A 144,179-nucleotide genomic window follows, 5' to 3' on the forward strand; every position below is an offset into this window, starting at 1 on the left:
CAGGTTCCCAGAAAAGTCAGAGCCTTATGAAGTTAATACATTCAGCAACGTAATCCATCTATCTTCAGCTCATTTTGTTCTAGATCTCAGACACTGCAGGTGTGTGTTAATGTTTCAGCTAAAGTCTTATTTGTAGAAACTGAAAAAGAACGCCACAGAAATAAAAGATAAAGGCCTCCCTCTGACATGATCCTCCGTCTAATAAAAGGTCTAGTTCAGGGGTGTCAAACTCATTTTAGCTCAGTTCCACATTCAGCTAAATTTGATCTGAAATGGACCGGACCAGTACAACAATAACATAATAATATATAAATAATGTCAACTCCAAAATTTTCTCTATGTTTTAGAGTGGAAAAAAAGTTAAATTAAACAATGAAAATGTTTACATCTACAAACTATCCTTTCAAACAATGTGAGTAACATGAACAAACTGAAAAAATAAGTGTAATTTTAATATTCTGCCTCACTTTATCATTTCCACATGTTCATTATAACTTACAGATCACAGTGGATCTACGAACACACAAAATATTTAATAACAGGCAGAATATTGTTAAAATTGTACTTACTTCTCTTAAAACATTTCAGGTTGTTCATATTTGTTCAGGTTATTTACATTTTTGGTGAAATTATACTTTGTTTTAGTGTAAATACATGAAAATATTTACATTTACAAAAAGAGAAATTTGGAGTTATGAGTATTTCCATGTTATTATGATAGTATTTTACTGGTCCTGCCCACTTGAGATTGAATTGGTCTGAATGTGGAACCTGAACTAAAATGTTTGTTAATATCTTTGTGTAATTTTTGCATTTCACAACTTCATCCCAAGGGCCAGACTGGACCCTTTGGTGGGCCGGATTTGGCCCCTGGGCCGCATGTTTGACACCTGTGGTCTAGATATTTGAGGAAATATGGTATGCATTTGTTTCCGTGGCAGGAAACCGACAAACATGATTGGATGGCAGTTCGACTGAAATGCGATGATGATATGTTCAGAAGCCTGGAGTGTCTGGTAAGACCCATGCCCAGCGTCCGTCATCTGTCCCCGCCGTCTCGGCCTTATATTGCTCAGTCCTCCGTATGGACGTGACAGATGCTAAAGTTCTGGTTCTAGCTGGTTGTTCAGGTCTCTGGGTTGGGCGTGGCCAGCAGAGGCACATTGTCCCGCCTCCTCCTGCCCAGCGGGGGGCGTCGGTACTGCTCGCCGTCGGCCAGCGTCTGCGGCAGCGGCTTCCTCTTGCTCTCGGGCAGCAGCAGGATGGACAGCACCGCCAGCAGGGCCAGAGACGAGTAGACCACGTGGTGCAGGAAGTAGCCGTAGTGGTTCCTCAGGTCCATGAGGGGCGAGCTGAGGCGGCCCACGCAGCCCAGGGCGAGCACCGCCCCCACGCCGCTGCCCCTGCGGACACACAACGCCCAGGGGTCAGCTGAGGTCACAGGTAACATACAACACCAAGAATGGAATGGAATTTGCTTTGGTTTTCTTTTGCGTCTTTTACCCCATTTTCCACTGAGTTGCATCTTTTTGGCTCATTTTCATCTTGTTACATGTTTTGCATAATTTTTGTGTCTTTTGTCATTTTTCATCTTCTTACGTTTTCCTCATTACATCTTCTTACATCATTTTTATCTAATATGCATCTTGTCTTTTACATTGTTTTCATCTTGCTACATATGTCGCGTCAATTCTATTGTTCTTGTTACGTTTCTACATCTTTTGTGTCGTTTTCATTGATTTTCTTTTGCATCTTTTACCTTGTTTACATTGTTTTTGTCTTGGTTTTTTAAATTGTTTTTCAGCTTGTTTAAATCTATTCACGTCATTGACGCTCACAGCTCAGCGACATCACAAATATCTGATAATTTTAAAGAATATGATCCATAAATACCAATATTGAACCCTGAACATGTACTGAAGTCAAATGAATCTAAAACGTCAGCTACAGGACCCATTTTACTTTGATATTTCACTGGATTTTTCATCCTTCATTTTCTAAAAAGAGCAGAAGCCCATTTATTACATAATATATGTGAGTATTCCTAGTTCATAGGCACTTTACCAAACATCAAAAAGTCCTCATCACTTATAGATATTGATGGAAATTCTGTCCTTCCACTGTCACAGTTTACTAAATTTTTCATGTTATGACTCATTATTGCAGTATTGGCTGCCCTACATTTACATTTTAACGTGTTTTTCTGCAAAAATAATGAGGAAAGGACATTTTTTTTGCTACCTGATGATGGTGGGCATGATCTCTGCAGTGAAGAGGATGCAGAGCGACGCCGTGGCCTGGGACGAGAAGAGGCCGAGCACTGAGAACACGGTGATGGCCGTCTCACTGAGGTCTAGAAACAAAGAACAGCAGGCTGGTTAGATTCCACTGCAGCAAAAGACAAGTCTAGACCATTTTATTCAGTCAAACATGCAGGGTTTTGAATACACGCCTCAACGTGAATTTTTAGACCATCAGTGCCTTCACAACTTTAACAGCACGTCGGCTCATTCTACTTACATTAATTCTGTTTAACTAACTCATTATTTGACTTGTTCATTATTGTTGTTGGTTTGGTTCAGTTTGTTTGTTTGATTATTAGCACTTTAGCGGCCAAACTATTGGTTGAATTCATACCAAATTGGGTTTATAGATTGCCAGTGACCCAGAAAAGACCTGATTACATTTTGGGAACAATAGGTCAAAGTTCAAATTTTTTTATGAATTTTTTAAATCTTTTTTTTCTCCCATTTACTAATAATGGGCAAAATTTTAAATCTCTGTAAAAAACATCAATTTTGTTTCAATTTACGTCAGACTTGCCACATATATAGAGGCAGTTGATATGCTGCCATCAGCACATGCATAGACATGATGACATCAGCTGGACCGATGCCAAAATAAGCTACAATATGTGCGAGGAGCGGGGTTTGTTGTGCCTGGAACCACTTGTTTTCATTGTGTTTTTTATCAATTCAACAAATTCTGTAAAGCCCAGTGAGATGACCTTGTTGTGATATTTAGCACTACAAATAAAAGTGAACTGAACTGAATAAACCCATAAAGACCCAAACATCCACCAGTGACAAAACCATCTACTGATCTAAACTGTTCACAACCTATTGATCCATTAATCCTATCAATACGTATAAATAATTGGTGTAAAATACAGTTTGTCATCTTTTCATGGCCATCAGATATGACCCATTTAGATGTTCAGAGGCTCTGTAGTTACTGTGGAAACATCGTTATCCTCTATAATATTGATTCACCAGTAAAACTCATGGAGTTGGATCAATGACAGTGGATGGACACACTGGGTTCATGTTCAGTTAATGAGAGATTTTACTGTAAAAGTGACTTTTTCTTCAGTTTCCTCTGTTTTTGAAATAACAACCCTCAACTTTTATCTGAGCTCTTGTGAACATCTACATCACAGGTGTCAAACATGCAGCCTGGGAGGCCAGAACCGGCCTGCTGATCTGCCTTGGCGTACATCTGTGCTCTCGAAGTGCTTTCCTAGTTGTATGAGTTTTTTGTTAGTTGACATGTTTGTCCTGAATGACTCTAGAGGGCATTTTTTCACAGTGTTCTAATGATTTATTAGAAAAATTAGAATTAGAATTTTAAACTTTGTTGAGACTTTTTTTATATAATAAATTGTGCCATATTCACTAACACAGACTAAATGATGCAGATGAAGAGGAAACATTTCCCCACATGGATTCGAGCGTCCACAGTGATGCATGAGGCCTGACTGCTGTGACTTTGCTGCCACTGCAGTGTCCTACATAAACTGTGAGGTCACTGCAAAGTTTCTGCCACAAGGGGGCGACTGAGACCGAGGCAACAAAGGCTGTGATGTCTGATTCTACATCACGCCATGGGAACTCAACGCCGCCCAGAATGTATTTTTCCATGCGCAGAGTTTGCCGTCAGGTTTGGTTTTAATCTGCTTCCTACTGCATGAAGTGAACAGACGGTGGAAGTCAAGTCAACGAACATGTACCTTCATTCCTGTTGGGATTTAGTGGCATTAATCCCACTTTAAGCCCCACATATTAGAAGTTTAACAACAGGAGGTGATTTCTGTGGAGATGAAAGTCCCATCAGCTCAGGTTATACTAATGTTTAGCTATTCCACAGAAACTAATAAAGATATAAACCAATGAATAACTGCATTAAACATCTGTGTGTCTATTAAATAAAAGGACTTCACCTGCTGATGAACATGACTGTGTAGTGCAGGGGTCACATTCAGCCCAAAATGATCTGAAATGAGCCGGACCAGTAAAATAATAACAGTGAAAAATGTAACATTACATTACGAAAATGTTTACATCTATAAAGTTTCCTTGAAAATGTAAATAATACAAATAATTTGAAATTTATTAGAAAAATAAGTGCAATTTTAACCATATTCTGCCTCAGTTTATCATTTACACATGTGCATTATAACTGACAGATCACAGCGGATCTACAAATACACAAAACATTTAATAACAGGCAGAATACTGGTAAAATTACACTTATTTCTGGTTGTTCATATTTGTTCAGGTTTTTTACATATTTTTGTGAAAGAATACTTTGTAAATGTCAACATTTTCATGTAATTTTACTTACATTTAAACTTTTTTTTTTTTTTACTTGTAAAGTAAAACAAAGAGGAAAAAATTGGAGTCATTATTATTTTCAGGTAATTATGATAGTATTTGATTGATCTGAGCCACCTGAGCTTGAATTGGTCTGTTTTTGTGAAAGGATAGTTTGTCGACATTTTCATGTATTTTTCACTTTTTTTTTTTTTACACAAAAACAAAGAAAATTTGGAGTTGTCATTATTTATAGGTTATTATGATCTGGTCTGATCCACTTGAAATCATACTGGTCTGTATGTGGAACCAGAAATAAAATTATTTTAACATCCTTGATTGCTAATATCTTAAGCGTAATTATTGCATTTCACAAATTCAACCCACGGACCACACTGGACCCTTCAGCGGGCTGGTTTTGGCCCACGAGCCGCATGTTTGACACCCGTGGTGTAGTGTTTGTGGTTGATGAAGGGCAAATATTAGTTACTGACACACAATCAATGATGGAGAATCCCAGCTCCATAAAGTAAAAGTCCTGCCGTGTGTTGGTTCTACATGTTCACTTAAAGGTGATTCCACTAATTATCCATCTGCCTGATTAGGAGTTGAGCTCATCCAAATGCCTGGTTCAGTGAATGGTTGGAACAAATACATGGCAAGACTTTTACTTTATGGAGCTGGGATTCTCCACCACTGCACATAATAAGTGACTAAATATACAGTATATGGACAAAAGTATGTGGACACGTTGGATTCATGTGTTTGTTTTCTAACAGAGGTCTAGCATACAAAACAATAATGACAAATATTCATAATATATCATAATATAGTTTTATATTGTCATGAATATCATTGCATTGGTTAGTTTAGTTTAAATGTTATCTTTGCTTAAAATGCCTCAGAGATGGTTTGGACTTTCTCTCAACACTGTTTTTTTTTTAATTCTTGACTACAATTTTAAATGTTCTACCTCTAAATTTCTAAAACATTTTTCCTGCTCTGACTGTAAATAATAATTGTCTACCATAACTACTCATCTACTTTCTTCACATCTCACTTAAAACAGATTAAACTTTAAGGAAATAATAATGTTTTTATCTCAGATCTGCATGAACAGGACATCTTACAGCTATAGACATGATGTGTCCCAATACTTTTGTCCATATAGTTTATCAGAATTTGGCCGTTGCTGTGACCTTCACTTTTTGCAAAAGCTAGAACACGCCATCTTTCTTTGATCTACTCTGGGAAGTCAAGGGACACGACATCCCGCCGCCACTTACACTCCATGAGTCCCAGGAGGATCAAAGAAGCCAGCCCCGTCATCGTCATGGCGAGGAGCAGGATGCCACGGCGACCGCACCTGTCGACGGTCGCCCACAGCAACAGCCAGGCTCCGCCCCCCGCGCAGACAGACAGCAGGTAGGTCCAGTAGAAGCTGGGGGCGGTGCCTCTGACGTCACCCCGGAAGGAGCTGTAACAGTGACTGATGCCGTGAGAGATGAATCTAAAGGGGGCGGAGACAACAAACAGACGGGTTTTAAATAGAAAAAAAAAAAAAACACACACCCAGGACGGTGAGGAAAGGTGAATTCAACAACATGTCACTGATGAAATATGAGGCAGCAGCAGCAGGAACGTGCTGACTTCAGAAGGTTTCGATGACTTACGAGGTGAAGCCGAGCACACACATGTTCTTCCAGATGTTCCTGCTGTGGAAAAGCTCCGGGAAGGACAGGTGGGGCCGCGAGGGGGGGGACGACGGCTCCGAATCCAGCTCTGCAGAGACCACAACGGACAAAACAGGGGCTGGTGTTCAGTTCTGCAGCACAATCATGACCTGGTTTCTCAGAGAATCAATAGCAGACGCATGCACAAAACCACCATTTAATATGTGGGTCGGACCAGTACAATAAGAACACAATAACCTAGAAATAATGACGGCTCCAAAGTTAAGCATCAAAATGTAATCAGAAATGTAATGAAATGAGCATCAAATTCAACTAAATGATCAATAAAATAAACTAAATAAGTATCAAAATGAACAAAAATGGACAAAATCATCAATAAAATGAACTAAATAAACATGAAAATAAACAAAAATTGACACAATAATTAATAAAATGAACTAAAACATGAAAATGAACAAAAATTGACAAAATAATTACTAAATGAACTAAATAAACAAGAAAATAAAAAAAATGACAAATTAATTAAGATGAACTAAATAAAGATGAAAATGAACAAAAATTGACAAAATAATTATAAAATGAACTAAATAATCAATAAAATGAACTAAATAAACATGAAAATGAAGAAAGATTGACAAAATAATTAATAAAATGAAGTAAATAATCAATAAAATTAACTAAATAAAAATAAACAAAAATTGAAAATAATTAATAAAGTGACCTAAATAATCAATAAAATGAACTAAATAAACATGAAAATGAACAAAAATGGACAAAAAATTAACTAAATCAACAAAATAATCAATCAAATGACCTAAAGATGCATCAAAATGAACAATGTGAAACCCGTACATGTCTCTATGTATATGCACTATATATAAGTGGACTAAATTCCATAAGAGCTTTGATGTGATTTTTAGGAAATATTGCTGGTGCAAAGTGATGTCAATCAAATGGGGGTGAGTTCAGTGACAGTGGGACAGAAAGGAGACCAACCCTTTGATCCAACTACGAACAATGAGACTAAACATCGAAGTCCATTTACACAAAACCTCTGGTCAATGTTCAGCGGTTTTATCCACGTACCTTAAATAAATCATGAATTATAATTGACCTTAGTAGTAGAATGATGGCTACTCTGGAAACGCTCCGCAATAAGTGTCATAAATTATTCAGGCGTCATAAACCGAGCCTCGGTTCAACCTGGCACCGACGCGCTAATGTAAACCGATCTGTTTGGAAATGACAGAACGCCAGCGCCGCCATTGAATCGGATTCAGTTACAAACCTGTGAAACTCTCGTCATCCCGAATGTCCCGGTTGGAGTTTCTCCTCTCACTGAAGGAGTTCATGTCTCCAGATCGTTCAGAGAGGAGGAGCCAGCGAGGAGACTCTGGGAAAACTCCAGGAATACTGCACCAGGAAAATACAACGAAATACAGTTAAAACAAGATTAAAAAGAGAGGAAAAATGTAAGGAAATGAAGAGTGAAAACACAATGAAAAAACATGATGACCTAAAAGGAAATAATGAAAATATAAAGAAAATATGGAATGAAAACATGATGAAAAAAAAAAAACAAGAAACAAAGGAACTATAGTGAAAACAATCAAAAGAAAACGCAGAATGAAAACACAAAAATAATATAAAAATACAAAAACATGAAGAAAATACGAAATGAAATCACAAAGAAACTACAGGATGAAAATACAAAACATACACGAAGAAAATCTGGAATGTTAGTGCAACAAAAATCCGAAATGAAAACACGAAGAAAATACAGATTGAAAATACAGTGAAAAAGCTAAATGAGAACGCAATGAAAATACAAAATTAAATCACAAAGAAAATACGTAATGAAAACACAAAAAATGAAAACGCAATGAAAATATGAAATTAAATCAAAGAAAATACATAATGAAAACAATAAAAAAAAATACAAAATGAAAACGCAATGAAAATATGGAATGAAATTACAAAACATAAACGAAAAAAATATGGAATGTAAATGCAACAAAAATCCAAAATGAAAACACGGAGAAAATACAGATTGAAAATAAACACGCAGAAATACAAAATGAAAACACAAACAAAATACAAAATGAAAATATGGAATGAAAATATAAAAGATGAAGATAATACAGAATGCAAATGCAATGAAAATACGAAATGCCAACACGTAGAAAATATGAAATGAAAACACGAAAACATAGGGAATGAAAACACAAAGAAAATGTGGATTGAAAACACAAGGATAATACGAAATGAAAACACGAGCAAATCCAGAATGAAGACACAATGGAAAAAACAATGAAAATACAGAATGAATTTTTTTGTTTGTTTTTAATTTACTCCACTTTTTCTTTGAAGTATCACACATTTCGCAGTTTTTAAACAGTTCAGATGTTTTGGGCCGTCGTTCCACTTTCATGCCACGGTCTTTCTGTGCATGAATCCAGTTTTTCTTCCACCTGGTCCCTCGTTCATCTTGCTCTTGTCTGACTTCATTAGTTTGAGTTTTCGCTGAAGGCCTGTTTGGGACCCAGGCCTTCGAGGCCTTCAGGGACCTTAAACAAAGCGTCCTAATGCATCCTGACATGGACTAAAAGCCTCCGGTGACGAGGGATTGGAATCAATACGATCAATCAAAGCTCTCAGCCGGTCGTCACTTTATCAACCGACAGATCCTTCACTCCATCGTCTCCTATTTTACTGGTTCTACAAACATATGTCAACGTCTGCTCATTCACAAACACACACTAGTTTATGGAGCGATTCCAGAAGGATAATTTATATGTTCAGGCAGCGAAGACAGAAAATATTAAAGTGGATGGAAGTATTAGTATTTTAAAGGTGTCATAAAGGATTTGCAGATTTTCCTCTTCATGAGGTGAAGATACAAACAGGTATATTAATGGTCAGTGTATGTTTTGGTAATTGGATTTTCTTTTCAGAAACTAAAGAAAAACTTGTGGTTAATTGATTTTCGTTTTAAAATAGAAGAATTAAAATTGAATATCAGGGTGCTTTTCTTTTTCAGTGTCAAAACAGATAAACCAAATTTAAAAAACAGATTGATTTTCATTTTCTCTTTCTAATACCAAAAAAGAAAGTTACTACCTGTCAGAAATGGAAAAACAGACCTAAAACACCTGGGTTTTTTTCATTTTCTGAGACCTGATGTTGTCATTTTTAAAGAAAGAGCGCTAATGCCTTGGTCACAAAGATTCTTACGAATGATGGGTTTGTACGAATCTTCCAGTTCGTACGAAATCTGGACATCGTAGACATGCTCCCTCCACGAATGTCGACAAACTCCAGATTTCGTAGGTGTTTTCAAGTACATCGTGTAAATTGATAAATTTACACTTAAATGGCTGCAACGTAGTAGCATAAAATGGAAACATTAATAAAATGCTGGGGCTTTTTTTACTTATGGTTTTATAGATTAAGTGTAATTATTAATTAATAATAAAGTTGTACTGATGCATTTTGTCTGTTACATTTATTAGTTGTAGTAGTAGTAGTAGTAGTAGCAGTAGTAATAGTAGTAGTAGTAGTAGTAGTAGTATTTAATTGTAATTGACTTTATTATGATAGTATTTTACATTGTTCTTTCATATCTTTAGTCTGTATATTGTCATTAATAAGTTGTTTTTCATTGCTGAAAAAATATAAGCCCTCGTATTCTTGTTTCCTTGAAAAGTAAATCAGGTGAATGTTGATGTTTTATATTCAAATGGCCATGAATGTTTTATTTCTGTGACTACTACATCTGTCATTACACATGTTAATACTCGTGTTTCTTTAGTTTTCCTCACAGATTTTTTTTCACATTGTAATAAATTTCACAATTACTGATCCATATGGAAATAAATACCCTGATCATATTTCTATACTTCAGCTCTGATTTATATTGGTATCTTTCTTTACGATTTTTTGTGTTTTTGTGTGTTTTGTTGATTAAATATGTGGTGAAATGTATTCTGATTCATTTAATTAGTGTTTGACTTTAATAATAATTTAATAAGACAGACTGTGTCGTACCCATAACTGAGGAAGAGCGTTAGCGGCGCCGCTCCGGCCCCCAGGAGGCCCCTCCAGGACTGGCAGCCCAACGCCACGGCGAGCAGCAGCAGCTCACCAGCCACCGTCATCAGCCCGGCCAACATGGTGACGACCAGGCGGAGAGACGGCTCACACAGCTCCAGACCTGAAACACAACGTAGGTCAGTAAACGCAACATACCTGGCGCATGTAACACAGGTTAGACCACACCTCCAGATACTCACGGCTGATGTACAGAGTGAGGTAGACACCCGCACTCGCAGCCGCCAAACAGAAACGCATGACGATGAAGATGGACGGGTACGGCGAAACACAGACCAGGACGCCAAAGACCACGGACAAGGTCAATGAGGTCAGGAGGGTCTTAGACCTGCCCAGTCTGCAACGAAAAACACACTTCAGACCAGGACGAACAGGTGTAACAGGAGATACATTCACCATAAAAACACCTAAATACAGACTAGATTCAGACCTGAGGAGAAAATATAGATGAAAATAAACACAATTTAAATGGACGAAAAGGATGTGAAAAGACACAACAGGTCAAAAAAACAACACATAAAAATAAATAATTATATGAAAATGACATAAAAGATGCAATAAAACAAAAATGACAAAAAAAAATACAAAAAAAGTGAAAAAATTCAAAAAAACAAAAGACGAAAGTCTTTGTAACTTAAATATGACAAAAAAAATAACGTAAAAGATTGAAATTAAATTTTTTTTTAAAATAAAAAGGATAGAAATTACGTTCACAGCAGGAAAAGAAGTGACATGAAAAATAAAAATTCTATTAAAAGATGAAACAAGGAAATAAAAACAATGCAAAAAAAGGTGCAGAAAGATCAAACAAGACAAAAAAAAAAGCACAAAAAAATATTTCAGAAAAGACAAAATGAACGACAGATTTCACAAAGATAAGATAAGATAAGATTTTATTGGTCCCACCATGGAGGATTTATACAGTTGACAGCAGGAAACACAAAAATAAAGGACAGGGAAGACAGTAAACGGAAAATATACATTTGTGAAACATAAAATATACAGAGAAAAAAATAATAATATATATAATAAATAATAAATAAATGTATTAAATTTAGATTTTAAAATTTTTCTTGAAAAAAAACAAAACAAAAAGAATGACCCACGTCCTCTGCACTTGACGTCATTTATTTGCTTTGTATTCACGTATTTGTTGATACTCTGTTAGTTTTCTGCTGCCAACTGCTTCTAAAGCACCTCGTCACTGTGGAATTAAAGCCGTGCCAGATGTGTCAGCTGATCCTAAATCTTCGATCTGTGGAGTGAAAGAGCGACTGCTGGCAGCCGTTGTAAATCCAAAACTAATTTCATTCAAGCGTTAATGTCTCGTCTGCTTCGTGAGGATGTGAAACTGCAAGTTTAAGACAATGGACTAAAGAATGAGGAACCAAAAGAACGAATTAAGAGCAGAAACAGAAAGCACGACAGTGTGGGCATCAGCTGTGCATAAGGTCAAAGGTCACCTGACACTACCATGCTAAAAACTTACCATTAGTCGATAATAATCACAATTAATGACGAATAATTATTAACCTTAAGACCCATAGAACAACTTCTCCAGAGCATATCTGTACATTTTTACATGCTAAGGTGACATTTTTTGGATAATTGTAATTTTATATACATCAATACAACTTTTATACCCCATATATTAATAATATTTGTAACAAATCTATACAAACTAAATAAATTGCAAAAAAAAAAAAAAAATTAAATAAACCACACACATATATCACATTTTTCTAAATACACACATCACAGCAGTATTGGTCAAAAGTATAAATGCAAAATAAGAAAATACACAGAAAAGCTATTCTGAGTGTCTGCATGAGTACATTTTCAACATATTCATTTTTATAAATTCTAACATAAGCATGTTCATTCAGAAAGAGATGTTTAGAACCACTGTAAATAGTGTATTTTGATGCACATGTCATATTTTTGCGACTTACACCTTTTTCTATATATTTATGTCTGATTGTATAAGTATGTTGATGAAAAATTATAGTCATAAATAGTATAAACGATAAGGAAGGTCGTATATAATTCAAAGTTATAGCAAATTGGAATATTATAGTTAAATGGGTTAATATTAGCACATATGTAGTGGGTTAAGATGTAGAATATATATATATATATATATATATATATATATATATATATATTAGGTGTGTGTGTGTGTGTGTGTGTGTCACAGTAGAGATTGAAATCCAGTAGGATTCGTAATCCTACTAGGAGGATTTGTAATCGTACTAGGACAGATAGGAATTTTAGTTTGTCCTAGGACAAACTGAAATTCCTATCTGTCCTAGTACGATTACAAATCCTACTAGGACAGATTGAAATTTTAGTTTGTCCTAGGACAAACTGAAATCCTACAAGAAATTAGGATCTGAAGATAAACCCTAACCCCCCCCCCCCCCCCCCCCCCCCCCCAACCCTAACCCTAGGACAGATAGGATTTCCGTTTGTCCTAGGACAAACTAAAATTCCTATCTGTCCTAGTAGGATTACGAATCCTACTGGATTTTAATCTCTACTATGATTGATCTACTGTGTGTGTGTGTGTGTGTGTGTGTGTGTATATGTGTATATATATATATATATATATATATATATATATATATATATATATATATATATATATATGACTGATATAAACATAAATACTTGTTGTATTAAGCTAAATTCATATAGTTTGTGTGTTTTATTGTACTGAGTTGAATTTGTGAAAAGAATGAATAAGCTTTTGTTTTAGCAGACTCCATTTAGAATGCATTATGGAAATTATATATCTTTATGCATTTATTTATAGTATTGTTCTACATATTAAAAAATGTTTAATTCATTCATCTGTTCTGAAGTTTCAACAGTAGCTCCGAGACTCTTTTAAATTGGAATATGGAAGTGGAACTTGTCCACTTACATTGAAAAAATATTATTAATCCGTTCTACTTGGCTGTAATTCTACCGATATCTAAAAACAGATACTAAATTCGGAGTGTGGACGCTCATTAAAACAGAGTTAAAGGCTGATTTTTGGTCTTTAGCTGCGAATAGGAGGTCATTCGGTTAGTTATAAAGGTTAAAGGAAAATTCAGTCTCTGCATCCTAGCTTTAGCATTAGCAATGAGTGGAGCCCGGGTGCCGTAAAACTAATTTAATTTTTGTAACAGCCTAAATAGTGGTTCACAGAACATGAAATAAAAGACGTAGGAATGAAACTAGATGTTACAAATCCACATTAAAAGGCTTGGATTAACGTTATCTACATACAGATGCTAAAGGAAATGCTGCTATAGGGCGGAGGTTAGCTACCTGTCGGCGGCGTAGCCCAGACCCAGACATCCGGTCAGGACCCCCAGGATGAAGCAGACCTCCTCCACCGGGACCAGCCAGTACTGAGCACAGACCAGATCCCACTGGACCAAGACAGAAGGACAGAACCGGTCAGGAACCCGCATAGAACCAGGCTCATACAGGTTTCCATTCAGAGCTGTTAGCATCAGCGCTGCTAAGCTAACAGGTTTATGTCAGTGAATGTTTAGTATCGTTCTGCACTTGAATGTTTGGTTTAAAGGAGTGATATTTAGCTTTTTTTAATGGAATTATGCATTTTCAATCATTTCTCTGTGGTCTATATAAACTGGAAATGCTCTGCTTGGGTCTAAATTCTTCATTAATTCAACTCCACAGGTCCATCTTCAACACCATTTCTGAGTAATGACACCAGAAATGTGGTTTGGAGCGCTGGCCCTTTAAATGCAAATGAGCCACTTTAGGCCCCGCCCCCTCCAGGTTGTTGATTATGCTGCTCTGTCCCGTTCAGACACTTACGTTCATTTATTTTGGGATTGCAGCAATACACATACATTTTGGATTGATTCAAATAATTTTATAAACACAAAAACTGACTCTTTGTGTAAACTGAACTTTCAACACATTTTATTTGGCCTATCACACATTGATAAAATAACTTCAGAAAAAAGATATATTATCGACCTTTTGATTATTTTTGCCAAATTTCACATTCATTGCTCCAAATTTGCACATCAGCGTCCAAACATCACTGTTTTCAAAGCCCTTTTTTCCAATTACGTAGACAATTTGAGAAACGGTATAAATTCTAAAGCAAATAAAACAAAACAAAAAAAAAAGTCAAATGTATAATCTTATTCAATTAGTATAATTTCTATTTATTCCTCGAGCATTTTTTAAAAAAAATTTTATTACATTTTTATTTATTTATTTATTTATTTTCTTTCCTAATGTTTTTACTTACATGTATTTCTCTATATAATGTAAAAGATTTTGTGAATTATGGAACTTTCTACCCTTGTTGTTGTATACTATTATGTATATTTACTGTTCAAAAAAAAAAAAAGACACTTGTGTTCATTAATGCAACCAACAACTGAACTTTGGACATATTTTCAGTAACAGCTGCTGCTGCTGACAAACAATTATGTGGGGTTTTTTTTGTTTGTTTTTGTTTTTTTTAATTGAACAATGAACATTATATATACATAATAGTATACAACAAACAAGGATAGAAAGTTTCATAAGTCACAGAATATTTTACATTTCAAATATATAGAAATACATGTAAGTAAAAACATTAGTAAAAAAGAAAAAAAAATAGCTCGAGGTATAATAGAAATTATACAAATTAAATAAGATTATACAGTTGACTTTTTTTTTTGTTTTATTTGCTTTAGAATTTATGATGTTCCTCAAATTGTCCACACAATTGGAAAAAAGGGCTTTAAAAACAGCAATGTTTGGATGTTGGTGTGCAAATTTGGAGCAATGAATGTGAAATTTAGCAAAAATAATCAAAAGGTTGATAATATATCTTTTTTCTGGAGTTATTTTATTAATTTGTGATAGGCCAAAAAAAATGTGTTGAAAGTTCAATTTACATGAAGAGTCAATTTTTGTATTTATAAAATTATTTAAATCAATCCAAAATATATGCGTGTAGGTGCAATCCTAAAATAAATGACACATTGTTTCCTTCGCGTTGCTGCAAAAAGGACAAAGAGTATCAATAATTTTTTTTTTATATTTTACAAATAATTATGCCGTACTCGGAGAAATGTTCATGTCATGTTGTAACTAGTTATAAAACGTAAATTAAGATAGATAGATAGATAGATAGATAGATAGATAGATAGATAGATAGATAGATAGATAGATAGATAGATAGATAGATAGATAGATAGATAGATAGATAGATAGATAGATAGATAGATAGATAGATAGATAGATAGATAGATAGATAGATAGATAGATAGATAGATAGATAGATAGATAGATAGATATTGACGACAAACTGAAAAATTACATCATGACATCTTTAGTGGCTGTATCTTGTACTTTGAAAGCTTTAATATTCTTATTTTCTCCACATTTTCCCCACTTTTTAATGATTTAGTTTCTTTGTTGTCTGCTCTTTTGTGTTATTATTGTATATTTATGTCTACATTTTCATTTTTTTCCCTCTTTATTATCTTCTTTATCATTTCTTTACTGTTAAGACAAATTTTGTTGTATCTCAGTGTGTGATGACAATAAAATCTGTTCTGATTAGTTGAGACCTACATATAATCAAATACAAACCATAATGCTGCTTATATGTATATATGAAATTATATTGGTTTTAATTAGAAAAACATGTACTTTTTTTAGAATGATACTGACTACAGGTAAAAAAGCTGAAAGAAAAAATAGTTATGATATACGTCATTTAATCTTAAAACGTTTATCCTCATGGGTTGAGTTTATTAATACACAGTAGACATTTTAACTGAAAGGAGCATTAATGTGAGTTATTTTTAATTAAATGTAGGCATTTTTTCTTATTTTTCTATTCTGTTTTATGATTAACTATTTTTTCTGTCTTTTTGTTAATCGTAAACAAAAGTGAACAATCAGACTTATTTTGATGCATTAAATAAAAGTGGAAAAAAACAAAAACCAGATGAAAATAATCATATACACACACGTGACAGAAATAGAACCTAAAAAACCACCATAAAAACAAAACCTCGACAACAGGCCTTGAACACATCATCTGCCGTCACATCAGCCTTTTAATCGCATTAAACCAAACCACTGATCTGCAGAACAGCTGAGCTCTGCCAACGCCAACGCCGGTCACATGACACACAACACAACACATGTGGGCGGAGTCATACGGGTGGAAGGACTCGACAACAGGGCGAGGAAAATGTAAACAGGCATGTTCGGAAACAGCCCGGACAAGTTTTACGAGTTCAGGTGTGAAACATCAGGTCTGAGGACCCGGGACAGACAGGAACTCGCCTTTGTTTGGCCTTAGTTTGTGTTCCATCTGTGGTTTTGTTGGTCTTTCACATCGTGTATTTTCTGTCTTTTTGCATCTTTTCTGTCTTTTAGACCTAGTTGCGATATTTTATGTCTTCTTGCAAATTTTTGTTTAGTTGCATTACTTTCATGTTATTGTGTCATTTTTGTCTTTTTTTTTTTAATTATTGCAACTTTTGTCTTCGATCATTTTCATATTTTTGTGTCTTGCAACTTTCCTCTTGTTGCGACATTTGTCTTGTTTCTTCTTTTGTATTGTTCCGATATTTTCATCTTGTTACGAGTTTTGTCTTATTGCATAATTTTCGTCTCATTGGGTCTTACTTTGATCTTGCTTTCATTTTTTTGTTTTTTTGCAACTTTCATCTTGTTGCAACATTTTCTTCTTGTCATGAATTTTGCCTTGTTGCATCATTTTTATCTTTTTGCGACTTGTCTAGTTGCATTTTTGTTGATACTTTCACCTTGTTATTTTTCATCTTGTTGAATCATTTGGGTTTATTTGGTCTTACTTTCATCTTGCTTTCATTTTTCATTTTGTTGCAACTCATCTTGTTGCAATCTTTTCCTCGTCTCGTGACTTTTGCCTTGGTGCGTCATTTTTTCTTTTTGCGACTTGTCTAGTCGCGTCTTGTTGCATCTTTAGTTGTTACTTTCATCTTGTCATTTTTCATCTTGTTGCATCATTTTGGTTTTATTGGGTTTCAGTTTCATCTTGCTTTCAGGTTTTCGTTTTGTTGCGACTTTTGTCTCGTTGCAATATTTTCCTCTTGTCGCGACTTTTGCCTTGTTACGCTATTTTTATCTTTTTACGACTTGTGTAGTTGCGCCTTCTGATACTACTTTCATCTTGTTGCATCATTTTGGTTTTATTGCGTCTTAACTTTCATCTCGCTCTCATTTATGGATTTGTTGCAACTTTTGTGTTGTGTCTTTTATTGCAACTTTCATCTTGTTACAACTTTTGTCTCGTTATGCCATTTTCATTTTACTGGGTGTTATTTTCATCTTGCTCTCATTTTTCCCCATTTCGCTGTAACTTCTTTTTGTAGTTGCGATTTTTTTCATCTTATTGCAACCTTTGTCTTGCATCATTTTCATCTTATTGCAACTTTTGTCTAGTTACAATTTTTTTTGCCTTGTTGCATCATTTTTATCTTTTTGCGACTTGTGTAGTTGCATCTTTTGTTACTTTCATCTTGTTGCATCATTTTGGTTTTATTGGGTCTCATTTTTCATTTTGTTGCAACTTTTGTGGTGTCTTTTGTTGCGACTTTCATCTTGTTACAACTTTTGTCTCGTTGTGGCATTTTCATTTTACTGGGTCTTATTTTCATCTTGCTCTTATTTTTCCCCATTTTCCTGTAACTTTTTTATCTAGTTGCAATTTGCTCGTCGTATTGTGACCTATGTCTTGCATCATTTTCATCTCGTTGCAACTTTCATCTAGTTACGATTTTTTTCGTCGTGTTGCATCCATCACTTTTTTTCCATCTTGTTTGTTTCCATCTTATATCACGTCTTTTCCTGATCCGGTTCACCTGGTGGATCCTGGACCACGTAGACCAGAAGACCTGATCCCAGTCCTGGACCCTTCATCTGTTTCCACTCCATCTACACCAGTGACTTTACAACCATGTGGTTTATTCAGTTTTCTTTGCCTCTTCTGGCCGTTAATATTGAACCACATCATCATCTTCATCTTCTTCAGTGGGACTTTGTTCGTGGAGTTGAAGGAGTCGTGGTGAATCTGAATCGTTGAGCGGTTTCTGATCATGTGTTGAAAATGTTCCTTTACTCAGTTGATTCATTGAGGACGGACCGTCGACCAGGACCACATGATGTTCATTAACGTATCGATGCGAGGCGGCGTTCGTTTCAGTCTGAGCGACCGCTGATTATTGATCGGTGGCAGAAGGCGAAGCTGATCGGAGGTCAGTTTCCCATTTCCTGCTTCCTGCCACCTCAGCAGCCGGCACCAGAGGAACGGATCATCATGACAGGAAAAGCTAAACCAGAGTTACGATCCGAAGCGTCCGCCTCCGCCCTCGTTTCTGACGCCGGACGCCTCCCGGGTGGGCGTGGCATCCTGCCCTTTTACCTGTGTCCGACAGGATGGGCGTGGTTCCCACATCACTGGGTCAGAAATGAAACCAGAACCACAGGAAAACCAGGACGTTACAGACCACAGCGGCTCTGTTACTGTAAAGAATCTGCAGATGTTTACATTAAACCAAACCAGAACCAGAGCCCAGATCCTGACCCACCAGTTTCAACATTTATGTGCTTTTGTATCAGTTTTATTTATTTTCCAAACTACTGAAAACATTTTTCTGTTCTCATTTTACAGATTATAACGCAAATGAATTCTATGAATAATGATTTTTTAAACGGCGCATATGGATAAGGCCAAGGAATTTGACCAAAAATACTAGAATGATAAAAATTCAGATTCAATATTAATAGAATTCGTGGTAAGAATTAGATTTTTGGTTTGAGTTAAATTTAAAAAAAAAAACAAAAAAAAAACAGATGTTTATTTGTGGTTTTAAATGAGTTGAAATGATCTATATGATCCAACAAAATGAAAAAATGACATAAAAGACACAAAACATTAAAAAAAAAAAAAAAGGTAAAAGATGCCAAAAAAAATTTTTAACAAAAGACACAAAACGAAAACAGAAAAGACACAAAAAAAAAAAATCAAAAAGGATGCAAAACACATTTTAAAAAAAAAAAAAGCCAGAAAACAACGAAAAAGCCACAACAGTAATATGAAGAATGCAAAACAATTCAAATGACATAAAAGATGCAAAACAACGAAAACCATGCAGATGAAGAAAAATAAAAACATGAAAGACAAGAAAAGAGCTGCAAACAAAATGTAAAAGACATAATATATATATATATATATGTGTGTATATATATATATATATATATATATATATATATATGTATATAAACAAAAACAAACAAACAAAAACTACATAAAATCTGCAAAACAATGAACAGAATATAGAGGATGCAGTGAAAAACAACAGAATGTGTGAAAAAATGACAAAAGACACAAAACAACAAAAACTACACAAATGTAAATGATGCCAACTACAAAAAATGTGACAAACTTAAAGGATGCAAAAAAAAAAAACTCCACAAAATAGAGGCAAAAAATACAATAATATAAAAGACACAAAAAAACAAAATGAAGACAAAAAAGCAAAACTATGAAAAAAATAAAAGAAAAATATAGAAGAAGCAAAAGATGAAAACAATATAAATGACAAAATACAACAAATTGTAAATGATGTAAAAGATACAACAAAACAAAGGATTTACTGTAAAAATAAAAAATAAAAAAAACAACAGCATTAAAGATGAAACTACATAAACATGTCACAAAAGATGCAACGGGATAAAATATGTAAGTTTTTTTTTTGTTTTTTTTTTTTACTTTTTCGTGTTCAGAACATTTGCGAAATCTGGAGGTCAAACAGTCAAAACGAATCGTAAAATATACTCGAGTTCGTCTATTTCTAGATTATTTCAGAACTGAGGATGAAACCTGGGTTTGCGTCTGCAGGCGTTTACCATTTCCTTCCACACCTCAGGAAAAAATGCAACCAGACCAGATGGTTTCATGACACGTGACCACCACCAGCATCATCATCATCATCACCATCACATTCCAGACGTTCAGGTCTTTGTGTCGACCTGAGATCATTTATCAAAAGTAAATGTTCCTTTAGACCAAAGACGGGAGGTGTTTAACAGGTGAAAGGTCAATTATTGTTGTTCCTGAGTCACATGTTCAAAGAAATGACAGGTTTCACTGTTAATTAGTCAGTTATTTAATTAATCTGTCAGTTATTTCCTCATTTAACACATCAGTGATTTGGTTTTTATAAAATGACCCCAAACGTCTCCTTTAATCACAACTGACAGTCTCAGCGACTGTCACAGAAAACAAAAACGGAAAATGATGGTATTTAAAAAGATTGTGTTTCCATAGATGAACTGTACATAACCTGGTATTTTCTCTTTCCGCTTCTGAAAATAAAAAAATAAAATAAGATGAGATGGTCACTGCACTTTATTTGTTCATTTTGAGTGAATTCGCCTTTAAGAATGTTCACAAAATGAACAGAATCAACCAAAAATTAATGACATCATCAAATAAATGAACCAAACTCAATAAAGAAAAATTACCAAAATCACCTAAACTTGGCAAAAGCCAAGTGAAATCAACAAAAAGGACCAAAAATTGACAAAATAATCAACAAAAGGCGATAATAATGCAATGTTAATAAGAAAAAATGAGGTAGTCAAGAGATTGGAAGAAGTTTTTAAAAAATGTACAAAACATTAACAAAAAAGGGGGGGGGGGGACATTCATGAAATAATCAAGAAAGGATGAGAAAATAACCAAAAAATAAATAAATAAATAAATAAATATGGATAAAAATAGACAGTGACAGTAATGAACAGAAATGAACAAAGTAATAAAAAAAAACTGACAGCAAAAAAAAAAAGCAAAAATAAATAAACACAAAAATTCATATAAATCCACAAAATAAAAAAAAATGAAAGGAAATTAAAAAAAAAAAAAAAAGAAATGAACAATAACTAACAGAACATTAAAGAAATTGTACACAAATTAACAAAATAAACATAAATCAACAATCAAGACAATGAAAGAAAATTTACAAAATAAATACAGAAATGGATAAAAAAATTAAAATAAAAAAAAACATTGAAGAAAATGAAATGCAAATATCAATCAAAATAATCAACAAAATACATTAAAGATGAAAAAAACTGAACAAAATGATCAATGATCAGATGAAAATTGACAGATTTCTGCACTGGAATCAGGAAATATTTCCCTTAAAATAAAAAAAAAGTAAGGTTTATGAGTGGTGATCGATTGAATGGTTGATAATTAATCGATTAATCAAATAATTATTGCTGACATTTGAGCTACTAAATAATCTTGTTTTTGCTTTTATTCTAACTCAGATTCAACCGTTTAGGTCACTGATGAAAATGTACAAACTGTCAGTCAAACCACAAGGCTCCGCCCAGACGTAACAAGGCTCCGCCCAGATGTGGTTTAACCGACGTCATGAAGAGGCAAAGAAATAACAAATATGGGGGAAAAAAATCAGGATTCAACTACAGGGATTTAACTGAAAACACCAATTCATCAACTCACGTCAAATAAGGAACCAGTGAATTGATGACAGATTAATAATGAACCACTGGGATAAACTGATCATATTTAATCTAATAAAACCACTGAAGTTCACTGAAAGATGAGTTAGAGTTAATCTGCCGTCGGTGTTAAAGACCAGGAGCTTCAGTGTCAGGTACTAATTTGTGCATCTGTGTTTAAGTTTAGCTGCGCGTTGCAAAAAACGCAGACTGCATGTTCAGCAAGACCATCCTGTACATAAATAAAAGATAAAAAAAGAAAGTTTTCAGCGTTTCAAGGCTTTAAATTCGTACGTAAACAAAGAAAGACCAGACAAAACTCTGTTCAGGTGCACGAGATAAATCAGGAAAAAACAAAGTCATTTCAGTTTGAGCTCTGCGACCTCAGAAAACACTCCAAAAAGTTAAGGTTTTAGGGGTTATTACTATTATTATTATTATTATTATTATCATTATCATCATCATTATTATCATTATTATTATCATCATCATCATTATCATCATCATTATTATCATTATTATTATCATTATTATTATCATTATTATTATCATTATTATTATTACTACTGCTCTGTGAGGTGTGGTTCTACATCATCCAGAGTGATGAGATGTTATTGTTTATTGATGACAAATTTCAGTACCAGTTTATAGACGTCATGTCTCCGACGACAGTGGCTCGTGTTTAACCGTCATGTAATATTTAAGTTTTTTTTTCATTTGTTTATTCTCCACTGAAGTTGTTCTTTTATGGATAATGTAATGAAGAACCCAAACAACTCAACAGTTATTTTTAACTTATCTGTTTATCAGAGTTATGAAGAGTTATTTGTATCTTTGAAACAAAAAGTTGAATCAGTAACAGTAAAAATAAAAGTGTCAGTCAACATGTTAGCGCATCTGTAACAAGAACCAGAGTGAAACCCAGAGTTAAATATAGTATAGCAGAGTTAAATCCAGAGTTACATCTAGAGAATGAGCATTAAGTCTAGAGTTAAATCTAGCGACACAGAGTTAGAACCAGAGTCAAATTTAGAGAATCAGAGGTAAATCTAGAGAACCAGAGTTAAATCCAGAATTACATCTAGTGAAGCAGAGTTAAATCCAGAGTTAAATCTAGTTGCATCTAAAGAGCAAGCATTAAATCTAGAGTTAAATCTAGAGAACCAGAGTTAAATCCAAAGTTACATCTAAGGAACCAAAGTTAAATCTAGAGAACCAGAGTTAAATCCAGAGTTACATCTAAGGAACCAAAGTTACATCTAGAGAACCAGAGTTAAATCTAGAGAACCAGAGTTAAATCCAAAGTTACATCTAAGGAACCAAAGTTAAATCTAGAGAACCAGAGTTAAATTCAAAGTTACATCTAAGGAACCAAAGTTACATCTAGAGAACCAGAGTTAAAGCTAGAGAACCAGAGTTAAACACAGAGTTACATTGAGAGAACCAGAGTTAAATCCAGAGGTAAATCTAGAGAGCCTGAATTAAATCTAGAGAACCAGAGTTAAACCTCGAGAACCAGACTCATCTATTTTCTATTATTTTTTATTTTCTATTTCTTTTCATCTATTTCTACTTATTTATTTATTTATTTATTTATTTATTTATTTATTTATATGAGTGTCATGTCACTTTTATGGTTCATATAACTAAATTGACCAGTGTACAAATTTTAAAAAATGATATTAAAAAGTGTATATATACACATTAACATTAACTAATAGTAACAAGAACAGTCTTAACCATAAACCTAACCAACCACGTTCATAAGTTAGACTGAAACAGACCAATATTAATGATCAAAATAAAGTTCCATGAAAATGTTCACATGTACAAACTATACTTTCACAAAAAATACAAACAACCTGAAAATGTCTTCAGAGAAATAGCTGGCTTTATAACGACATTCTGTCTGTTATTGAATGTTTTGTGTATGTGTAGATCCACTGTGATCTGGAAGTTATAATGAACATGAGTAAATGATAAACTGAGGCAGAATATTGTAAAAATTACACTTATTTTTCTAAAGAAATTTCAGGATGCTCATGATATTCACATTTTTGAAAGGATACTTTGTAATTGTGAATGGTAATTTTACTTTTTTCTAATAATTTTATTTTTTCAACAGACAACTAAGCCCATTTGTACATCATGTCTGAAAATCAACAGTGTTAATGGATGAAATTTAACATCCACATGTTCTGTATAAGTTCACTGTTTAGATAAAAACAAAAACAACTGTTCTTAAAGGAAGGGTACTTTGACTTTTTCAGTTTGGAGTTGAAATTAATTATAGGTTATTATTTTACTGGTCCACTCCTTGACACCCCTGCCATAAACCATCGGTCAGACCCGTACCAGGACCAGGACCCTACCGGACTCCTACCTCGGTCACGATGTTGTTCCTCAGCCCCTCTGTGACGTTGTAGTCCCACCCGGCCTCACAGTCCACCACGGCCGACTGGCTGCCGTTGGCGTACTGTTTACACTGGGACGGGCCCCCGGCGTCCCCGGGCCGGTCCCCCTTCACCCAGGGCAGGGAGGCGTTGAGGACGTCGACGGGCAGTGGCGAGGGGCCCGGCAGGTGGCAGTGGTGGGGGGGGGACAGCGTGATGAGGGCGTCGGAGGACAGAAGGAAGGCCAGGAAGAGGTTGGGCAGGATGGAGAGGGCGATCAACACCCGCTGCTTCTTCCGCCCCAGAGCCAGGACCATCACCTCACCGGTGGGGGGCAGCGACGGCGGGACGGGGAGGGACGAGGACGACGGCGCCGGGGACGAGGGGACGGGGGAGGAGGGCAGGGACGGAGGGGGGGCGGGGCACGGGGACGGGGACACCAGAGGGGGAGAGTCCGGAGACGTCATGGTCTGGAGGTTAAAGGTCTGGAGTTCTGGAGGATCTGGAAAAGTCTGCAGAAGAAACGAAACCCAGAGACTGTTAAAGACACGACGATAAACGAGGACACACACTGTAACTCCAAACCAAACTTTAACCATGAACCAAACTTTAACCATGAACCAAACTTTAACCATGGACCAAACTTTAACCATGGACCAAACTTTAACCATGGACCAAACTTTAACCATGGACCAAACTTTAACCATGGACCAAACTTTAACCCTGGACCAAACTTTAACCATGGACCAAACTTTAACCATGAACCAAACTTTAACCATGAACCAAACTTTAACCATGAACCAAACTTTAACCATGGACCAAACTTTAACCATGGACCAAACTTTAACCATGGACCAAACTTTAACCCTGGACCAAACTTTAACCCTGGACCAAACTTTAACCATGGACCAAACTTTAACCATGGACCAAACTTTAACAAACTTTAACCATGGACCAAACTTTAACCATGGACCAAACTTTAACCATGGACCAAACTTTAACAAACTTTAACCATGGACCAAACTTTAACCATGGACCAAACTTTAATCATGGACCAAACTTTAACCATGAACCAAACTTTAACCATGGACCAAACTTTAACCATGGACCAAACTTTAATCATGGACCAAACTTTAACCATGGACCAAACTTTAACCATGGACCAAACTTTAACAAACTTTAACCATGGACCAAACTTTAACCATGGACCAAACTTTAATCATGGACCAAACTTTAACCATGAACCAAACTTTAACCATGGACCAAACTTTAACCATGGACCAAACTTTAACCATGAACCAAACTTTAACCATGAACCAAACTTTAACCATGGACCAAACTTTAACAAACTTTAACCATGGACCAAACTTTAACCATGGACCAAACTTTAACCATGAACCAAACTTTAACAAACTTTAACCATGGACCAAACTTTAACCATGAACCAAACTTTAACCATGGACCAAACTTTAACCCTGGACCAAACTTTAACCATGGACCAAACTTTAACCATGAACCAAACTTTAACCCTGGACCAAACTTTAACCATGAACCAAACTTTAACCATGAACCAAACTTTAAAGGTGCTGGAGACTTCCGTGACCAATTTTTCATCAAATCTGTCAAACCTCAGTCATATCCTCAGTATTATGAATCTGTTCGTCTTTCTGTCATTACTCGCCTGAATCTCTTGCATTACGGTGAACAGTTTCGAAGTGCAGAGGTTCACGCAGCGACCTGGCAGCAGCAGTGGGACCTTATGGTATTAGATGGATGAAACACACACGCGGAAACGGCTGGAAGAATATACACAGACGGAAGGGAGTTCCTGCCGTTTCTGAACATGTCTGTTCCAGCTGCCGCTGTCAGGCAGCTGCACGAGCCTTCACTTCCCACAATGCACATCACAACAAAATTCCAAAAATGCCCGAGTGACCTCCCGGCCCATTTGTAAACACATGGACTGTTTCTGGTGGATGGCACTTAGAAACTGTTCACCGTAATGCAAGAGATTCAGGTGAGTAATGACAGACAGACTTACAGATTCATAATACTGAGGATATGACTGAGGTTTGACAGATTTGATGAAAAATTGGTCACGAAAGTCTCCAGCAGCTTTTACCCTGAACCAAACTTTTGTCAAAACTGCAACCCAAGCTCTTATTCAACACAATTATAACTACAAAAAAAATACAGTCATTTGTGTTTTTAAACTCCTTTATCAGGATAAATATTCAACATTAAAACTTGCAAACATAAAACATGTTTGTTTGTTAGCAAGATAACTGAAGAAGTTATGGAAGGATTTTGATGAAATTTGCAGTAAATGTTGATACTGGCACAAGGAACGAACAAAATTGATTTGATTAAATTTTAAATTTTGGTGGTGAGCCTTGGGGGGGGGGGGGGGTTGATCTGCCTTGGTGGAGGTCTGCACTCTCCAAGTGCTTTTCTAGTTTGTAAATGTGAACATTTTCATGTAATTTCACTTTTTTTTTTACTCTAAAAACAAAGACAAAATGTAATTGTCATTATTTATAGGTTATTTTGATAGTATTTGACTTGTTCAGACCCACTTTAGATCATATTGGTCTGAATGTGGAACCTGAACTAAAATGATTTGAACATCTTTGATTATCAGGGCCACGTAAGAAAATAAAAACACTCGTCACTACAAAAATAAAGTCATCGGCCCAATCCCAATTCACCCCTTAGCCCCTCCCCCTTACCCCTCCCCTTGGCACTACCCCTTGAAACGGAGCTGTAAGGGGTAGGGCTTGAAACATTCTCCTATGAAATGGTCCAACCCTTCCAGACCTGTTACGTCAGCAGCAGTCATCGACGCCGCTATAAACAGATGTGACAACTTTGTTTCCGACAGTATTCCCCGTGTCGTCAGCAGCTGGAACCGTCTCTGTTCCATGGGCTTTGGTCGTCTTTTTACAACTATCAACTATAAACCGCAGAAATGCGATCTATAACACACTGAAATGGCATTAAATGGTCGATCAAATGATTAAGTTGTTTACGAAGAAACTATATACATTTGTGTGTTTCCTTCATCACACTGCTGCACTTGTTAGTTGTGTTTACCTCCATCTTACCAATGAGTCACACAGAATTACAGGAAATTTCTCCTACCCCTCCATTCATAGTGTGGTCCTGAAATATCTCCTGTTTCGAGGCCCCCCCCCCCCATAAATTATGATATTTTTCCCACCCGTTTGTAAACTCGCAATATTATGGCTTTATTCGCAAAATATTACGACTTTAATCTCAAAAAAGTACGACATTAGTTTTGTTAAATAATGAGTTTTTTTTTTAAACTATGCAGGCACATCAGATTTGTACTCAGCTTTTAGAGGAAGCTTACAAGATTTTTAAGTTGTATTAACTTAATATACTTCTTTGTTAAGTTAAAGGAGAAATGTCTTTTCAAAATCGATATTTTATTAAGTTAAGACTGTTTTCCTTGTTTTTCATTTAGACCAACTTAATAAAATAACTTAACTGATTTAAATGTGTACATGTAACAAACTTAACTTTTTTAAGCAGAGAAAGCTCTTGATTTTAAGTTTAACTTACATTTTACATTTGAATCATTTTTTACAGACTTTATTCTCATAATATTATGAATTTATTCTAGAAATATTACGACTTTATTCTTGTAGTGACAAGCATTTTTATTTTCTTGCGTGGCCCTAAAACGCCATTGTAGATTGTTAATTTCTTCACATTCTTTTTTTTTTTTTTTTTTCCATTTCAGATTCCCCCACGGCCGGATGGGACCCTTTGACGGCCGGTTTTGGCCCACGGGCCCCATGTTGGACCCCCCTGATGTAAACGTTGTGTCACTTTTCTGATCCTGAATGAGGAGGACCGAGTCTGAAATGGGGATGGGGGACACGGGGTGGTCAGATCCGGGTCCGTGGGTCCACATGGAGGTCAGATCCGGGTCCGTGGGTCCACATGGACGCGTCCACAGCCCGTGTTTTCATTGGCAGGGCCAGGACAGTCCCAGTGGGTTACATAAGAGCCTTTACACGAGGGGGCAAAGGGACGTGGAGGGAATGGAATCAGACCCTCAGACACCCTAGACCTGGACGCGGACCCGGACCGTGTCTCGGGCCCGGCGGACCCACCTGCAGAACCGGCTTTGACGCACACGACGTGACGCCTTTCCACGTCTGAAAACACATCCAACACTCACCCCTGTGGAAATCCGGATCCGTGTGGCGCAGTCCTACAGCCCCGGTTCTCGGTCCGGACGGAACCGGACTAGATCCACCGCAGTCCCCCGGTGTCCTGTGCGCCTCGACGCCGCCGGTCCCTCCCGGAGCCGGGGGACATGTCCGGAGCGACCCGCAGACGGCCAACCGTGCCTTTGACTCCTGAACGCAAGGACACGGGGGTCCTGCTGGTCCCGGACCGGGCTGTGGGGGTCCGGTCCGGTCCGGTCCGTCTGGGCTCCGGTCAGCCTCGGTCCGCCCGGTTCAGTCCCGGTTCGACATTAGAGCAGAAGCAGAAACCAGGCTGAAACGGGTCCGACATCATCTTAAAGGAAACGCGGCGCAGCCCGTGGCGCACAAAGAGCGGCTGGATCTGCGTCTGGATCCGGGTTTAAAGGGGCCCGGACCCGGATCCTGTGTGGACACAGAGGGCCCACTCTGACAAAAACACCCGGACCGTTTTATCTGAACATCAGCTCAGACCTCCAGGGTCTCTGTCATCTGTTTGGGTTTTTATCCTTTCATTAGTAACATATTTAAAGCCGAGGAAGTGACGTATTTAAGTATCTATTTATGGAATTTGTAAACAGAGCATTTCATAATAAAATATTCACATCAGTCATGATCCATTATTAGGATAATACATGGAAAATCATTGTTTAAAAGATGAAGTTTTAGTGATTTGTGATTTTAAATTATTTCTAAAGAACATACAACAAATATAATGATGAAAATATAATAAATAGGCTGTAATAAAAAAAAAAAGGAGAACCACAAAGTAAAAAAAAAATAATAATAATAATAATAACAACAATAATAATAATAAATGATAAATCATTGTTTAAAAGATGAAGTTTTAGTGATTTGTGATTTTACATTATTTGTAAAGAACATACAACAAATATAATGATGAAAATGTAATTAATAGGCTGTAATAAAAAAAAAGAGAACCACAAAATAAATTTAAAAAAAAATAGTAAATAGTAAATCATCGTTTAAAAGATGAAGTTTTAGTGATTTGTGATTTAACATTATTTGCATAGAGCATACAACATATATAATGATGAAAATATAATAAACAGGCTGTAATAAAAAAAAAGAACCACAGAGTAAAGAAAAAAAAGAAACAAACAAAATGAATAAAATAGGCAAGAAAATGAACAAAATAAGGACTAAAATGAAGAAAATAAGCAACAAACATAAGAAAAAAGAACATAGTTCACAAAAATTTATATTTTAAGGTAAGTCAAGGAACAAAAACGAACAAAATAAGTGACGAAATGAAGAAAATAAGCAACAAAATGAACTAAATTGAATTAAAAGGAATAAAACAAGCAACAAAATGAAGAAAATAAGCAACACAATGAACATACTTGAACTAAAATGAACAGAATAAACAACAAAATGAAGTAAATAAGCAACAAAACTAAACTAAAGTGACCAAAACAAGCAACAAAATGAAGAAAATAAGCAACACAATGAATAGAAAAAAAATGAACTAAAATGAAGAAAATTAGCAACAAATTGAAGAAGGTGAGCAACAAATATATTACAAATGGACTGTTTAGAGTAACAAAATGAACAAATATTGACAATACTACTAACACGACTGAATTATTTCCATTTTTCATTTCATTTCAGTGGAAAATACTGATCGTTTTATTCCACTGCCTTCATCTGACACATGCTATAGTTTGATTGTGCGTGACTTTAACCCTTAATATGATTAAAACAGTTCAGTTTTATATAAATACAATTTCATATAAATGTATCTTTAGAACCTGGTCTTGATTCCAGACTGTGGTTGGTTGGTTTTATTTCTGCTGTAAAGGTCCAGAGGCTGGAGTCAGAGTGAGTCATCTGTTCCCTGTTGAGGATCTCTGCAGGCTGTTTCCATGATGCTCTGCCGCATGGTGGAGACATTAATCATAGTGAACCAGAGTCAGGAGGAGAACCTGAACCTGGTCCTGGTCTGACATTTATCTCCTCACATCAGTTTCACATAATCTGTTGCTTTCTCCTCCTGATGAAAATAAAAAGAAAACATTAAAAAAAGAATGAAGCCTCAAGTGAATATTCAGCCAAAAATAAAAACTAAAGCAACAGGATGAATAATAAAAATGAACAAAATAACCTATGAAATGGAAATAAATTATCAATTTATAGCATCATTTTAACAAAAATTAACAAAAAATGACAGAATAAACAACAAAATGAATATAAATGTACAGTTTAAAGCAACAAAATAAACAAAAAATACTAAAATAAACAAAATAAGCAAAGAAAATTGAAAGAAGGTAAGAAAGTGAGTAACAGCTGGAACTAAATTGGAATCAATAAGAAAAAATAAACAAACTAACAAACATAAAAATTTCTTGGGGGGAAAAAAAGCCTATTTTCATATATAAAAAATAATGAAATAATATAGGTATAAGATAAAAGAGAACATGAAATTTAATTTTAAAAAGAGGCGTTTAATCTATATGATGTAGATCTACCATCTCAGTTTAATGAATTTCATTTCTTTTTTCAACTTCATAATTAACATTTTTAAGTAATAATGATATTTTTTCCCATGTTATGTGTCAGTGATATTGAACTAGTGTAATGACTGTTGGAATTCACTAGATGGTGCCACTGTGTTCGTGTTAAAGCAACAACAGAATTTTACATTTTAAAATAGAGTGTGGTGGGAACAGAAAAACAGAGATATTAAAATATACTTTGATTTGTAGTTCATTCATTCTCTATTGAACATATATATTCTTCTTTTCTGCTACTTTTAAAGTATTTGCACGGAGTAACTGTAACGCACAGTAATTTTCCCTGAGGTTAATAAAGTATTCAGATTCTGATTCAGATGAAGTCAGTGAAAAGTGGATAAAAACAGAAGAAAAAACAGAAAATAAATAATAGATAAATAAATACATAAATAAATAAATAAAAGACTCTGACTCCTCCCCCTTTGGCATCTGCCTTATGAGTCTGACTCCTCCCACTTCTGCATCTTTGTTCTGACTCTGACTCCTCCCCCTTTGGTGTCTGAGCCTTCTGACACTGACTCCTCCCCCTTAAGTGTCTGTTTGCATTCTGACTCCTCCCCCTTTAGCATCTGTCTTTGGCATCTGTCTATGTTCGGACCCTGACTCCTCCCCCTTTGGTGTCTGTCTGCATTCTGACTCCTCCCTCTCTGGCATCTGTCTATGTTCGGACCCTGACTCCTCCTCCTTTGGTGTCTGTCTGCATTCTGACTCCTCCCCCCTCTGGCATTTATTTGTCTGTGTATGGACCCTGACTCCTCCCCCTTTGGTGTCTGTCTGCATTCTGACTCCTCCCCCTTTGGCATCTATTGCAGGGGTCACCAATCCTGGTCCTCGAGGGCCGGTATCCTGCATGTTTTAGATGTTTCCCTCTTCCAGCACAGGTGACGGTCATTATCAGGCTTCTGCAGAACTTGATGATAGGCTTATAATTTGAGTCAGGTGTGTTGGAAGAGGGATACATCGAAAACATGCAGGATTCCAGCCCTCGAGGACTAGGATTGGTGACCCCTGATCTATTGCATTGTAACTCCTCCCCCTTTGGCACCTGTCTGCATTTGGACCTTGACTCCTCCTCCTTTGGTGTCTGTGTGCATTCTGACTCCTCCCCCTTTGGCATCTGTCCATGTTGGACCCTGACTCCTCCCCCTTTGGCATCTGTCTGCATTTGGACCCTGGCTCCTCCCCCTTTGGCGTCCATCTGTGCTGTGACTCCTCCTCTTTGGCGTCCGTCTGCATTGTGACTCCTCCCCCTTTGGCGCCCGTACCTCCGTGGTGTTTCTCTGGTCGTATGGCTGTTGGGAAACGGCGCTCTGGGTGAAACTCTGCTCTTTCTTCACTCTGATGCTGTTGCAGTCCTGGACCACAGATTGCTCCACTCGACGCTGTGGGACATTTCAACACCGACATCAACAACAACTCACCGGCTGTCACACAAAAACGACGCCAAAAACAAAGGTCATACGTTCAGACGTTATCCAGGATCAGCAAGAGTCACATTTATGGCAAAGTACAAAAAATAAGTGACAAAAAGAACAAAAATGAAGAAAAGAAACAAAAAAAAAAGAAAAGAAGAAAATAAGTAACAATAATAACAAAACAAAATATGACTAAATAAGTAACAAAAACTAAAACTGATAAAATAAAGAACAAAATAAATTTAAATGTATGTATAATTTAAACAAAAGGAACAAAATGGAGAAAATAAGTGATGAAATTAACGAAAATTAACAAAAATCAACATGAAAAACAGAAGAAATAAAAATGAAACATTTAAAGTAACAAACTGAACAAAAACAAAACTGAGAAGTGTCAAGTTTCTGCTTCATTTCTATAAAACATTTGAATATGAGAGTGAAACAAAACACATGAATAAAAACGTGTGTGTATATACATATATATGTATATATAGTATATATACAATGTTAATAAGAAATGAAGCAAAATGAAAAATATGAACACAATGAAACTCAGAATATAGTTTTAGTTTTTGCATCGTTGTCATTTGTTTGTCTTTTTTATTTATCGCATCTTTTACATTTAAATTTTCACATTTTCCAGTTTCTTCAACTTTGTCTAAACTTTCTCTTTTATTTGAATAAATCTCTGATTTCAGGGTCGTTTCCCGTCGATGCTGAGACATGACTCACACCTCCATCATGTTGTGTCTTTTGTCTTGTTTAATCTTTTTGTGTGTTTTTGCATCTTTTTCATCTTGTTTTGTCTTTTTCGTTTGTTGCGTCTTTAGTTTAGTTTCGTGTGTTTGTGTCTTACTCGTGTCTTGTCACATCTTTTCCATTTTTCTGATTCCACTTTGGTTTCTCCGCCCAGATCTTCATCTGTATCGTTTCCGTTTGAGCTCCAACGTCCGACACCTTTGCATCTGAATCCCTGGGTCACATGACCCTGGGTGGTGGTGGTGGTGGGGGGGGGGGCTCTGCAGAACCAGATGCCGGTCTTTGCTTTAGTCGGTGTTTCAGATATTCTCACACTGAGGCTGGTTCTCAAACCATCAAACCACACCCCCACCCCAAATCTGAGTCCGATCCCCCCCATTGGACTCCTATCCCCACCCTGAACCCCCCATCGGAGTCCTACCCCCCCTCCCACCCCGACCCCCCCCAGTTGGAGTCCTGTCCCCCTCCCATTGGAGCCCTATCCCCCCTCCCACCTTGACCCCCCCATCAGAGTCCTATCCCCCTATCCTGTGTAAGTCCTAACCCGCCCCCCCCCATTGGAGTCCTACCACCCCCCCATTAGAGTCCTATCCCCTCACCCCGTCTGAGTCCTATCCCCCCTCCCACCCCGATGCCCCCATCGGAGCCCTACCCCCCATTGGAGTCCTATCCTCACCCTGACCCCCCTGTCTGAGCCCCCCCCCCCCCCGTCTGGGTCCTATCTGTGCGTCCCCCCTCCGCCATGGCAGCCACAGGAAGGCCCTGCAGCCCCCACACACTGATACCATCTCTGGGCTCCTCGTCTCCGTCCTGCGTGGTGTCGAAATCTCGCCATCCCACAAAGGGAAACCGCTGGTGAACAACGGTCCGGGCCACGGCGTCCGTTTGTGTGGTACGCCAGCCTGTAGGCTAAACGCCGCGTTGTCACTGGAGAACGTTCCCTGATGGAGGACGAAGAGCAGAAAAAACCATTAATGAGACTTAATCATACACTGTGGAGTTACATCACAAGACACGGCGTGTTCCTCCAAATGTACAAATGTACAAATGCACAAATGCACACGGTAATCACACCAAATTGGTCACATTTACATCACAACGAGCAGGAATGAAAGTCACATGGAAAGACGATGCAAGCAATTTTTTATTTATATGAAAAAAAAACAAGCATTGATGACTCAACGCTGCTACAGATTCATACACGTCTTTGTAAAAGTGTTAAAAAGTGAAAAATGAAGCAGATTTGATTTATTTATTTTGACTTTTTTTAGGTAGAAATGAAGCAAAATGAAAGAATGAACTTTTTCATCTTTTGTTGTGTCTTCTGTCTTGTTTGTGTCTTTTTCGTCTCTTTGTCTTTTTCATCGCTACATTGTTTTTGTTTTGTTGTGTCTTTTGTTTTTTCATCACATTGTGTGTTTTTCATCTTGTTGAATCTTTTGTCTTTTTGTGTTTATCTTGTTGCATCATTTTTGTCTGTTTTAATCATTACATCATTTTTGTTTTGTTGTGTATTTTTCATCTTTTTTATCGTCACAACTTTTATATATAATTTTTCTGTTTTCTTTGACTAAACTCAGTCTCTTTTGTCAGATTTTACGTCGCGTTGAGCAGGAATTAAAGTCAAATGTGAAGTCGGTATAAGTCATTTTTTATTTATATGAAAAAAAACACGCATTAACACTGAACGCTGTAACAAATTCACACACATCTTTGTAAAAGTGTTAAAAAGTGGATAATGAAGCAGATTTTATTTGTAAAATAAATAAATAAAAACTGCTTTTTTCATTAGAAATGAAGCAAAATGAAAAGGGTGAATTTTTTCATCTTGTTGTGTCTTCTGCGTCTGTCGCTTTTTGATCTTATTGTGTTTTTTGTTTAGTTCATCTTTTTTTTCATCTTGTTGCATCTTCTTTGTCTTGTGTCTTTCTTGTCTTTTTCATCACGTGTCTTTTTTATTGTTACATCATTTTTGTTTTATTGCGTATTTTTTGTCTTTTTCATCATTGCATCTTTTATATATAATTTTTCTGTTCTCTTTGTCTAAACTCAGTCTCTTTTGTCAGATTTTACATCACGTTGAGCAGGAATTAAAGTCAAATGTAAAGTCGGTATAAGTCATTTTTTATTTATATGAAAAAAAACAAGCATCAACCCTGCAACAAATTCACACATTTCTTTGTAAAAGTGTTAAAAAGTCTCAAGTTTTTGCTTCATTTCTATAAAACACAGTTGAAAATGGGAGTAAATCCACAGTTTTTCATGTAAATCCTGACAGACATGAATATATGCAGGAGGAAAATGAAGCAGATTTAATGTATTTATTCAGTTATTTTGATGTTTTTAAATTAGAAATTGAGCAAAATTAAAAATATAAACTTTTTCGTATTTTGTTGTGTCATTTTCAGCATTTTTGTCTTTTTACATCGTTTTTGTCTTGTGTCTTTTTTTATCTTGTTGCATTTTTCACATATAAATTTCCTGTTTTGTTCAACTGTGACTAAATTAATCTGTTGCGTCACATTTTAAGTCAAATTTTAAATCAGCACTAGTCTTTTTTTTTATTTATTTGAGGTGAAAAAAAGGGTTGAAGACTTATCACTGCTACAAAATAGCAAAAGGAAATGTCTTTGCACATGTTGGAGAGTCATTTCAAGGAATCCGACACACGTTCAGTGACAAAATAATAGATAAAACCCAGAGAAACACTTTGATTCCCCTGAAAACCACAGGCGGTTGTGAAACACTGTTGGGCAACGACACTTACAATCATCTCAGACGATGACAAGAAGTTTAAGGAACCACCACCGGGTTCTGATCGGGGCTCAATCGCAGTTTTCAATCTACACGATGATGAAGAAAAACCAAACATGATGCAACGACATTGAACAAAAGTCAAATCTGTATCAAAGTGTCGAAAAATACAGTCATTTAATTAAAAATAGAGGCTTTGAGGTGTGTTTTATTCACATTTTCAGACAAAACTTAGAAAACGTTGACTTTTAATGAGTTTTAACGCTGCTTTTATGTTTTATTTTTAGAATGTACTTGATGTTTGTGTTGTTTATTGTGTATTTGTGCCAAAAAACTAAAGATGAGCTTCCATTTTCATGTAAATGTAATGGACAGTAAAGGTTTTTTTTATTCTGGTTTAACTTTATTTATTTCCTGAATGTGTCGACGTTGAACAAACATTTGGTAATTGTAATCGTTCTAATTGTTCTAATTGTTAAATGCTCTGTTGTTTTTCCTGAACATAAAGATGAATTTACAGTTTTACAACTCAGACTGTTTCTCATTTTGTTGATTTCGATTTAATTCAATGTTTCATCAAATAAACATAAAATGAACTAAATGACTTTTTGTCCGGTTATATTTTATGTCTTTTACACATTAGACTCTTATCGCGTCTTTACCGTCGTTTTCCTAGTTTTTGCATCTTTTACGTTATTTTCAACTTGTTGCATCTTTTTCATATTTTTGCGTCTTTTGTATCATTTTTGTGGTTTTGTGTCTTTTATGTATTTTTGTGTGATTTACATCATTTTTGTTTTGTTGCATCTTTTATGTCGTTTTTTTTGTCTTCTTGCATTTTTTCAAGTATTTTTGTCTTTTACGTACTTTGTCATTTTTTCGTCTTTTATGTAATTTTCGTCTTTTTCCGTAATTTTTATCATTTTGTGTCTTTTACGTCATTTGGGTATTTTTGCATCTTTTATGTCATTTTCATCTTGTGTCTTTTCATCGTTTTTGACTTTTTGCGACTATTGCATCTTTTTTATCTTGTGTCGTCATTGTTTTTGTCTTTTTACGACTTTTACTTCATTTTCATCTTGTGTTTTCATTGTTTTTGACATTTTGCAACTTTTACAGTGTTGTCATTTCAAAAAAAAAAAAAAAAAAAACACAAAATGAACAAGCTGATAAATAAACAGAATAAACAGATTTTCTGACGTTAATCCTTCAGTGAAACTCAAATGTTGGACGTGGACTGAAACTGTCTCTGAATCTGAAATGAATCTCACTCCGTCAGCGTCCACATGAGAAGGTGAAGGTGTTTGAGGTCTTCCATGACTCGACCGGACCCGGTCCGGTCAAATGGCGGACTCCTGGATCCGGTCCGGTCAGATGCTGGACCCCGCCGACCCCCCCTCCACGGGGCCCTGCAGGGGCCTCTGGGACAGGATGTGTTTGAGAGTGTCCAGCTCCTGTGTGAGCTGCCCGATCCGGATCTGCAGCTTCTGGTTCTCCTCCTGCAGCTGCAGCGCCCTCTGCTGGGTCAGCAGGATCCGCCGTCGGGCCTTGTCCCGGCTCTTCCTCACCGCGATGTTGTTCCTCTCGCGTCGCAGACGGTACTCGGCGCTGTCCTTAGTGATACTGCGCTTGGTCGCCGGCGCCCGGAACGTCGGCGACAGGAAGAAGTCCTGGAAACAAAAGAAAACACAAGGCCTGGTCAGGGTCTGGGGTCTGGGGTCCAGGTCCAGGGTCAGGGTCAGGGTATGGGGTCAGGGTCCAGTTTCAGTGTCTGGGATCCATGTTCAGGGTGTAGGGTCTGGAGTCATGGTCTAGGGTCCAGGTCTGGGGGTCCCGGTCCGGTTTCAGTGTCTGGGGTCTATGTTCAGGGTCTGGGTCTGGAGTCATGGTCCGGGGTCTGGGTCTGGGGTTCAGGGTCCAGTTTCAGTGTCTGGGGTCTGCATTCAGGGTCTGGGGTCAGATGAGACAAAAACATAAAAAACGCAGAAAAAAATGACGTGAAAGACACAAAAAGACAAAAACGGTGTAAAAGATGTATACGATAAAAATAAGATACAAGATGAAAACAGTGTAAAAATGTACCGACAAAAATGATGTAAAAGACACAAAAAGACAAAAATTACATAAAAAACATAAAAAGACATAAAAGATGCAAAAAAAAAACAACCAAAAAATACATATAAAGATGTAAAGATGCTTAATGACAAAAACAACAAAAAAGACGTGAAATTTAAAATAAATAAATAAATTACATGAAAGACCTCATGAGTTTTGCTCAGGTCTGAATGTTTCGAGTTAAAAATATTTTGTGTATAAATGAAAACCTGAATGTAAGGACAGGTTTGGGTCCAGAGGTGACTTTTCCAACAGTGAGTGTAAATGTGGAGTCGTCGGTGTACGAGGATTATCATATTTATTATTGTATTATGTTTTATGTTTTGACTAAAGTGGATGTTTCTGGGTTTGTGGACCCAGGATGGGAGTTCTGTTTCCATGGTAACAGTACAGTTCCAGACCCACCTGCTGGCCTCCGTGGTTCTGGTGGGGGTCAGACCCTCCTGGACCGGAGCTGAGGCAGGACGCCGCGTAGGGCAAGTACGATAAACCCATCATCTGCTCCGACACCCGGTCCTCGCCGCCGCCGCCGCCCCTCAGCAGCGCCGCGGACTGGCTGTACGACAGCAGGTCCATCTGAGCCAGCTGACTGGTGGATCCAGAGGGGGCGGGAGTGGGCGGGGCCAGGGTCTGGGCGGGGACCGGGTAGGAGCTGGCCCACTCCTGGATGACGGAGGAGACCCTGGAATCAGACATCTGGACGGACAGACCACAGACACGACTTCTGTTACTACGTTTAGATCTTTATATTTAAGTTAATTATTTAATTTATTCATATTTAAAGAGTCCTGCTCATTATAACAGTTAATTATGTTCAGTTTTCTTCACTTTTGTCTTTATTTTGTTACATTTTTTCTCTTTTTTTTGGTTAATTTTGTTGCTTAGTTTATTAATTTTTGGTTTTATTTTATTCCCTTATTTTGTTCGTTGTTACAATTATTTCTTAATTTGTGTTTCATTTTATTCTTTCTGTTCATTGTTATTTATTTTGTTGCTTAATTAGTTCATTTATTCTCTATTTTTCGCATTTTTCTTCATATTATTACCTATTTTATTCATTATATTGATTATTTTTTGTTTCTTTTGTTGCTTATTTCTATCATTTTTGTTCATTTTATTCTTTAATTCATTATATTGTTTATTTTGTTCATTTTGTGGCTTATTTTGTACAGTTCTCTTCATATTGTTCCCTGTTTTGTTCAGTTTTGTTCCATTTTTGTTTGTTTTTTTTGCTCTTTTTATTCTTTATTTGTTCATTTTGATCCTTATTTTTATTCATTATATTGATTAGTTTGTTCCTTTTGTTGCTTATTTTTCTTACTTTTGTTCATTTTATTCTTTATTTTATTCATTATACTGTTTATTTTGATCATTTTGTGGCTTATTTTGTACAATTTTCTTCATATTGCCTATTTTGTTCATTTTTGTTCTTTTTTTAAATTATGTTTGCTCTTTTTATTCTTTATTTGTTCATTTTGATCCTTACTTTTATAGATTATATTGAATATTTTGTCAGTTTTTGTTCCTTTTGTCCTGTACTTTGTCCATTTTTGGTCATTTTATTGTTTGTTTCGTTTATATTGTTGCTCATTTTGTCCATTATATTATCTTGTCAATTTTTATTCCTTTTGTTGATAATTTTGTTCATTTTTATTCCTTTTATTTTTTTTCTTTTGTTCATTCTGTGGCTTATTTTGTACAAATGTCTTTATATTGTTGCCTATTTTGTTCATTAGTTTTCCTTTTGTTGATCATTTTTGCTCATGTTTGTTCATTTTATTCTTTATTTTGTACATTTTTCTACAAAATGTTGCGTATTTTGTTCAGCATATTGATTATTTTGTTCATTTTTGTTCTTTTTATTCTTTGTTTTGTTCCTTTATTGCATCATTTGCTCACTTTTGTGTGTGTATTCTTTATTTTCTTGCTTCTTTTTTTTTCATTTTTATTAATTTGTTGATTATTTTCCTTTAATGTTTGCATCAGCAACATGTTCATCTTTTAACCCATTTTGTACAATTATCATTTATTTTTTGCTGTTAAATGTCTTGAAAGAAAATGTATTCATGTAGGACCTTTATGGGACCTTTAACCTTTGACCTTTGGCCACTAAAACATAATGCGTTCACTCATAGATTTTCTAATTAAAGGTGGTGAACTCCAGGTTTTAACACAGCTGGTTCTGGTGGTTCTTCTGATCTGTTTTAAGGAATGAATTCCAATGAATAAACATCTATTTGGTAAAAACTGTTGGTTCCAGAACAACCAGATGACCTCTGACATGACCTTTAACCTCTAGCCCACCTGATGAGATATAAAATGAACCAAAACAAAGTCGTTTTTTCACGTCACGATGTTCCAAAAATCCACAGTCGAGTTAGAACGTTCCTTCAACATGTTCCTGAGACGTTTCACTGAGTCACTGGCCTTGACCTTTGACCTTTGACCACCAAGATTTCACCAGTTCATCCTCTCATCCATGTGACTGTGGAACCTCAAAGTACGCACTAAAAGTACTAAAACTGTCCAAAAGTAAGAGGTAAACACTGTCTGTACATGTAAACGCAGTAGTTATACTTCCCACAGTGTGTCATTAACAGAATATTCACAAAAACAAACATGAATATTTATCAAATATATGTAATTTAAGTCTAGTTATCTGATTATAAGTGTATGAAATGGAAAATTTTCTTCATTTTTGTTTAATTTTGTTCTTTTTTTGTTCATTTTGTTGCTGATTACATTCATTTTTGTTTTATTTTAGTCTATTATTTTGTTCATTTTGTTGTTTATTTAGTTTAATGTAATTAATTATTTCTTCATTTTTGTTTCATATTATTCTTTTTGTTCATTTCATTCTCTATTTTGCTCATTTTGAGGCTTACTTTGTTTATTTTTTCTTCATATTGTTGCTTAATTTGTCCATTACATTGATTACTTTGCTCCTTTTGCTGCTTATTTTTCCTCATTTTTGTTCATTATATTCTTTATTATATTCATTAGATTTCTCATTTTGTTCATTTTGCAGCTCATTTTGTATCATTTTCTTCTTATTGTTGCCTATTTTGTCCCTTTTAGTAACTACTTTTGCTCTTTTGATGCTTTATTTTCTTCAAATTTATCCTTATTTTTATTCATTACATTGAATATTTTGTTAATTTTTGCTCCTTTTGTTTCTTATTTTGCCCATTTTTGAGTATAAGTGTCTGAGATGGAATTTTTGCTAAAATATAAAGAATTTAAGTGTGATGTTAGTATTGAATCTTTGGAAATACTGCAGTAAAATCATCAGTTGGATGTTGTTTGGGAAAAGTGGCACCAGACAAAAGTTTAACTAATATGAAATCTGATGAAAATGTGTTTGTTTCTGTTTGTTTATTGAGTCTGTAAATGAAGTTTCTATTGCAAATATAACCTGGTCCTGTAGTGAATTTCACTAATCTGATAAATATTAATGTACAAAGTCATAAATAATGCATTTGTTTTAGAATATACTGGAAGAGTTTGTGTCGAACATGTATAAAGTCTGAAGGTAAAGCAGTTTAGAAACACGTTTTGGACACAGATGACTGGTTTATTGTCATTTTACTCTGAAATAATTTGGAAATAATTTAACTTCAGCTCCACATCAAATTAAACCTGAATGTGATGAATTTCTTTTCTTCTTCTTCATGTGGGACGTCGTCTTCATTAGTCGACAAAAACGTAGATGATAAAACAGAAAAAAAACACTTTATGTTAAATTTTGTTCATTTTGCTGCTAATTTTCTTCATCTTTGTTCATTTTCTTCATTATTTAGTCCATTTTTTTGCTCATTTTATTCCCCATTTTGTTGCGTGTTTTGTTTATTTTTTTTCATAACTGCATTCAATTTTGTTTTTGTTTTGTTTTTCTTTTTGCTACTTATTTTCTTCAGTGTATTCATTAAATAGTTTCTTTTCCCTCATTTTATTCCCTATTTTGTTCATTTTGTTGCTTCTTTGGCTTATTTTTGTTCATTTTGTTGCTTTTACTTATTTTTTGTTCGTTTTATTCATTACTTTGGTGATTTTCATTAATTTTGCGGCTTCTTTTGTTTCTTGTTTTCATAACTGTGTTCATTTTTGTTGCTTATTTTCTTCTTTTTGCTTCTTATTTTCTTCATTGTATTCATTATTTAGTTTCTTTTCCATCATTTTATTCCTTATTTTATTCATTTTGTTGCTTAGTTTCTTTATTTTGTTATTTATATTCTTGATTTTTTTTTTTTTTTTTTTTGCTTTTTTCCAGTTCTGTTTATCTAACTCATCATTTGATGAGTTTTCATTCATTTTATTCCCATGTTCAGTCTGTTGCGTATTTAGCTAATTTTTTGTTGTTTTAATTCCGTTTTGTTCTTTTTTTTCCCCCTTTTTTTCTTATTTTTTGTTCATTTTGTGACTTATTTCTTCATTTCTCTTAATTTTTTGGACTAGTCTGTTTACGAAGAAGCTAAAATGCACATATATTTTTCATAAATATATTGTATGTTTGTATTTTATTAACTAAACATCATATTTAAATGTAAAATCAACATATCCGCATTGATAATATGTCTCATGTGAATAAACTCTTCATCCTACATTCATGTCATTGGTCCTTGATATTTACTACCTGACAAAACTACACAGCGATGACTCACAAGTAAAATTAACCCTCAGATGATAAACTGATTTGTACAGTAGAAATTTTAGGTTATAATTTACCATGATTGAAGCGGATTAAAACAGAATATCTTTGCTTTTAATGTGATGATGAACATGTTCATTTTCTACTCTATGAAACGTTAAAAGTGACAGTGAATACAGCGCAATAGAAAGTAAAAATGAACTGAAATATCCTAAAAATCAGCCCTGCTCTTTTATTTATCCCTGAGGATTTAACAGTAACAGACAAAAAATGAAGAATTAAAAAAATTACCTTAAAATGTTAACGAATAAATGAAGAAAACTCAATCATCTCCAGTGAATAAACAGTGATTAAAGGTTAAATGAATGTAGTTTAATGTTTCCTGACAGGTGTGAAGTAGACCTGTGCTGTTTAATGTGTATTTGAATGTGTTTAATATGAAAGTTGAGATGTGTCTTACCATGACTGGAGCGTCGTCGTCTTCTTCTCTGACGTCTGAATGAAAATGGAGTTGAACTGAGTCAACAGGTATTTCTAATCACAACCACCACTTCCTGTCTCTCTCACAGACGCTGTGGAGTTACTTCACATCACACCGGTGCATTATCCACTGACGCCGACAGGACTGGGGGGGTTTCACAGGTTTCATGGGTTTTATCAGCAAGGACAAAACAGATTATTAGAAACAAGTGCTTTTGCTGTCTTCAAAATGAAATAAAAAAAACAAGATTAAAACAAGATGCAAAATGGAATTGACGTAAAAGACGCAACGAAATTACAACGATGTAAAAGATGTAAGAAAATAAAAAATTGCAAAAGACGTGACAAGAAGAAAATCATCAAAAAAAGCTATGCAATAAAGTTAAAATGATGAAAATGGTGTAAATTTTTATCATCAACAAGAAAAAATCAATATAAAAAGATGCAACAACATTAAAATGACAGAAAACAAATCACAACTGAAAAAGACGCAAGAAAATTAAAACTGTAAAAGATTTCAGAAAATAAAATGATATAAAAGACACAAGATGGAAATACTGTAAAATGACAAAAAATAAATAAAAGGGACATAAAAAAAACCCACAATACAATCAAAATGATGCAAAAGACACAACAAGAAGAAAATGATGTAAAACTATGCACCAAAATTAAAATGATAGAACGCACACAAGATGAAAATGATGTAAAAGATGCAACAAAATTATATCGACATAAACAATGTAAGTTAATAAAATAAAAAATGTGACAAGATTAAAACAATGTAAAACAAAGCAACAACATTAAAATGACAGAAAACAAATAATAACTAAAAAAGCTGCAACAACATTAAAACCGTAAAAGATTTCAGAAAAGACACGCGATGCAAATACTGTAAAACGACAAAAACTAAAAGGGATATTTAAAAAAAAAAAAAACTCAAAATAATGTAAAAGATGCAACAAAATTAAAATAATGTAAAACATTTAAGTAAATAAAATAATGCAAAAGACGCAAGAAGACAATTATGTAAAACTATGCACCAAAATTAAAATGATAGAACGCACACAAGATGAAAATGATGTAAAAGATGCAACAAAATTATATCGACATAAACAATGTAAGTTAATAAAATAAAAAATGTGACAAGATTAAAACAATATAAAACAAAGTAACAACATTAAAATGACAGAAAACAAATAATAACTAAAAAAGACGCAACAACATTAAAACTGTAAAAAAAATCTCAGAAAATAAAATGATATAAAAGACAGGAGATTCAAACAATGTAAAATGACAAAAACTAAAAGGGATATAAAAAAACAAACAAACTCAAAATTATGTAAAAGATGCAACAAAATTAAAATAATGTAAAACATTTAAGTAAATAAAATGATGCAAAAGACGTAACAAGAAGAAAATTATGTAAAAGATGCAACAAAAAATGACAAAAAAAACCCAACCAAAAATGATTAAAAAAAGATGCAATAAAATTTAAATTGAGTAAAGGATGCAACAAAATGACAACAATGTAAATGCTGTAGATCAGAAAACACATGTAAGATGAAAATAACATAAAAAATGCAACCAGATGAAAATGACAAAACAAGCAAAAAAATTAAAATGACACAAAATACACAAGGAGAAAATTATGTAAAAGACACAATAGGATTAAAACTATGTTGAAGATGCAACAATATTACAACAACGTAAAAGATGTAAATGAATAAATCAGTAAAATAAAGGATCAATAAAGGAGGCAGCAAGAAGAAATTATGTAAAAGATAATACAGAATTTAAATAACGTAACAGATTTTAGAAAATAAAATTATGTAGAAGACAAAAGAGGAAAATGACGATCGGGTTGATTTGAAAATGACGCAAGCAAAATTGTAAATGATTTCACAAGATGAAAATGACAAAAAAAGACACAACAAAATTAAAAAGATGTAAAAGACAAAATAAAATCCAAATTATATAAAAGATGTAACAAACTTACAATGTAACAATGTAAACAATGTAAAATATGTCAGAAAATGACATAAAAGACGCAGTGAGATGATAACCATTGAAAACAATGGAACAAATTAAAATGATAGAAAACACTCAAAGAGACAAAAAAAATGACGAAAAAAGTGTAACAAGATTAAAATTATCTGAAGGACGAAATAAAATGAAAACAATTGATGACACACAATAAAATGAAAATGACGTAAAAGTTGCAACAAGATGAAAACAACACAAAGGATATAATAAGAACAAACTGACTTAGAAAATACAAGAAAACAGAAAACAATTAAAAAATTTTACAGTAGAAAAGTTTGTTTGTTAGCATTTTCATTTAGCTTCATGTTGCTAATGCTAACGTTAATTGTTAAAAGCGAGTGTTGATGTTTTATTGCTTCCAGCATTTATCTAGTACCTTTTTAAAGTTAGTAAAAATGCAGACATTACATAAATCCATTAGACAGGCCTTTGCTTTGTTATTTTGACTTTTAAGAAAGGCAATATTATTTATTTATTTTTTTGGTTGTTGACAGAAAAACCTTTACATTCTTGTTCCTCTGCGGCTTCCGTAGTCCACATGGAAATCAAAATGGCGGCTCCTATTGACAACGTGAGTACATTCAGCTAACTGCTGGTAATTTAGTAAATCTGTTTATCTTGAATGGTCCCTGACAACATTATAAAACTCAGAGCTGCTTCGGTGTATTTTGTATAAACGCTCCGTGATATGAAACATCGATATTAATGAAAGATAAGAGGCTAATAGTTTCGTTTAGCTAATAAGCTAGCGGGCTAACATGCTCTATTGCGACCACTGTACTTTATGACTTTCCTGTTAAATGATCAGTTTTCGCTAACAGACATTTACCTTGTGTTTCATGTTGTTATTCTTTTACAGGATCTGATAGAAAGTGATTTGCCTAAAGCTGTTCAGTTGCTGAACAGCCTCACAGAGCAGGTACAGTAAAAGTTTATTTATTTGTTGATTATTTTTTAGTTCAACCTCCACTTGCTCCCATCATCTTCTAATCTCAAAATGCATAATAAATTCATAGAAGAACACATGGAAAACAGTTCTATCTTGTAACAACCAAAGGCAGAAGTGTTATGACCAAGAACAACCTCAAACAAGTCAAATAATTCAACTACAAATGATGGATTTAATGATAATTACCTCAGTTCAGACTTTATTTAAAACAAATGGACGATTTGTTTGCAATTTTGTCACATGCAAACAACAATTATTGGTAAAGGAAACAGTATGGGCTCATAAAGTCAATAATAAAATGCAACCCTTAACTAAATTCCAATAAATAAATAAATACGCTAAAAAAAATAGTCAATTTCACATTATAGTGTTGATCCGAAGGCAACAGTACGAAGTCAGTCAAAACAAACAAATTTCCTTTGTCTTTAGCGTTTATTTTGTTTACATTTTAGGCTGAAACACTTTTACTTTGCTGTATTCTGACAACAAGTAACTGGTTTTTAATGGTTTTTGTTTTGTTTGTAATCTCAGTTTGAGTTTGTTATATTTACATTGAGTCAGAAAAAGTAAAATAATCTTAAAATGAGAGACTGTGTGCCTCTTTGTCTGGAAATGTTTTATTCTGTTTTTTGTTTTTTTCTGTGTTGTTTTGCATCTTTAAAAAAATAATTATTATTTATTAAAATACTCAAATGTTTTTTTTCTGTTTTCTTAGCCTAAGACTAAAAATCCGTATTTAAACTTAGAAGAAATTATGATTTGACACTTGTGGTAATCATCAGTACTGTCTGACATGAACATTATTATTATATTAACATTTGAGGTATTTTGGCCCAAGTTTCTCTTAAAAGAAGGGTTTAATTTGGACGATTCTGTCTTAATAACCAGTGTTAAATGGGACTAGATCATGAATACCCACCTGTGTGATGTGTTTGTTGATGTCCGACTGAAAGGCTCTGCCGTCTGTTCTCAGGTGGCGTCAGTGACAGGTCACATCCGCGAACTCCTAAAGAAAGTCAAAGATGGAGCTTTTAAAACATCAAAGGTGAGTGCTGTTCCTGGGTCAGTTTTATCAAAATGTTCTAGTTTCAGATGATCTATAGTGGTCGACACATCTCAGCTTTGCTTTTATGTAAATTAGACAGTTTCACTCACTTATTTTAAGTCAAAAACTCATGGCTTATCTCCTGAAAACAACATCACATCCCTAAAGGTTTTAGTTTTTCTAATTTTGTTCCAGTTATTTCATCAGTCAGGTTTGATTTGTGATTTGATTCTGAAAAAGACATAATTACATTAAAGGAACATGAATAACCATCATCCTCTGTGACCTTCTCTCATCTAGGGTTTGTCGTTCTTGGACCTCCGGTATCACCTGCTGCTCTTCTACCTCCAGGACCTCACTCACCTGATCAGTGTCAAGACGGAAGGCGGTCCAATCAAAGACGACGAGGCCTTGAACCGCCTGGTCACCGTCCGGACGGTAAAAGGTTCACAAGGTTACAAACAGCCTTAAAGGCATTTGTTGGTTTTGTCTGAGTTTTTTTGTTGTTTTTCAAGGTCCTGGAGAAGATGCGGCCTTTGGACCATAAACTGAAATACCAGATCGATAAACTGGTGCGGACGGCGGTCACTGGGAGTTTAGGTGAGATGGGTGGAGGTTTATTCAGTTGTGTTGATCTCAGTTTTTTTTTTTTTTTTTTTTTTTTTGCCTTTTTGAGAGAAATGAATGGAGTGGGGCAGGGGTTTGAAACTCATTTCAGTTCAGGTTCCACATTCAGCCCAATTCAATCTCATGTGGGTAAGACAAGTACAATACAATCATAATAACCAATAAATAATGACAACTCCAACTTTTTCTCTTTGATTTAGTGCAAAAAAAGTACAATTAAATTATGAAAATATTTACATTTACAAACTATCCTCTCACAAATGATGAAAAACCACAACAACCTGGAATTTCTTTAGAAAAATAAATACGTTTTAACAATATTATGCCTCAACTTATTTATACATGTGCATTATCACTAAACAAAATATTTAGTAAAAGGCCTAATATTGTTTAAATTTTAGGTTTGTAATTCAGAGTTGTCATTCTTTATTCAATTCAGTTCAATTTAAAAAAAACTATTTGTCCCCAGGGCACACATGTAAGCACTATGATGGTACAACACTTTTATACAGCTCAAGAAACCTAAAAACACCAAAATAAAGAAAAAAATGCGATCAATAATTGCAATAGTAAGAAGAGCAGCAGCTATGTAGAATTAAACAAAAAAGCATGTGATTGAAAAGGTGGATAAAGGAGGGTAACGTGCAGACAGGATTAGAGGTTATTATGCTATTTTTTTTTACCCACATGAGATCATATTGGTCTGAGTGTGAAACCTGAACTAAAATGATTTTAACACAGGCCGGATCAGACCCCGGTTTTGGTATGTTTGACACCCCTGGACTAGGGTTAAATTGATTGTAATTCATAAACGGTTTATGATGCGTTTTAATTAAAGCTGAAAATCCACACCTCAGTCACATCTGGATTGTTTCATTTCAGATCCACTGTGGTGGTGGACAGAGGAAACATTACAAAATTTGTGTTGTACTAATAATTATAAACCTGACTGTACATGAAGTTAAAATGATGCTAACATATATTTTTATGCATAAACGTACAGTTTTCTTACTGCAGGGCCTCCAGGTGCCACCAAATGATCCCAAAGTCATCTGAAAAGCCTTGTATTAACTGTTGATCTGGTTTTCTTGCTGTTTTTAGCTGAAAACGATCCTCTGCAGCTACGTCCAAATCCAGGGAATCTCCTCAGCAAAGTAAGACGTGAATATTTAACCCTTTAAGTGCCTAAGTCAAGCAACAGAACTGAATGAAACAGACCATAGCTCCAGATAGTTGCCAAATCTTGTTACCACCTCCCACCAACAGATGGCGGACATGTGCCTTTTCAATCCTAACACCATTTCAGGGCATGTTTCTATTCAAAGTCAAAAAGAAAATCCAGTTTTAAGGCGTGGTCCTGAGCTGGTTTAGTGAGTAAGTAAAGTTTATTTAGTTTTAGTTTGGATAGATAAGGACAGATTTGTCTACTCTGCTGTTGGGATAAAAAGATACTAAAACTTACTGCATTTTACTTTCTAGTAATGTTTAAGTTCATTTATTTTAAGGATGAGATGAGAAGAAAAAACAAAAACACAAAGAAAACTTCCATGTAAATACATTCAAAGTCCAATATGGGCACCACCCTGTGATGTCACACTATGCAAATTAGAAGAGTACATTTACTCCCATCATAAACTTTAGGTCAGACCCAATATTTTTCTTGTTTACAGAATGAATTTATCTCTAAACACTTCCAAGCTACAGCTTCTTGAAATCTTTATGTCAAAAAAAGCAAAGGAAAAACATAAATCAGTTTAAAGGAAAATATGAAATAGAATTTTTAAAGAAATATAAGGATGAGGAACAGCGGTTTAACCCAGGATGGAAATGGAAGTGTTTAAAGAAGGAAATACAGCTGGACTGTTCTGTGCTCTTCTGTTTTCATGGTTTGTTATAACTTCAGTTTTTTTCCAGAAGCTTAGTGCTGACCTGTTCTTTTTTTTATGGACTGTATATATTATTTATGTAAATTTGGAGTAGGACAATAGAAGCTCGGCTTCTTCCATCTACATTTCAGACATAAAGCGTTGTTGAGGAGCCACTGTGAAGCAGTTGAACATTGTGTTCTTTTTTTGTTGCTTATTGCTTTAGATATTCTGGAATATTCTGTTTAAATCTGTGCTTTCTCTTTGCTTTTTGTTCACTTTTGTATTTTGCTCCTACTTACGTTCAAAATAAAGTTCACCGTAATCATAAAAATTTTAGATTTTTTTTTTTTAGAAAACTCCGGCGCCTAAAGGGTTAATTACAGTATCATTAATTACAGTATCATTAAAACCCCAGTTCATGATCTGATCCTGTTTTCTGTTACTGTGTGGATTATTGAACCTTAAATATGTTTTTATAGCTGAATGAATCTGAGTCTGACGACGACACTGAAGCAGCGACAGAGAAGAAAACGTCCCACTCCACCAGCAGGAAATACGTACCGCCGAAGATCGCCCCAGTGCATTATGGTAAAGCAGACGTAGCCTCCTCAGCTCTGCCTGGCCTCGAAGCTCAGATGAGTTTGTAAATGTTCATCTCGTTGTATTTCCGTCCAGACGGAGACGTGACGGAGGCCGACAGGAAGAAGGCCCAGGCTGAGCGCCAGCGCCGCGCCGCCCTCAGGAGCTCCGTCATCCAGGAGCTGAGGCAGCAGTACAGCGACGCCCCCGAGGAGATCCGCGACCGCCGCGACTTCCAGAGCGAACGGGAGAGTCGAGACGAGCTGCACAGGTACGGACACACCGACGGTCGTGGAAATGAGGGGGGAAAGATGAAACGGGGATGATGGGAAGGACCAGAACCATTTAGAACACGAGAGGAAAGCGATATAAAAGACACAAAAAGATGAAAACAATGTAAAAGACACAAAAAGATGAAAACAATGTAAAAGACAAAAAGATGAAAACAATGTAAAAGACACAAATAGATAAACGATATAAAAGACACAAAAAGATGGTAACAATGTAAAAGACACAAAAAGATAAACGATATAAAAGACAAAAAGATGAAAACGATGTAAAAGACGCAAAAAGATAAACGATATAAAAGACACAAAAAGATGAAAACGATGTAAAAGACAAAAAGATGAAAACGATATGACACAAAAAGATGAAAAATGACGTAAAAGAGAGACAAAAACAATGTAAAAGACAAAAAGATGAAAACAATGTAAAAGATGAAAATATGTAAGACACAGAAAGATGACAATGATATAAGACACAAAATATTAAAATGATGTAAAAGACGAAAAATTAGGCAAAAAGAAAAATTACATTTGACTCAAAAAGATGAAAACAATGTAAAAGATGCGCCAATGAAAATGATGTAAAAACGCAAAACAACTGACAAAAAAGATGAAAAATCATGTAAATGACAAAAACATAAGACTAAAATCATGTAGAGACTCAAAGTTGAAAAATGATGTAGAAGATGAACGATGTAAAGACAATGAGATGAACTGTCAGACGAAAAGTGACATAAGAACAATGACAAAGATGTAAAAAAAAAAAAAAAAAAACCAAGACGCAAAGATGAAAAACTGTATAAAAGACAAAAAGATGAAAATGATGTAAAAGGTGCAATAAGACGAAAATTATGTAAAAGACGATTTAAAGACCTAAAAGACAAAATGATGTATAAGATGCAAAAAGAAGAAAAACATGAACACCAGACAAAAGTGACAGAAAAAGACAAAACAAACTAAATGCAAAAAGAAAACATATGAAGGATGAAATAGGATGTAAAAAACACAGGACAAAATGAAAAAAATGACGCAAAAAAGACACAAGATAAAAAATGACGACAAAAACGCAAAAAAAAAAAAGTCAACAAAATTGATTCAAAAGGATGAAAAATGAATGAAAAAATAAATAACATTTGTTTTTTCTAAAACCAACCGTCTTTATCAAGAGGCTAAACTGTGTATTTTAGATTTTTTCAGTTACAATTAATCTGAATGTGTTTTGTTGAATGTTAACCTTCAGAGTCAGTCCGGGTTCGTTGAATGAGCGTTTGCGTTAATTTTTGCATTGACGTTTGTTCGCGTTTTCTCAGGAGGAACTACGAGGAGTCGATGATGGTGCGTCTGAACGTCACCAAGAGTCAGAAGAACTCCAGGAAGAGAGGCATGATGGGAATGTCGGGCCAGCTGAGCGGCATCACACACTTCGGTGACATCACGGCGCTGACGGGCGGCGATGGCGAACAGGTGACGAAACACGGGATTATGGGAAATGGAGGCTGATGAGTATTTTCACTGCTGAAATTTCATAGATTCAGCTTTTATGTGTAAAATATCAGTGTTTCCTCAAAACCTCAAATACTCACATTTAACAGAAAATTCCAACCTTTGTCCTTTAAAAATGACTCAAACAAGTGACTGATAATTAAAATAACTGAAGAGTCAACAAGTAATCAGTTAAATCTACTAGATTTAATATTTGTCGTGTCTTTTGGAGAAATATTCCTTAATTATTATATATTATACTCAAAGTGACTGTGCTGACTGGGGTTTTCAGTCAGGGAGGGGTTAAATATGTGATTGACAGCTGTAAGTACCAATCACTGATCAAATTGAGTTAGAAAAATATCAAGTGTTTTCAGTTTTCTGCAGAGAAGCGTCTGGTTTTTATCTTTGTATTTAGTCTTTTGATTAAAACCGAGGGCAAGATTCTGGTTTCTGGTTTATTTCCCTGTGATCGACATATAATGGAAAAATATTAATTAGTCACAACTGATCAGGTAATTACCATCCACGATTTTATCATCTGATACTAGTTAGAAAATAAAGGTTTCATGGACTGAGCAGGTGAAACAGTTAAACTTTCCCACCTTCATCTGCTTCTGAAACATCTTTTCTTTTTTTTTTTCACAATTTTCAGACATTTTATAAAAGTGGTCGAATCAAGAGGTTACCAGCTGTTGAGCGATGTTTATGAATAAAGTAGGAGCTTTTTGATTCAGTTGTAATAGTGTTTTATCTTCATCGGTGCAGCACGGGGATCAGCAACGACCGAAGAAAAAGAAGAAACTCATGAAGAAGAAAACAAAGAGAAAAGGTGAGAACCACCATAAAAAGAATGGGCTGGGACTAAAGACTGGATTAGACGTTAAATATTCAGTCTATGTTAAAGGGTACGACCTGAAATACGACAGAAACTCAGTGTATTTTGGCAGAAAAAGTGGTGAAACGTCATTTTAGTTTTTGAATGAGATGTTCAGATGATTCCCAGCGTCCTGAAAAAACAGGAGAAATGATAAAACATTTGGGAAAATAATCGAAACAAGTTATGAAGGTTAATTTTGAGACATAAACTCACATTTTGGGGTCTTTTAATGTCATTTATACTTAAATTTGTCACTTTTTTGCTAATTTCTTCTTTGACATCACTTGATCACAGAAACATTTCATTATTGTGACATTTTTTCAGGTACATCCAGATTTAAGTGTCTTTTCATGGATTTTAACCCTCATAACTGATAAAAACATGAAACTGTCACATTTACACCTTTATCAGCATCATTTTTCTGCTTTTTCTCTCCAGACAGAATGGTTACTGGTCAGTACAGACTAGTTTAGACCTCAAACGCTGCTAATATTCAGTCTGTTAATCCTAATTCCTGAAACACTATAGAAACTCAGTGTTTTTTGGCAGAAAAAGTGGTAAAACATCATTTTAGTTCTTGAATGAGATGTTTAGATGATTCCCAGCATCCTGAAAAATCAGGAAAAATGATAAAAAATTAGGGAAAATCATCAAATGTCATGAAGGTTAATTTTGAGGGACGTAAACTCACATTTGAGAAATTAGTCTTTAAATGTCTTTTTTTTTTGCTAATTTCTTCTTTGACATCACTTGATCACATAGAAACGTTTCATTATTGTGACTTTTTTCCCATGTACATCCAGATTTAAGTGTCTTTTCATGGATTTTAACCTTCATAACTGATAAACACATGAAACTCTGTCACATTTACACCTTTATCAGCATCATTTTTCTGCTTTTTCTCTCCAGACAGAATGGTTACTGGTCATTACAGACGTAGTTTAGACCTCAAACGCTGCTAATATTCAGTCTGTTAACCCTAATTCCTGAAACACTATAGAAACTCAGTGTTTTTTGGCAGAAAAAGTGGTAAAACATTTTAGTTTTTGAATGAGATGTTCAGATGATTCCCAGCGTCCTGAAAAAAACAGGAAAAATGATAAATTAGGGAAAATCAAGTTATGAAGGTCTATTTCCTAATTCCTGAAACATTACAGAAACTGGGTTTTTTGGCCGAAAAAGTGGTAAAACATCCAATTTGTTTTTTTAAATAACATTTAAAGATGATTCCCAGTGTCCTGAAAAAACAGGAAAAACAATAAAATTAGGTAAAATAATCACGAGTCATGAAGGGTAATTTTTAGAAATGTAAACACATTTAGGAGAGTCTTTCAATGTTATTTATACTTAGATTTGTCTTTTTTTGCTAAGTTCTTTGTTACTTGATCATGTAAAAACCTTTGGAAACGTTTCATTATTGTGACTTTTTTTTTTACAGGTACATCCAGATTTAAGTTTCTTTTCGTGGATTTTAACTTTCAGAACTGATAAAAAGCTCAAACCTGGTCACATTCTTTACACCTTTTGAGTTTAATTTCTCCTTTTCTTCTCCACAGCTTTCAGGAAGCACAGATAAACCCAACAGTGTGAAGATCTGCGTCACTCTACACCAAAAAAAAAAAAAGAACAAAAAACCACATTTTCTACCACATCACGGGCTGAAATAAACTGCTGTCGACTGTTTGTGTTTGTTGTTCTGTGTCTTGTCCATTAGGGGGCAGTCATCGCTCTGGTTTCCAATAAAAACTATTTGCTCAGCAGTGGATTAAACACAGGTCGGAGGATTTTTAAGGACAGTGGCATCAGGTTCTGTTACATTAACAGAGAGAAACTAGTTCATGTCCATACTTTAACCCACAGATACAACAAATAAAACCAGTTTAACACAAAGAAATGCACTGTTTAACTTATTTTAAAGAAACTCTGAGATCAAAACCATCTACTGACCTAAACTGTTTCATACCTGTTGATCCACTAATCCTATTAATACGTCAATAATTGGTGTAAAATACAGTTCGTCATCTTTTCATGGTCATCAGATATGACCCATGTGACCAGTAAAACCCACGGAGTTCGATAAGTGACAGTGGAAGGAGACACTTGGTGTGTGTACATTAAATAATAAACAAAACTGAATAAAAGAAAGTCCAAAATACTGTGAAATAAGCAAAAAATAAATTGCTAAAATGAAATTTAAGAAAAAGAATAAAATGCACCACAAACTGAACAAAATTGAAAATGAGGCAAGGGAAAGAACAAGAACAAAAATGAAAACAGGATTTACAAAATGACATGGGGAAAAACAAGCAATAAAATGAACAAAAATGGCCAAAGTAATCAATAACATGAAGAAAATTAATTTTAAAAAGAAATGCCACAAAATAAGTCAAACTCAAGAAAATATAAATGAAATAATTTACAAAATAAAACATGGGAAAGGTACGTAACCAAATAAAAGTAAAAGTAATCCAAAGTAAATCAATAACATGAAAAAAATAAGAGCAAGAACAAAAACAATTCAACAAATAAAAACAAATTAGGTCACAGTAGTTTGTTTTTATGTTGAGTTAATATATGTGTTTCGATATAACTTGTATTTAATGTGAGCTGCTCCCAATAAGGATGAATGAAGTACCTTCTGTGGAAACAGATGATCAATGGTCCTCAGACTCAGGAAAATAAAGGTTTTGGCTTCTTTATATTAAAGAATTTCCCCGATTGGTCATTTTTTAACATTTTTATGGAATGTCCTTTGCAGTGGACAGCGATGTGTTTTTTTTTTGGTTTTTTTAGTAAAGCTGTGAAACTCTTGTCCCCTACAGAGGACAAAAATGCAATTCTAGGTTTAGTAGGACAAAGGAAATGGTCACCTTCCTAAAATAACCAAGTCTTTTTTTTTTTTTTTTTGACAGAAGTGACTTTTTTTGCCCCAAATCTTCTCCTCTAGATGTTGGCCACCGCTGGTAAAAATCCCCTAGTCTGTTCATGCTGCCTTCACGTGCTATGGGAATTATGGTAAATCCCAGTTACGAATTTGAAAACTGCGTATGAACACCACCTCGCGTCGTATTTTCCACTGGAGAGCGGAGGAAAATTTCTGATCCACCAGCTGCAGACGATGAAAATAACCTTTGACCTTTCCAACATAAGAGTAATGAGGGATTGATCATGGATGATAAACGATTCTGTTAATGTTCTGCTGCCATTAGCTGATGATTCTGCACATTTACTGCATCTGCCATTTGCAAAAAAAAATGCTGTAGCAGATGAACACATCCAAAACTTTTACCCAGTAGCAGGTCACGATAAACCATCAATCATTTTTCATTTCACTACGACAACAAAAGCACTTGAACACAACACGTTATTTTGAATTCATAAGTGGAAAGGTTCATCTTCCCGACAGCCCCTGAAGGCAGCATTGGTCCAGATCATGCCATTCAATCCTTTAAGGTAATTTAATGTGAAGAGTGTGACTGAAGTCTGGTTAAGTTTTTTGTTTCCTGAAAAACATGACTTTTAGGAAGGTGATGAAATGTAAAACTACCGTTGGTCGTCAATCCCACCCCCCCACATTAAAATAAACGATGACACCGTGTCATTTTTACACAATGTCTTTATTTTTTTTTTCTAATTACAGACTCATGGGTTAAAAATAAAAATGCAAAAACATTTGTTTTTTTTTTTTCAAACCCACTCCCCCTTTTCAAAGAAAACAAAAAAAGTCTCCACACAAACCCCCACCCTGACTCCCCCCCCCCCACACACCGCCCCACCGCCCGCCCTGTAATAACAGCTCCGCCCACTTTATTAAATTAATCGATGCCGTTAGCTCCCCTGGCTTCCTGTCAGAGAAAGGGGGCGCCATTAAGGTCCGCGCTGTACACCCTCAAAAAAAAAAAAAAAAAAAAAAAAAAAAAAAAACCTAACAAACAAACAAACAAAAAAAAAAAAAAAAAAAAAAAAACAAAAGAGTAAAGAAAAGCCAACACCCCCGTCTCTGGTCCTGCCTTCCTCACTCTCACGCGAACTTGCCTGCCTGCCGCTTCGTCTGCTGGCTCCGGCTCAGTGTGGAAATGTGTGTGTTTGGCTGCCGTCTGTACTGCTGCGTTTGTGTGGTTAACAGGTGTGTGTGTCGCTGTGTGTCGTGTCGTGTCGGTGTCGGGTGCGTAAAAGGACTAAAAGCGTCGTCAGCGTTTGCTGTTGTAGTAAATGCCCCCCGCGGCGGGCCTGTGGTCGCCTTGCCCCCCTCCCCCGCCCCCCCACACGGACAGGATGGGGTGAGTGTGCATAGCGGGAGCAGAGAGAGAGAGAGACGCTGCGGAGACAGTGGGGGGGGCCGGTGCCACCTGGGGAGGGGTCGTCAGCCTCCACTGGTCCTGAAACCTGAAACGACAAGAAGTGGTCTAATATACAGAGAGAGGAGGGGGGAGGGGGGGTGGAGGGAGGGAGGTGCACGAAATAGAAACATTGATGCCTGTCAGATGGGGGAGACGGAGCTGCAGCCATGGAGCGATGAGGAGCCCCCTCCCCCAGTGAGGAAAAAGAAAGAACTTAATGTAAAATCCCACTGAACACTGGAGGTCCGGTTACACAGTCCATGGTGGATTCACGGGATGGGGAGGGGGGGAGATGCAGGGATGGAGGGGTGGGGAGGGGACTGTGGATACACAGGGGTTGAGGAGGGTTGGGGGTGATGGTGATGGGGGGGTGATGATGAACTCTACAAACTTAAAACAGAACCTGGCCACATATGTATAAAACCCAAAAAACATGAACACAGTATCCGTAGTCGATGCCCTCCGTTTTTTTTTTTTTTGGTGGTGGGGGGGTGAGTGGGTGGGCTGTGTGGGTGATGGTGTGAAAGCAGGTGGTCACAGCCAGACCAAAGGACACACATCTGCAGCCTGAGATACCATCATCGTCCCTCGCCATCCCCGTCCCGGCTTTAAAAAACGACAAAAAAAAGAAAAAAAAAAAGAAAAAGAAACAAAACTAAAAACAAGCTGCCACCTTAGCCCCACCCCCCACCCCGCCCCCAGCACCCGCCACTTATACCTTACCAGGGGTGACTGCATCAACTCCGCACACGCTCACGCTCACAACACAATCGCACACCGCGGCCAGTCAGTCTCTGTCCAGGAGTTTGTTTTTTTTTTTTTTTTTTTTTTTTTTTGTCTTTTTTTCTCCTCTGGGTTTTTCTTCTTTTATTGTTGGGGAAGGGGAGCACTTTGTCATTGTGTGATTTTTTTTTCTCTTTTTTTGTAAATGGAACGGGGGGGGGGGGGGGGGTTGATAGTGAGGAGGGAGTGTCAGGGTAGAAGGGGAAAGGGAGAGGGGATAGGGGATTGGGGAGGGTGGGGTGGGGTGGGGGGGTTTAGTAAGGGGAATACCACGATGTTGTTCGCCCTCGGCCCCTGGAAAAGAGAGAGAAAAAGAGGGTGAGTTTTTTTCTGGTTGGCTTAAGAAGACGGACACCAATTTCCTGGTGTGATATTAAATATATAGATAGATAGATATGTGTATTTGTGTGACTGTTGAGGAAGAGGAGGTGGGGGTGGGTGGCGTGGCATTGGGTGGGGTAGGGGGTGGGGGGGTATGAAGATGTTTAGGACAGTGTGCACAATCCAGGAAATAGACTGTACCATGTTAACGGTATTGTGCCTTTGTATTCCAGATAGTAAAATGTAAAATGATTGGTGTGTGGGTGTGAGGGGGGGGCAGCAAAGGCACTCTCTCTCTCCCTCTTTCTCTCTCTCTGCGAGCAAGAGCCGCCTCTGAGGGGGTGGGATTGAGGAGGGGAGGGGGGAGGGGGTCACTGTAGGGAAAGACTTTGAGGACAAACAGCACCACACATAAACCCCCAGCAAATAGACACGTACATGTATATATATATAGATATATATAGATATAAATGTGAAAATCTGGACTTTTTTTGTCCACAATCAGACGCCGTAGAGGACACACAGAGGCCAGACTCACACCTCGCACACAGATCAGCAAACAAACACAAAGAAAAAAAGGTCGCTGGGGCTGAAACCAGGCTGTAGATGCTGAGATCAGGCTGCAGTAATGAACCCTCGTTTCTGGAGTGAATGCTGTGTCGGAAGTGTGTGACGTGTTCATGTACATGCATGACAAACACTGCACAAAAACAAGCACAACCAGGGGAAGGGGGGGACTGGGGGGGGGGTCGAAGCCTCAGCGTTCCACTGCAACAGGGTGGTTCTTGTGCATCCCCATCACCCTGAAAACAGGTGGACGGTGAGGGTTCGATCCAGTTATAGGACGAGGCGCAAGGTTCAGGTCGGACGGAAAAACCCTAACATGCAACGTCTACGTCACTTGAACTCAATAACTCATCTGTTTAACTTCACTCCATTTCCTTCATCTACTGTTTATTTGACTGTTTGTTTTCATATTCAACTAATTCTGTAAAGCCCTGTGAGGCAAGCTTGTTGTGATATAGGGCTGTACAAATAAAATGGAACTGTTGTACCTTAATTGTCCCCTCAACCCCCTGCTGTTTATAGTTTTATTCTATGTTTATAGTTTTATTCTGTTTAAAATTGTATTGTATTTTTTCTACTATGTTCATTTTGTACTGTGGGGCCACAGAGTTTTGTAATTTCAGTTTTCTGTATGCGATGTATGTGTGGGCAAAACTGACTTTGACTTTTACATTTAACCATCGCTCATGGATTTGTTTACAAATCCTCTAGACGATAAAACCAGAATCCTCTCCTTATAAATTCATATTCATTACATTCTAATCTTAAACCCTATACACTTCAGTGAAATGTTCTAACCTTAAATAAGACTTTACATTCATCGTCTTCTTCAGTATCATGGTTTTCTTTTCTTGCATTTTAATGTTGTTTATCTTGTTTGGTCTCTTCATTGTTTCTTTTCTCATTCATCATGTTCTTCTCATTTTGTTTTTTTTTGTCTTTTACAAAACTTTCATCTCTATGTCTTACGTTGTTCGTCTTTTACCTTATTTTACTCTTTTAAACCAGCATCATTACCACCTCTATATCTACAGATTTTCATTTTGTCTCATATCGTTTGTCTTTTACACTAGTGTTCAGTATTTTTTTCGTGTCTTACATCATTTGTTATAGTCTTTTTTTTTCATCTTTTACATTATTTTCTCATATTCCATCTTTCAGGGCCATTTTGTCCATCTTAAACACTTTTTTTCACATTGCTTGTTCTTTTTTTATTTCTGCCATTTTCATCTTTATTTGTTTTACATTTAGGGTCATTGTACTCTTCATTAACTCCATCTGAATTGGTTTTTTTTTTTACATTTTCATTTACAATGTCTTATTTTGTCTCTTACATTGTTTGTTTTGTGTTTTAGTCTCGTTTCACAATTGTTTAGTCTTTCTTTGTATATTACATAATTTGTTGTACATCATTTTCTTTTTTTTTATCTCTTAAGGTCGTTTTTAATTTTTTTAAACTTTCTCCTCTTTTCTACCATTTTTAACTACATCTACCATGTTTGTCTCATTTTCTCTTACATTGTTTTTCACACTATTTCGTCTTTTTTGTTTTACGTCATTCTTTTAGTCTTTTTCATCTTTTACACCATTTTCTTGTATTTCAGGGTCATCGTCCTTCATCTTGAACACCCCCCCAAATCGCTTGTTCTGTTTTCTGCCATTTTCATCTTCATTTGTTTTACATTATTTTAGTTCTGTTTCATTTGGTCTTTTTTGGACCTTACAGTCGTACTTTTTTTCATTAACTGAGTCTTATGTTGTTTATCCTTTTTTCTGCCATTTTCATCTACCTTGTCTTTTTTTCACTCCATGTTCATCCTGTTGCACCTTTTATTAATAATTCAACACCACAAACAACCTCCTGGTTTCTTTAACTTTCACATTTAATCATCAAAGAATTTATTTTACATTTTTGTTATAATTGATACATGTAAGTTTGTATTTTGATAACATCTGACATATCTACCGTCCAGCCCTGGCAGAGTAGGATTAATCAGAAATGCACCCCACATATCCAGTAAACTCTTCACACTGATGCATGTTTCAGCTGATGGATGACCTCTGAGCCCACCCCTGGTCTTCTCCTGAACCCCGGGGCCTCCTCCTGGAGTTCAGACCAGATCCCGGCAGGGTTGGACTCATTGGTATGTGAGGGAGTGTCCGGGTAAGTACACCGAGCGATTAGAGAGACTCTGACCTTGGCGTCCAGATGCTTTCACACACAGAAAGAATGAGTGGGAAATGAGTCACGACTGCAGCCAAACGAGCACAGCTCAGATGAAAACCCAGACTGGGACTGCATTAGAAAGGCCTCTGTTCGGGTTCAGGCTTTTGGACTCTTCGGGACTGCTGCCGAGTCTTTGTCGGGGCGTTTCTGGACCAATCAGAATCAGAGTCTCTCAGTGCTCGGAGTACATGGGGAGTTTGGCATTGTTTTTCTTATCAAGAGTCAGACCAAACAACTTGGCACCACCTCATCCTTCAACGCAATTTCCACTGAATTTGACACTTTTAAAAACCTGTTAAGCCCTGGTCCATTTGTTTCCAGTCAGAATCATTTCAACGTAACACAAAACAACCGATTAGCCAATAGCAGAAGCTTCATTCATATTAAACCAAGTTATGATCAGAAAACCGCAAAGGTAACACAACATTCGTCATCATCTCTTCATAATGTGACCTTTATTTTTACTTTTCTATGTGTCATGCTGTGATATTTATCACTAAAGAAATAATACTTGTACTGTTGTGCTTAGTGTTAGCTTAGCGCTGCAAAGTCTGTCTCACTGGTCTGTTTTTATTAAATTATTCCTGACATACGCTGGTCTCAGACTGTTAACTTGGTTTACATATTTGCCCATTTAACCCTTTAAGCACCAAAGTCTCAATGGTGCGACAAGCAACATAAGTGAATGAAACCACACCATAACTCCAATAAAGTTTCCAAATCTTGTTACCACCTCCCACCAATAGATAGTGGACATGTGCCTTTTCAATCCTAACACCATTTCAGGGCATGTCTCCATTCAAAGTGAAGAAAATCCAGTTTGAAAGGCGTGGTCCCAAGATGGTGAGTGAGTACGTTAGTAGTTAGTAAGTAAAGTTGATTTAGTTTTAGTTTGGATAGATAAGGACAGATTTGTCTACTCTGTTGTTTGGCTAAAAAGCAAATAAAACTTACTGCATTTTACTTTCTACTAATGTTGAAGTTCATTTACTTTAAGGACAAGATGGAAAAACACCAAAAACTCTCAGAAAACTTCCATGTAGATATTATCAAAATTCATTTTACTAAATGTTACGCAATCCAACATGCCTGTCAAATCACAATATGTAAATTAGATGAGTATAATTACTCCCATCATAAACTTTGGGTCATACCCAATATTTTTTCTGATTTATAGTATGAATTTATCTCAAACCACTTCCAGATACAGCTTTTTGAAAACTTGACATGAAAATTGAGTATTTTTTTAAAAACACTCCAGTGCTAAAGGGTTAAATTATTCACGACATACGCTGGCCACAGAACTGTTAGGTTGTTTTACATATTTGTTCATTTAAGTGCTTGTTGTTTGAACCATGTTCCATTTTTCTGGCAATTGATTTTGTTGAGCTTTTAGCTGACGTTCTTCTGGTTACATGAATGTATATCTAGATACAAGCGTTGCAAAGCATTACCATAGCAACACAGGTGGAACTGTGGGCAACTGGGCTTAAGAGGTTACAGCAACTTCAGTGACATTTTTTGATGTGCCAATTGAGGCCGATTCGCTTCCCCAGCTGAACAGCTCCGACCTGGAATCCGTCAACTCAACAACGTTCAAACCCTGCGTGGCCTCCAGAAAAGCAGAGTCCCAGTGCACGTATCATCACCACAGACTCCTTCTGACTCTTAAAACCAGATTATCATGACTGTTATCAACGCAAGCCCTGCAGCGTCATCTACCTCCACATCCTGAGGCAATAACCAACAGTTCACTGCTTCTCCAAACACCCAGGACCTGGCACATATGCAGCGCGGTGCAGGTCCTTCAACCATCTAGACTCTACACGTTAAACGGATCCAGGTCCAGAGTGGACGATGAGCCCATGTGCACTGAGTCCGTTTGCCTTCCGTGGACCGGTTCTAGTCATGTGACATGCAGTGAGATTGTGTGAGCGCTGACCAGGCTATGAGCAGTCTGCTGACCCGTCACCCTCTAAAACTCAGACCAGTTACTCTGGTACTGTAACGTCAGCCAGGTAGAAGGTAGACGTGAAGCATCCCAACTGTGATTCACTGTTGGTTCTGATAAAAGAACTAATTCACCACATTTTACAACAACTGAAGAGTCATTCTACAGAAACGTCCACTAGGACGGCAAAACGGACATATCATCTGAACATTTTACCGCCAAGAAGGGGACAGAGTGGTCATTTGATTAAAATATGCATTTCACAAATGGCCTGGTTTGACAGGTTTAACACGGCTTATTATGATTATTTTGTTCATTTGGTTATTTAGGTTTACTTTTATTGCTTACTTGAGTCATTTTCTTAATTTACTTCATTTCTTGTTCATTTTGCTTACTTTACTTCATTATTTTGTTCATTTTTCTTAATTTAGTTGACTACTTTGTTCATTTTGTTACTTATTTTGTTCACTTTCTGCTTATTACCTCCGCCAGGAGGTATTGTGATTGCTTTGCTTTGTGTGTGTTTGTTTGTTAGCAAGATAACTCAAAAAGTTATGGACGGATTTTCATGAAATGTTGATACTGGCACAAGGAAGAAATGATTAAATTTTGGTGGTGATCGGGGGGGGGGGGGTCTTTTTTTTTTTACTTTTGTATCAAAAATGTCAAACATGTTGATTTGAAGCTTATTTATATTGAGAGTAAGTGAAGACTCCAGCAAACTTAATGCCCCAAATAATGAAACGTGTCATTAATATTTCAGATTCATTGTTGTACGACTCCCTGAGATCACTACTTTTTCTACTAATACTATGTGGGTTTATTTTAGTTTGTCCCATATTCGTTACTGAACTTTAAAAGGAAGAAAAACATGTTCAGACAAAACACAGCTTTAAATACTGAACATGACTGTGTGGAAAGGCATTTCTGTAGCATTTTGAAGGGGCTTCAAATGAAATATTAAGTAAATAAAAGCTGAAATAACATCAATGAGCTCGTTTACATGTCCAATAAACACTGAATCGTTACCATTACATTATTATTATTACTCCATTTCCCTTTGATTTTTATGCATCCTATTATGTATTTAACTGATTTATTATGTTCCTATCATTTTATTATTTATTCAACTGCTCTAGTTTTACTGCAAAGCACTTTATGACCATTGAGCCCATTTACATCAACACTGATACTCCGATCATTATCCATTTTCTTGAGCTATCAGATTATTTTAGTAATCATGTAAACAGTATAATCTGATTATGAGAAATGGGATTAACACAACTGGATTTCTCCCCAATATTCTGATACCTTCATACACATATACCTGTCAATCGGATTTATTTTGCTCTTTTTCATCTACATGTGTTTAAAAGAAAAAAAAAAAAGTCAAAAAACAGCAGTGATGTAGTCAAACGTGAGCTCAAGACAATACCAGGAAGTTTGAGTCTACCATCACTACTTATGTACGAACTCTGAAAGAAATCCAATAATGGACTGAAACGTCTAAACCAGGGTTTTTTGATCATTTCTGAAGTGCATTTAAAGGCATCTGATCTGATTATTAGACTTATCTGATTAGTTCCATATATCAGATTTTTATGGTCATATAAACAGGCTCAGTGTTTACAAGAAGGAAGCTATATGCCTAAAATGTAGAACTGGGGACAGAAAACCTGACGTTTGTCGTACAATGACCCTTCATCTGTTTTTCATCTCCTCACATGATTAATCGTTTGACTGACGAATGGTTACAGAAGTCATAATTGTTTTGTGGTGATGTAGAAAAATCACTAATGATAATAAAGCCAATACTGTTTACTGGGATCCGTCTACATTGACATTAGACCGATACTAAAACCAATCCATTGATCCTTCATGGTTCATAAATCAGGACGATACATCCTCCTATGGTTTCAGAGGTAACGTCTCATCTCAGACTGCCCCCCTCCTCCCCCTTTAACCGTCCATGTGAGTGTGTGTCATGTGACGGCGCCCCCTGTATGCAGTGCGGTGCTCGTCCTCCAGCGTGTCCAGGAGGGGGCTCACCTGAAGGCCCGTCCTCTGCCTCTGGGTGGCGTGTAGCCGCTGTAGTAGCGCGCACGTGATGAGAAGCTTCCTCCCCGTGACCGGAATCGGGCCCGTGGGAAGCCGCGGTCTGTGGTGCTGATGCCCGGTCTGTTTGTTCTCTTGGCGCCGACCTGAGGATGAATGCCACGGTCAGAAAACACTACAAACAGCTGCACATCCAACGGACTTTACAAGGGTTATGGACTAACTGAAAGGCCACGTAATTCAGTGAAAAAGTTGTAATAAAAACAAAGGGAAATAGTCCTTCATATTAACTCGTTTATATCCACTGGAATGACTTCAATAATTAGTCTCAGGTCCCAGGATTTGATATTTCTATATGTTCTAAAAGTCAGAACAGAACTGGGAAAGAAAGCATTTAAATGTTTCGTTTCCACTGACTGGAAAAACCTACTGAGGGAGATAAAAATGAAAGAGCTGGTCTCTGTAAATATATTCAAAGTCATCTTAAACAAACGGGAAAAGGATAAATGTGGATGTAGACGGTTTTTTCCAAACTAACTGTTTTTAGTGTGGATGTATGACTGAAATTTCTATTTTCTGTCACTTCTGTTGCTGCTGAGATTTAAAAAAAACAAACAAAAATAAAGTTCTTTAATCTCAACTAATTATTTTCCAAGTTAAACAAAGGTTATATTATTGTTATTGTTATTATTGTTATTGCCATTATTACTATTGATACTTTTTTTTAAATTAACAAACTGAACAAAAACATCAACAAACTAAGGCATATCACCCAGGCCCCTGTGTCCTGGTCTGGCTCCTGGAAGTTTTACCAGGTTTAATCTTTGTAGTAGTTTCAAGGCCTGGATCTGAATTTGACGCAAGACGGCGTGTAATGACTGTCTTTTTATGAATGAAACTAAATTGAAAAAATCACAAGGTGGTACTTATGTTTGGTTATTTAGAGTTTACAGAGTAGTTTACAGTAAAAATGTCAAATAGTTTTGTAGTTCTGGTCTATCAACGAAATGAAAAAATGCTCAAATCTACCACATGACAGGACAATAACTACTTGAACAAATATCACATTTTTCTAGTTCTGCACAGAAACAAAATCCATGATCTTCATCGGGTGTATAGTACATGTATGATTGAACGACATGTTAGGTTTATCATATCTAGCATCTTTATATTAACATTGTTATATGTTAAAGTGTTAGGTTTTTACTAAACTAGTGGCAGAAAATGAACAGAAGAAAACTGTCAACAGCAGATATTTCTGACAATTAATCATCAGCCTGTTTCATTATCGTCACAGATCATATTAGTGTTTCCTTTTTCACTGAAACTGAAATCCTTCTACTGGTCTTTATGTTGTTGATGCCACAATTTGAGATTGGAGTCTATTTTCTTGGTTAAACATAAAATTCACAATAAATGATCGTTTTGAAATGTGTATTTTTTCCACCTCAAAACATAAACTTCAACTGAGAGACAAATTAAATACAATAAATGTAGTGACTGTGATGATGTTGCATGTTTTTACAGTGCATTTCCACATAAATAAAGGCCTTAAAGCTGCAGCCTTTTGGGATAAAACTGCACAGAATGGCACTAAGTTGATTAACTGTGCAGCTCTACTGGACTACAGTTACTCCTCAGATCATTCTGTAAATGCATCGAGTGTCACAATTCACAAGAAAACCCTGATAATCACTTAAAAGTGTCGCAAAATACAGGTTATTAGATATCAAATCATCATTATTAAGGTTTTCATCTTCTTTTGTCAATAAAATTAGCAGGAAAAAAAAAAAAGAGTAGAATTTCTTGAGTTTCATCTGAGAATGTGAATGAAATTATCAACAACAAAACTGTAATATAACATTAATAATTAAAATGTTATCACCTAGGCCTCCATAGTAGTGTTGTACAAGAATCTTAAAAGTCACAAGTTATAGAAAATGTTCCATAATTCAGTCAACGTTACAAAAGGATGGAGACATTCGGGAAGTCAGTTTGACTTTACAGAGAAATGAGACTTCACAATAAAACTGATTGTACCTTTAATTACAGACAAACGCCTTCTTCGACAGAGTTGGAAAATCTAATTTAGATTCAGAACAGCTTCACCTTTTCTGTCCACGGAGACATTCGACAGCTCAAACTCTGCTAAACAGAGGGAGACTTGGACCCGTCTTACCTTTATCTGCCTTCCTCTGAAAAGGGACTCGTCCAAAGCCATGGCTGTCCGGACAGACTCTTTGTCTGCAAATTCAATGTAGGCAAATCTAGAAAAAACAGAACATATTCAGAGTCCAGTCCAGTGGAAACACGACCATGTGACAGCATCAGTGAGCCCGTTTACACACACTACACAATCTGATCATTATCTGATCTGTGGAGTTGTCAAATTATTCAAGTGATCATGCAAACAGTATAATCTGATCTGTTTTAGCATCTAACAGCAGTAATCTGATTACAGGTTTCCTACAGGTTTCTACAACTTAAATTTAAGACTTTTTAAGACTAGTTAGGCTGACAGCAGGCATTAAATTTTGTTCAATTTCACAGCCATACCAGCAAAAATTTGTGACTCCTAGAATTTAGGACATTGTATTTATTTAGTCCAACGCCTTGTTTCCTACTGTTCCACATCATTTCTCATCGGGGGCTGCAAAATTACTGATAATTGGTTCCTAATTTCCATATCAATTGTGGGGTTGGAACAGGTGGAAGCGAGTCGACTAATGCAACTTTCTTTGCCGGTTGGACATTTAACAGACACATTTAAACAATACAGCCAACAACTTTATGGCAACATGATTTAAGACCTACCATATCAAATTTAATACCTTTTAAAATACTTTTTTTATGGTATTAAATGCAGATTTGTAAATTCAAGACTTTTACGACTTTTTAAGACCCCGCAAGAACCCTGGATTAGGAGAAATCAGATTAACACACTTGGATTCCCCCCCAGTACTCTGATGTCTTCATGCATGTATACAGGTTAATCTGATTTATTTTGTTCTTTTACATATGTGCACATCTAAAAAACAAATAAATTGTAGAAAACAAAAGTGACAGTCAAACATGAGCTGAAGACAGTAACAGGAAGTTTGATTCTATGTCACTAGACTCAAACAAAACCAAAGTAGAATAAAGTAATTAAAAATGAACAAAACCAAACAAAAATGTGATAATGAACAAAGCTAAACATAATGTAATGGAAAAATGCGCAAAACCAAACATAAGCTGCAGACCAGAGCAGAAAATTTGATCCTATCGTTACTACTCCGTTTTCCGGTTATTGCATTTTGAAGTGCATGTAAACACATCAGATCTGATTATTACAATTATCTGATTACTAACCGTTATGACATTTCATGCTCATGTAAACGGGTTCACTGATGCATCATTAACACCATTTCTATGCAGCACACACTGCCTCCTCTCCGTTTCATTGTGAATCTTTCAGCTAAAGCTCAGTTCAGGTATGAATGTAGCAGTGATTACCCTTTAGGATGCCCTGTGTATTTGTCACATAGGATGGTGACTCTGTTAACTGAACCGCAGCCATGGAAATGAGCCTCGAGCTCTTCTGCTGTGGCGCCGTAGTCCACCTGAAGACAAAGACCAAGACAGACGTCAACACAGAGCAGTCACAAACGTCCCCATCATGATCCGAGATGTTTGATCTGTAGCTTCAGTTTAAGTCAAATATAGAACGAGTTTCTTAATATTTGGGTTTCGTTGTAAGCCAGGACACTCATTTTCAAGGTTTTGCTGTTTTACTTGCTTTATTCATGTCTATTCTGATGAGTGTAAAATGTTGTCAATGTTCAGTCTCTACATCTGTTTAAGTGTCTTGTTCAAACCACAAACAACTTCTGCATTGTTGTGGATTTAGAACTCAGATTATATTTACTTTCATTTAATGTTGTAAAAGCCAGAGTTCACTCTTTAAACCACAAAAAATCAGACACTACAGTTGTGTTTTTGTCTTGTTATGTTACACTTTTTCTTTCAGTTTTGTCTTAAACTGTTTTTTGCTGCTTACATGCACCCCTGCCTAAAGCTGTTACTGCTGCTGGATATTGTGCAAATTTATACAAATTCATACATTTATTTTATTATATTTTAGCTGATTTTATGGTAGTTTTTATTCTATTCTGTTTAGCTCATATATTTTATTTAATATTTTATCTTATTTTCATGCTGAGACACTGAGACCTGGTAACTATATTTCAATCTATCAAGTCTATTGTTTAAATGACAATAAAGCCGAGTGAGTCTTTAACTTTGCCTTCATCTCATCATTTTTGTTTCGATGTGTCACTTTCTTCTTGCTGTATCTTTAAACCATAAAGACCCAAGCGGCCACTGCTGACCAAAAGCATCTACTGATCTAAAAGGTTTAATAACTTTAGGACCACTAATCCTATCAAAACATGTTAATAATTGATATTAAATGCAGCTTGTGAGATTTTAATGATCATCAAATATGACCTATTTGGATGCTCCGTAGTGAATGTGGAAACACTGTCATCTTCTACAACATTGATTCATCAGTAAAACCCATGGAGTTTGATAAATGACAGTGGATGAAGAGACTTGTTTTATGTTCAGTTAATGATATATTTGTTGAAAAAGCCACTTTTTCTTGGGTCTTCTCTGTTCTGATAAAATAACCTTTGAATTTACGCTATGCTTTAGTGAACATCTACTTGATCAGTGAGTTAAATATAGGAAAATACATGATTTTCACTGAAAAATGCAAAATACAGAGGATAATATAAAGCACTTGGGAAAGACAAAAACAGTATTTGGAAGTTGTGACAAAAATAGTTGTAGGTCTTAAAGGGTTATTGTCATTATCTTGTGTCTTTTCCAAACACTCTAGAACCAGTTATAACCATCCTCACTTTTCACTCGTAATTTAAAAATCTTCCTTTCAACATTTATTATTATTATTATTATTATTATTATTATTATTATTATTATTATTATTATTATTATAACTACTTCAATAAAATTATGTGAAAACGTATGTCATCGTGACATTTTTCACTGCATCGTACAGACCGAACTCCAGTGTTTATATTTAATGTGAGGCGTGGCCCTGTGTCTGCACAAATAAAAATTGAATCCAGGTGATGAACAGGTGGACATTCACATGTAGATCAGTTTGTTAAAGGCCTTGAAAACACTTAGACACAAAAGAATTCTGAACAGGAACCCAGCATCTGTATGTTAAATTCATTGTATTATTACTTTTTCTATGATTATTGACCACTGATGGGTGCATATGTAATGACTTCTTGATTTTATTGTTTTTTTTAGTTGTTTTTTCTTTTTTACTTCTAAGTTTGAGACAAATAAATAAATAAACAAACAAAAATGACACAAAGGCAGTCACTCACGTTTCCGACATAAATAGATCTGCCGTCTGCTTCCATCTTTTCCTCGATGGACATGATGACAGGGCCAACTGTAGACAGGAAACAAAGACTTAGTCAAAATCACGATATACAAGATGTTTCATCACAATAGGACTCCATCTCTGAATTGTGTGAGGAAAAGACTGATCTGTGAAGTCCTTCCAAAACCCTCCCACCAAAGGGTCTAATGTGGCACACCAGATGAATTTGTGAAACGCACATATTACACTTAAGATATTCCACATTCAGCCCAACCTGATCTAAAGTGGGTCAGACCAGTCAAATACTATCATAAGAACAACTCACGTTTTCTATTGTTTTAGTATAAAACAATAAAATTACATAGACACGTTTACATTTACTAACTAATCTTTCACAAAAAATGTTAACATGAACAAATACAAACATGAAATGTCCTAAGAGAAATGTTTTGTACATTTGTAGATCCACTGTGGTCCATAAGTTGTAATGCACATGTGTAAATGATAAACTGAGGCATTATATTGTTAAAATTGCACTTATTTTTCTTAATACATTTCAGTTTGTTTATGGTTGCTCATGTTATTCACATTTTTTTAAGTTTAATTTGTAGATGTAAACATTTTTATAACGTAATACTACTTTTTTCCCCACTCTAAAAGAGTCAAGTTTGGAGCTGACATCATGTCTATATTATTATGTTATTATTTTACTGGTCCAACTTACTTGAGATTACATTGGGGTGAAAGTGGCTCCTGAACTAAAATGAGTGACACCCCTAATCTATCCAATAGATTTGTAAACGTTCCAGTACAAAGAACCTTTAATGTGAATGTATTATAATGTGCAGACAGTGTTTTGCTCTGACACAAACATCCCTCTGTAATAAATCCCATTCTATCATCAATTCACACTATTTCATATTTTAACCCGACTGTATCTTCAAAACCACAGCCAACCAGCATTTGGACTGAATGTATATATACCAGGGACTCAAACTTAGTAAAGTTTCACTATTATTATTCTGGAGGCATTTTACTCACCTTTCCCTTTATGGCTAAATATATTGTTTGACTTAAAAAATATTACAATGTGGAAAAAGTGATTCTAAAATGTGAGATAACATCTTCACGTCTCATTATTTTCATGTTACAGATACAAAAGAAAGAAACCAGAAGGTGTACACATTCAACAATCTGGAATCAACAATTTGGACTTTTTGCCCCTTAAATGTACTCCATCAACTTTTTTAGTAGGGATGCACCGATTGCAAAATTCTTATAAGACAGATATTTACAAAATCGTTTTGGCCGATGCTAGTTTGTTTATTTTTATTGTCATGTACCCCCTTAACATAGAAATCTTCATTATAAATATAAAAAACGTTCCTATTTCAAGTCTTTCAGTCCTTCAACACATTATCTATGACTGAACACAGACTGAAACATGCACATTAATGAAGAAAAAAAAACTGTAATATAACACGACATAAACCAAAATAGGTCAATATCAGCTAATATCGGCTGATAAATCAATGCGTCTCTATTTTTTTAATGATTTCACATGCTTTAATTGGTGCTTAATAAATTTAAATATATGTGTAGATCGTGGAGTCAAAGACATCTATCTCTAATGTCTACAGGTTTAGTAGATGGATACATTTACTGAATTCATGCTACTGTCATTCAGAAGGAAACAACAAAGACACACAGATTTCCTTGTGTGTTCAGTCAGAATAAACATGTAAATTAACTGCAACTACTGCTGACATTCGTTACATAACTAGTAATGTTTTGACAAGAAATGAATGAATGTTTAGCAGTGACAATAGTCCGTTTTCGGAGTCTCCAAGGACTCCATCCCGTTGACCTTTATGTCAGTCTGATGAAGGTTGAAGATGATTCTTTTTCTAATAAAGCCTCCATTCTAAGAGAACCCCCTGGAAACGTACCTGGTGGCGGGCTGAGATTCATCTGTTTCTCCACCTCGTTCTGTAGCTCCTTAAGCTTCTCTGCCTCTTCCTCCATCTCTCTCACCCGGGCTTTGATTGCCTCCAGTTCCTGAAAGGAAGACACTATATCAAGTACGCTCCACATGCACCCCCACCTCCATCACAAAAAAACTAGACAAGTCAAAACATCTGCGCTCACAGGAACAGTCTAGGCTGTATACAATGTACGAAAACGCAGCAACACATCACATTAGATGTTTGTACAGTTATAAATGCATTATTTCTGGGATGTAGCCAATCCAAGTATATGCTGATAGACAGTTCACAGGTTCTTCATAGGCCACGAAAATGATATTCAACATGTATTTGGGAACAAAAACTGAAAATGTGATATCAACCCTTTCATGCATGAATTGTTAATAAACTAGTGGTATTTATGACATAAAACATGTCCAGTCAGATTTCTGTTATATCTTATTTCTGTACCATAACACCCAGCTGTAGTGTATTCCATGCATCAACAGTTTAACAAAGTAATGGTATCAAATATTTAAGCATAAACACATCCATAAAGTTCTTTTCAGAAAGAAAATATATCACTGATTTAAGAAAAAATATATTTTCAGTGTAAAATCTGTCCACTGCGGTGAATGTCATGAATCAGTGATTACATTCTGGGAAACTCCAGTCTCTGTCACAAAATAACAAAAACCAAAAGGTTTCAACTGTCAACAAACTATTCTCCAAATTGTAGCTTATTAGAGAATGTCTCAGTAACAACATGTTTTGGACTCATTAAAACAATATATCAGAATAAGATAAGACTTAATTTATCCCACAGTGGGAAAATTCAAGTGTCACAGCAGCACAGTAAAGTGACCCTAATGAATACTAGAAACCACAAATTATTAAGAGTTGGAGTCATTACTGCAAATAATGTAGCTTTAATTAAAGACTGAAAAACCGTCTACTGCAGTAATGTCATGCATGAAAGGGTTAAAAGTGACAGCGACCTGCTCCTCAGACAAAAGACAAACTGTAACAGACAGAACCGACTGGGCCACAGACTGGATGTATGTCTGTGAGCTTTGGCTGGTGTCCTCTGGGGGAGCGGACCTTCCTGTCTGACAGTGGTGCACTGCAGCACAGTGGGAGTCACTCCAGCTCCATCCAGGGCTGGTGCCTCTGCTGACAGGGCTTGGAATGAAAAGCTCTTTGTACAACTGGATGCGGTGACAGATGGACTCTAGGACCAAACACAACACGTTCCTCTGCATCCTTATTCTACGTAATCTCACATGTAACTATGTGCACTTTAGCGCATGCATGTGCAGGATAGAGACAGGAGAGTGGAGTAACACCCCCCACCCCCACCCCACCCCCCCACTCCAACACGGACGGACACATCGGGGCTGTTTTTTGTCGCATATTCAGTGCATGCTCTTTCACTCCCCTCCTACAAACACTGAAGGATGCAAACCAAGCCCCTTAAAAACCGCAGCCCCTACAACCTGAACATGCACGAGGAATATGCGCCAAAGTGCAGGTGATGGAGAATGAAAATGTGACCCAATCCGCCTGTGCATCCTCACCCTTCCCAAAAACAAACACCCAAACACGGCCAGGTGCACGCGTGCCACCTCCAGCCCCAGCTTTGTGTTCAACCTCGTGACTCAGACTCCTTTTGTCGCATGGTGGTGAATCCAGGGGCCCGGGGCCACATCCTTCAGCCCCCCGGCCCCCTGATCCACCGCCGCAGTGCATCCGACGAATGTGATCACGGATGTCATGTCAGATGTTTGCGGGATGCTAACGTTAGCCGCTGTCTGTTTGTCGGTTATTTGCACGTGCACACACCGGCGCGTGAAATGCAGCAGTAAAACGGTGAAAAAAAAACGTCATTACCGTGAGCAGGTCGCCTTTCGGTCCCGGAGACTCGCACAGCGGCGGCTAATGGCGGCGGCCTGTCCTACCCTCGCCCCAGACTGTCTCCCGCATCTCCGTCTCGCATTTTTTTGCGACGAGGATTTTGCTCCCCAACTGCCCGAGCTGCTCCCTGGCGCAGAGAAACTGGTGCCGCTGTTGCGCCAATATGGCCGCCGACACCACGCATGTCACCACCCATTTCTACTGCACTGCGTGAACCACAATGGCGGTTAATATCGACCTGGCGATGGCAGTAACGCACACGGCATGTGACCCGAGAAATGTGAGGGGAAAAAAATAAGAAAACGACCACCTGGTTTCACCAACTTTACAGATTTTAAACACAATAAATCCCGGTTTAAGCGTGTGCTCCCACGGCTCAGACAATGCCCTTCACTTACCGGGTCTTCAATCGCGGCCTCTCCTTCTTCTAACCCCGGTTCTTCGTCACCGACACCCGGGTCTTCCAACTCGGGATGTCCGGGGTCTGAATCTAGTAGAGACTCCTCCGCCAGTCCGTTACCGAACTCTGCCATCGCCCTGTTCCGACTGTACCGACGCGCCTCGTGGCCGAACCGACGCTGCAGGCCCCTACTCACACACGGGGGGGTCGAGTGAGCGGGGCGGCGAGAGAAAAAAAACGGCGGAAAACGCCGCTTAGTAAAGTTAAAATAGGAAATAAAATGCCAGATACAGTTCCAGCCACTCCTCAAACAGCGTTCACCGATGAGCGGGGGCTGCGGTTTCGGTCGCTCCGTTAAGAGAACGGCCCCAATTTACGACAGAGAATGGGTTTATTTACTTAAACGTGTGTATAAAAAAGGCGAGGACTGTACGCGGCGGCGTCCCTTCGGTTCAGAAATGGCAGGCGGGGGCGGAGTCATGTATCACTGCGGGCGTAAAACTCTCACTGCCATTGGTCAGAGCGTGAGTCTAGACCCGCCTTTTCAGTGTGTAGCAGACTCCTATTGGTTGGTAGTACAGGACATTCCGGTTTGCAAATCCCATGTATGGCTTTAAGTGGATTATCTCCGTGTCAATCATCTCCCTTTCAACCGTAAATCGACGGGCGAAGTCAATTGTTCGGTAAATTAATTCGGAGCACATTCCGGTCTGTGGGTAATTGTCTCTGTCGGTGTGACCCCTGCGACCTTTATTAGAACAGTCAAGGATATATAACGGTTGTATTTAAAGAATGTAAACAGAGAAATTAAGAATCAACACATAAGTTAACTAATAAAAATTATTATTATTATCATTATTATGACTGTATACTGTGCATATAAGCAGATACTGTGTCTTTATGTGTATAGAGTTTGGTTTTTGTTTTTGTTTTTTTTTGTTCTTTTACCTTTCTTACTTTTTTTTTTATTATTCATCTTGTGTTTCTAATTAATAGAGACAACTTTTACCAGGAAAAAGTCCCTGTACGTGTTTATGTACTTGGCAAAAAGTTTCTGAAGTTGTTAAAATATAGGTTTTGTATTTGTCTTGGTTTCATGTCATTTGAGCAATTTTGTAAATGTCTGAATGTTAACTGAAAGACTGTCAAATGTTATAACCCTTTATACTGTTTACAGAAAGTTTTGCATCAGTAATAACACCTAAAATAAAAAATTTTTTGGCCTGAAATTTTCTAAAGTAAAGTAACAAAATTCCCGAAAGTCAAGACATAGTTTTATTCTTTTACTATGCAAGGGTCAAATAAGAGTGAACAACAGGATCAACTGTTTTAGGATGTGGTTATAAAGCATCCATGTTGTTTGTAATCATGTATATTTTATATTTATATTGGCTCAATGTTGTTTTAAATGGAATTTACACAATTTTGTAAATTAAAAATACATCTGAGTGTTAATTGAGAAACTTTCAAATGTTATAATAAAATACTGAGGAAATAAGTCTTCACATATTCTCCACAGCAAATCTGGCATCAATAAAAACTAATTTTCTTGGCCTGAAATTTCCTAAAATCAAAAATGAAATGTAAACCTTAGCGCATTGAAGCTGACTTGGGTTAAATTTAATCAGTATCTGTTGAAATGATTTTTGATGGTTGTTAATGTAATAATTAAATCATCCAGATGCCGAATAATGTTACTATTTTCAATAAATGAATACATTTAATAAAAAATTTTCACCTCTAAGTTAAAATGACATAATTCCAGAATAGCATATTTGTAGAATAGCAAAAAAAAAAAAAAAAAAAGAATTGCAACAGTTTTGTCCATTAACAAGTGCCATAAAACCTAAAAAAAAAACACTTTTCCTACTCTACCAAGAATTGATTTGGAGTTAATCTATTTATTGCTGTGAAATTGATTATTTCCACATTTCCAAAAGATGTATGGTTGATTATAGTACAAATAAATTTAAGAAAACAGCACGCAAAATAGTGAACATGATTAGTTTATGAATAATTAAATAATTTAGCTGCTAAATAAATCTAATGTAAGATATTTCACCTTTTGTAGTAAGGTGAATTATTAGTACAAAATGGATTAAAAATAAATATATGACCAAAAAAAATGTCAAGTATATGAAGCTATTGAAGTGAATGAAAAGTGCAGACACTGTTGTTCAACTGATTTTATTTTTTTCTGTATATCAAAGAAAGCATAATGGAGACCAAACACAAAAAGGCAGGTACAAGTGAGGAGGAAAAGATAAGCTTAATCAAAAAGTCTAACAATTCATAACAACACTGCCACTATTATTGTTCAATATTCAGAGGAATACCATACTCTTTTTCCGAGCAGAGAGGTGGCATTTAAAACCATTATGGATCAATAATAATAATAATCAAAAAACAGTGATGAGTAGTAATGCTAATCATATAAGTAGTAGTACAGTTATAACAATAGTGATAATCAAAGTGACGATGAAACATAAGAGAATAAAAAGCAGATCTCCATAAAAACCTATCTAGTTTGGACAGTGCAACACCGTGTCAGTGTGTGTGCGTGCGTGAGTGTGTGTGTGTGATCCCAGTCTTGAGCTTCGAGCACTCCAGTCCTGTCTTTACACACAAGATACAGTTTTCCAGAGTTCAGATTATTACTCTCGAGAGAGGACGCCGATTGTTTCCGGACACCACGAGTGAGTCTTAATGGCTGTGTTGAAAAAAACGCCTGTAGCTTGTGCAAAAAAATCTCGGACTACTAGTGCAAGTGTCGAGCCTTGGGACGTCCTTTTACAGTTTGCATTTGCGAGGAAAAAAAAATAAAAATAAAATAAAAATAGAAAGAAAAACACCTCTCCTGCTCTCTGTCGACCTCAAGATTGCTTTTGGTTTCTGAATGACAGAAAGCGAAGGGAGGATTACTTTGGAATATCAGTTATTTTAATATATTCTTTACAAAAAAAGTTCAGGTTTTAGTTTTGCATTTTTTTGTTAAAACTATCAATAGTAACATTAATATACAACTTAAATTGAAGGAAAACATCTTTAGTATGTTATGCGTCCTTCAAAACAGCACCATCTTATTAGCTCTCAGTCAACACATTTATTAAAGTTTCCCAATTTGCTTGCTAGGTTCAGAGTATCCGTTAGTCCTTTGGGATACTGGTAATACCCAACGTTCTCCCTTGTCTTGGTTTCCAGATATAGTTAGATCTCATTTCACAGCACGTACAATTCCAGAATTAGTAACTCTGTTTCAAAACTGAAAAAAAAAAAAAAAATGAGAGGGAGGGGAAGTGTGGGAAACACCTTTTCAAGCCATGTCCTTGTGTTTCCCAGTGTTTGGCTTTTGACCTAAATAAAAACACCAATTATTTGCTTGTGTTGCTTTTGAATAAATATAAGTGACCACAGAATTCATGGAGGATTAAAAAAAAAAGATGTTAAAAAAAATCATAAGAAAACAGCGACAGATGTGGCTAAAATTCATTCTGGTGCCGCTTCCTCTTTAAGGCCGTTTCATCTCCAACACCTTCAGTAGGTGACAACGTTTATTCCCCCCCAGGTATTTTTTTGTTTTTGTTTTTTTGAAGAGCAACACACATGTGATTTAAGAAGGGAGTGAAGAGTTCCACAGGATCAAAGATTCATAGAAAAGAAGGAAAAGTCCTAACCGGAGTCCTTGGCTGCAATTGGAGCTGATAGGATTCAGAGTTTTTCCAGATAAGAATGTGACATTCAGCTGTTTCCCCTCCAAAAGAATGAATGTAAAAGCCTTTAAAACAGAGCTCTTCTTCATTTACACACCCAGATCTGCTCACATCTAAAGCATGTTTCATTAGTCTAGCAAAAAGAAAAATCAATTTATTTCACATGATTATATATTAAGGCATCCAACATGCATTGTTGTATCTTTCCATAAAAAGACACTTGCATTAGAATGCTTAAAAACATTTCAATGTAAAATGTGTCAAAGTGCGGTATGCCAGGATTCTACTTCCCTCAGCCTCTTTTTGCCCTGTCTATTTGGATTGTCGTGAAAAATCTATGAACATTTAATTGGGGACGATTCAACAGCCCTGTTCTCTCTAAAGTACCTCTTTTATATCCCAAATAAGTAGACGCGACGCTCTCCAGACCACACTCCTGCAGCAAATGAAAGGTGACGGTCGAACCAGTTCTTCAGTCTGTTTGTGTTCTATCCAAGCAATGTCTGCCCTACAAGTGAAAGTAGGCATAAGGAAAAACAATTCCACAGGAGCAAACAGTTTATTCATGGTAAGTATTTCATGTTATCCCAAAAAAAGTGTTTGAGCCCACGAGAAAATGGCCACTTCACAGAAGAAAAACTCTTGCATCAGTCTTAAGGGTAGGATAGTTCAAGCACGGCAAGTCGAGTGCCTTTACAAATTATAGGAAGGTCATAGAAAAAGGTAATATATAACCACAGGGTTAGGACCAAACTGCTGTTAGGTAAAGTGTGTCAAGGTTGAGGGAAACTTGAGACATGTTCGTCACTCATCAGGCAGCGGCTGATTAAGTGTTAAGCAGCGTGGAAATTGTCTGGCGTATTTGATTTGATTCCAGGTGAAACCTTTAGATTAATGAGTTACAAGTCAGTGAAGGATGAGCAGAGGGTCGCGGGTGCAGGGGGAGCAAACATCAAAAACTAAAGAATATTAGCTTTTGAGGATTAGTGCTCAAACTGGTTTATTAAAATCTGAGGAGCCCAAATGGGTCCAAGAATAGTCAGTGTGCAGACCAATCCTGATCTGAGTCTTTAACTGCTGCTGGTGGCCGCCGGCTGAGGGGACTCCATGACCATCTCCCCTCCAGAACCAGAACCGGTCACAGGGGCGGACACAGAGACCTGCGAACTCTGAGCGCCACCAGGTCCGCTGCCGCCGGTTCCGTTCTTGTTGACGAGTGTTGTCGGCTGGCCGAAGTTAGTGGTTCTCAGAGTGGCCAGGTGGCGTGGAGAGAAGACATGGGCCCTGGCGGCGGCGCGGGATTCAAAGGAGACTTTGCAGGCATCGCAGCGGCCCGTCAGCGTCTCCTTGGGAACGGGCTGACCTGCCACCGGGGACGACGGGGGCTCGGTCACCGTCAGCTGCACGGGTTTGGGCAGGATGGGTCGGTTGGCCTTCAGGGCACTGTACTGCAGATAACTTCCAGAACTCATGTCCACCTTCCCACCTGACAGAGGAGACTGAAAGACAGGAAGAGGAAAGAATTAAATGTCAGGTCTGAGATTTACCAGGTATCTGATGAATTAAGACATTAAAGTGGTGGAAGGGGAAGATAATCATGTTTCTGCGATTTTTTTGTGGTAAAACTAGATGTAATTTGGGTTAAAAACTAGTTTTGGTTAAGTTTGACCTTAGGTTTGCAGAAAACTTCGGTGCCCTGGTGGTTTACGTGTCCTTGTGCAAGAAAACTTTATATTTTTCAATAAAACGCTAAAAGTCACATCATTGAGGACTGTTCCCATCACCACATAGGTCAAAATTTGCAGGAGTTAACACTAATAATGAGTGAAACTAGCTGAAGTGGTTCACTAGGGACTAACAGCAACTATTAGACCATGAAAAATTATTTTAATTAAGTTTGTATTTCCTCTACATCTATTTGACATCAATTTGGCTCAGGTGAGGTAAGTGGCATGGGCTACACTCATGTCTTGTTACAGAAGGAAAAACCCTGCAGGCAATTATTTCATGCTTAAACTAGTCAAAGAGGTAAATGAGGAGAAACTGAGCTCAAAACCTTACTGAAATTATTTAAATTATTATTATTATTCAAGCATTATCTGCAAAAAGGACTTCAAACTAATGTGTACTCTAAGTTGTGTGGTCCCTGTCAGTGTTTTTCTCACATATATAGGATATTATGGATTTATTTTACTGCTGCATTCATGTACTTGCTGAAGTTTAATGTTGTAATTTTTAAGGTTTTACTAATTTCATGTTGTTGATGAGTTTGAGATACAGGAAATCTCATACCTCTATAATGTCTGATTAAAAGAGGCCTTTTCTTAGCTTTGTGATGCATGTTCCAGCAAGTCCAAGAGGGTTTATACACATATATTCATTAATTTTCCAAACTAATTAAGGACAGATACATGGTTCACTGGACAGAGAAAGAAAACCTGTAATCTGGAAAGTAACTGTAAGAGAAGAGTAAACTGGAAAAACACTCAAAGTATAGTCGTTCTAAACCTGATCCTTAAACTGATCCAGAGAGTATTCAAGTCAGTCCTCTACAGCTTCAGGGGCAATTAATTCTATTTTAGACTTAATTTCTACATTAAAAAGAGACTGTAATACAAAAAGACAAGTCAGTATAGATTAAATCAATATCATTAACGGCTGCACTTTGCACAGAGCCCAGGAGGTGTCATAGGAGAAAAAGTAATCTGGACACTTTAATTACTAATTTATGCCCTGACTTTAACAAATTGAATAAAAGTTATGTTTTAATATTCACATCAGACTTAACGTACCTGTTGTTCGGCTCTAAGAAAACCACTCATACTTTCTAGTACTGTAGTAGTAGTACTTCGATGTTTAATGTTGACTGAAGGGCTTTTCTTACCATTTTCTCCTGCTGCAGCCTCCAGCGCTTCTCCTTGGCCCTGGTGTTCTGGAACCAGATCTGCACCACTTTGAGAGGCAGGTTGAGCTCGCTGCCGATGGCCTCACACTCCATGGCATTGGGGTGCGCGCAGGTCTCGTAACAGGACTGCAGGATGGACAGCTGAAGGCAGGACAGGTGCGTGCGCGGCCTCCGACTCGATGAATGCGGCAAAAAGCTGCCTTCAGATGGGCTGGACTTGGCGACGGCTGGGGTGGTGGGGCTGGCCACTTTGGCAGAGCTGGGGGTGTTGGGGCTAACTGGGGCGATGCTGGGAGTGGGAGGAGGCGGGATGGTGCGAGGAGGCGTGTGCGTGGGCAGGGCCAGTTGTTCTCTCGATAGGGTGTTGATCTTAATGGGTACTTTGGGCGTCCAGTAATTGAGGCCGTTTTGTTTTTGCGACACCGCCGATGTGGCAGAAGGCCGGTTGTTGATGGGCGTCGAAGGCAGCTTGGGCACCATGCGGTTTGTAGTTCCAGGTCCACCACCCATGTTATTCTCATTGTCTTTCTCGTCATCCGTCTTGTCTTCTTCGCTCTCTTCATCTTGCTTTCGCTTTTGGGCTGGCCTCGGAGCGATGGGAATGGGATCCTTGGGTGGAGCTAGAAGGACAGGTGTGTTGACTTTGGGTGCGACTTTGACCATGGTGACATTGCTGGTGGTTTCGAGCTTGGTCTTTGGCACTGCAGAAGCACTGCTGCTCACAGGTGAGATTGCAGTGGAGGAAACGACCTCCTTAGGTTTAATGGGAACAGGGGTGATTTTTTTCACCACAGCTGGTTTTCCCAGATCTTTAACAGGCTCTCTCTCTGTCTTGATGAGGGTGCGTACGATTGGAGTAGTTGTAATGCACCCAGTGTTGTTTGCAGGGGGCTTGTTGGAGAATATTGGTTTGGAAAGAGGCCAGGTAAACTTGATTAAAGGTTTGCCGACGGCCGCAAGGGTCCCGTCGCTGATGAATCGAACCTCGCCCTTCCGCTCCCTCGCCCTCATGTTCTGGAACCAAATCTGAACAACTTTCTTTGGAAGGTGGACCCACTCTGAAATCTGTTCAAATTCATGTTTCCCAGGATTTGGGTCTTTGAAATAGCAGCCGTACAGAATGTCTAGCTGTTCAGCTTGAATGATGGTTCTTGAACGCCTCATATCCCGATACCTTTTACCTTTGGCTTTTCTCCCCTGCTGCTCCTGTTCCCTCTCCTTTTCCTTCTCCCTCTCTTTTTCTCTCTCCCTTTCCAGTAGTGTGGTGTTCATCTTCTCTGCCGCTCTCATGTACAGGCTAGACTTTGTCATGTTATTGCAGTTGATTAGATTCATGCTGCTATTGGAGGAAGGCATGGCAGACTCTGGCTTCACCTGAACCACAACTAGACCTTTGGATGTAGGCCTCAGACCAAGCCCATCCAACAACTGTCCCTTCTGTGCCGCGATTTTATCAGCCAGCGATAGCGTGGAAGAGACAGATTTTGAGTTGTTTTTGCCCATGCTCAGATCCAGAGCAGACTCGCAGTCACCCCCGTTGGACAGGTAGTGGGACACCGGGTTGTGGGAGGAGAGGGACTGTGACAGCAGCGAATTAGGGAAGCGTGTGATGGTCGGTGGATTGGGAAACACTGGCACTTTGCTCCCGTCTCCAACCACTGATGGAGTGAGAGAGAGGACGTAAGGGCTGAGGAACTGAGTAGAGAAGGGAGTAAGGGACAACGGTAGAGAGTGGAGAGCTCCAGCTGGAATATCTATAGAATGGGGCTGTGAATTCGGAGGATCCCCTTGGGCCTCCAACTCCAAATCCACATCTGGGTCCTGTCTTTCCTTCTTTACTTCCACCTCATCACGCTCAAACTCCCCCTTTCGTTTTTTCCTCCTGGCCCTCTGACCCCCTCCGCCCTCCTCGTCCTCATACTCGTCCTCTGCATCTGACAGAAACACAGTGGTGGAGCGCAGGACCTTTCCACCGACTGAGCCCTTATCACTGTGGACATCACGCTGAGCCTCGTCCTTTGCGGGGCTCTCAGGACCCTCCCTCAAAGACCCATTCTGACTTTCCTCATCAGACACAATAACAGAAGTGTAGACCTCATTCTCAGAGTCAGAGGTGAGGCAGGAGTCCCCCAGTCCCTCCCTTCCCCATTCTCTCTGTTTACGCTTTCCTCTTGTACTAGACAAATCCATCGCCTGACTTCCTGATGCTTCAGCATCATCCTCACCTTCTGCTATAATCAGTGAGCTTTCCTCATCATCATAATCATTATCAGAACCTTGAATATGTCTGGTAAATCCTGCCAAGGCCTGCAGGTGTTCTATACCTGTCGCTTTCTGCCTCTGTTTGGCGTGTCGAGCCTGGCTCAGCCACCTGCGAACCTCCTCCTCAGAGAGCCCTACTTCCCTGCCCAGTGCCTCACAGTCTTCGTGGGGTGGACTGGCAGCATCAGCCTCGCTCCGGGACTCAAAGAACGCCCAGAGAACCTCTGACTGGAACTCTGACAGTACAGGAAGGTCTGAGAAAACGGACCGAGTTTGGTTGTTAGTTAAGGCATTTGTACTCGGGCTGGATTTTGGGGTACCAACAGAACCGCAAGGGCTCGCACCCGAATGTGATTTCTGAGGAGTAGAATCAGGGCTAAGTGTTAGGTTTAAATTTATAGGACTGAGGCTTGAGTTGCTGGGCACAGATGCAGAAGGCGAGAGGTTGTTATTGCGGAGGCTCTTCTCTGTGCCCGCTGGGGAGAGATTCAGGCTAGCTGCTTTATCACCTTCCAGGTCCAACTGATTATTCGAGCTGTCTCCATCTGTTGTGCTATCTCTATGTGCCTTCCCATTGTCTTCATTATTCTCAACCTTCACTTTGCTTTCTATATTAAGACCTTGTGCAAATTCTTTACTGTCCTCTACCTTAAGTTTCTCTTTTGCAATGTTTTCTGTAGTCCTGCTATCCCCGTCCTTGATCTGATCTGAGACCTTCTCACCAATGCTCTCATCACTATCTGGCCTCTCTTGTTCTCTCTCACTCTTTAAACTCTGTTTTTGCTCTTCCAGGGAGGGCTGTATGTTTGCTGGAACTCCTGCAGAGGGCCACTGGTTCTGTAAGCTGCTAAGTCTTTGGGTTAGGAGGGCTTGCTGGGCTGTGCTGAGACCTACGAATGGCACACACTGGGTGAGGAGCTGGCTTTGCTGGTTCTCTGGGTGCTGCTGGGTTTGGGCTTGGAGCCCATTCAAGATCAAGGGCATGACCATTTGAGGCTGAGGCACGAGCTGAGGCGCAGCGGCACCGGGGGCAGCGCCGGTTGCAAACAGGGATGGGAGGAGGGAGTGTGAGATGGTGTTGGGGCTGGATGTGAGGAGGGTGAGGAAGGCCGAGACCGCCTGTGCTGAAGCCACAGGGGAGGTGAGGAGGGAGGGGGCCACTTGTGAAGTTTGGATCTGCTCTCCGTCTTTTGCAGAAGTCACCATCAAGGTCCCGGGAGCAGCACAGTTGGTGGTGGTAACTAACTGACTGGTTCCACTTCCAGATGTGCTCGCCACAGTGTTTGGAGCACTAGTGTTACTGCCAGTCGCCACCGCGCTGTTTGCAGCATTTGCAACAATTCCAGCATTTCTGCTGCGGGTCTGGTGCAACACAGACTTCATATGGCTCTCAAGAGTGATGGCGTGATTGTATGAGACTCTACATATAGCACACTGGTATGGTTTGTTGGATATATATGGCCGAGAGAGGACAGGAACTGAAGGATTCTGGGACTCATTTTCCCCACTCTGCTTTGCAGAGCCTGTTGTCATCCTCTGAATATGAGATGCAGAGTTGTAGTGGACACTCAAGGCAGTTCTGCTGGGAAATGTTTCCAGACAGGCATTGCATTTGAAAGACCTGGTGTTACTTTCAGGTGGCACATTTTTACCACCTAACTTTTCACCAGCATCTGCGACTTCTGCATTTTCAGTTGCGTTTTGCTGTTTGACTCCTGCAGCCGAGTTTCCCTCCTCTTCTGGCTCCGGGTTGACCTCACCTCCCTCCTGTTCCAATATTCGCTCTTCATCCATGTCTTTGTCTGTGGGTGTCAAGGAAGAGGTTGAACCCTCACTAGACTGGCAGGGGTCTGAGCTGATGTCTTGTGTGGGCTTCGGTTGTGGAGATACAGCATCTGACAGAACAGACAGATGTGATTAACTCTTAAATTATGGTGCTAAATGATAAAAAAAATACATATCAAGGTATAACAGCACCTTAAAACTGAAACAAAAGACTACAGTACGAAATGATTTAAGAAGTTGATCTGGTTTGTATAGTTAAAGAGGCATGGAAGTGTTAATGTTTAACAGTGTGGTGTTTTGTTAGTGGTGTAACTTCAATAAACACCAAGACACCACATCTCTTTGACACTCACCTGAAGACTTTTGAGCAGCTTTGGACTCCCCTTCTCCACTGGAACTACGTTTCAAAACAGCCTAGGAGGAGAAAATGAAAGGATGGGATCAGCAAAACTCTGCAGCGGCTGCTTTAAGATGATCCCAACGCTTGCTTCTGCGCGACAACATTTGGGCGTGACTCATTGATGTGTGGTTATATTACACATAGCAGGCCTGCCCTGCCTTTAATTTGCATTGTAGCCTACAGGCATAAATTAAGCTGTGTTTAATCATTTCATCTGCTTTGCTACTCCATTTTTTCACTGTTCACACACTAAAGTTTACAAACACATGTTAAAGTATTTACCTAAAGTCTACCTGCCTTCCAAGTCTGTCACTTTACTTTTATTGGCATATATAAGCAATGCTTAAAGGTTATGTTTTAAGATAATATTTGCCGAGTTTATTTGTGGCTCCTGTTCCTCTTTGCTTAAGCAGTTTCCTTTTTTTCATATCTCACTGTGATTTTTTAATACTTCTCCACTTGCTACAGCATATCATTTACAGTGTTTGTAACAGACACCACAGTAGTACAGGCCTTAAAACACAAAAACACTTGAAAATACAAGAACATACTGCATTTGCTGTTATATTCAAGTTATCAACAAGTGCTTTGGAGAACGATTACACAAATAAAATCACATAAAGAAGGACCCTAGTTATACTCTTTGCCCAGTTGTACTTACAATGTCCAGCAGTCTGTCAACGCAAGATGGAAGTACGCTGTGTTGGTCAGTGAGATGCAGAGACAGGGAGGATCTGTCGGCTTGGCCTTGTTGGCAGAGGGGGCACAGCCACTCCGACACCCCATTGCTTTCACTGCTCACTGTCTCTCCAGACTCCTCCTAAAAAAAAAACAAACAAAAAAAAACAACAGCAGACCCCAACATTACAAAACACTTCATAAGCCAGTGCAAAGCAGTGAAAAAGTCCTTAAAAATATTCATCTCTTAATTCCATCCTTTTGCATAATCCTGTGATTGTGATTTGGTTAATTGTATAGCTCTGCTCTTAATTGGCAATGTTTTTCATCATTTAGAATCAAAGTGAAAGCAACGGAAATGATCACAAAAGGAGGTTGAACATTTGACAAAGGACAGGAGAATTCTGATCAGGAGAATTACTCTAAACATTTGAGACTAAATGAGATAAACACTTCAGGACATGAAAACCAAGACTAGAGCTGAGTGACTGATTTTTTTCCAATGTTATGGAAGAAAGAACCACTTTTTCAATTTAAATAGTAGAGCAAGTAAACAGACTGCATGTTGGATTTTTGTTGACTAAGAAAGATCTCAGATGGATTTTGTGATTTAGGCATTTTTTCTGATTTCAGAAAGCAAACCTTGATATATTACCCATAATTAGGCTCTTATCACTGGATTATGTTTCAGCCAATGCGTTTTAAAATAATAATACTCCAAATTAATGCCACTTTACATATTTTACATTGAAAATTAGACCCCTCAATGTTCACCCATGTGGACAAAACTATGAATGCACTAATGTATCAGCTGATATTATCAAGTATTAATATGAGCATAAAAGATTTATTTTATATTTATTCATCATGTTATGTTACATGTGTATGTTTGACTCTGCGATGAAGTCCTGAAAGACCATTTATTAACAAAGACTTCTTTGTTAAGGAGAGATACATAACAATATAAAACAACTATATATATATATATATCAAAAACAAACAGACAATAACATTTAAGCATTGGCCAAAAAATTATTTTACATTGCGTCAGCCAAGAACTTTGCACTCCTTGCATCCTGACAAAAAACTTCCACAAATTTAAGGAATGTAAAATTTTGTAAATTGTTTGCCAGTTTAAGTTAAATTTTCAGTTTCAATGGAAACCAGAGCAGCAAAGCTCATCAGAAATGTAGTGTTTAATTTACCTTAAGGGTACAAAGTCACAAAGATTCTTAATAAAATAAGTAACTTTCTTTTATCAAATAAATACTTACAAACGGTAATGAGAAATAGACAATTTAACAAACTTTCCATTAACTTTAAAGAAAGTGTGCCATATCTATATTTTCTTTCTTTCTTGAATTTACCCAGGGAGTCAATGACGTTCTTCTTTATCTGTACATAATGATATGTATCATTAACTGGATATGAAATGACAGTTATCAATTGTTTACATGGGTTAACATGGCAGAACAAAAAGGAAAAATTTGGGTACAGGGAAAAAACAAGCAGGAAATATATTTGGTGTTGCAAAATTTACAAGTTTAACTGCTCACGCAACTAAAAATTACAGTTACGTGTTGGTTAAGCATCTTTGCCACACAACCTGGACCCACTGTGCACAATTTGAAACAAAATCATAAGCCATGTGTGTCCTTTTTTTTTTTTTTTTTTTTTTAAACAATCAAACCAGTATCTCCATCTTAAAATGGATTTCTCATTAAGCTGTGTTTTGCAGGGAGGATCCCTACATTTTCTCTGCAATGACCAGATCAAATTACATTTCATCTACATTGTTCGACTGTAAAACGGATAAAAGATGCTTTGTTTCACGGCTCTTTATGCTCAAAGTTTTATCGAAGTTATCTAATAACACACATATACTCTACCATACACTCCACACCTTGCATTCACAAACGTCACACGAAGCAGCGAAGCGTCTCATCATATAGATTTGACGTGTTTTTTTTCTGCAAGTTTCACAAAACAATACAAAACAATGAGGAGAAATACCTCCACAGCACCAGTCCTCACTTCCTCGTCATACCAATTAGCAAGCTAGCACGGTTTATATGAGCACATAATATTTCCACAAGTCTTTATCTGTGGAGAATGAGGTTTTAAAGACTCCCCGTCATGTGTCCTGTAATTAAAAGCCGAGATATAACTATATTAACATGTGTGTGCTTTTAGTTGGCTAATTAATGAGCGGTCTAATTAGCTATGCCGACCGGAGATGAATCAATTAGCTAGCAGGCTAGGTTGAGAGACACCCCCCCACACCTCCCCCCCAAACGTCGCATTACAGTGGTATTTCGCTGGTAGTTTAGTGAAAATAAACCCGTAGTGAGAACAACACAATTATCTGTAACTGAAAAAGACTGGGATTAGTCCAAGAGTTAAACCTGGACGGTGGCTAAATTAATAAACAAAACGGGGCTAAAGCCATTAACAGTCGTGTCACTTTGCTAGCTAGCTTGTTAGCAGGGGTAATTAACCGCTCTCTAAAACTGTCTCCAACTGGGTAAGACCCCCCCTCTCCCCCCCTCCCTGAAAACTCTGCCCGGTCCAGGTGGGAAGCGCAACCCCCGCCACACCGTCCCACTTCGCCCTGGGTGGAGAACACACTCACCAGGCTGCGGTGCTCAAACCTCGGCCTCGAGTTGCTCCCTCACCCCGGTGATGTGCGCTGCCAGTCGGGCATGTAGTGCAGCGCCGCCCGCCGCCTGGAGCTCAACAGCGCAAATTGAGGCCTAGTCGGACTAAAGCCATTTAATTAATGAACGTGGGCTCCGTTTACAGATGTGATAGAAAACACTCGCACCCCCCTCCTCCCTCGCCGCCCAGCAGACCCCCTTTTGACGCGTCCTAGCGCTCGAATCCGTACCTTAAACACTCTCGGTGCAACACATGGCCATTTAAACTATCATTTTAACATCGTCCAGCCGTAATTGGCGACGGAATTAACGCCGAAAAGCTACTTGGAGCGGGAGTACGTGCGCCGCGGTCGCCTCGACGATGGGGGTGGTGTACGGGCAGAGCACGGACGAAAAGTTTGGGATTTAATGTTGGATTTCCACAAGGGATCGGATTAATATGGGGCACGATCCGTCGTCCGCTCGACCCCAGATCAGTCGCAGGCCACTCTGCGCGCACGGATCGGCACAATTAACCGACCGCGGATGACGTTTAATTAAGTTCGGAGCAATTAGCTAATGCGTTTTTTACCTGCATGGTCGCCGCTCCAGCACGCACACACTCACACGCTTCCTCCGTGGCTCCTCAGAAGTGAAAAGTTTTCTTGCCTGCCCTCCCTCCTCTCTCGCTCCCTCTCTCTCCGCTCTCTCCCGGCCTCCCCCTCCCTTCATTCGCCCTCTCCCTCTTCTCTCCTTCCCCTCTTCCCTCTAGTAAACAGACCACAGCTCCCCCCAAGGCTGATTGCTGACATTCAGAGGGGACACACTCGGCTATCAAATCCCTTATGTAACCCCCGCAGATATTAAAGATTATTGGACACGCAGGTTAATTCCGTGCGCCGTGCGTAAAAGCGCCATAAACAGCTCGGATTCCGACGCGTAAAAGTGCGTCTGCGCTTACGTTGCGCGGCTCGGATCACATTCTTTCCCATTTTTTTCTCTTTTTTTGCGTTACAGGTGAACAAAATAAGCTCCCATTGTGCTGAGCTTAATGAAAAAACCGTGATGGGTTAATTAAGGTCGGGACTCTGCGTCACGTTTATGGCACTTTTTTGGATGAAAATGATAGGTGTGGCGCACATTACCAGTGGAGTATGCGGAATAAATATTTATGAAGCAGAGGGGATTAAAACTGCACCATCTGTATGCCCCTGCGTTACTGGGACAGGAAGTGATGTTCCTGAACACCCCGATAGGTGTCTTTAATTGCGCCTGTGCAAAATAAACTTTGCTGACGTGTTGGAGCCGGACCGGGGGGATCCGCCGTTCGGTGTTTCATGCACATTTATTTGGGATCAGAGGACGTGGCTGTGCGAGGTGTGTTGCGTTAATGGAGCCTCCCGATGTGCGTGTTTTGCGGTCGGTGTCGGTGCGTGGTGCGCGCAGATCCGGTTGGATGAGCCGAGACGAAGCGTCTGTAAGGAGAAGCATGAGTGATCTGAGGACACCGGGCTGCTGCTGCTGCTGCTGCTGCTGCACCGCCTCCGCGAATCACGTTATTACAGCTGTAATACATGAGATTTTAGTGTTTATAGACGGTCTGCGAGCAGATAAGAAACACTGGAGGAAGTAGGTCATCAGCAAAATACAGGAAAAACTATCACTCCTTGTAAATATTTAGGTTTTAATTAGTGTATGAGCTTCTGCAGCTTGGTTTAATAGTCCAATACATAAAAATGTATTAATATCAACAGTAGGAATCTGAAAAATGGAAATTAAAGTGACTCATAATAAAGGTAATAGAGGATACATACACTATCTGGATTAAAAATATTGACCTCACATGATAAAAAATATTAATGTCACTTGTTGTCACTAATTATTCTAATAAATTTCTTGTTTTCTCAGTGAGAGTTGAAGAATCCAGACAATTACTTGTGGTTGAAAATTAGTATTTATTCACAGAAAGTGATGAATGTTTCAGAAATATAGAGGTTTAACATTTAAGACATAAGTCATAATGATACAAAAAAAATGAGTAGGATTAAATAAAAGCAAACTCTGAAGTATTTTAAGTGTTTTAGAGAATAATGTAAACAGGATTAAACCTAAAGGTGCAAATAAAAATGGTGATTTATCTCAGTATAAAATGACATAATGACAGTTATCATTATTTTTGTAGCTCCACCCCCTGTTAGCAATGAAATGCTGGAATTCAACATATCCTAATATTTTTGTCCATACAGTGTTAATAAATCCAGTAAAAGACACATTAAAAGTTAACATTAGAAATCCTATATAAAACTATATGGACAAAAGTATTGGGACACATTGAATTCAGGTGTTTTGTTGCTAACAGGGGGCGGAGCTACAAAAAATAATCACAAATGATAAAATAGAATTTATATTGAGATAAATATGCATTTTAATTTTCACCTTTAGGATTAGTTTTGTTTATATTATCATATGAAACACAGAAAATACTTAAGTTTGTTTTATCTTAATTCTACTTAAAGGCTTTTTTAAATTATTATTATTGTATTAGTTTTTATATGGTAAACATCTATTTTTCTGAAGTATTAATCATGTTTTGAACATAAAAAATCATTTTAAACCCTAAGTCACTGTCTACATCCTTTGACTCTAACTCATAAAATGCATAATGTTTTGATTTTTGTCATGATAATTAATGACAACAACTGACACAAACATTTGTATCATATGCGGTTAATATTTTTGTCAATAGAATATATGTTTCCATTACACTGATTATAGTTTCATTACCAGTTTGCAGCTTCATAACATTAATATTAATAAATCCTGATGTATTCAACTAACAGATTAAGCTGCAGCAGCACAAAAAGTAAATAAAATCTAAATATTTACAAATTGTGATACTTTTTTTCTTTATAATTCCAGTTGGTTTTCCATCATCAGTTCTGTCTTAATTTATAACTTTATCAAAGAGAAAGTAATGTTTTTGTCAACACTGATTTTAGTGCCGTTTATTTCTTTATTACATATGCATACCAAATATTTTATGTGTTATTTTTTTAATCATATTTTAACTCACATTTGCATGGAAGAAAAATACATTTATGACAAAGGTTTTTCACTTCTTTGCCATAGTGGAACCAGAATTATTTCCAAAGCTGTACATAATAAGATAAATAGATTATTTGGAAAAGTACATGTGCGTTAGACATGGAGAGGAATAGAAGTTGTATTTTATTAATATTTATGGCTGAGGAAAAAAATAAAAGAGAAACTATTATGGATGTAAAGAGTCACATGTAATGGATGAAACACAATTTAATGAAGTAGCAGATTTCAATGTAAAGATATTAATACTATAATGTTAGAAATGCACAAGCAATTAGAAGTGAATCTGTTAATTGCCATAAATACATGTGATTATTCATAAACTACTGGTTCTGTTTGCAGAGCTATGCTACATCAACTGAACTTGGAGTTAATTGAGTTCTACACTATAATCATATACTGTATGTAAAATAAGCCTAACCCCTTCTGCTGTTACTGGAATAAAAAGTCTAATATTTCCTCTTAGTATAAGTGTTATAAAATTGAAGCATTCAGAGTTAAACACGACTCAGGTAGTTTATCCTCTGGGCATTTGAATGTTTAATGTCATTGTATTCATTGTATTCATCATGTTCTGGCTTTTAGTTGAATAATTTCCTTTATATTTTAATGACTACAGTGACTTTTACTATTTTTCTGAACTACCTGTTATTATTTTTGTCCCTACTAGTTAACTTATTGTGTGTATGTGTCTGTTTTATTGGGTTGAATGGAACATAAGGACTATAATCTGAAGGTTTACATGGTTAAAACAGTCATCTGATTAGTTGTTAATTAATTTAAAAGGTTTTAGGGAGGTTTGTTTTTTAGAAGAAAAAGTCTAAATTTTTGGATTTTGACACTTTGATCCACGAATTATGAATACCTTAGTCAAGATTTGTTTTTTTTTCCTGAGTGTTTTTATTAGGCACAAAAAAAACAATGTGATTGAAATTTTTTTAATGAACCTTTTTTTTTTTTTTTTAATATAGTTTCAAAAATGTCCACTTAGCTGGAAACCATGCATTAAATTTTTGAAGCAAAGAAACGTGTATTTAAAACGCAATATCAGAAAGTGAGAAACTGTGTAAAAACTACGAAGTAAAACGTTTTTAATGGAGCTAATCTGATGTTTTCTCACATTTTAGCATACTCTGTCAGGGTCCAGGCGAGGGTCGAAACACAAGGTAACACGTTGGAGGCTGAGGTAATCAGGGAATAGGCAGAATCAGAAGTCGAAGTACGAACCAGGTCAGAACCAGACGAGCAGGCAGACAAGGAACAGGCAGGATCGGTGGTCGGAAGGCAAAACGGGTCAAGAACGGGCAGACAGACTGACAGGTATCCAAAAACGCTGGTAAGTGAGCACACAAAGGTAGAACACAAACTGGCAAAGGAACAGGGGAAAACACAGGGTTTAAATACACAAGAGGGCGGGAAGACAATTGGACACAGGTGGAGATAATCAGGGAGGAGTCAGGTAATCAGGAGCAGGTGAAACAATCAAGGAGGGGAAGTAAAAACACCAGACATGACACAAGAGGGAAACTTAACAAAATAAAACAGGAAATGACAGAGAAAACAGAAAAGACAGACACAGTCTGGGAGCAGACATGACAGTACCCCCCCCTCTAGGGGACGGCACCGGACGGCCCAGGAATAGTTATTACTAACTTCATGGAGATAATTTGCAAAAAAAAAATCTTTCTGTTTAAGAAGACTGTTAATTACAGTCTAATAACAACTAGCAATTGATTTCCACTCAAACATGTTACTGTAGATGAGGTTTTATCAAGAACAGCAAAGTTTCAGTAATGGTATGAATTGCAGTGTTTGGGACAAAGTGTCCACTGTGTCAGCTGGTATGGAACTAAAACAACAAAACCCATGAATGTACAAGAGAACAGCTGGAAAAGAACTGTCCACTGTAATGACTGCTATACATGAAAGGGTTAACTTGTTAAATGTGAGTATTTTATTTAAATGGTTTCTTTCCTCTTTTGTGATAGTAAATTGAAATGCTTTGTGTTTTTAACCATAAAATACAAGATTTTGAAGCACTTTTCATCATTTTCTGACATTTTATCCACAAATTAAGCAGCAATCTAATCTAATCTTGTCTTATCTTTTTTATCTTACCTTATCTTATCTTATCTTATCTTATCTTATCTTACCTTATCTTATCTTATCTTATCTTATCTTATCTATCTTATCTTATCTTATCTTACCTTATCTTATCTTATATCTTATCTTATCTTATCTTATCTTATCTTATCTTATCTTATCTTATCTTGTCTTATCTTACCTTACATTACCTTACCTATCTGTCTTGTCTTGTCCTATCTTACTTCTCTTGTCTTCTCTTATCTTATCTTATCTTATCTTATCTTATCTTATCTTATCTTATCTTATCTTATCTTATCTTATCTTATCTTATCTTATCTTACCTTGTCTTGTCTTATTTTATTTTATCTTACCTTGTCTCGTCTTATCTTGTCTTTTCTTGTCATATTTTATGGAATCCATATGCTAATAACCTTCAGTCTTGGGTCGTAGAGAGGGTGTGTCCCTGGGGGTGGGGTCGTTAGTGGGTATTGTGTGTCAGTTTCAGGGTCGGTGATGAGAGGGGTGGGTCACTGTCCAAATCTTTCAGGAGGGGGGTTGTTTGGTTTCAGGGGAGTCCAGGTGTGTTAGGTTGTTGGTTGAAAACTGTTTGGGGACGTTCTTTAAAATGGTGTTGTAGGTTTTTGATCAGTAGTGTCTCAGACCACTGTCACAAACATGGCTTCTTTAACTCCTCTCTCAAACCCTGTGTCTTCTCTGGCCAGTATGTCCTGAGTTCTGCGGTTCTCCTGTGTTAATGCGTTTATGGAGGGGTTGTTTGGTTTGTCCTGTGCAGAAGTCTGTACATTCCTCGCTGCTCTGAACGCCGTAGACCGTGTTGCTTTGCTTCTCCATTGGTTGTTTGTTCTTTGGATGGACCAGAGCCTGGATCAGGGTGTTGGTGGGTTTGAAATATACCAGGATATTGTACTGGTTAAAAATGCTTCGTAGTTTTTCAGAGTCTCCTGTTGTGTATGGAATGACAAAGCCTTTTCCTTTTTTCGGCTTTTCCTCAGTTGTTGGTGGGTTTTTGATTATCTTATCTTATCTTATTGTTTGATCTTATCATATCATATCGTATTGAATCTTATCTTATTGCATCTTATCGAATCTTATCGCATCTTATTGTATTTTATTGTGTTTTATCTTATCGCATCTTATTGCATCTTATCTTATCGTATCTTATCTTATCTTATCTTATCTTATCTTATCTTATCTTATCTTATCTTATCTTATCTTATCTTATCTTATCTTAATAAACTCTAGTTGTGGCCCTAAATACTTATATACATTTTTATTTTTCTCATTTCTTTATTTTGTAGAAGAGATCTAAATGCAGCATATGTTATCTATAATATACGGTTAATTTCTGAAGGACACATACACAAAGACTTGGTAATAGTTGGTAAACTAGTTGAAAATGAGCTGATAATAATGTTCATATTTCCTCTAGTGTTATGTGTAAAGCCCATGTGAGAGAATAACTACTGCTGTTTTCAAGCCCCTGCTGGTTTAATAGTCGGGATTAAACCATGTAATTACACCAGTTTCTAAAAACTAAAGCAGCCAGTTTTCATAATAGCATGTTTCGATTCTTTGCTTTGTTTACAACAGGTAAATCAGTTTGGATCTGACCATGTCGTTTCAGATGAGTGTGGAGGTGGAAAGGAAGTTTTTATGCACAGATGAAGTTCTGAAAACGCTGGAGGAGATTGGAGGTATGTTTGTGTTTTTCACATGTTTATACATGAGTACAAAGTTGTAGATTTAAGGATTTAACTCTTACATTCAGTTTGGGTCCAATTTAACCCAGTGTGGAACCACAGGGTGGAAACCTCAGCTCCAAATCTTAATGTGCAATACCGCAGATGGCCACTAGGTGGAAAAAAGGTACATAGGCAGGTTGTGATTAATAGGTTCCTTTAAAGGAGTGATATTTTGCTTTTTTAAATGGAATTCTTCCTTTTCCCACATTTCCCTGTGGTCTCCATAAACTGTAAATGCTCTGCTTGGGTCTGAATTCTTCATTAATTCAACTCCACAGGTCCATCTTCAACCCTATTTCTGAGTAATGACACCAGAAAGGTGGTTTGGAGCGCTGGCCCTTTAAATGCACATGAGCCACTTCAGGCCCCGCCTCCTCCAGGTTGTTGACTGTGCTGTTCTGTTCCGTTCAGCTTCTTGTGTTCGATAATCGGCTCAAAGTTTGGACATATTTTCAATATGAACTACAACCGCTGCTGCTGACAAACAGCATCTAGTGGTCATTAACTGTATTACACCTTCAAACATAGAAAAAAGTTTGGAGTTGACATTATTTATAGGTTATTTTTAAAGTATTTTACTAGTCTGACCCACTGGAGATCATATTGGTCTGTATGTGGAACCTGAACTAAAATGATTTTGAAACCTCTGATTGTTTATATCTTTAGTATAATTTTTGCATTTCACAAATTCATTCCACAGTCAGATTACACCCTTTGGCAGGATGGTTTACACCCATGACCACCCTAATCTAAAACTTAGAGAAAAGTTTGGAGTTACCATTGTTCATTTTGCTGCTTATTTATTTCATTACATTGATTATTTTGCTCATTTTTGGTCAGTTTGATGCTTATCAATTCATTGTACTCAACATTTTTGCTCATTTTTGGTCAGTTTTATGCTTATCAATTCATCTTATTGAATATTTTTGCTCATTTTTGGTCAGTTTTATGCTTATCAATTCATTTTATTGATTATTTTTGCTCATTTTGGTCAGTTTGATGTTTATTAATTTATATTATTAATTTTTTTTGCTCATTTTTGGTCAGTTTTATGCTGATCAATTCATTTTATTGAATATTTTTTTCTCATTTTTGGTCAGTTTGATGCTTATCAGTTCATTTTATTGGTTATTTATGCTCATTTTTGTTCAGCGTGATGCTTATTAATTTATATTATTAATTATTTTTGCTCATTTTTGGTCAGTTTTATGCTTATGAATTAACTGTATTAATTATTTTTGCTAATTTTTCCTCAGTTTGATGCTTATTAATTTATACTAATTATTTTTGCTCATTTTTGGTCAGTTTGATGCTTATTAATTCATTTTATTGATTATTTTTGCTCATATTTGGTCAGTTTTATGCTTATCAATTAATTTTATGGGATATTTTTGCTCATTTTTGGTCAGTTTGATGCTTATTAATTTATATTATTGATTATTTTGTCTGTTTTTAATCCTTATATTTGGAGCTGCCATTATTTATAGGTTACTATGTAATTACTAGCGCATTGACCTGTGGGGAACCAGGGGTCATATTAATACAGATATGTAGGGACTGAAGTTAGTAAATGCGTTGTTTCTGTTTTTAACTTCATTTCCTGTCATGCAGTGTGGTGCTGCATCAACCATCATGGGCAACGCAATGTGATTGTAAGGCTGTTGTATTGCAAAATTACTAATATCTCCAAAAATATTGGCCCTATCAACTTGCCGAGATACTTAATGTGGGGATGGGACGATTCCTCAACTGTAGGTTCCAATTTGGGCAGTTAAAAACGTTTCAATTTCTCAGACCTGTGCAGATGTACACACACATACACACACACACACACACTTAGACCTTCCAGTATTATGACATAGATTCTCCTGGTCCAGTCCACTGTAGATCATGTTGGTCTGTATGTGTAACCTGAAGTAAAATGATTTTTGACACGGTTGATTGATAATATCTTCAATGTAATTTTTTGCATTTTACAAAATTCATCCCATGGGCCAGGTTGGGACCCTTTGGCGGGCCGGTTTTTTGTGGCCATATTTTATGCCTCTGGTCTAAACAAATCTTTGCTTCATGTTTTGATTTGAATTTGGATAAACTGACCTGAACCACATGACCTGTGTGAAGATCCAGAAAAATGACCAGTATGTTCGAGTTAACCTTTTAATATTCTCTATTTACTCATAATCCTTTCAGTGTGTGTTGGTCAGCGTCAGTTCCACGACCAGTACTTCGACACCTCCGCGTTCAACCTCACTCTGAAAGACATGTGGCTGCGCAAACGCAAAGGATGCTGGGAGCTGAAATGCCCCGCTGAGCGGAGAGAGGAGCAGAAGCCGAAGCCGAGGCGTCGCTGTGCAGCCGATACCAGGAGATCACCGACCTGAGCAAATCCAGTCGAAAGTCAAAGAGCTGAATTGGAGACAAACTAAAACTGAGTGTGGACGGAGGTTGTGAATCCACAGAACGCCAGAGGAACGCGGAGGAACAGTGTTTATCAGAAGACGAGTCCTGGCTGAAGGAGCTGAACTTGGGGTGCTTTGCAGAGTTCACAACGGTTCGCCGGTCGTTCACGGTGGACGAGGACGGAGTACAGATAGATTTAGACCAGGCAGACTTCGGCTACAGCGTGGGAGAGATAGAAGTTATCGTATCAGATGGAGGAGACGTTCAATCTGCCCTGGAGAAGATCAGGAAGACGGCTGAAAGGCTGGGTGAGCTCACAGATGAACAAAAAACCCTACTGGGAGCTGAAGAGAAAATGAAGAAAAATGAAGAAAATAAGAAAAAAAGAAATTGTAATAATGAAAAAAAAATCAACAACCCAACAAAATAAACAAACCAAATGGACAAACTAATGAAGAATTGAACAAAAATTACAAAAATAATGAATGAAATGAACAAAAAAAACAAACAGACAAGAAACAAAAACAATAGAAATCAAATAGTGAACAAACTGAGCAAGAATTTTAAGAAAATTAACAAAATCTGAACAACCCCCCCCCCCCCCCATAAAAAAATATCAACAAGTAGAGAAAAATTAATCAACCAATCAACAAAAGTGAACAAATTATCAACACATAAAAAACAAAAAGGACAAGGTTAAAATGCGATGAAGTAAATTTAATGGAAAAAAATTAAGAAAATGAAACCAGGAAATAAAAAACATAATGATAAACACAAAAAACGAAAACTAAAATGAACAAAATATTTAAGATAATAAGAAAACAAACATCTGAAAACAGAAAAAACAAACACATTTTTAAAAAAGTTAAAAAAAAAAAGTCAATAAAATGAGACAAATCAATACAAAGAAGGGAAGTGATCATGAAATTAACAAAATTATCAGCATAACAAAACATTAATAATGTAATAAATAAAATGAAAATGACAAAAACAAAATCCAATTAAGAAAAATTACCCAAATAAAGAAGAAAAATTAGATAGAAAGAAAAAAATCAAGAAAATAAAAAGAAGTTCAGGGAATAAAAACATACTGAACAACAAATATAAAAAGGTAAAGAAAAAAATGAAACGCAATCACTTAATTAAAATAAAGAAATATACAACGGAAAACCAAAAATAAACATATCAAACCAGAAATTTAAAAAAGTCAACGCAATGACCATAAATAACAACAAGTAACTCTAACTAATAAAATAATCTTAAAAATTAATGAAAAAACATCAAGAAAAGGGAAGATGTTCAGAAAACAAAAAACTAAACTGACTACAAATCCTAAAAGGGAAAAGAAATAAACAATACAAATTTTAAATTAGAATAATAATAGGAAATCAGAAATAAGAAACACATTGAATGATGTATAAAAATATCAACAAATCAAAAATAATTTAAAAATAAGAACGAAAATGAGCATTAAGTAAAAAATGTGATAAAGTGTCTAATGGTGTTTTGTGTCCATTTCCAGGTGTGACTGGAGATCAACGAGTGGAGGGTAAAATGAACGTCTTCCTGAAAAGACATCGACCAGAGCACTACGAAGAACTACTGAAGGAACACGTTCTGTAGCCGCTGATGAGGGATCAGACCTGGTTCCTTAAAGACCCAGGTTCCAACTGGACTCAGAGACAAGGACATGGTTCATGGTGGACCAGGGATGGACCTGACATGTAGATAGAATGTCCAACATATTGAAAGAAACACAAGTACGTTATGTTTCCTCACTTTGAATTTACATGTGTAATGATGAAAATAAAAAGAATGAGAATAAGGCTGAACTGATTTTGTCCACAGTGTATGTTGGGTATAAATGAAAAAACAAACAACAAAAAAATCAACAAGATGAAGAAAAACAAAATAAGACCAAATGAAAGGAATTATCAGTGAAATAAACAAAACAAAAGGAATGAAAAATAATAAATAGATAACAAAAAGCAGAAGAAAAAGCAAAAAAATAATCAATATAATGCACAAAATATGCAAAGAAATAAAAAACATCACCAAAAACCAACAAAATTTTTTTTTAAAAAATGCATAAAATGAGAACTAATTTAAAAAAAATACAAAAAACACTCAAAAAGATAAGGAAACAACAAAATAAGAAAAAAAATAACAAATAATACTTTTACTAGTAACAAAAATGAAAAAAAGAACCAAAAACCAGCCTAAGATGAACAATAAAATCAATAAAATGAAGATTATCAACATCCTAAATGACAAAAATAGAAAGAAAAATAACCAAATAGACAATTCATAAACATACTAAACAAAACAAAAAAATACCAAAACCATACAGTGAAGAAATAGTAATAAAATCAAAAGATATACAATGGATAAATAAATAAATGTTATATATATATATCTATATATATATATATATATATATAATATATATATATAATATGTGTGCTTGTGTGTGTGTGTGTGTGTGTGTATCTATATATATATATATATATATATATATATATATATATGTGTGTGTGTGTGTGTGTGTGTGTGTATATATATTATATATATATAGTATATATATATATATATATATATGTGTGTGTGTGTGTGTATGTATGTTTATGTTTATGTTATGTTACGCATTTGGCAGACGCTTTTTTTCCAAAGCGACTTACAGGGGTAAAACCAATTAATCACTCAATCAATCAAATTTTATTTATATAGCGCCAGATCACAAAAAAGTTATCTCTTGACATTTTATATATAGAGTGGTCAAAACCAGACGTATGTATGTATGTATGTATGTATACACACACTATATTGCCAAAAGTCTGTCTCACCATCCAATAATCAGAATCAGGTGTTCCAATCACTTCCATGTCCACAGGTGTATAAAATCCAGCCCCTAGGCATGCAGACTGCTTTTACAAACATTTGTGACAGAATGGGTCGCTCTCAGGAGCTCAGTGAATTCCAGCGTGGAACTGTGATAGGATGCCACCTGTGCAACAAATCCAGTGGTGAAATTTCCTGGCTCCTAAATATTCCACAGTCAACTGTCAGCTGTATTATAAGAAAGTGGAAGTGTTTGGGAACGACAGCAACTCAGCCACGAAGTGGTAGGCCACGTAAACTGACGGAGCGGGGTCAGCGGATGCTGAGGCGCAGAGTGCAAAGAGGTCACCAACTTTCTGCAGAGTCAATCGCTACAGACCTCCAAACTTCATGTGTCCTTCAGATTAGCTCCAGAACAGTGCGCAGAGAGCTTCATGGAATGGGTTTCCATGGCCGAGCAGCTGCATCCAAGCCGTACATCACCAAGTGCAATGCAAAGCGGTGGATGCAGTGGTGTAAAGCACGCCGCCACTGGACTCTAGAGCAGTGGAGGTGTGTTCTCTGGAGTGACCAATCGCGCTTCTCCATCTGGCAATTCGATGGACGGGTGTGGGTTTGGTGGTCGCCAGGAGAACGATACTTGTCGGACTGCACTGTGCCAAGTGTAAAGTTTGGTGGAGGGGGGTTATGGTGTGGGGTTGTTTTTCAGGAGCTGGGCTTGGCCCCTTAGTTCCAGTGAAAGGAACTGGGAATGCTTCAGCAGACCAAGACATTTTGGACAATTCCATGTTCCCAACTTTGTGGGAACAGTTTGGAGCTGGCCCCTTCCTCTTCCAACATGACTGTGCACCAGTGCACAAAGCAGGTCCATTTGGACATGGATGACAGAGTCTGGTGTGGATGAACTGGACTGGCCTGCACACAGTCCCGACCTCAACCCCATAGAACACCTTTGGGATGAATTAGAGCGCAGACTGAGAGCCAGGCCTTCTGTCCAACATCAGTGTGTGACCTCACAATGCACTTCTGGAAGAATGGTCCAAAATTCCATCCAATCACAGTCCTGATTGGTACGTATGTCGGTACGTGCTTACGTACAGACGTATAGTTGCTAAGTGATGTGTGTTAGTGCAACCAATGTGTCTTCATTGGAACCCAGACGTGTATTTTAGTTAGTTTAACCTGGTTAGCTGTTCGCCAGCCGGTTACCCACCAGCAGACACCGGACGCAAAGGGGACTCAGCATCCTTTTAAAACAGATACTAATGTTTTTAGCGCATCTTTAACTCATCTTACACGTTGATTTAAGCAGATATATCCACTGTAGCTATTTTCAGTGTCCCTTATTCGTACTAAGTCCTTATTTAATTAGGTATCTCTTTTTTCTTTTACTTTATCTATTTCAAGTCCTGACTTAAACAAATATATTTATTTTTAATGTACTTCACTCGAATTAAGTCCTACTTTAAAGACATATTTATGTTTTGAATTTATTTTCTTCACATTAAGTTATGACTTAAACATACATATTTATTTTTGATGTATATTAGATTAAGATTTAGATTAAGTCCTTATTTAAGCTTATATATTTTAACATACTTTATCCACATTAGTTTCTGACCTGACAGCAAACATATATTTTTTGAAAGTACTTCATTTTGATTTATTTCAACATATCATTTTTTGTGTTTTTTTTTTTTTTTTTTTTTTTAAATTATTATTATTTAAGTTATTATTTATTTAAGTTCAACTCTTATTAAGTCCTTCCTTAAAGAGATATAAGTGCTTTATTTATTTTTATTACTTTTTTTCTGTTTATTCCGCGGAGCTGCTGCGGTCACATGACGTACAGGTCGGGGGCACGCGCAAGGTTTTTTCACACTTTTGTAAACAACATGGCGATTCCCGGACTGGCCTTGTTAGCTTTAGCCGACTGATCCAGCACCCGCAGCCCCCCGTTCTCACACCCACGGTCGCTCTACGTTACACTGACGACAGGTGACACTTCAGGCAGACGGTGGAGCTCGCCACCGAACCGACCGAGAACTGGACCGACGAGCTGTCAAGGAGCCAGTTTGACTGTCAAACGGTAACGGTTACCGTTAGCATCTGCAGCTAAGCTAGTTAGCTAAACATTATAATCCACTGCGTCCTGACGGTAGATAGCACAGTGTTAGCTTGTTTTGTATCTTTATTGGAAGCTGACAGAGCCGCTTCAACGGGTAAAATAAAAAAAAGTAGTTCATGTTTGCATCAAATGTTGTTACCTAACCAGCTCTGTTTTTATTTATTCCGCTCATTGATAACCCGTTTTCCTATTATTTGTATCTGGTGCATCCAAATCAGCATCAAAACTAGCTAAAATGACTTTCCTAAGATTTAATGATTGAATATATAATGTGTTTGAAAGGTTTTTGCAGCTTTAGGTGCTTTTTTCAGTGATTTTATTGACACATGTGAGCTTAAATATGGTCCAAACGCTCTAAAATTTGATATAAGTTACATTTTCTAGCAGAGGGAATCATAGACATCATACCTGTCTAGCTGAAAGTCAGAATGTTAAACCCAGACAGCATCTACAACACCTGAAAGACGAAATCCGTAAATACACTGGGTGTGTATTTTCACATTAATATACTTATGTGTTTGCCTGTTCTTATGGCTGTCGTGAAACTGACAGTTGAATCAATGATTAATTACCATTTGAATAATTGTCTGTTGTTTGCTTCTGTACTGTAAGTCTAATAATCATTTAAGTTTAAGTACAGCATTTACTGGTAGCCCTGACAGTTGTTATATACTCAACATTTTGTGATTATTTGAGGAAATCCAGGGTTTTTCCCTACGTATAACTAAAGCTGCAATGTTTGATCGTTGTTAAGCAAACTTTACGTCATGACCTTTGTGTATATTGTTCTCGTTTGACGGGACATTATACTTGGGCATCTACCTTGGTTTTTTGATTATCACATTTCTGAAGTGCATCTAAACGTAGAACTGAATATTGTAATTATCTGAATACTCCCAGATATCAAATTTTTATGGTTATGTAAATGGGTTCAATAAATCCTGGTGTAGATATTTTAGCCCATTGCTGGATTTCTTTCAGCGAACATACATAGGTAGTTATGATAGAATCAAACTTCCTACTATTGTCTTCAGCTCATGTTTGACTGTCATTTTGTTTCCTACAGTTTCTTTATTTTGCACACGTGCAGATGTAAAAGAAAGAAATTAATCAGATTAACAAGTATTCGTGCATGAAGACATCAGAGTATTGAGGAGAAATCAAGGTGTGCTAATCTGATTTCTCATAATCAGATTACTGCTGTCATTTGATAAAGCATATCAGATTATACTATTTAGGTGATCAATAATAATCTGATAACTCCATAAATCAGATAATGATCAGAGTATTAGTGTGAATGTAAATGGGCTCATTGTTGTAGAAGATGACGGTGTTTCCATGTTTACTGTGGAGCCTCTGAACATCCAAATGGGTCATATCTGATGACCATGAAAAGACAACAAACTGCATTTTACGTCAATTATTTACATGTATTGACAGGATTAATGGATCAACAGGTATTTAACATTATAGAAAAGTAGACGCTTTTAGTCAGTGGTGGATATTTAGATCTTTGTGAGTTAAACAAGGGATGTACAACTAATATGCTTTTATGTTTTTTACTCTGTTACATTTTGTATTTTCATGTATTTGATTGTGTGTATAACTGATTTTATTATGCTTCTATTATTTGATTATTTATTCAGCTGCTTTAGTTTTAATGTGAAGCACTTTGTGACCATTGAGCCTGTTTACATTCACACTAAACTCTGATCATTATCACATTTTTGGAGTTATCAGATTATTCACATAATCATGTAAACAGTATAATCTGATTATGAGAAATCAGATTACCACATCTGGGTTTCTTTCCAGTACTCTTATGTCTTCATGCATGTATACCTGTTAAATTAATGGAATTTATTTCATTCTTTTACATATGTGCATGCGGGAAAAACAATTAAATTGTAGAAAACGGAAGTGACATTGTCAAACATGAGCGGAAGACAATAACAGGAAGTTCAATTGTACTGTCACTACAAACATATGTGCTCCAAAAGAAAATTGACAATGGACATGAAATGCCTAAACCAGGGTTTTTCTATATTGTATTTCTGAAATGCAATATAAAGATGTGTCAGATGTGATTATTACAATTATCTGATTACTAACAATTGTCAGATTTTTAAGGTCATGTAAACAGGCTCAGTGTCCGTGAAAGGTGCTATGTAAATAATCTAACAATAAATAATAATAATGACCAGTGACCGATTATGTATTACCTGTAGTCGGGTCACTTACTGGTTTGTCCTGTTAAACTGCACACCTGGACTGACTTTGGTGGTGTCCTCCTGTGGTCCAGGCCCTCTTCAGTCTATGGGCTCTCAGTCCAGTTCTGGGATGTCTGGTGGAAGGGGGTCTTCCAGTGGCAACCCAGCAGACCAGTCTGACGCAGCAGAGGACCAGAGACCAGAGCAGCAGCAGCCGAGGCCAGCAGGACGGCGGACAGGCAACAGGGAGACCGGCAGTCCACATCGGAGGAGGACGTTGACCTCGCTGAAGTGCTGGCGTACCTACTGAGGAGGTGAGCCACACCCACTCCACTGTTTCAACCAATCATGTGACTGGGTTATGTGATGATCGGGACTATAGGGTACATTTTGAGTAGATTGTTTTTCTTCAATCGGCCCTCATGAATATTTAACATTTTATCATTAGCGTTGTTTTCATTTGCTGGATATGAACTCAGATTGCACTTGTCGTCTTCGAATATTCTGATGTTGTGAAATGCAATGTAAATGCGAATGAAATGACAACCAAGTCACAAACGACCAGATGTTTTTGTCTTGTCACATCTGAATTTTTTATGATACAAACTGGATATGTGTGGAAATATGTACAGAAGTAAAAACCAAAGTTTCAGGGAAAGACAACGCTTCTATAAACCAAAGTGGTCGTATTTAGTGTGACCTCCTTTTCCACTTAACTATTAGAGCCCGCCCGATATGCTATTTTTGGGGCCAATGCTGATATCGATGTTGGGGGCTGAAAAAGGCTGATATCCGATATATTGGCTGAAAAAATGATATACGGCCGATATATTGGCTGATAAACCGATATATCGGCCAATATATAAAATACGAACATGATATACACAGGATGTGTAATAGTCTAATATAGATTATGGTAGACATGTGAATTACAGTTGCATAGGGCAGTTGCATTGTTTATTGACAAAGATAATTTACACCACTTTAAAACGCTGTATAATAGTCTTATATTCGACTCGTATGTGACCCGTGGGAAACCATGGGTTGTAGATTGGTAGTTTTTATGCTGGAGAGAGCAGACTTTTGGAAAAAAGAATCTGAGTCTATATTTATAAGTAGTGACATAAAATTGTTGGTAAATCCTTCTTTAAAATGTAAGCGACAATTTATACACAGTATTTATATTGAGTGCCAGGAGTGCATGGGCAGGGCTGGGAGGGGTGAATAATTCGTAAGACGGGTGTGTTGTGTGTGTGGTTGGGGGGGGCAAGTCCATGCTTGTTGGAGCAGGGGGGTTAGCGGTCTGTGATTGTGTGTGTGTCGGGGAGGGGGTTTCGTGATTTTCGGAGCTGGGGGATAGCGGTCCATCATGTGGTGGTGGTGTAGCATGATTGTTGGAGTGAAAGTGAAAGTGAAACTGACACGCTTTACTATTCCTCTGACTCTCTGGGCAGCACAGACACACAGTAGCAGCAAGTGACGGAGTCTCCGCACAGCAAAAAAGTTAATACATCCGTTACATATTGACCGATGTTGATTAATCGGTGACACGCTATAAACCAGGCCCTCCAGGTATTTGCGATGTTGCGATCGCAACTATTAACGCAAATTCAACCAATCGCCGCAAATTCTGCGCGGCGCTGCAATTTCGTCCAATCACCGTGAATTTTCCGCAAATTTGACAAATCACCTTAGCCCCCTTTCGCCCACCCCTGTCTACGTGACATGTACATCATCACGTTCACTTCCTTGTTGACGGTTGAGAAAATGAAGACGTGCGATTCAAAACACTCATATTTACCGACAAATATCACTGCCAAAGTTCGTGCAAGTCAGTTTCCAGACGTGTTACACAAAAGTGGAAGTATACTGTTCTGCACTGCCTGCAATATTGTGGTGGAACACGAACGAAAGTGGACGCTCCACAGACACTTTTCAACCGCAAAACATGCAGGAGAACGGCTGAAACTGGAAGAGGAAAGACGAGACAAGTCCCAATGACAGAGGCTGTTGGATCCAGAACAAGAGCAGGAGCTGAAAGCGTCAAGGTTAACGCAGATATACTCTATAAGGCAATAGAAGAGAAGAAGAAAGAACCTGCGGAGGCATGGTTTCCTTTCTGTGGATTGTGCGTGTGTGCGTGAGTGAGGGAGTGCGAGCGCAAGTCTGTGTGTGGAGTTAAAAAACGAGCTCACACACGAAAATAGTCATTAAACTTGGTGTTAATATTAATGTTTACTCTGTGTTAGATAGAAAGCAACCCAAGTTTGGCTGCCCTGTGTGCCTGTCTGTGTGTGTATGTGTGTGTGTCTGGTGTGTGTGTGGTGTGTGTTGTGTGTGTGTATGTAACCCATCTAACCCTAACCCTAAATATGCAACTATATCATTAAGGAAGCAAAAGTCATGTGTTGCGTTGTATAAATGTGAGATCAGGGTGGGATTTAATAAGTTTTCTTCTTCCCACTAGTTTTTCAGCAGTACATATTGAATTTATTTTGTTATTACTAGTGTACATGGCAATTGTTATTTTGTCTTGATCATCTTTACAAATACTTCTTACTGTGACACTGTTTGGTCGTACTAGTTGAAATGTGATGGCATGAAACAAAAAGAGCACAAGGGAGGAATAATTGAAACATTGCATTACATTCTAATAGTGGCGTTGGCGGGGGATTTCCCAGCGCCGTTCCACTTTGATTCTAATGCAGTTAAAAGTGTCTCGGAGCGCTCGAGGATGTTTGACGTGGAACGGCCTCGATCTAAACCTCTGCTTTAGCCCGTGGATGTGATGTGTGACAGTAACAATAAGACAACAGAAGAGTCCAGAGATCTGACAGAGTGGAAACGGACTCGAAGCAGCCTCTCCTCTCACTTCAGTTAACATCGAACCACCATGGAGCGAGCCACTGATCCTCCATCTGTCGCTCTGCACATGCTCAGTACGAGTGTGACTGGACCGGTCACATCTCAGGGGCTGATTGATGTGGATGTGATTGTTTGTTATTTTAGAAATGCATTATGATTCACACTGATCAACATAACATTGTGACCACTAACAGACAAATGATGATTATCTCATTCCAACGGGACCTGTCAGTGGGTGGATATATTAGCCACCAAACGTGTAGACCACGAAGTTGATGTGTTCGAAACAGAAACAGAAAAAATGGGCATGAGTAGGATCTAAGATACTTTGACAAAGGGGATACTGTGATGATCACATCACCTGGAGACAAGATCTGGAGAAGCTCTGTCAATGAAATGAACAAAAATGATCAAACATGAACAAATAGTGACCAAACTAACAAGCAAAATGATTAGAAATGAACACAATAGTCAACAAAATGAACTCAGTAGTCAACACAGTGAACAAAATCTGATGAAAATATTCAACAAAACTAGAAGCACTCGGAGAGCGCAGACCTCCGCCAAGGCTGGTCAGTGGCCCCCCCCGTGGGCCCCCCCACACCAAAGAGGTTATGTTTTTGCCAGGGTTTGTTTGTCTGTCTGTCTGTCTGTCTGTTTGTCTGTCCGTTAGTGTGCAACATAACTCAAAAAGTTATGGACAGATTTTGATGAAATTTTCTGGTCTGCGCCCCCCCCCATGGGCCCCCCCACCCCTGATCACCACCAAAATTTAATCATTTCTTCCTTATCCCATTTCCAACAAACCCTGAAAATTTCATCCAAATCTGTCCATAACTTTTTGAGTTATGTTGCACACTAACGGACAGACAAACAAACAAACAGACAGACAAACAAACAAACAAACCCTGGCAAAAACATAACCTCCTTGGCGGAGGTAATTAGCAAAAAAAATGCTAAAATGGAACATAATTGTCAATAAAATTACCAAAAAATTCAACAAAATGAGTAAATACTGACCAAACCAACCTGCAAAATGATTAAAAATGAATGCAGAGGAATACGATAGTCAACAAAATGATCAAGTGGACAGAAACCAACAACTGACCAAACTATAAAAAAATTAACAATAATAATAATTTAAAAAAAACAAAAAAAACCATTATTAACAAAAGGAACAAGAATTACCAAAAATGAACAAATACCAACCTAACTAACAAATATAACAAGTATTGTAAATAAGAAAGAATATGATAGTCAGCACAATGACCAAAAATGATCAAATCACCAAATTAGCAACAAAGTGATTAAAATGAACACAAAAGAACACAATAGTCAACAAGATGAACTCAGAATCAACACAATGAACAAAATCTGATTAAAATATTCAACAAAATTAGCAAAAACTGCTAAAATAGAACATAATTGTCAATAAAATTACCAAAAAATTCAACAAAATGAATAAATACTGACCAAACCAACCTGCAAAATGATTAAAAATGAATGCAAAAAAATTCAATAGTCAACATAAGGATCAAGTGGACAAAAATGGACAGAAACAAACAAAAACGGACTGAAATATACAAAAAAGAACAGAAAAGAATCATAAAAAACATGATTGATAACAAAAGGAACAAAATGTCCAAAATTAATAAATACTGACCAAACTACCAAACAAATAATGTAACAACATATAAATACACTATAGCAATATAGTAATAAGAAAGAATATGATAAAACAAAAAAAATAGCCAACTGCTAAAAAAATCATTAAAAATGAATGCAGAAGAATACGATAGTCAACAAAATGATCAAGTGGACACAAACCAACGGCTGACCAGACTATAAAAAAATTTGCAAACTAACAAATATAACAAATATTGTAAATAAGAAAGAATATGGTGCACAATATGAACAAAAATGACCAACAAATCACCAAACTAGCAACAAAATAATAAAAAATGAATGCAGAGGGATATGATAGTCAGCACAATGAACACAGTAGTTGACACAATGAACAAAATGACCAAAATATAGAACAAAATGAACAAAAAATGATTTAAAAAAAAAGCATGACAGTCAACAAAATTCACTAAATTGTCAACACACTGAGAAAAATGAAGGAAAAGGATGCTCCAAAGACTAACTGTTGACTTGGTGTCAAATACATGATCCAACCCAGTGAGACAAACCAGTGGAATGAAATATTTAATACAAACGTGTCTCCTGTCAATGTGAATGTTGTGGCTGATCGAAGTAGGTTTAGGACCAGAGGAAGGTGCGTCTTATCTCCGGTGTGCGTCGTGTCTGTTGTGAGCGTTGAGCTGATGTGTTGTCGTTGCAGGGGCCAGGTCCGACTGGTCCACGGCAGCGGGGCCACGGGGCTCCAGCTGGTCCAGTCTTACTCCGACTCTGACGAGGACAGCGACGGAGCCTGGGAGGGACGACTGGGCGACCGCTACAACCCGCCAGGTAACCCACCCACCCACGCACCCACCCCAGTGTCCGAAGAAAACACAGAGCAAAATCTGTGTTTTATAGGAAAGACACCGTTAAACCTTTATAGGTCACTCACAGACATACACTGAAATTCAACATTTCAACCTTAGAGTGTTATTGGAGGACAAAACAAGACTTTATTACTTTGGTGAAATTTTTCATAATTTTTATTGTTATGTAGGAAATCAAGGTTAATGAAGTTAACATATTTGGTTCCTTACCCATAAGTGGCAAAAAAAAAAAAAAATTCAAGAAAAACACATGTAAGGTGAAAGGAACATGTATTTTAGAACATTAGACCAACATCAGTGCTGATCCAGACCCCTGTCCACATCCACATGATCCCTTTGAACATCATTTCTTACATTAGTTCCATTACTTCATGGTACCGAACAAAGCAGGTCCACTCACTGTTCATGCAGAGGTGGACCTTACAGACCCTGGAGACCACATTGGACCTGAGACTGGTGACTCACTGTCCTCATTGTCACTGTCACTGTCTTGTAATGTGTGTGGAAATTACCAATAAATGGTCACTTGCCCGATAAAGGGTTAACAATTACTGCTAAGATTCATTTAATATTATATATGATTCTGGTTTATGTGTTCATACCAGTTCACAATGTTCAGTCAATGAATGTTCAGTTTGGAGAAAGAGAACTGCTTAAATGCTCTTTTTTTTTTTTAATTGATTTCTAATTGTATGATTGATTGATCAGTTGGTTGAAAGATCATAATTGTCATCATTTCTTGAAAGTGAAGTAAACAACAATTTTGCTCAAAAAGCTTTTTTGAATTATTTTTACTTTAAGTATTGTTTATCTATCTATCTGGCTATTTTTCATATGCTACACTACTTTTGTGAACACAACAAATAGCTAAATCCATCTGTAATCTTCAAATGTCCATTTACACATAATAAAAGTGTATTCTTACAAGTTACTTCACTGTTTTTCAAAATCGGAAGTCAGATTTTTCAGCTTCAGGGCCCAACATTTCACTCCTAGTGTTTGAGTACAGAATACTCTTTATTCAACGAATAGAATAGAATAGAATAGAATAGAATAGAATAGCCTTTATTGTCATTGTGTGTGCAATGAAATTAGGAGTGCTACTCCAGTCAGTGCAACAATATTAATAAAAAAAAAACAGTACTTAAGAAAATAAGAATAGACCAAATATAAAATTACAAAAAATAAAATAAGAAGACACAATATAAAATTTTACATAAGAATAGATAAAATAAAATATGAATAGAGCTAAAAGCATAATAAAGATAAAAAAAAAAAATAGACATAAAATATGAATAGACACATATTTACGATACTAACAGTATGTATATCTATGATAAAAATAGTGCATTTGTATATGAATTAATATTGCATTATTATTGCACGGACAGAAGATTATTGTATGACTTACTGCAAATAATTCACATTATACGGGGTTATTGCACATAATTGGAACACAGTTATTACTTTTTGAAATAGCTGAGAATGTTCCGCACATTTTGTCATTTTTATGTAAGGCCTTTAAAGGTGATAATAAAGTTTTTGTCAAAAATGGACATTTATATTACAGACTCCTAAGGGTTAAAGGTTTAAAAACTGAAACCATCGCAAGGAGAATCTGGACTGAGCTCATCCTGTGACCGTCTGGTTTACAGCATTCCACATTTTCAGATCCAAATCAGAAAGTATTTCATGTAACAAGCTTGTTTTGAAGATTTAAGATTGTTTATTGTCATTATGTGAACACACAAGAACATTTAGATAGGTAGTTCTGGGTTAAATGTAAATACTCAGACAAATTATAAAACACACTATAAGAATATGTACATTGTATATAAAAATTTAATTTAAAAATGTAAAAACAGTATGTGCAGTAAAATGCAATATATTGTCGCTGTCAGTTGGAAACCTCATAAGTCCATTTTTGGTCTTTTTTTTTTGTCATAAAATGATTTTATTGATCAGTCTTCACATTGGCCTGAAGGTTTTAGAAACATTTAACCAATGAAAAGTGTTGAAAACAGCTTGTGACTACATTTCTTAATTCCATTCATTTATTTAGAACATACATGGTTTTTCCAGTTTCATGAAAAATAACTGCTTTGGACATAAGAGGTTTCTGCATGGCAATATGTGCAATATTATGTGCAACGAATAGCAGCAGTTTTGTCGTCTGTCACCTAATACCGAGCCGTGTTTTCTGCGTTGTCTTGCCAGTGGACGCCCAGCCCGACACACATGAAGTGGACCGCAGTGAGATCAGGACTCAGATCCTGCTGGCCACCGGCTCGTCCACCCTGAAAGGCCGACACAGTTTCACGCACATGCTAACAGAGGTCAGAACACGAGCGTAAGAGCTGAAAAAAAACAGCAGCGACAGGTCTACCCAGCGCAGACACTGTCAGCTTCTTAGGTTTCTGCAGGTTCAGCTGCAGCTCTGACACAAACATCTGATGAAAGCTGTTTGCATGTGTTGATTTCAACCCAGATGATCTCACGGATGTTCACCAGTTTTAACCCAAAGATTTTTTTTTGTTTTTTTGTTTGTTTTTTTGTCCCAGAGAGAACAAGGCAGATGTAGAGGCTCCAGTTTTTCTCACGGAGAATGCAGTCGTATTCGCACACAGTAAGTCTGACCATAAAACAGCCTCTTAAGCCCAGTTGCCAGTTCCATCTGTGTTGCTATGGTAACGCTACGCAACGCTTGTATCACTATACATGTTCTATACATCCACGTGACCAGAAAAATTCAATCAAACCAATTGTTGTATTATTTTAACAATCTTGGTTGCTTTGTCCATTTTTATTTTTTTCTTGGTGTTGTTCATTTTTGTGATTATTTAGTTACTTTTCTTAGTGATTTTATTCATTTTCTTGCTCTTTATGTTTATTTTGGTTCCATTTCTTGTTCATTTTCCATCCTTTATTAATTTTTTTGTTAATTTTCTTAATTTGCCATTGTCCATTTTTGTTAATAGGGTTATCAATTTTGTACATTGTTATTCATTTTATTAATTATTTTATTTATTAATTTATTCGTAATTTATCTCTGTTTTCTCATTGATTTCCCTCTAATTCTTCAATATCTCCATGTTTTGTTCAAAGCAACAAACACTTCAGTGGTAAATATGAAAACCAGTCCAACAGTCTGAGATCAGCGTATGTCATGAATAATTTAATAAAACAACCGACCAGTGAGACAAACTTTTCAGCGCTAAGCTAACACTAAACAGATCCAATGGTACAAGGATTATTTCTCTGCTAAATAAAAGATAAAACTCACTGAATGAGACAAAGAAGAGCAAAAATAAAGGTTGAATCACAAATAGATGGTGATGAATTTTCTCTTACCTTTGCTGCATTCGGATCATAAGTTGGTTTTACATGAATGAAGCTTCTGCTATCGGCCAATCCATTGTTTTGTGTTACGGTGAAATGACTCAGACTGGAAACAAATGGACCAGAGTTCAATAAGATAACAAGAAAAGTATCAGAATCATTTAAGTGAGGCATAAAAAACTGAAACTTCTGTTGTATTCTGTCTGATTTAGACATGTTTACAAGACGACTCGCGCTGTTGTCTGTCAATGATATTGACCCTTGTGTTTCTTCCCAGTTTCCTGCCAAACTATGTATCCCACAAGGATACATACCAGCAGAAAGCCTTCTGTGGAGTGTACAGCGAGGATGGCAACATGTTCCTCTCTGCTTGCCAAGGTAAATAAGCCAAGAGCCAACAGGAGAGCCCAGAGGAACTGAATTCATATCTGAAAATGATTCCTCACTTTGGCTGAGGCGCCGTTCACACTGCAGAATCATAGAAAACAGTGTTATTTAAATCGGAGTTGAACTCATTTCCTTTCAAGTTCTTTATTCAGCCTACTTTGATCTCAGTTGAGCTAGTCCAGTAAGATAATAACATGATAACCTATAAATCATGACAACTCCACATTTTTTCTCTTTGTGTCTGTGCAAAAAAAAATAACATTAAATCATGAAAAATATTAACATTTGGGTGCTTCTATGAAACTGGTGCCTAAAAGCAGAGCATCGGGGCTAAAAATTCAAACTAGATGTAGACTAATGTTATGAAGCAGGTTTGGAAGCACTTTGGGTCTATTTTAAAAATAAATATTTACTTAGATAAAAGAGAAACCATTTTTCAGATAAAACACATTTTTATATTTTTTTAGTATTATTTTTTATATAAAAAGGACACGAACGTTATGTGCTACTATTTTTGTGAATATCTTTTTATTCTCTTGTAGGTACATTTTGGGAATTGAACTAATTATGTTAGGCAGAGAGTTTCACAAAAATGACTGCTGTTGCAAAATCATGCACAATTTATTTGTGTTTAAATGAGCAGGTTCTGCATGTAACACCAGTGGACACGATGGGTTACACGCAAAACCTGGAATGAGACTTGGGGGAAATATGTCTAAATTTCTCTTTTGTTATTGGGTCTAAAAAGCTGGAAAAGTGCCAGGTACCAAAATAAACCCAGTTTCATAGAAGCAGCCATTTACAAATTATTCAAACAAAAAGATGTGAACAATTTGAAAAACTGAAATTTCATAAGAAAAATAAGTGTAATTTTAACAATATTATGCCTCAAGTTATAATTTATACAAGTGTATTACAGATCGGAGAAACGAAGGTTTTATGTTTTCTCTTGTAGATGAAAGCATTTATTTGAATATCGAGCAGGGAAGTCGGATCCGATCACCGAGACGTGACAGATGTTAATGCAAAGTCTATTTTTTCTTTTCTTTCTTTCCTCCTGCGGTTCGTTGCAGACCAGAACATCCGTCTGTACGACACCTCCAGGGGGCGCTTTCACCTCCGGCGGACGGTGAAGGCCCGCGACGTGGGCTGGAGCGTCCTGGACGTCTGCTTCACCCCCGACGCTCACCACGTGCTCTACTCCAGCTGGTCTGACTACAGTAAGGCTAGAGATCCTGTAAGACACAATGTAAACAGCCAACGGCACATACAATACTGTCAGATGATCAATAAATGGATTCAGTTCATAATCTGACTTTCAGATGACACAGGAGATGAGTGGTATTATTCTGCAGCAGTTACAGATGATAAAAAAAAAACCTTAAAAACTCATGTATTGATATGATTAGGGGATCTACAGGTATTGAATAATTTAAAGTAGTAGATGGTTTTAGTCGCTGGTGACTGTTTAGGTCTTTGAGGGTTAAATTCCAGAAAAAGTTCCAGGAAGAATGACTGACAGGAAGTAGTTTTTTGTAGATGTGAACAAAAAATCCAGTTACAAATACGGATTGAACAAATATGTGTTTTCAAAGATGTGAAATATAGTCTGAGAAAACCTGAAACTTGAGTCTTCAGGTGAAATAAGACGACAAAAAGATGCAACAAAGCACAGATGATGTAAAAAACAAAAAACATAATACCATGGAAATTATGTAAAAAGACACAAAAAACAGAATTTAAAGGGCTCATATTTATCTGAACCCACTTTTATTAGTCTTTGGTTCATTTATTTGTGTATTTGGACCCTAATAGTTCATACAGTTTCAGTTTGAACCCTCCAGGTGCTGCAAAGCTATCTTTATATTCATTTTCATAAAAATCGAGTGAATTTCTACAACCCGTTTTAATTCCCGCTTAATATGTTACGTCTATAACTAGTTGCGTCATGCATTTGCACATAGAAGGTCCAGACATCAGACGAACATTTCTCAGTGTTCGACATACTTGTTTGTCAGCAGCAGCGGTTGTAGTCCATACTGAAAATATGTCCAAACTTGGTGTGGATTCCCTAAAATGTTCAGTTGTTGGTTGTATTATCCAACACAAGTGGTTGAACAGGACAGAAAGCACGGTCAACAACCTGGAGGGGGTGGAGCCTGAAGTGGCTCATTTGCATTTAAAGGGCCAGCGCTCCAAACCATCTTTCTGGTGTCATTCCTCAGAAATAGGGTTGAAGATGGACCTGTGGAGTTGAATGAATGAAGAATTCAGACCCAAGCAGAACATTTACAGTTTATGGAGACCACAGGGAAATGTTGGAAAATGAAGAATTCCATTTAAAAAAAAAAAAAAAACAAGTATCCCTCCTGTAAGAGATGCAATAAGACGTAAACAGTGTAACAAGATGAAACTGTAGAAGACAAAAGCAAAATCCTGAAACTTTAGTCTGAAATCGTGAAACAGAAAATGTTGTGTAAAGTATGTGTATTGTGTACGGTGCGTTTGTGGTGACTGGTTTGTTGTCTCTCTTTGTGTGTCCTCCTCACAGTTCATTTGTGCAGTATAGATGGAGACAGTGAAAACCACACCGCCCTGGACCTCAAGTTAGTGTTTCCCCTCATAGTAACTTATAACATTACGGAGCAGGTAATCTATCATCCCCCAGCAGACCCCACCCACCCCCCCACCTTCATTACCATCTGGATGAATGAATCTGCCCGAACCTGTCATCCCCACATCCATCCTCCTCCTCCTCTTCCTCCTCCTCCTCACCCTCACGCATCATTTTAACCCATTTTAACAAAGTGCCATTATTTAGAGGGATGGGAATCGAAAATAATAATATCCAGATAAATACACAGTGGAAATAAGACAAACCTTATTCTAGCCTTAACCCATAAAGACCCAGTGCTACTTTTATGGCAGCCCCCAAATGAATTTTTTTCCTCTCTATTTAACCTTTATTAAGATTTAGCACTACTTATTTTAATATTATCCTATAAATTTAGCTTTTTTTCCCCACGAAAATCAGGTATTGTCCTATATTTAATTCACTGATCATGTAGAAGCTCAGAGTAAAGTTGAGTTTTTATATCAGAAACAAAGAAAACTGAAGAAAAAGTTTTTTTTTTTTTTTTTTTCAGCAAAGATGTCATTAACTGAACGTAAAAACAAGTGTCTCCATCCACTGTCATTGATCCAACTCCATGGGTTTTACTGGTGAATCAATGTTGTAGAAGATGACAGTGTTTCCACGGTAACTACGGAGCCTCTGAGCGTCCAAATGGGTCATATCTGATGACCATGAAAAGATGACAAACTGCATTTTACACCAATTATTTTTGGGATGTTTGGGTCTTTATGGGTTAAACTTACACCTATTGATGGGAACCAGTTCTTGTGTAGAACGGTTTCTGAGTAACTCTGTTCCTTTGAATCTGGGTCAGACCAGTAAAATATTATCATAATAACCTATGAATAATGACAACTCCAGTTTTTTTCTTTAAGTGTTGGAAAAAAAAAAAAAAAGAAAATTATATTAACTGTCTTTTTAAAAAAATGTGAATAACCTGAACATATATGAAGAACCTGCAAAATCAAGAAAAATAACTGTAATTTTACCAATATACTGCCTGTTACTAAATATTTTGTGTATTTGTAGATCCACTGTGATCTGTAAGTTGTTAATGCACATGTATAAATGATAAACTGAGAAATAATAATGTTAAAATTGCACTTATTTTTTCTTAAGACATTTCAGGTTGTTCATGTTAGTTTATTGATGTAAACATTTTCATAATATAATTTTCCTTTTTTCACACTATATTATTTATAGGCTTTGATGCTATTGTTTTACTGGTCCGACCCACTTGAGATCATATTTGACTGTATGTGGCCCTTGAACTAAAATGAGTTTGACAGCCGTGCTCTAAAGTCTGGTTGTATTTGACCAGTAAAGATGACACTAGGGCCATTTGCAATAGTTTCAGAGCTTCCATTATGACAAATGGTGCAATACCTCCAACATGCAAAAACATTTAACCACAGCATCCAATTAAACTGCACCAATGGGATGTGTTTGATTGGCTGCTTAGCAAAGGGGGTGATGACTCTGGATGCAGACCCTACAGAGTCCAATTAATGATCAGCTCATCATCATGCTCTGCAGAAGCCTGATAATGATGGAATGGCTTCCAGGTGTGATGGAAGAGGGAAATATGTAAAACATGCAGGACACCGGCCCTCGAGGACACCCCTAAGTTAGAGCATATGTGACATTAACCCTTAAGCTGCTGTGAGTATGTGCTCATGTTCCTTTTCTTCAGTAGTTTTGCTTCACTGTGTGTTTTAGGGTCAAAACAGGATGGAATAACAGAAAAAGACAAAGAGAGGAATTTAAATTTGACAGGTTTTTACTAAATAAGGCACTGAGAATGTACATCAATAAGAGATTTAGGATGTTGAACATGAACTGTGAACTGGAACACACTGAACAACAAGGATTTGAATTTGGACCCAGTAGTTTTTGTTTTGGGGCTCAGTCCAGCTGCTTTTTGACATCTGGTTGATCTCCAAAAAGTAGGTACACGGTCAAAACTGGGGAAAAACCCAGTAAAAAAAAATAAAGGGAAATCATCACAACACTGTAAACAACAGTAAAAACAAAAAAACACAAGGAAAACTGGGGAAAAAAAAGCCCAACTGTCTGTTTTTACAGCGAGTCTGTCTCACTCACTGCTCTGTGTTCTGCTCTGTGCTCTGAGCATGCTCAGATGTTTGTGGAAAGACCAAGGTCTGTTTTATCAGCATGTTTTGAAATTTTTCCTATTGAGCAAACGGTACAATTTTTAGGAATAATTGAACTAAATCATGCATTCAGAACGCTCACCACAGACATGTCAGGGGCTAATGCAAACAAATCCAGTTGTATTATATAGTTCATCGCCTCATCCAATGAGAACAGATAATGGAACCGGAAATCACTAAATTCTTATCAGTTCCCATCCCTAGCCATGAAAGCCATAGACGTCTTAACAATAGCATTGTTTAAAAGGCTGATGCGTGTCCTCATTGAGCTTTCTGTCTGGTGTGGGTTGGCACAGTGGGTGTAGTTGTAATTCTGTACGGCTGGTATTGCTGCAGTCTCAACCTGCCTGTATGTATGTGTGTGTGTGTGTGTGCGTGCGTGCGTGCGCTCTTGTGCTTTGTAGCCCAGATGAGAGGAGGTTTTGTGTGTTCTCACTGGCGGCGTCCACAGATGGCAAGGAGATCCTGGGAGGGTGAGTACAATTCACTTTTATGTTTCAAGGCAGCGGCCGACGGAGTTGAAAATGTCCCGAAGCCTCTTTTCAGAAAATGTTTCTCAAGGTAAATGTGGAGTTTTTGTCGGCTGTGTTCACACCGGCTCGTTACGACTCTTTCTCTTTCCAGTGCAAACGACGGCTGCCTCTACGTGTTTGATCTGGACCAGAACAAACGGACGCTGAAGGTCAGTGCGTTTTATTTCTGCCTCTACTCGCATGTGCGTCGCATTCACCTCTGAGTGTTTTTTTGCGTCTCGTCTCTCGGTCAAGGTGAGGTGCCCGCGAGCGATGAGCACAAACTTTTTTTCCGCCGACCTGTCGTTTGTCGCGCAGCAGCAGAGAGTCGAGCTCCGCCTCCACGATGGGGGGGGGGGGTTTAACCCTCGTCCCCTCCCTCCCCCTGAGTGGAAGTCAGCAGCTGACCTCGACCATCTGCTTCATCACTGTCTTCGCTCCTTTTGCCCGGTCCCTCCTTACCTCTGTGCTTCATGTGTCCTCTACTTCCTCCTGCCCATATATGGTTTTGACTCACTTTATTGTGCTGGTCTGGGTCAAAACATCATCGTAGTGAACACCTCCAATCCCATAATCATGACAATAAATAGGAAATCATTAGCGCTTTCAGGTTTAACGGCTCAGTTTTAGTCGTGAGTTGAAGTTATTTAAACTGTTAGATGCAAAAATACACAAGACAAAACAAGATCCAGATGATGTAAAAGATGCAACAAGAATCAAATTATGCAGAAAGCATAAGATGGAAATGATGGAAAAGACACGCAAAGAAAAGATTTAGGATGCAGTAACGCCCAAAGATTGTAAAAAGATCGAACGAAATGAAAATATAAATCATGAACTGCAAATGACGTAACAAAAAACTTAAGAAGACGCAAATTATGGAAAAGAAGTCATGTAATTTTTGTAAAAAAAAAGGAAAAAAATATGTAAACGACACCAGAAAAAGAAACACAAATGATATAAAGGTCATGAGGCGCAAAACAAGATGATGACAAATGATGTCAAAGACACAATAAGATGCAAAATGTAAGAGATGTAAAAGACAAAACAAGATACAAAAAGACTGAATTTGAAGGATGACATGATACAAAAATGACACAAATAATAATGAAAACATAAAATGTAACAGATGCAAAGTTGCAAATGTTGAAAAAAACAAACATTAAAAGAATGAGGAAGGTTACAGGTGTAGCCGAAACATAAAAAACGGAATCTTTATAAAGGGCATAAATGACGGAAAAGGTGCCATGTAAATTATGTAAAAAAAAAAAAAAAAAAAAATATATATATGTGTGTGTGTGTATGTATGTATATGTGTGTGTGTGTGTGTGTATATATATATATATATATATATATATATATATATATATATACACACACACACACAGGGTGGGGAAGCAAAATTTACAATGAACATTTAGTTGTTCTTTCTCAGCAGGCACTACGTCAATTGTTTTGAAACCAAACATATATTGATGTCATAATCATACCTAACACTATTATCCATACCTTTTCAGAAACTTTTGCCCATATGAGTAATCAGGAAAGCAAACGTTAAATAGTGTGTGATTTGCTGAATGCACTCGTCACACCAAAGGAGATTTCAAAAATAGTTGGAGTGTCCATAAAGACTGTTTATAATGGAAAGAAGAGAATGACTATGAGCAAAACTATTACGAGAAAGTCTGGAAGATACTATTAAAGAAGAATGGGAGAAGTTGTCACCTGAATATTTGAGGAACACTTGCGCAAGTTTCAGGAAGCGTGTGAAGGCAGTTATTGAGAAAGAAGGAGGACACATAGAATAAAAACATTTTCTATTATGTAAATTTCCTTGTGGCAAATAAATTCTCATGACTTTCAATAAACTAATTGGTCATACACTGTCTTTCAATCCCTACTTCAAAATATTGTACATTTTGCTTCCCCACCCTGTATATACATACACACACACACACAAAAAGACCAGAAATATGAAAGACACAAAAAATGACAAAGATCACGAGGGGCCAACAAGATGATGATAAACGCTGTAAAAGATGCAGACTTTCATTAAAAAATGCAACAAAATGAAAACGGTAAACGGAACAAAATGTAAATGTTGTAGAAAAAAAACACAAAAACACCAAATATGAAGGATGCAATGAGACACAAACGACATGATGCAAAAAACGAAACACAAAATGCAATAAGATGCAAAAAAGACATAACAAAATGAAAATGTAAAACATGTAATAAGATGCAAATGATGTAAAGGATGTAAAAAAAAAACCATCATAAAAAGACTCCAATGATGCAAAACACACAACAATATTGTTGACGGACCAAACCCATCAGAACTTCACCCTGATCACCACCGCTGCTCATGTAGAGTTTTACTCCTAAACGTCAGAGTGAACCTCCTCATTATTCACTGATCTGGTGCAGTCACAGACCTGTTTGACAGTGCGCCGTTTGGTTTGTCAAGACAGGAAATAGCACAGGTGTAATTGTTAGTGTTGACAATGGCTGCGTTCTATGTCTGTATCGGTTTCAGGGCCGTGGTGTCGTCGATGCTGCTTCACTGTAGACGCAGCCTTTGTTAATATTGTCACTAACACCTGTTGGAACAAACCAAACGTCTGCTGTGAAAAGAGCCCATTTGCATGTGAAAGCATTACAAACTGTTGTGTGTTTTCAGAGCTACTACACAGTAACCTGTACTACTTTACTGCGATCAGGTGTTTATTTAGGTCACTTTTTCCTCCACTCCCTGTCCAGTCACTTTCTAATGTTGAAAACCGAGGAAAACTCACCACAAAAATAGCTGTAGGTCTTTAACCCTTAGATGCACAAGTGTCTGGACCCTGCACTCATCTATAAATGAGTAAAAAATGACTTGTGGTAAAATCAATGGGTTTTTAGGCCACGTTTGTCAATTTGTCATGTTAAAAATAAGAATTTGTATTATATTTTGGTCCACAAAAGAATAATTTTATGTTTGAAATATTTTTTTAGTTTTCCATTTTATTTTAAAATGTTTTTTAATATTTTGAAAATTTTAAAAGCAAAGTATATATACTATATAATATAATAACATAGTATAATACAGGGGTATTCAGTTCCAGTCCTTGAGAGCCGGTATCCTGCATGTTGCACACCTGGAAGCCATTACATCGTTATCAGGCTTCTGCAGAGCATGATGATGAGCTGATCAGTAATTGAACCAGGTGTGCTGGAAGAGGGAAATATCTCAAACATGAAGGATACCAGCGCTCAAGGACTGGCTTTGAACACCCCGGTATAATATATTAATAAGTTAAGAACAGTATATATTATACAGCAGCGGTTCTTAACTGGTCTGGCTTCAGGACCCACTATCACCCCTCAGTGACAAGACAAGACCCAAACTGATAAAAGTTCAACTCAAATTTATTTCATGTAAAGATGGTGAGTTTTGAACCTGAGATAAAACAGAATATCCCAGTATGAAAACACAGAAGACAAGCCACAGCAGGTGGCGATGATAAATATGGAAATATTCCCTTTAACGCTAAATTAGGTCCATTTGAACCAAAACCAAAAAAGTGAACTCAGTTAAAAAATTATAAGTGTATTCAGTCACTTATTGAAGAATTAAACACACTGAGGTTTTTGTCCAGTGGAGGTAAAACCAGATCTGATGGAGTCGTTGTCAGACCTGAATTTCGTCACGATTGAATAGAAACTTTTGCTTCTTCTTTTATGCTGTGAAATGTTTGGTGTTTATTATCATTACAGTGCATTACTGCCACCTACTGTTGGGGAAAGTGAAAGGATGGCGCTCAGCTCTATACAAAATAAAGCACAGGAGTGGTTTATTAACATTATTTTCTGCCCAGACAAAGGCCTGTGGCACACTGAAAACGGGTTTAGGACCCACTTAGGGGTCACGACCCACCAGTTGAGAATCACTAGTATATAGTATATATGAGCAATAGAACACTGTTAACATTCATTTAGTAAGTGAGTTCTTTGGATTTGCTTTAGAATGAATGAAAGAATGTTAAATTGAAGGTTCAGGTGTAATTCTATTGTAAATGAATGCAGGTCATTTTGACCCACTTATGGAAGCATGGGATAGTAATACAAAAACTACAATTTCATAAAATCTGTAAAAGGTAAGTTAAAAATGCATATGGCATGATGTCAGTAACATGTTTTTGAGGAATACCGGGAATATGAAATAAAAACAACTTATTAGATAGAAGATATTACAAGAAAACAACTTCACCAGGTCATTTTTGATCCATTTATGCATTTAAAGGTTAAGAGTTAACCTAGTGTTTTTCAGCCTTGGGGTCGGGACCCCACATGGGATCACCTGGAATTCAAATGGGGTCGCCTGAAATTTCTGGTAACTGATAAGAAAAAACAAACAAACTTATTAATAAAAAGTATATGGTGAGTTGACAGAGACAATCTCAATACATAAAAGACATGACAAACTGTGGTTATGAAACTGCAGCACTGTGGTTCTGTTTATCTGTCAAATGTTCATTGTGGTCAGTTTCAGATGCTACAGCTCTTTCATAATTCATAGTTTGAGTTATTGTTTGTTCAGTATTAATTGTCAGCCTTGTAAATCCAAGCTGGACTGACTGTACATATCTTGACCAAGGAAAATCCAATTCTCCCTTTGTGCAGTAATCTACACCTGGCTTTTCTGCCTCCGTCCATAATAATATACATTATATAACAGTGGTTCTTAACCTGGGTTCGATCGAACCCTAGGGGTTCGGTGAGGCAGTCTCAGGGGTTCGGCGGAGGTCAAGACACACACTCGACTCATTAGTCGGGTGTGTGTGTCGGGCTAGGTCCGTGTATGTAAACAAACAGCTTCGGAGACTCTGTCTCTGATTGACATCCAATATACGCGGTGTATTGTTGTTGCTTATAGCACTACAACACACCCGGAAGTGTTTATAATCTCTTCCACTCATCTGACGATGAATTATTTGAGTATTTTCCACATCGTTATAACTTTTGCTACTTCCTGTTAACCACGGAGGCAGCCATGTGTAGCACTTGTTTACATTTTTCGGTCACCGCACTGGTCAGTTACAATCATGTGACGACCGACGCACCGTCGCGGATGGAGAAATCGTATTACACTAAAGCCGAGCTAGTGCCCTAATAAAACAACGATCACAAAAATACTGAAGGAGTACAACGAGAACTTTTTTTTGATACACTACATGCAATTATCTTTTTTTTTTACGTCAAAATTGCGCGGTTCAGAAAGTTCGGAGTGAGATGAAACGAAAACCGGGTTGACCTGACGGCCTACATATGATTCGTGATGTCACGCCCCACTTGGCCATCACTAAAAAAGGGTTCGGTGAATGCGCATATGAAACTGGTGGGGTTCAGTACCTCCAACAAGGTTAAGAACCACTGTTATATAGACTAAGTGTCCCCTAAAATTAACGTTTATTTGCAACATAGTATAGCAAACTATTGCATGATCAAAAACAAATTCATTTTTGCAAAAAAAAAAAAAAAAAAAAAAAAAAGTCTCCGTTTTGACTGTCTGGGGTCGCCAGAAATTTGTGATGTTAAAAGGTCATGAGCCAGCAAAGGTTGGAACCACTGAGTCAACCCTTAGCTGTCAACTTAACAAACATCCTCTGGTGTCATTAGAAGCCAAACATGACACAATCCTCTATATTAATATTTTTCACTTTCACTGAGGTAAATCCTGATCATAACTGATAAATATGAATGAACTTTTCTCAATATTGACCATTTTAATCACAAATTTGCATTTTTCTGACTGTTTTTTCAACACCAAAACTACAAAAATGACATACTAATATATATGTAATACACATATGTAATACAGGCTATGTCTATTTATTTTTCGTGTCTTTTCCATTCTCTAATGTATATATTTTATTCATTCGTTCATTTATTTATTTCTTCAGAGGCCAAATACTGAGGAAAAACATACATTGTTATTTTTTACCTTAACTTTAATTAGAAATATAGATTAATTTTGAAAATTAATATCCCCAGTCTAACCAGGGCTTTTACTGCAACTTCACCACTAGATGTCAGTAAATATCACACACTGAACCTGTAAGTCCATTTTACAAGTTCTCAGACACTTTTCTTAAAGTCAAGGATTAGAAAATGTCTCTTAAGTATTGCAGACGTGTTGGTTGGCTTCATCAGTGTGAATAAATGGGCTGGAGTGCAGCAGAATGTAATTAGATTGATATAGTCCTCGTCACAAACGCTATAAAACTTTAATGGAGCTGAGGAGTCAGTCTGCTCAGATATGCATCCCTTGTAGCGGCCGTTTGAGAGGTTGTTTATTACACAGCTCCGTTCAATCTCCACCAAATCTTTAACCCTTAAAGAACCACAGTTACTTTAGCACCAACTCACAAATGATTTTTTTCTGTACATTTAACCTTTATTAAGTAATTTATCACTATTTTTCATAATGTTATCCTCTGCATTTTGCATTTTTCTGTGTAAATCGCGCATTTTTTGGAATGTATATTTAATTCACTGATCATGTTTTAGATGTTCATAAAAGCTCAGAGTAAATACAGTTGTTTTTATATCAAAACTGAGGCAGAAAGTGACATTTTCATGAACTATATCATTAACTGAACATAAACCCAGTGTGTCCATCTGCTGTTATTGATCCAACTGCATGGGTTTTACTGGTGAATCAATGTTGTAGAAGATTGTTTATTTTATTTATTAGTTTATTTGTTTTTTATTCATTTTATTTTATTGTTTTTTCATTAATTTTGTTCATTTTGTGTCTTATATGATTCATGTTATTTATTATTTAGCTGATTTATTATTCATTTTGTTGATTACTTTGGCTGTTCTTGTTCATGTTGTCGCTAATTTATTTATTTTTACTTCATTTTAGTAAATTTTTTGCTTATTTTTTCACTTTATTATTTGATATATTTTTTTTGTTCATTTTTGTTTTATTTATCATTTAATATATACAAAAAACAAGTGTGTCCATCTGCTGTTATTGATCCAACTGCATGGGTTTTACTGGTGAATCAATGTTGTAGCAGATGATGGTGTTTCCACGGTAACTACAGAGCCTCTGAACGTCCATATCTGATAACCATGAAAAGATGAATAACTGTATTTTACACTAATTATTTACATGGGTTGATAGGATTAGTGGATTAACAGGTATTAAACAGTTTAATTCAGTAGATGCTCTTGGTCAACGGTGGGTATTTGGGTTTCTATGGGTTAAACAAGTTATATACGACTAATATGATTTTATGTTTTTTACTCTTTTTCTCTGTATTTTCCTATATTTCTTTATGTGTATACCTACTTTCATGATGCTTCTGTTATTTTATTATTTACTCAGCTGCTTTATTTTAATTGTGAGGCACTTTGTGACTATGAACCGTGTTTACATTCACACTAAAACTCTGGTCATTGTCTGATTTCTGGAGTTATCAGATTATTCAAGTGATCATGTAAATAGTATAATCTGATTATGAGAAATCAGATGAACACATCTGGATATCTCCCTAATACTTCGATGTCTTCACGCATGAATGCCTGCATTTTACACCAATTACTTACATGTATTGATAAGATTAGTGGATCAACAGGTATTAAACATCATAGACCAGTAGATGGTTTTGGTCGATGGTAGTTGTTTGGATTTTTGAAGGTTAATTGTCTGAGCGTCGACTGCGTTCCACTCTTGTACTAATGTGCAAATCCGTCCGCACTCGACTTTCTCCTTTGTTTGGAGCCGGTCTTCTCTGCACAGACGACACATTTTCACACATGTATGCATCTATACAACACGCAGCCTCACACAAACACTGGGGCTCTGTCTGTTTCAGATTGATGCCCACGAGGACGACGTGAATGCGGTGGCGTTCGCCGACAGCTCGTCCCAGCTGCTCTTCTCTGGCAGCGACGACGCGCTGTGCAAGGTGTGGGACAGACGGACGCTGCGGGAGGACAGACCGCAGCCTGTCGGACAGCTGGCCGGACACCGAGACGGCATCACCTTCATCCACAGCAAGGTGGAGTACCGCCTCCATCCCATCAGTAACACACAGCAGCTCAGCGGCGGTCAGCTGACTCCACCAGCAGCACATACTGGCCTGTGTACAAGGAAACGTTAGGTTCCAATGACCACACATATGCCCCTTGACCACTTTTCAGCAGACAGTATGAGATTTATGAGATTAGTTTTCTGATGTTTCATACCGGTAACAAATTGAACAGAAACAATCAACATAAAGCAAAAATGAATAGAAAATAATCAACCAAATGAACAAAAATGAGGCAAATCATCAACAAAGTAAGCAAAAAAGCAAACAAAATGAATAAAAACTACCAAAATCATCAACAAAACGAACAAAATAATCAACAAATTAAACAGAAAAGAACAAAATAATCAACAAAATGAAGAAAAATGAGGAAAGTAATCAACAAAATGTGCAAAAATTAGCAAAATAAGTACAAAACAAAATAAGCAAAAGAGCAAACAAATTGAATGAAAATGACAAAGATAAACAACAAAATGTCCAAAATAGTCAACAAATGAAGTAGAATTGAACTAAATAATCAACCAAATGAACAAAAATGAGCAAAATCATCAACAAAATAAGCAAAAAAGCAAACGCACGAAAAAAAAACCCAAAAATAATCAACAAAAAGAGCAAAATAATCAACAAATTAAACAGAAAAGATCAAAGTAATTAACAAAATGAAGAAAAATGAGCAAAGTAATCAACAAAATGTGCAAAAATTAGCAAAATAAGCAAAAAAAAGAACAAAATAAGCAAAAGAGCAAACAAATTGGATAAAAATGACCAAAATAAACAACAAAATGTCCAAAATAATTAACAAATGAAACAGGAATGAACAAAATAATCAACAAAATGAACAAAAATGAGGAAACTAATTAACAAAATGAGTAAAAATTACCAAATTAAGCAAAAATCAAACAAAACTGAGCAAAAAAGCAAACAAAATTATTAAAAATGACCAAAATCAATAAATTCTCTACAAAAAGGAACAAAATAATCAACAAAATGACCAAAATAAGCAAAAACACAAATAAAATGAGAAAAATGACCAAAATAATCTATAAATTCTACAAAAATGACTGAAATAATCAAAAAAACTAACAGAAATTAACAAAAAATCAAAATGTGACAAAAATGAACTAAATAAGCAAAAAATAAACAAACTGAGCAAAAAAGCAAGTAAAATTATTAAAAATGACCAAAATAATCAATAAATTCTACAAAATGACTGAAATAATCAACAAGACGAACAGAAATTGACCAAAAAAAATCAACAAAATGTGACAAAAATGAACAAAATAATCAAAAAAATGAACTAAATAAGCAAAAAATAAACAAAATGTGCAAAAAGCAAACAAAATTATTAAAAATTGACAAAATAATCTATAAATTCTCTACAAAAAGGAACAAAATAATTAATAAAATGACCAAAATAAGCAAAAACACAAATGAAATGAGAAAAAAAACAAATTAATCACAAAATTAACAAAACAAATTGAACAAAACATGAACAAAAACCTCCAAACAAAATGAACAAATTCATGACACAGTGAATGAATATAAGCAGGTAAATATTATGGAAGTGGTCTCAAGTGCTTCCTGTGTTTGGTATTCATCATCTCATGTCATGTCTTGTCTTTTTTTTTTTTTTTTTATACGTTCAGGGCGATGCACGTTATCTGATCAGCAACTCAAAAGACCAGTCCATCAAGCTGTGGGACGTCAGGAAGTTCTCTCCCAAAGAGGGTTTGGCAGCATCGCGCCTGGCCGTCACCCAACAGAACTGGGATTACCGCTGGCAGCAGGTTCCCCAGAGAGGTAGGGGGGGAGGGGGATGGGGGGGTAGAGGACGACAGGAGGAGAAAGAAAAGAGCAGCGGATACGACAGCGTTATGAGTGACACCTCAACATAACATAGAAAATCTAAGATGAAAATACCTTAGTACATATACACAAAAATACACAAAAAATTCACAAAAGTACATAGAGGTATTTTCTGTATAACAAATGTGATATTTGTTACTATTTTTACTGCAGTTTTTGGCCATTTTTTGTCCTGAATGAATGAAGAGGGTAGTAAATGTTAAATCTGAAACTACACAAAACTGTTCATCTACTAAAGTCAGTATTTTTGGATAATCTTTGTTTGTCCAAAAACTACTATGAGGATAGTTACAAATATTTGGAAAATGACTTGAGTGTTTTTTTTTTTTTTATTCATATTTATTTCCTTTTATCCATTGTATTTTATTTCTCTGATGGTCATTTTGTTGATTATTGTCTTCATTGTTTTCAGTGGTTTATTAGTTTTTTTTTCTCCTCAGGTTGCTCATTTAGTTCATTTTGTTTCTTGTTTGGGGTATTGTTGATTTTAGAATTAGAATTCTGAAATTTGTCAAGACAGAGACTTCTTAGAGCAGTAATCAAGCTGTCATTTAAACGGTCTAAATTCTTAAAATTATTGAATGTTTGGTCGTTTTGAACAGGGCTGACAGTTTTTTTATGCAGGAAAAACATGATTTTTTTTTTTTTTTTTGCTGTTTTGTAGAAATGATCGGTTTTGTTCCGAATGACTCTAGAGGGGAGTCATTTGTTTTCACAGCGTTCTGATGTTTAACCGCATGATACAATTGAACTAAATACTTTATAATTTTACCTCATATTGTACTTTTTCCTTGTCTACATGCATCTGAAAGTACTTTAATCATTCATGTCTAACAGTAAAACACTGACTTTTAATACTTGAAGTAGAATTTGCTGGTAATTGTACATACATATATATACTTTGTGAACTGTTACACACCTGTATTGTTTATTTCCATGTCTCCTGTTGTTTGTTGCAGCCTTAAAGAGACATAAGCTGACAGGCGACACGTCAGTGATGACGTACCGTGGCCATGGCGTCCTGCACACGCTCATTCGCTGCCGCTTCTCACCGGAGTTCAGCACCGGACAGAGGTTCATCTACTCCGGATGCTCCACCGGCAAAATCATCAGTGAGTCACATCGCGTGTCTGTTGCGTGAATGAGTCTTTATGTCAGCGTCCGTTGGTGACTAACGGTGGGTTGTGTTGTGTTTGTCCAGTTTATGACGTGCTGACGGGCTCCGTGGTGACCAGACTGTCCGGACACGACGCCTGTGTGAGGGACGTCAGCTGGCATCCCTACGAAGACAACATCATCAGCAGCTCTGTGAGTAACGCCTCATTAAAACACACAGAACTGGTTCAAAGACATGGACATACAGGACTCAGATGATCGAGACGGAGCTCGGTGGTGTCCAGGAAATGTCATCTGATAATAAGCTGATATGTTGTCCCTAAAAGGTCTCGAAAATACAGGTAAATATGGGTTAATTCTCCTGGACCACAGTGCTGACGACGGTCTGGAGTTGGTCCTGGAGTGCCTTCAAAGGCAGCTCACTGCTACTAATGTGTACCGATGCTAATGCAACTGTATTAGGATGGGTACATTTTAAAGAGTGACTTTCCCTATGGGGACAATAAAGCAAGTAAACCTCTTTTTTTTTTCTACCAAAGGCTGATAACGTGCATTAAGTGTTAATGCTAATCATAATGTTAGGTACTGTGCATGTGTGTGGATTGGTAAAAAGAAAACACTGAATTTTCCTTCAGGGGTAATAAAGCAAGTAAACTTTTTTTCCTTTTAAATAAAAAGTTGATAACATGAGTGCGAAATGCTAATGTTGAATGCCAATGCTAATGCTAGGTATTCTGTGTACTAGGATGGGTAAAATGTAGACTGAATTTCCCTCCAGGGATGCTAAATGAAGTCAACTTTTTTTAGTCTTGTTAATAAAAACTGATAACGTGGGATAAATCCTCATGATAATTGCTAAGACAAAATTTCCCGACAAGCATGATGAAGTAAGTTAATCTTTAACATTTATAAATGTATTTAAATTCAGTCGGTGCAATGTTTTTTTTTAAATGTCTTAAAAACAGATACATGTAGGTTAATTGCGCTTCACCACAGTGCTGATGAAGATCTGGAGTCGGTCCCCATGTGCCTTCAGACGCAGCCCACTGCTACTAATGTGTGCTAATGCTAATGCTAGGTGATAAATGTATTTGGATGGTTAAAATCTATGGGGATAATAAACAAAGTAAGCCTTTTGTTTTTTTAAGCCAAAGCGTGATAACATGTGTGCTAAGTGCTAATGTTACTTGTTAATGCTAGGCACGTTGTGTATTAGGATTGGTACAGTGTGAAGACTGAATTTCCTTCTTTTTTTACATTTTCTTTTTTTTCTTTTTAGCAATCACTGATGAGGTGTGCGTTAAATGCTATTTAGAATTGCTAATGCTAATGCTGGGTGTTATGGGATGTACCGTATGTGTGTATTAGGATAGGTAAAATGTTAAGACTGTATTTCCCTCCAGGGATAATAAAGCAAGTAAATCTTTTCTTTGTACATGAAAGGCTAATAACATGTGTGCCAAGTGCTAATGCTAATCGCTAACTCTGGGTACTGTGTGTTCTAGGATGGGTAAAATATAAACACAGAATTTCCCTCCAGGGATAATAAACCATGTTAACCTTTTTTTTCACCACAAGCTGATAATGGGTGCTAATGCTAATTGATTATGCTAGGTGCTGTGTGTATTAGTACAATGTTGGCACTGAATTTCCCTCAGGGATAATAAAGTTAGTAAACTTTTTCTCTACATATTTAGCTTAGTTTTTTTTTTTTTTTTTACCAAAGCTGATAACATGTGCGTTACATGCTAATACTAATCGCTAATACTAACATGTACTCTATGCATGGATTAGAATGAGTAAAATGCAGAGACTGACTTTCCCCACAAGGATAATAAGGTGACTTGACCTTTAACCTTTAACTTTGCGCCTTTGTAAATGTAAGTAAACTTTGTCGTGCGATGTTTTCCATCTTCACGTCATTTTTTGTTTTCCCACAGTGGGACGGAGCTGTGAGGATGTGGGAGCACAGACAAACCCATCCTCTGGAGGAGGAACGAGAAGGCGAACGAGGGACGATTAAAACCCTGATCCAGGAACAGAAGACGAGAGACTGCTGAAAAGACGTCCGAAGAAGTGACTTCGCCTCAGACGAGGGGGACGCCAGCCTCGACGGAAGGAGGCAACAAATTCTCAAGGACTAAAACAGACTCCGATATCTTTTCAATTCAATGCTGGATGTTAATGATTAAAATAATAGAGTGGCTGTGACGTATACTTTGGGATGGCGTAATAGCCTGGGATGACCTACGTAAAGTTTGTTTGTTATTTTTTGCTTTTGCCTCACTGTCTTGCGCAAAAAAAAACAGGCCTTTTGGAATTTGGCCTAAAACACTTGACGCTAAAAGTGCTAAAGCTCAAAAAAGGCAAAGCACCACACTCACTCAACAATAATAATGATAATAATAATAATGAGCTAATGAGATATAATGGTAAGATAGATACACACAAATCAATGTTGGATATAACAGGGAGAAACCCATGAGGAGAATATGTATAAATGTATAGTATTTTCATGATATGTGCAATCACAGAGTGCATTTAGATATTAGTCTGAGGCGCTGTTCAGACCTGGCGTTAGCATCCATCCTGAGATATCTGACCTCAAGTGGACGATCGGATCGGAGTTCTCCACTCGAATAGAACACATCCACAGCTAGAAAAGAGGTGAAGATGAAGACGAGACAAAAAAAGACATGCAAATGAGACAAAAGTTACATGGAGGAGGAAGAAAAATAAAAACCAAACCAAAAATTGAGGAAAAAAAGGTTAAAGATGAAAATTAGTCAGATTGAGACAAAATAGATGAAAATAAGAGAAAAAAAGATTAAAAATAGGATAAAAATGAGACAAAGGTGAGACTAAAAGTAGATTAGAGACAAAATAATGAAAAAGAAACAAGTCAAAAGGGATACAAAATGAGACAAAGACAAATAAGCCAAAAAGAAAGAATAGTATCAGATAAAATGGGATTAAAAACAAGAAAAAGATTAATCAAAAAGAAAAGGAAAATGTGATGACAATGAAGAAGACAAGATAAAAATTAGCCAAATGTTACTTAAAACAAGGCAAAAATTAGTGAGATCGAGATGAAAACGACCAAAATTTGCTAAAAACAGGATGAAAATTAAGACAAAACAAAAACAAGATGCAAAATGAGTCAAAGACAAAAATCTAAATGAGGAAAACAAGGCAAAAGCCAGATAAAGATGAGAAATGAGATAAAAATGAGGAAAAGATGAGTCAAAAGGATGAAGAAAATTAGATGAAAACGACAAAAAGTGAGCGTAAGCTGTAGCATCAGTTAAATTATAAGTTTGTACAAATAAAACTTTAGCTGATGACACAAACCTGCAGTGCCTGAAATTTATTTTACCTCCTGTCTAGATTTATAAACAATAAAAGATCTGTGACATATAAACGGATGTCATCTGCATATAAGGATCATGAACATTTACTTCAGTGTGGATTGTTGGAGCAAATTCCAAAAACAGCAACGCATTAATTAATTAACATTTGAGGCAAAAATTAGACAGAAGTTAGATCAAGAGAAGGAAATTAGATACGAACAAGACCAAAACTGAGAAAATGAACAAATATTAGAGAAAAAATTTGATAAAACACAACGAAAATATGAAAAAATGACAAAGACAGACAAATCAAAGACAAAATTGAGACAAAAATGTGGTGTAAATGACATGATGAGAATAAAATGAGATGAAAAACAGGAATAAAAATGAACAGGAAAATGACAATGTGGCAAAAAAACAGCAAAAAGAGACAAAAGTTACATGATGCAAAGCAAAAAGAAGCAGGAAATGAGATGAAAATTAGACAAAAATGTATAAAAATTACAAAACATGAGTGAAATCAAGATAAAAATTAGATGAAAACAAAGAAATGACTGAAAAAGGGAAAATCTAGATAAGAACAATGAAAATGACAAAAAAGAGATGGAGACAAAATTAAGACACAAAACAAGATGAGATATGATAAAAAATGACACGAATAAAAAGACAGGAGGATATTTTGTGATTTATTCCAGATATTTCCAGATAAAACAGATGTGAGAAGGACACGCCCACCTCTGGATTTGTCCTGATGTGTTTTTTCGCGGCCTTTTCGTTAAACGTGTCCACATGTGATCGGATCTGCTCTAATGGACGTAGAACTCCAGGTCTGACGCCTCGTGTGCTGATGTAGAATCAGTCTCGACTTTCATGTCTCCAACGCCACGTTTCCTAATCCTGTCCCTTTTTCTGTCGGTTTGTAAAGTCCTGGCGCTGATCCTGGGTCAGCACACGATTTAGAACAGAACCCGTTTGGACGATGTTTAACCCGATCTGTTTCCGAAAGCTGAATGTTCGTGGTCTGATGTCGAGGTCTGGATGGAAATCGTAAACACTGATCGCTGTTTATGCAATTTTCAGGAATTTACATCCAAATTTCACTCTCAGAACTTTGTTTTACAGTAACAATAAAACCTTTCTTTAAATGTGTTTCCAGTGAACGAGTTTTAATAAGAACTGAATTTATTCTTTGGGTTAAATCTGGGTTAAACTGAGTCACATAAAATTACAGATACAGTAAATTATAAATGTGTTTTAATGAATTCATAGTCCTTTGTAGTTCATACATTATAGGAGAATTCTTTCGATTTATCAAACTTTCTAGAAATTCTCGGAACAAAAACAGTGACACGTCACTTTTCATCACTTGAGACAAAAGTTAAATAAAACAAGGCAATAAGAAGATGAAAAGGAGGAAAAAATGGGACAGAAATTACATAAAAAATTATGTAAATAAGGAAAAAAACTAGGAGACAAAATTAAGACAAGATGAAAACGAGGCAAAATTAAGAGAAAAAAAAAACAATTATGGAAATTGGGACAAAAGCAAGATAAAAAAGAAGGTAATAACACTGAAATGCTACAAAATGAGACAAAGAAAAGTAAAACCAGAAAAGACAAAAATGAAGCCAAAATGAGACGAAAACAAAATAGAAGTGACAATAATGAGACAAGACCAAAAAAGCAACACGACAAAAACAAGATAAAAATAAGGGCAAAAAGAGACAAAAGACAAATAAGACAAAAGTGAGAAAAATAAAAGGTGTAAAAGTAAATGAAAACAGAAAAAGGACAAAAGGAGACAAAAGACTAAATTAAAGGTCATAAGAAGACTGTGTGAAAAAAATTAGACAAAAAAGAAACAAGAATGACAAAAACAATGAAAATGATGTAAAAAAAAAAAAAAAATTAAGACAAGCTGTGAGAAAAATGAGACAAAATTTAGACAAAAATAAGATGAAAACAAGGCAAAATTAAAAGAAAAAAGACAAGGCAAAAACAATGCTAGAAAATGAAACAAAAGAAGAGAAAAGTAAAACCAGAAAACAGCACAAAAAGAAGCCAAAATGAGATGAAAACAAAATAGAACTGTGACAATAATGACACAAAAGAGACAATAAAGCAAGAAAGGAAGAAAATAAGGCCCAAAAAAAGACAAAACAAAGCAAAATTAAGACAAAAAAAAGTTTGTTTTTTTGAAAATGAGACCAAAAAAACAAGACAAAAACAAGGTTTTACCATGTCAAAAATGTGTGGAAAAAACAACATGAAAATGAGCCCAGAAAAAAAAAACATAAAAATGTTGAAAACAAGGCAAAAAATAGGAGACAAAATTAAGAAACTGACAAAAATGAGACAAAATTTAGACAAAAACAAGGTGAAAATAAGGCAAAAAGACAAAATTAAGAAACTGACAAAAATGAGACAAAACAGAAAAAAGCACAAAAAAGAGAGAAGAAAACAAGACTAAATTAAGAGAAAAATTAGACCAAAAAAAGCACAAGACAAAAACAAGGTAACAAAGACAACAATGTGTAAAAAAAAAAAAAAAAAAAAACAATAAGATGAAAATTAGACAAAAAAAGGATAGAAAAATTACATAAAAATGATGCAAATAAGGCAAAAAAATAGACAAAATGAAGACAGGCTATGACAAAAATTAGACAAAATTTTGACAAAAGCAACAAGAAAATAAGGCAAAAAAAAAAGAGACAAAATTAAGAAACTGATAAAAATGAGACAAACCGAAAAAAGCAAAAAAAGAAAGCAAGACTAAGACAAAAAAAAAAAAAAAATCAAGACATTAACAAGGTAAAAAAAGACAAGTGTGTGTAAAAATAAGATGAAAATGAGACAAAAAAAATTAAAAAAAATTACCAAAAAAAAAAACTATAAAATTTCAGTAACTGTGACATAAATGAAACAGAAAAAGAACAAAGCAAAACAAAAAATGAGAGGAAAACAAACTGAAACACCAGATGAAACCCTGAGGAGACTCATCCGTGTTCATTCTTCTTCTCAGTGGCGGTGGCGTGTCTGCACTCGCTGTGGAGGGGGCGGGGCTTGAGGCTGAAGGGGCCGGGGTGTTTGTAACCATGTGTTCCAGATGCCTGACGGCGATAAAGTAGGAACTCAGCCACAGTCGAACCGGTGCGACCAGAAGGAAACGACGAAAACAACCGGCAGCAGCAGCAGAGGACGCTGGGAAAAGTCCAGAAGAAACGGACCAACATGGACGTGAACGACGCGCTCCTGCCCGGACGCCTCCTCCTGCGCCTCCTCAGCGCCATCCTGGAGCTGGTCACTGACCTCCTGGCCCGGGTCCTGGGCAGCGGCGCGGTCCGGCACCGCTTCCCTCTGGTCCTGTCCGGTCTGGTTCTGTTCGGACCGCTGCTCAGCTTCTGGGTGTCCAAGTACAGCATCCTCGCCAAAGGCCAGCACTACCTGTACAGGTGAGCATCTGGACAGGCCACGCCCTTCTGACAGAGTAATATGATCTGAGGTAGCATAATGAAACAGAAGGACCGGTAAACAATGACAAATACACAGGTAAACAACAGAATAATCAATACAATTAATGATCATGCGTCAAAAGAGACAAAATAATCAAAATGAAGTAAATATAGAATTAGGTAAAATAATCAGTAAAATGAACTAAAGCATCAAAATTGGCAAAATAATCAAATTAATAAGCATAAAAATGGGCAAAATAATCAATAAAATGAACTGAATAAGCATCAAAATAAAATAATAAAATGAACTGAATAAGCATCAAAATAAACAAAATAATAAAATTAATTAATAAGCATAAAAATGAACAAAATAATCAAATTAATAAGCATAAAAATGGGCAAAATAATCATTAAAATGAACTGAATAAGCATCAAAATAAACAAAATAAAATGAAGTAAATAAGCATCAAAATAAACAACATAATAAAATGAATTAAGCATCAAAATGGAAAAATTAAAAAAAAAAAAAAAAAAGAACTAAAGCATCAAAATGAACTAAATAAACAATAAAATGAAATAAATAAGCATCAAACTGGACAAAATAATAAAATTAATTAATGAGCATCAAAATTAATCAAATTAACAATAAAATTAGTTAAGCATCAAAATGGGCAAAATAATCAATAAAATGAATTAATAAGCATCAAAATGAACAAACTAATCAATAAAATTAAGTAAATAAAAATCCAAATGAACAAAATTTTCAATGAAATCAACTAAATAAGCATCACAATAAAGGATGACAACTTTAAACTTTTCTTTATAGTAAAAATCGTTTCAGTTCAGATTCCAATATTCAGATCAATATGATGTAAAGTGGGTCAGAGCAGTCAGATAATAACAGAATAACCTATAAATAATGACAACTACAATTTTTTCTCTGTGTTTTAGTGAAAAAAGTCAAATTACATTAAAATGTTTACATTTATAAACTATCCGTTCATAAATGTTAGTGTATTTGTAGATCCACTGTCATCTGTCAGAATGTACATGTGGAAATGATAAACTGACAGAATATTGGTAAAATTGTGCTTATTTTTCTAAACAATCAGATTGTTGATGATTGTACATCGTATTCATATAGTTTTTCATTATGTTGTTTTACTTTTCTGGCACTAAAACAAAACACATTATTTTGTCCATTTTGATTCTTATTTACTTAATTTTATTATCTAGTCCATTTTAATTCTTATTTATATAATTTTACTGATTATTTTGTCATTTTGATTCTTGTTTACTTCATTTTATTGATTTTTTTTGTTCATTTTGATTATTATTTAGTTCATTTTATTGATTATTTTGTTTATTTTGATGCTATTTACTTCATTTTATTGATTTTTTTTGTCCATTTTGATCATTATTTACTTCATTTTATTGATTTTGTCCATTTTGGTTCTTATTTACTTCATTTTATCAATTATTATGTTAATTTTGATTCTAATTTACTTCATTTTATTGATTATCTGGTCCATTTTAATTATTATTTACTTTATTTTATTAATTATTTTGTTCATCTTGATGTTATTTACTTCATTTTATTGATTATTTTGTTCATTTTGATGTTATTTACTTCATTTTATTGATTATTTTGTCCATTTTGATCATTATTTACTTCATTTTATTGATTATTTTGTCCATTTTGATTCTTATTTAGTTCATTTTATTGATTATTTTGTTCATTTTGATGCTATTTACTTCATTTTATTAATTTTGTCCATTTTGATTCTTTTTTTACTTCATTTTATCGATTATTATGTTAATTTTGATTCTTATTTACTTCATTTTATTGATTATCTGGTCCATTTTATTATTATTTACTTTATTTTATTAATTATTTTGTTCATCTTGATGCTATTTACTTCGTTTTATTGTTAATTTGGTTAATTTTGATGCTTATTTAGCTCATTTAAGGACTATTCTGCTTATTTTGATGTGTAAATTTGCATTTGTTATTATGTTATTATTTTACGGGTCCGACCCACCTCAGATCATATTGTGTTGACTGTGGAACCTGAACTAAAATGATGTCAGCATCCCTGAATTTGATGACCTACATTTGGGTCCAGGTTTTAGTGAAGAACCTTGATGCAGATTTTCAGTATTTTACTGCGAAACACGGACGTAAAAGTCAGAAGTTCAGGTTTGGGGTTCCATTAAGTCTCTGCTTTGACTGTGGGGTTAGTTTTTGGACCCGGGTTCAGACGCTGCAGATCCTGACAGATGGATGTGGTTGATTAACTCTGGGACAACGTCCAACTGATTTGCATCTGAGTTACAAACAACTCACATTCACGACAGGAGGAAACATGTCAATAACCGTTTCTCACATCCGTCATCTCATTTCCAGGTGAAGACGTACCTGGAAATGAGACAACAAATGACGAAATGATGGTTCTACGAGTGTCACTGTGCACTTTTCACAGTCTGGTGTTAGATGATATTTAAGAGCACTAATAAGAAACAGTTAATATGAAGGAGTCAGCGTCTTTACAGTCATGGATGGTCTGACAGACAAAGGGTTAGACAAAAAATGAGATGAAAACAAGACAGAGGGATGAAAATAAGACAAAAAGAGACAAAAAGAAGACATAAAAAGATGAAAACAACACGAAAGATAAAATGACAAAAAAATAATTCAACACGAATGAGACAAAACTGGATGAAAACTAGACAGAAGGAAGAAAATAAGACAAAAGACAAAGAAGGTTCAGGTGACTTTATTTGTACCCGTGGGTAGATTTGTTTTGCAGCTCTCGCCTGCGCATGCGCCCAACACAAGTCCTTCGAAAGGATTACAGTGATGATAATGCACGCACATACATCACATACATAAGACAAAAGACATTATAAACACAGTACATGTGGTCATGTGATGGAACTTTTTCAATGGATTTGGTTGTAGGAGGGGGGACAGGAAGAGAAGAAGAATGTTGTGAGGCAGATGGAGATGGGGGGGGGGGGTTAAATGCTTGTATGTGGTGAGTCCTTGAAAGTCTGTTTGTGAAAGAATTAGACAAAAGCAAGAAAAGAGACCAAAATAGATGTTAAACAACACAAATGTAAGACAAAATGATAAAAAAAAAAGACAAAAATGAGAAGATAACAAGACAGAAAGATGAAAACCTGACAAACAATATAAAAATGACACCAAACTGAGATGGAAACAAAACTGAATTTAAAAAAAAAAGACAGAAAGGAGCTAAAAAGACAATAAAAAAAGAGACTAAAAAGATGAGAACAAGACAAATGTGAGATAAAATGACAAAAAAAAAATAGACAAGAATGAGACAAAAATTAGATGAAAACAAGACAAAAGATCATGAAGGTCCAAAGAAGATCAGAATGATCCTGGAAAACACCAGTATGTTCAAACATGTTCAGTGTAAGTCTATGGGAGCTGCCTCTAGTGGCTGTGGGTGGTATTACACCAGTATGTTCAGTGTAAGTCTATGGGTATTCTGTCTTCACTTGTGTTTATGAACTAGCCGTACAGATAGCTAACAGTTCTTCGAAGAAAACACCCAGGAAGCTTCTTGCTGTTTTGGACATTTACTTGATGACTGTAAAACTGCAAACACAAAAACAAAATACATGTCACAATCATGTGTACTCACATTTTTCATGAGCACCAACATGTATAGAACATCAAAACACAATCCATCAGTGTTTTGCATATGCACTTCATACATAACATTCACCTACAGTGTGAGCTACAGTTCGGAAAAAAAAAACAAAACAGCAGTCAATAATAGCGATTAGCATGATGCTAAAATGCATGGAAAATCCCATAGGTATGCTAATGCTATTAGCATCTTCCATTAATGCACAAAAATAAAGGTTTTAAACAACACAAAGAGTCTCAACCGAGTAATTACAGTGCTTTAACATCCCAACATATCACAATACTCACAGACAGATGTGTTTGTAGGGCCAAAAAACAGGTAGCTGGTCTGTAACTGCAACCCAACTGACAAGACTTCTTCAGCAGTCTAGCAACTACAGTGGCTCTGAACTGACAAAACACACGAACCCAAACTGAATTATCTGTGCCCACCAGGGGGCAGCACAATGGGAGCTGCCTCTAGTGGCTGTGGGTGGTATTACACCAGTATGTTCAGCATAAGTCTATGGGAGCTGCCTCTAGTGGCTGTGGGTGGTATTACACCAGTATGTTCAGCGTAAGTCTATGGGAGCTGCCTCTAGTGGCTGTTGGTGGTATTACACCAGTATGTTCAGTGTAAGTCTATGGGAGCTGCCTCTAGTGGCTGTGGGTGGTATTACACCAGTATGTTCAGTGTAAGTCTATGGGAGCTGCCTCTAGTGGCTGTGGGTGGTATTACACCAGTATGTTCAGTGTAAGTCTATGGGAGCTGCCTCTAGTGGCTGTGGGTGGTATTACACCAGTATGTTCAGTGTAAGTCTATGGGAGCTGCCTCTAGTGGCTGTGGGTGGTATTACACCAGTATGTTCAGTGTAAGTCTATGGGAGCTGCCTCTAGTGGCTGTGGGTGGTATTACACCAGTACATTCAGTGTAAGTCTATGGGAGCTGCCTCTAGTGGCTGTGGGTGGTATTACACCAGTACATTCAGTGTAAGTCTATGGGAGCTGCCTCTAGTGGCTGTGGGTGGTATTACACCAGTACATTCAGTGTAAGTCTATGGGAGCTGCCTCTAGTGGCTGTGGGTGGTACGACATGCTCAAACTCCGTCACCAAAGCTACTTTCTTCTTCTCTGGTTCCTCCTCCAGGAAGTTCTTGCGGTCGACATGGGGCTGGACCTGCATCTTCACGGGCTCCTTCATCGTCCTCCTCTTCCTCTCGGCCCGCCGCTCGTCCGCCGTCTGCCTCCGCCACCTGTCTCGCCTGGGGGTGGTGGGGCTGCTGTGGTGGGGGTGTCGCCACCTGCTGACCCTTCTGGAGGACGCCGCCGGGGCCTGTTACCGACCCGTGACGGGGACCCAGGCAGCGGCGTCCGGGCCCATCCTGGTCCTGCACCAGGACCAGACCAAGGTGACGTGTCTGCGGTCCAACATGGTGTGGAGGGGCTACGAGGTCTCCCAGGACCTGTTCATCCTCAGCTTCTGCTGCCTCCTGCTGCTCGAGGAAATATCCATCTTTGACGCCGCTAAGTCCCTGCAGAGTCCCCCGGGAGCCCCCTTAAGGATCCTGTTCCTGCTCTGTTCGCTGTTACTCGCCATGTGGATGTTTCTGCTGCTCTGTTTACTCGCACACTTTCCCAAGTTCCCCTCCCAGCAGCTAGGGGGCGCTCTGGGCTACCTGGGGTGGAGGGGGCTCTACCAGGGCTGGTACAGACTCAAAGTGAGCTGGGTCTGTCCTGGTCTGCCTGGAGACGGACTTCTGGAAACCTCCGAAACACAGCGACCACCGCAGTAGACGCCCAGGCCGAGTCAGGACGAGACTGAATGAAAGGTGAAGAAACAAATGATCTGTGCTTTTGTACAAGACGCAAAAAGACGAAAACACTGTAAGACACAAGAAGATGACAACGAAGAAGATGCACCACCATGAAAATGACGCAAAAGACAGAAGACAAAAATGACACAAAAGACAAAAACAACGCAACAAGATGAAAATGACGGAAAAGACGCAACAAGACTAAAACAAGACAACATGACAAAAATGACACAAAAGACACAATTATACGAAAATGACGTAAACGACTGAAATGACATAAAAGACAGAAACAAGATAAAAGACGCAACAAGAGAAAAACACTGAAAGACACAATAAGACAGACAAGAGAAAACGAGATGAAAATGATGCAAAAGATGCAACAAGATGAAAACATCGTAAGACTCAACCAGATGAAAATGCCACAAAAGAAGCCAGAAGATGAAAACCACGTAGTTCTATTCGGACTTGTGGAAACTTCTGAAACAGCGACCGTTGAACTTAAAGGAGATTTAAAGGCTGTGAAAAGAACGAACAG

At 36.8% G+C, this 144,179-nt stretch overlaps 8 protein-coding genes across 13 annotated transcripts in view; 4 read left to right on the forward strand and 4 right to left on the reverse strand.

Annotated features, from left to right (window-relative positions):
• Positions 1–776: 776 nt before the first annotated feature.
• slc22a17 (solute carrier family 22 member 17) lies at positions 777–29,080 on the reverse strand. The gene is made up of 10 exons (XM_030123405.1): positions 28,559–29,080; positions 24,339–24,860; positions 13,715–13,818; positions 10,579–10,733; positions 10,334–10,499; positions 7,575–7,699; positions 6,266–6,374; positions 5,879–6,102; positions 2,242–2,353; positions 777–1,403 (listed from the first exon to the last, which is right to left on the reverse strand). The coding sequence occupies exons 2-10, from the start codon at positions 24,813–24,815 to the stop codon at positions 1,127–1,129; spliced, it is 1,749 nt and encodes a 582-aa protein (XP_029979265.1). The 5' UTR covers positions 24,816–24,860; positions 28,559–29,080; the 3' UTR covers positions 777–1,126.
• An 8,105-nt stretch (positions 29,081–37,185) lies between these two features.
• cebp1 (CCAAT/enhancer binding protein (C/EBP) 1) lies at positions 37,186–47,299 on the reverse strand. 4 transcript variants are annotated; one of them, XM_030123441.1, is made up of 4 exons: positions 47,203–47,299; positions 43,272–43,436; positions 38,569–38,826; positions 37,186–37,718 (listed from the first exon to the last, which is right to left on the reverse strand). In XM_030123441.1, exons 2-4 carry the CDS (start codon positions 43,272–43,274, stop codon positions 37,419–37,421), a joined length of 561 nt encoding a protein of 186 aa, XP_029979301.1. In that variant the 5' UTR covers positions 43,275–43,436; positions 47,203–47,299; the 3' UTR covers positions 37,186–37,418. The 4 variants fall into 4 exon arrangements, with proteins under 4 accessions (XP_029979301.1, XP_029979297.1, XP_029979299.1 ...); XM_030123437.1 differs by having other exon boundaries at positions 38,569–38,859; XM_030123439.1 differs by lacking the exon at positions 47,203–47,299 and having other exon boundaries at positions 38,569–38,859; positions 43,272–43,457.
• On the forward strand, positions 45,852–54,935 carry ngdn (neuroguidin, EIF4E binding protein). The gene is made up of 11 exons (XM_030123418.1): positions 45,852–45,905; positions 46,194–46,253; positions 47,257–47,328; positions 47,629–47,766; positions 47,844–47,928; positions 49,057–49,109; positions 50,303–50,411; positions 50,499–50,673; positions 51,997–52,150; positions 52,937–53,000; positions 54,605–54,935. Exons 1-11 carry the CDS (start codon positions 45,873–45,875, stop codon positions 54,622–54,624), a joined length of 963 nt encoding a protein of 320 aa, XP_029979278.1. The 5' UTR covers positions 45,852–45,872; the 3' UTR covers positions 54,625–54,935.
• Positions 54,936–56,799: 1,864 nt separating this feature from the next.
• Positions 56,800–75,441, reverse strand: pabpn1 (poly(A) binding protein, nuclear 1). Of its 3 annotated transcripts, none has more exons than XM_030123424.1 (7): positions 74,548–74,692; positions 72,643–72,751; positions 70,695–70,762; positions 68,788–68,894; positions 67,472–67,559; positions 65,287–65,438; positions 56,800–57,434 (listed from the first exon to the last, which is right to left on the reverse strand). In XM_030123424.1, the coding sequence occupies exons 2-7, from the start codon at positions 72,716–72,718 to the stop codon at positions 57,239–57,241; spliced, it is 687 nt and encodes a 228-aa protein (XP_029979284.1). In that variant the 5' UTR covers positions 72,719–72,751; positions 74,548–74,692; the 3' UTR covers positions 56,800–57,238. The 3 variants fall into 3 exon arrangements, with proteins under 3 accessions (XP_029979284.1, XP_029979282.1, XP_029979283.1); XM_030123422.1 differs by lacking the exon at positions 74,548–74,692 and adding an exon at positions 74,970–75,441 and having other exon boundaries at positions 56,801–57,434; XM_030123423.1 differs by lacking the exons at positions 56,800–57,434; positions 74,548–74,692 and adding exons at positions 57,854–58,465; positions 74,970–75,440.
• Positions 75,442–77,142: 1,701 nt separating this feature from the next.
• Positions 77,143–90,659, reverse strand: zfhx2 (zinc finger homeobox 2). The gene is made up of 5 exons (XM_030123366.1): positions 89,940–90,659; positions 86,695–86,853; positions 85,987–86,047; positions 81,566–85,743; positions 77,143–80,180 (listed from the first exon to the last, which is right to left on the reverse strand). Exons 1-5 carry the CDS (start codon positions 89,943–89,945, stop codon positions 79,752–79,754), a joined length of 4,833 nt encoding a protein of 1,610 aa, XP_029979226.1. The 5' UTR covers positions 89,946–90,659; the 3' UTR covers positions 77,143–79,751.
• A 5,508-nt stretch (positions 90,660–96,167) lies between these two features.
• Positions 96,168–100,478, forward strand: thtpa (thiamine triphosphatase). Its single transcript, XM_030123434.1, is given in 4 exon segments — positions 96,168–96,249; positions 98,491–98,628; positions 98,631–99,008; positions 100,223–100,478. Coding segments are annotated over 4 exon segments (699 nt in total). The 3' UTR covers positions 100,324–100,478.
• A 5,495-nt stretch (positions 100,479–105,973) lies between these two features.
• Positions 105,974–134,852, forward strand: dcaf11 (ddb1 and cul4 associated factor 11). Its single transcript, XM_030123407.1, is given in 15 exon segments — positions 105,974–106,085; positions 106,088–106,190; positions 111,086–111,213; positions 113,469–113,587; positions 113,813–113,877; positions 114,868–114,968; positions 116,051–116,197; positions 117,529–117,583; positions 120,191–120,259; positions 120,411–120,468; positions 128,170–128,355; positions 130,032–130,185; positions 131,211–131,363; positions 131,453–131,559; positions 133,308–134,852. Coding segments are annotated over 15 exon segments (1,668 nt in total). The 5' UTR covers positions 105,974–105,982; the 3' UTR covers positions 133,428–134,852.
• Positions 134,853–137,654: 2,802 nt separating this feature from the next.
• fitm1 (fat storage inducing transmembrane protein 1) overlaps positions 137,655–144,179 on the forward strand; it is a 7,145-nt gene continuing 620 nt past the window's right edge. Inside the window, exons 1-2 of the mRNA XM_030123421.1 lie at positions 137,655–138,169; positions 142,978–144,179. The exon at positions 142,978–144,179 is cut by the window's right edge and continues 620 nt beyond it. Coding sequence (XP_029979281.1) covers positions 137,949–138,169; positions 142,978–143,623 — 867 coding nt within the window. The 5' untranslated portion in view covers positions 137,655–137,948 and the 3' untranslated portion in view covers positions 143,624–144,179. The remainder of the gene's footprint in view (positions 138,170–142,977) is intronic.

Source organism: Sphaeramia orbicularis, chromosome 20, assembly GCF_902148855.1.
Source record: "Sphaeramia orbicularis chromosome 20, fSphaOr1.1, whole genome shotgun sequence".
Lineage (NCBI taxonomy): Eukaryota > Metazoa > Chordata > Actinopteri > Kurtiformes > Apogonidae > Sphaeramia > Sphaeramia orbicularis.

Coding starts and splice junctions, on each gene's coding strand:
- slc22a17 (XM_030123405.1), bottom strand. CDS start 24,815: ATGACGTCTCCGGACTCTCCCCCTCTGGTGTCCCCGTCCCCGTGCCCC. Junction 10,734..13,714: donor CTGGGCTACGCCGCCGACAG/GTAGCTAACCTC, acceptor TTTTCGTTGCAG/ACTGGGCAGGTCTAAGACCC. Junction 10,500..10,578: donor CCTCACTCTGTACATCAGCC/GTGAGTATCTGG, acceptor GTTGTGTTTCAG/GTCTGGAGCTGTGTGAGCCG.
- cebp1 (XM_030123437.1), bottom strand. Junction 37,719..38,568: donor AGAACCACGGAGGCCAGCAG/GTGGGTCTGGAA, acceptor TTTTGTTTCCAG/GACTTCTTCCTGTCGCCGAC.
- ngdn (XM_030123418.1), top strand. CDS start 45,873: ATGGAAATCAAAATGGCGGCTCCTATTGACAAC. Junction 45,906..46,193: donor TGGCGGCTCCTATTGACAAC/GTGAGTACATTC, acceptor ATTCTTTTACAG/GATCTGATAGAAAGTGATTT. Junction 47,767..47,843: donor GCCTGGTCACCGTCCGGACG/GTAAAAGGTTCA, acceptor TTGTTTTTCAAG/GTCCTGGAGAAGATGCGGCC.
- pabpn1 (XM_030123422.1), bottom strand. CDS start 75,104: ATGGCAGAGTTCGGTAACGGACTGGCGGAGGAGTCTCTACTAGATTCA. Junction 72,752..74,969: donor AGGCCGCGATTGAAGACCCG/GTAAGTGAAGGG, acceptor TCTTCCTTTCAG/GAACTGGAGGCAATCAAAGC. Junction 70,763..72,642: donor GAATCTCAGCCCGCCACCAG/GTACGTTTCCAG, acceptor TCCTGTCTACAG/TTGGCCCTGTCATCATGTCC.
- zfhx2 (XM_030123366.1), bottom strand. Junction 86,048..86,694: donor TTGACAGACTGCTGGACATT/GTAAGTACAACT, acceptor TTCTCCTCCTAG/GCTGTTTTGAAACGTAGTTC. Junction 80,181..81,565: donor GGCTGCAGCAGGAGAAAATG/GTAAGAAAAGCC, acceptor CCTGTCTTTCAG/TCTCCTCTGTCAGGTGGGAA.